Source organism: Sinohyriopsis cumingii, chromosome 11 (genome assembly GCF_028554795.1).
Source record: "Sinohyriopsis cumingii isolate HCF-2022 chromosome 11, ASM2855479v2, whole genome shotgun sequence".
Taxonomy (NCBI): domain Eukaryota; kingdom Metazoa; phylum Mollusca; class Bivalvia; order Unionida; family Unionidae; genus Sinohyriopsis; species Sinohyriopsis cumingii.
The window spans coordinates 47827467-47971645 of record NC_142971.1 but is presented as its reverse complement, the minus strand read 5'-3'; the positions used below and the strand labels follow the sequence as shown (position 1 = coordinate 47971645).

Sequence of the window (144179 nt, the reverse complement as noted above, 5' to 3'; positions counted from 1 at the left end):
TGATATCGCTGGTTTTTAGTTTTCCGTGTTGGTCCTGAAAAATAACAACCTCATCTGGATCTATCCCGGTTAACGTTAAAAGATTATCGATTTCATCTTTGGTCGCATATTTTGATAAATCCACATTGGCGCGCTTTTTTTGTCTTTGTTTCGATGAGAGATCTTCCGTAAATATCAACCATTATTTGATAGGAAACTGTTTAAATCGACCCATGGCATACCCGTGCACGACTTTGTGAGGTGAAATCTTTGATTTCGAGATCGCATCAAGAACATTCAATACTTCATGGCCACATATCGGAGGATCGGTCAGTGTTTGTGTGGGTAGTGTTGAGTACCAAACCTTTGTCGTTGACAAAGATGCGGGGACGTCTTTTGTATAGTTTAGAAATTCAACTGGTGGTGCTAACCCATACGAATCAAAATAGATAATTCCACGTGGATCGATCGCGTAAGCAACACAGTGAGTTCCTGGACCATTACTGTTATCAAGATTAATAATTCCGGTTTCTGGATTATTCGGTTGTTGTAGTAATTGATCTCGCATAAAGACGCCTCTGAAATTTTTTATATTTAATTGTTTAACAGCATCGAGCAAATCAAAATTTGACATCGGTGTAAAAATGCTAGCATTTTTTAAAACCTTTTGGGTACCATGATGGTGGAGTTCCTGGAAGTCTTAGCCCTGATCCGCGAGTGGATCTCCTCTTTTTTTTGTATCCTTTTCCTGTGGCTTTCTTTAGTGCCATTCCAGCAGCGGTTCCAACAGCTCCTAACGCAGCGGCTTTAGCAACAGCTGGGGCAGCGGCAGCTATCAACGCTGGTATTGCCGCGAGAAGAGGAAATATACCACCGGTTTTAACCATGTCCTTGACAGCTGCAGGAGAGAAATCAAGTTGAGTTCCAGTCGCTGCTTTCTTTGCTTTATTGAAATGATTAAGTTTTGTTTTAGTCAATGACAATTTGTTTGGACCACCCATTAGATGATCGTGCTTTAGTGTTATTTTTGTGCCACATGTGCTCGCGTTTTTCGATTGCAATTTTTCACCTGACCAGGAGTCAGAGTGACATTAACATGACTGTATAACATTTCTTATAACTTTGCGATTGATGCTACATGTTTTCCACTGGTGCATCAACGAATCTCATTCGGCCGCCAGCACCTTCAAGCAACATTGCTTTATCGGAAAGTATGACCGCGATTGCTCTATAATTAGCTATAGCTCCTATGTCTCTATTCACGGTAGCCCGAAAGTGTATATCAACGACAGACTGTCTGGTTAAATCAAGATGCTCTAACGAGAAGTAATAGATTGGATAATGAGAGATAAAATCCAATTGTGATATTTGCAAACCAGTATCCATATTTAGATCACGCGCTAGATATTTTGTCAATCGTTGATATGCACGTGCAACATGATTATTACCAAAATCTAACAGTATGTTCTCAGACGGTTCTTGATGTCCGTTTATTCTCAGAGAAACGTCAGTGATACCAAGTTGATCAAATATCATATGCGAACGTGTTTCATTACCCACCCGTGCAACATCCTGAAGAGCAATAAAAATATGTCGCGGCGCGGAAACTCCCTGCTGTGATGCTATATGCCATGTAAATAAACCGTTATTGGCATTTTGAATACTATCTGTGGTTGTTGTAAGCCACGATAACAACACTTTACCACCCTGATCCATAAAAGAAAGCAGTCGCTGTTCTTCAGTAATTGCAGGAGTCATTACCGGCATCCACAGTGATAGTTTTGTTATGTTTACCTTACCCTCGTCACCTAGAGGTCGCCATATAGCATCATTGTCGTTGGCTTTTCTAACAAGCATGACTGTATGTTTTGCTCCAAAAATTACCTTTCTGACATCTCTGCAAAATCCAAAGATGTGCGACAGCGGAATGGCACATGAAAAATTTATACGATTACCTTTTAACATTTGTCTACGTGCAGCGAAACCTAAATTAAATTCTGCATTAGCACCATGAACCACCGGATTCACATCAACGTCGGCATTGCCGGCAAAGTTTTGTGGTCGTCTAATATTGTACTGATCACTGTTAGGATGATTAGAAGTATCCTTGGCAAACATCATTGATGGACCAGTTGATCTTGTATAATCATCAGAATATCTTGCTAGACCAATTATTGTTGTAGCAACATCGACATCCTTCTGAATCGATTCGATATTTTTTCCATCAATCATGTAGATAGCACTATTAAACAAAGCCATAATTCCGTTATTGACAAAACCGATTTTAACATTGGGTCCGTATTCTGTATCATCGGTTTTTATAATTTCACCTTCTACTTCAATAAATGCTCCAGCGGGTAGGAAATATCTACTTGTATCCTGAACTTGCAATTCAATTCGTCCTCGTTTATTTGGTTCTCGTGCGTCATAAGAGTAATACTGATAATCACGCACTGATTCATTTTTAAGGACCAGTTCGTCCATGTCGAATGCTGGATCGGATTCCCGTTTAAACATTTTATTATAGAAGTTATCGTCTAAAACGAAGACCACTTCCCGCCACCAAACTCGTGTTTATTTGTTCAGGATTTATCAGCGCTGCTAGTTTTTGATTTGCGGCTTCATTTATTACTTTGCTAACATTTGCAGGCATGTCTGCGGTGGCTGGTAATTTTACCGGTGGTGGTTTTCTGCGTATTAATCGTGCCAGTCTGTCCTTGATTGCCAAGAATGCTTTACTGGCAGCGCTACCAACAGCGCCAGTAGCTTTATCTTTGATAACGTCAGTAGCTTTCATTGATAATTATTTTGCGATCGGTATTGCTTTAGGTGCCATCCTCGCGAATAAATCCCGAACAACATCGCCGAGTCCGTTTCCATAAGTCATCCTATATACGGGTACTCGTGAATTTACAACCCTGACCATGACTGGTCTACGAAGAGAATTGTGTACAATCATTTTATTTAATCAGTTATTTCTCTAATCGCTGTCCGCGAGTTCATCAATAAGTTCTCGATAAATATGAGCATCCATGATGCCGCCGCGAAATAATCGCTGACAGATATCAGCCGCTTCATTAATTATTTCTGGTGAGTTATTTCCAGCCCGCGCTCCCCCTAAGAGAACTTCTAACCGCGATACATCATTGATGATATTATCAGGACAAACAGCTAAACCCTTTCCAGTTTTGGGTTGCACAATTCTCTGGGGTGTTTCGGGAGGATCAATAAGCCCAAGATCTACAAGAACATCTTTCTCTCGTTGCTGTTGTTTTTGTGGTTCTTTAGGACCCTCTTTAAAGTACCTATTAATATCACCAATAAAATTGTTCCATCTAAAATCGTCTTTTCTAACTTGATTAACATTATAATATCCACGATATACAGCCTTATACCAATCATCACGGCCTATTTTCTTTGCATAATCGGATTTTAAAAATTGATCTCGAATATTAAAAGATGCCGCAGCCATTTCACCTAACCGATCTCTTGATACAATTTTTCTTAAACCTTCAACAGCACCCGGCTTAAATTTATCAACCAAATCAACCTTAACTTGAGCTGACTCTATTTTTTGTATTACTTCTGGAGCTGTTTCTGGTAGTGTTTCTGAAGCATCTTCAAAAACTTCTTTGGGCGGTATTTCCGCAGCTATATTAGTTGGAAGATCTCGTAGAATCTTTTTTGTTTGTTTGGCTCGCTTAGCGGTTTTTCGTAACACTGGAAGAATACATTTTCTTCGTTCCTCTTCCTCCTTGATATCATCCTTAGGATCTCCCAGTAAAGCTCTTTCGGTGACCATCGCAGCTTTCTCAGTAGCTGTTGTAACGGGTTTAAATAATTCTTCTGCACCTGTTGCAAATTCTTCCTGAGCTTGTTGCCGCGCTTGTAATTTTTGTCTTACACTATCTCGTACAGGAAGAAATTTTTTTATTGCTTCTAGTCGCTCTCGAGCTAGTCTAGCGGAATGTGCTTCTCCAATGTTGACCACTATTGTTAACTTAAATTTTTAATTCACAGCAGCAAAAAAGGGCGACTACAGGCAAACCCTGCCAGGATATTTTTCAGAGCAGCAGAGAGGGCTAAACATCCCCGAGTGTTTTCGCTTAATAGACCCTTGTATCAAAAAATAGTTGTATAGGTAGATATTTCATGAGATAACCCTTCAAGTCAGCAGAGAAAGCCCATTTTGTCATGTTTTCTGACTTGAAGGGTTTATTTTGTGAAAATAATATCTCTATCTAAAATGTCCTCGATAGAAGGTTCTGTTAAGCGAAATACTTTGTGGGATTCACCCTCTCTGCTGCTTTTGGATTCCTCCGGTGCCCACGTGGAATTATTGCTTGATTAAAACAGGACTATGACATACGACTGGATTCCATCAACCAACGGAGTCCAAATAAGAATCTTCAAATAGTGTCGATGCTGCATGTTATCGGCATGATCTCGCGTATAAAATGATATCCGTGCTCGTCAAAAGGCCGTCATGGACCTCATCCGTGACTTAAACACTATGAGTCCTTCACTGAGAACGAATCGTCAGATAGATTGTCAAAGGAGGCATGAAAGTTTTAGAATGCACTTGGTGGTTGCTAGCTCGCCACTTGGCGGTAAATCATATTATGTATCAAAAATGGAAGAGAGACTGACCACCATGTACTACAGTTTCAGAGGTTATTGGAAAGGTGAACAGCCGTTGAAAAGTTAGCGAACGCGGAAAAGGTTACCTCGAATGTCACCAGAGCATGGCTTTCCTTATAAGCTTCATAGCAAATTTATTTACTCGCGTCAAATGAAACTGTACGATTGATGGTTTAATGTTTCGACCCCCAAAGGAGTTTACCAGGCTGATATATTGTTTCTCCCACATGATCAGACACATGGATGCACACATAAATATTCACTAAACGTAGAATAATAATTTTGTCAGCAGATACATGGAAACAGAGCCGTTGAAGTATACAGATTGAAGAACCGTTGCAGACGCATTCAAACCTTCCCAAGGTTTCTACAGGTGGATTCAGGTAAGTAATTTCTCGGAGCTGCCGATACGTTGATTTATGTTCGGTCTCGCGAGTTAGTGACCTGGCTTCTCTTGGTCATATCAATGTTGAATAACGAAACCAGACGCACAATTTTGTTGAGGTCCCTGCCGCGATTCGGTGGAAATTGTAACCTGTAATAGCAAATTATCGCATGAGGTACTTTATCACTGCAGCGACAAGTGACATCCTCGGTCTGTATGGCTCGGGTGATTTGGAAGGCGGACCACGTGGTACAACTGACAGGTTTGGTCCGAACCGACATTCAGACGGGTAAGCATTTAACTGCAGCGTGGATAAATTCAAGGCAGCGAGTGGTGAATCCTCCAAGTAGCGCATTTGTGAGAGAGGAATTATAAGTCGTTCACGCCAATACGCAATTACCACCACGATGTATTTGAAGCGACTCGGTCGCACGATCTTGTTCTGCCCGTACGCGTAGATTCCGGTAGGGAAAATCCTTCACTTGGTAAAATCTTACCTTGGTGCGAAGATACCAATCCGTTCGATAAGATTTGTCGCGCGTGTGAATTCATGTCGCTGCCGAAGACACCCCATGTATATGCTATGACTGAGATCTTTTGTGACCACCACTCGGGAAACTACTTTGGCCTTCTTAATATTATTATTATTGGCAGCGAAACAGCGCTGTGGTCCAACTCCTAATATAGTACATTTTACATCACAGTGATATGCATTTCTCAATGGGCTTGCACGCGCATTTGTCCTTGAAATTCACATCGACATTTTTGCTGACGTTGCTGAACAGCAAATCGTCCTTCAGGATTTCGCTGGAGTCAAACTCTCAGGCGAAAGGTTCCGCTCCCATATCCCTGTAGACGTCGTTTCTGGTAATGTGCACCAGCAACGAATCCGTATCCGTGTATCTTGATGTTGTCACTTTAACGAGCTTTGTTCGAGTCGCAATAGAACTCGTACATAAACAGCTTTGACAAATCGAACACGGACGCGTCAACGTCAAGTTCAGCTTCAAATTTCTTGTTGTGTATGGCACATCCATCCTTTATCTTGCGTTAATCGAATGCTGGGTCGACAATCAAGCTGTAAAGTGTTCGTTGTTCACTGTCCCATACAAGCTGGACTCTGATGCGTTTTCGCAGATTCTCCATGATTTTCCCGAACACGGCATTGTTCATCAGCTTAAAGACGTTCTTTCCAGATTTGCTCGTCACGGCTGTACTGTGCAATCCACGCGCTTTGGTGAAATCACAGCACCGATGGATTCGCGACACGCGCATTCCCAGTCGCAGATACAAGTGTAGGTTTCCATCGAATACCACATATAGCGAATAACCTCAAGCTTAAGCACGTCAGTACGCAAACGCAAATCGAGGTAGCACATAGATTTCGACAACTAAATACGGACCAGACGTTATTTGCGTGTGCTTAGTCGTCGTCGGGAATACATTTGCGGCACAGCGATGAATCTATTGTAGTACAATAATTGGCTGCGGATAGCAATTTACTAATCGGTGGCAACTGAGTTCCAGAAAACTTCTCATCATAGCACATGTGTTCGTAAGGGAAGAGTCCTTTGCGTGTAGCATGTTTGAACGTTTCAGACTCAACGCTACTGTATCGGTGAGTAATCATAAAGCGATCATCACTTGTGTCTCTCGCTTCATGGTTCTTGACAACGTGAAGCCTTGAATTGAGAAACCTCAGCCACGTAATGAAATACAGCTTACATAACCGAAACACAATAATTTTTTCCATGTTGTTGTGAATGACACTTATTACCTTATCCGATGCCATTCTAATTCATCATGAAGCACAAAAAGAATTCTTTGCTTGGGAAAATTATCAACTGTTTATTGCATAAGTTGTGTACGGCTTCTCTTTATGCGCCGGTGATATGGTTGTAATTGAAAACGTTTGAGCTTCAAGCAGCATCGAAAGTTTCAAAGCCATCGGTCACAAAAGGACCATCACAAATTCAGCAATGAGTCTCCACAGAAAACTAACAAATTTTATCATATCTGCAGGCGAGAAAAGCTACCGCTTGATCCATTTCGCGATTTAAACAAAACACTTAAAACAAGTATCAGCCATGGTACAGCACATCGGTAAACAGTGTATTAAAACCCTCATTGGCCTTGTGCAGAAACTTACATCGTATTTGACTGAAACGCTTGAGCAGCTTCCACATGAAATTTACAAGAATTCAAGGTTTGCCTAAATAGCATGTGTTATTTTCAACTTGCATTACACCGTGGGAAATTTCAGAATATTCGTGCCAGATTCTGGCATAATCGTATGCTGAGGTTTCTCACTGACTCCGCAGTAGTAAAAGTCATGATCTTCATGCAGGTGTTGGTTGCGGAATACGTGTTAGCGCCGCTGAAACATCAGAACCGATCATGTTTTCCACGTTGTTCAACAAAAACAAATCACTACTGGTCTGAACGGGTGTAGGTTTCGATAATCGTTTGGGACAAAGGACACTCCTCCAAATATGCACACTCACGTCGGTATCAGGTTCGAGATCTTAAAACGTTTTGAGTGTACTCTCAGAGGTATGCACTGGAAATTATGTTATCAAAGTTGAGTTCATCCATGTACTTCTTTATATTTTTAAAGTTGGTCTGTATGACCAGTCTCAGGATGCAGTGCGGAAAATATCGCCTATTCGCAACATCGGTTGTCGTCGTTTGTCATATTTATTACTACTGGTGCTGAAATACACAATGGTGTTGTAATAAAAAATTCGACCCGTGAAAATGGCTTGAAATATGAAGATGAACTTCCGTGCCGGAGAGATCCTGAACCTACTTGCCTTTAATCTTCCAAGTTATTGAGAATCATTGCAAAGACTTTGCTGATCATTGATGGCTTCAGTGTCATCACAGTTCATAATTACCAATGCAACACCCCAAAGCCACGCGCGTGAGATTTTGAACACATAATTGCCTAATTAAGTTTGTTTTCAATGTCGTTAAGCAGCATAATAACGTCCACAACATGAACAATGTTCACCTTAAACCGACGATATTTACGAGCTGAAATATTAATATTATTCCCGGCCGTATGTTTGAAAGAAGCTGCACGGCGTTTTTGTCTGTGTTGTATTCGAGAGGGATAATCGCACGATAATCTTGTAAATCATGCCAGAGCCTGTCCAACGTAAACTCTGGAACTTGAACTCGTCGAGCTTGCTTAGCAAGCATTGGCAATAGTATCTGTGTTATCGCGGCGGCATTTTTCAAAGTCATCAACCATATATGCAATTTCACCCAGTCTGGCTCGTTGAGAATCTCAATATGTAACTGCGCTGTGTTGCACGAAGCTGTCACATGGTATGGCACGAACTGCCGGAGCTGATTTATCTCTGCATTACTGTATATAATGAAAATGCATTGCCCAAGTGCTTTTCTATCAATTAGCTTGTTTCTTTAATATCAGAATCATAAGCATCTTGTGTCCCAGTACCATTAAACATCCTATACACACACGGAAACGCTTAAGTCTCTGACTGAATTTCTTTCTCCTAATTCTTGCGAGCACATAGTAAGACCTATTGAACTATGGTTCATTTACAAGCAAAATGCTGGAAATGAATGCGAAACGGCTAGAGACGCAAAAGAGCATTACAATCGTGGATATACGCATGTGCATAACATTTCTAGTTCGGAAAAGGGTTAATGAGAACTAGAAGGGATTTAGGGTCTGGAGACGGAAGCCCGACAGCCGATTTCAAAGAACCATTGCTACACTACTCATCGTGTCATCCTTCATACCACTGTAAAAGTTGTTTCTTGAAAAGAATGCATAACGAATCCGTATTCTTTGTCAATAGTTTTCTTTGATCACCATATCTGCAGTAAAATGTTTACATCAACAGTTTTGATAGCTCTTGGTCAATGAGCCACCATATATCAGTTTTGTTACTTTAATCGCTTTGCCTTTCCTACTGATTAGTATCATTTGTAACTTTTGTCCAAGCAAAACGGTATATCTTTCTGGCACGTGTATTCTTGAGTGGATGCATTTTAACTGCTCTCCTCGTTCAGAAATTTCCCATTTGCTTTCCAAAACAATGATTTTCATTAGTATGATTAAGCCTTCTTCAAATCATTGGAGTTTGATAGCTTTATTGCTACAAATTTGTATCGAGCTGTATATACCATTTCAGTTAAGATTGCTGTTTGAACAAGGAAGCTCTTTTAGATCTTTTCAACTGCAGGTAAAGCTTCAATTTTATGGTCATATACGCTTGCAATTTTTCATCAATATTTTTTGCATGTGAGATTCGTCATTTTCATCTGGTAAAAGATTAACCGTAACAAGTGGATAGTACTTGAAATGGCCATGTAAATGTGATCTGTATCACTTCTAAGTTCCACTCTGTCACATCTGATGTTTAAAATGGTGTCGTCGAGCAACATACTTTACTTCTCGCTAGTCCATGAAAAGTGTGAGAGAAAAAACATTATGTATCGGCTTATTGCTCAACGGTACAAATTATTGGCATAAAGATACACGATAAATGACATTTGCCTTTCATAATCCCCATCATATTCATCTTTCTATCATCAGCAACATAACATACGTTGTGTGTTTTTTTTTTTTGGCGTATCTGAGTGTTTCATTCAAATATACTTTTTAATTCAACCATAATCAAATGTTTTAGTTCTACACATATTTTTAAACTGGTGTTGTGCTAAACCAGATGTACTGTAATAAAATGCTTGGACAGCTTTGTAGTGTTGCATACGGACACTTCGAAACACTTCAAAACTGTTAATACCCTTTGCGTGTCATTGACGTGAAGGTCACCTAGCATGTTCACTTTGAAGTGTGACATCGTATTGTGTACATAATGATAGTCTTTATCTGATATTTTTAAATTTCTGAGACTCACATAAAATTGTTAAGTTGATGGTAGATATGTTCGTTAAACTGTTCAAGGCCATCCACACGTCTGTAATTTCCTGTTAATTAATCGTGGTTACACACTTCGACTTTAATCATTTCTCTCTCCCAGATATAATGAAATGGTTCTCATCTTCATGTGCGAACACCATAGGCTTTGTATTTGCCCGTTCGTTGTAGACTTGTCGTGCTATAGTACCAGAACAGTTGTAAACATCCGACAAGCAATCTGTACTCCTGTAAAATATTGGTGTGATGTCAGAAGAAGCCCAAAATAGTGATTTAGTAAGAAATTGATAATGAGCACTTTGTAATTCCAGTGAATAATTTAAATAAATAAATCTTCGAAAATTAAATTGAACACAACAATAAAACTGATTCCACTTTTGGATTGTGAGCAGTTCTAATATAATCAACCATAATGTAAAAATCTAAGACACAATTTGATAACCAGGATGAGGGTCAAAAGTTAATTTCCAAAACATTCTAAGTTATAATCAGTCTTATGTAGATCCACATCACTCTGTCATCTTAATTGAGATTTCAATCAACCTGCAAAAAATAATTCCTTTCTAGAAAATTATAAATTCCACACTGTATTTTGGGCTGAAACGTAGTAACATGTTTACCCTGCATACTATTATACATGTAGGCAATCCAGTCCAGACTTATGGATAAAGGTCAATCACAAAATAATATTAAATATACATTGCAGCTCATCTCGTTAAGAAAACGTAATAATTATACAATAAAACTTTGTTTTACATATTAGTCAAGCATGCATATAATTAAAGTTGATGATGCCTCACAAATGATACAAAATATACATGAAGCAATATAGTAATTCCATTCACGTGAAAGTGCATATGCATTTAGATTATATTTTCCCTTGATGTTTCTAATGTCGATGTTGTGTTCCTGCAACATCAGACTCTACCTTAATATTTGTTTTTCATTTTGCCAATGAAAGTAAGACGGTTGTGATCACTGATTGCAAACATTAAAGTAGGAGCTTCACTGATGTATACTTCAAAGTGTCGCAAAGCCAATACCAAAAGCAAGCATTTCTTCTCAATTGTGGAATAATTTCTTTCTTGGGTGCTAGTTTCAAGTTTTTAAAAAAATACAACACTGGCTGATCCACGTCATTTTGTGTCCACCTGAATCAATACTCAACAAACCTCTGCATAACTTGAATCAACAGACATTTTCAATGATTGACTGATATTGGAGCTGATTGAACTGGTGCACTCTGAAGTATGGTTTTTCATATATCAAAAGCCTCATGACTTGGTTTTCTTATTCAACACGATGCTCAGAGATTCAGCAATTATGGCAAAATTGGATCAGAATTTCCGATAATATCCAGCAGTAGTACCCAAAAATCGCATCAGTTGCTTTTTACTGATAGATGTAGTTAATTCAAAGACAGCCTTGGCCATAACTTCTATATGGTTCACTAAACCATTTCCTACTTTATGTCCTAAAAATGTAACACAGGCACGAAAGAAACTTATCTTTACATAAATTAATGTGAACTACGCATCATTTTGTCAAAGAATTTTTGAATGGTTCCCAAGTGATCTTACAAAGGTGCCGTTGTAGATGTTGACTTCATCATCACAGTTATCTAGACCATATATTCATAAAGCCCATCTGGAGTTACGAATGTCCAAATGTCCATTGCTCTTTCTGTGAATGTACACTGCCAGCATCCTTTCAAAAGGTCAAACTTGGTGACATACTTTGAATTTCCAATTTTGGTAATGCAGTGATCGATATTTAGCATTGGAAATAAATCTATGTTGGTGACAATGTTAATTTTCCTATAGTCGGTGCATATGAGGAATGTATTCTTTGGTTTCGACACTAGAATACATATTTTACTCCAGTTAGTTTTACTTGGCTCTGTGAAGTAATTCTCCAGCAAATATTGAATTTCTGTTTTCAAACATTCCTGTTTGATAGGATCCATCCTGTACGTATGTCGTTTCACAAGTGTAAAATCTACAATTTCTTAATCATTGTAGATTGTATTTGTTTGTGTTGGAACAATGGAAAACAAATGCTTATATTCGCAATATAAATGTTTTAGTTCACTCTTTTCATGTGGCTGCAGATGTGAAAGTTTGTGGTCCAGATTATGCAATATTAATGAACTTAAAAGATGAGCTACACCAAAGTCACTACAGTCCGCTTGCATGCCATCGTTTAAATCCTCACTGTGTGGGAAAGGAACAACTAGATTGATTGAATGATTAACAGGGCTATATCTATCAACATACTCCGTTAACATGTTTATATGTCAAAGTTATTTTAGTTTCCTGTTAGGAGTGTTGATAATATAACTGAAGTCATTTTACAACTATGTAATAACCATAGTACTTAGCCCGCAGAGGATTTTGAGGTATGGGCAAGAGCGACATAACTCAATCGTTAAGCTGCAAACTCTTTTCTTTTGTATTTCTGTCAATCTAAATTTTGTTTTTGACATAGTAGAGTGGAGATTTGTTCGTGTTACTTCTCATGCGTTTGACAACATCTATTTGAAATCAGAGACATAGTCAAAACGATTCATTTCTGAATCTTGGGTTAAAAGAAGTGGTTTCTCTTTTTATAACTTCAATGGTCCACGGAGAGTGTGTCTAAAAACTAATTCAAATCGATTTGAACATAAAGATTCTTATAATGATTTCCTAACAGCAAATAACAGTAAAAGGACACCCTCATCCCAATCATTTTATGTAACAAAGTAATATGACCGAGTCATATTCTTCAAAGTTTCAGGAATTGTTTCTAAAGCCCGCTGACAGTCAGTGTGATAGGCAGAAGCCTGAAACTCTTGGATGCCTAATTCATACATATCTTATTGAAAAATTCCAGACATAAAATTGACCCGTAATCAGATATAGACATACTTGTGAAGGCCAACAAAGTGTAAAATAAAATTTGTATCAAAACGTTTACTATGGTTTGAGTTTTAAAATTTCTTAAATTAAATGCCTCCGGAAATCTTGTGGACGCACACATCATGGTCGATAAGTATTGGTTGCTTGACTTGGTCTTCGGAAATGGACTGACACAGTGAACCATTATTTTGCTAAATGGTTCGTAAAATGGATGAATAGGTTGCAGATGAACCTAAGGTATCATTTTGCTGGGTTTTCCTACCATTTGACAGTAGTGACAAGATCTACAGTATTTTGAAACATCACTTTTAATTCTCAGCCAATACAATTTGCTCAAGCTGATGTGATAAGCTTACTGACCCGTAAATGACCAGCTAAATGAGTTTCTTGACCTAGAAAATGAATTTACAGTCGATATGACGTAGGAACAACAATATATCATTGACCACTCGTCACCAGCAGGTATCTCAGGTTGCCTACATTTTCTCATAAAAACTCAGTTTTTAACAAAGTATCATACAGGTTATTGTGTAGCCTCTGAAACACACAGGATATGTCAGGAACCGCCGTCTTGTGTCACCCTGATTAGAAGAGAACTGGTAGTTTTATGTATGTCTATGTTTTTGTATCTCCTGGAACATGATTTTATTTAATTTTTATAATTTTTATTCATGGCTGCAAATCGTACATAACATATTTAGCAAACGTTTGCATAAGTGACCGGAGTATTTCAAGAGTGTATTATTACATAGGATCTTTAAATAGACGCTAACGTAGGCATTGACAATTAATAATAATGATCTTTATAATTAGACTTAATGACGTCTGTGACTTAATTCCTCGTTGGCTGATGGAATTTCGACGTTTGTAGAAGAATTCAGTAGCTCGTTATTATAATATAATATTCATCTGAAACTGTTTTAAGTTACTCGAAGGTATTCTGGACAACGCCATATTGATAAGGTAATAGTCCTTAGAGGACCAGTTCTTTTCCGGTTTTGACATTTATAATGAACTTTTCATTTATATATGACGTTCATAGACCTTTAAAGGGATTAGTTTGGATTCACTTCACAATACAGTAAGTTCTTATCGTGCTTTCATTTATGACTTTAGGAATTAAATTGTTTGTTAAGTTTTACAAAACTTGTTGGCTTTGCTTTTTTCTGTTACTTAGTTTGTGACCATAGAGTCGTAACAGTAGTAAAAGGAGGATCACTGTGTTTGATCAATACACCAGGAGCGGATGTGACCTCATCAAAAGACTGGCCAATAAATGTGCCGTCTAAAGGAATATGTTCCTGATCAACGTCATTTTCAAGATCTCTGTGACATAACTCTAGTAACTGCCAAAGCAGGGTATAATTAAGGAATTTAATTTTCAGTAGGATCGACATTTTTATCTAGACAAGGCTTATTAGACACAAGTGAATTAAACACAACCGTATCTCCAGTTAAGTCATTGCCTAGCAATTTATGAATATCCGGGATGGGCAAAGAAGTCACTCTTCCGGCTGTCACGATTCCTGAGACTAAATCTGATGGCACTGACACAATGGAGCACAATAAAAATATGCACTATTATCCCTGAATAAGAACACTTTCATTAGATGAAGACTTCTGAGGAAAAGTTAAAGTACCTGACAAAAAGACTCTGAAAAGTGTTACGACTCTACGGCCTTAAACTAAGTAACTTAAAAGAATGAAAACCAGCAAGTTTTGTACAATTCAAAAAATAATTTATTTTCCTAAGATAGAAAGTGAAAATTACAAATAACTTAAAGTATGGTGAATGAAATCTTAAATACTCATAAAGATGTATCACAATTCCGAAAATATCGAATAATCCAAATGTGGTAATTCGAATGAAGTTCACTATTGTAGTGATGGGTCATAAGTCTTCATGTATCACAATGATATAATCCAAAATGTCGTTAAACGAATTCACGGAACATCAATACAGCTCCTAAATCCGAAACGTCTGAGCACTTCTAATTCTAATGAATCACCAACAAGTGATACAGAACCTTCCCACACGAATGGTTCATAATACTCCATACTAAAATCAGACTGGGGTTTGTTTGACCCAACAAACGTTTTGCTTTCAATATATGACAGAGACCTTGACTTCTTATACATAAGACCATTTCGAATAGTTCTGTCTTTATTCTGTTGCTTATTTTTCAATCTGTATCACTCAGAAATAACGTGCCCTTTCTTCTTGCAATAGATAAACGTAAGAAGAGATAATGATTTCTGATCAGTTTTATCAGAAGTTTGATTCCTTAAAGTTGTGCCTGACTTTAGAAGTGCTTGTATGAGACTGAGATGGCTTTTTGACAACAACCTGACTAAACCACAAATGAAACTTTGTGAGTGAAGGAATAATCGTTGGGCTCATCAAGGTAGATATTAAGGTTACTGTGGACTTCAATTAATATGAAGTTTGTGAGGTCAAACGCCTTGGCTGAGCACTACGAATAAATATTTGTCCTTTTTCCCTTAAGAAGTCGAGTCCAGAGCATGAGATTTGTATCGCTAGACATAAATGTTACAAAATCTTTTAGGACCGAATGCAAGTCAGGCGACATGATTAAACGTACAAAGGATGCAAGGCCTTGTAAGAAATGAATGACCAGCACCATAATGTGAGGGAGTACGACGTTTTTCCAGATGCAGACAGCTTACTGTCACTTGAAACTTGCCTGTGCAAGAAAAGTTCAGCCGAAGATGGAACTTGATAATATTATAACTAACGAGAAGTCGCAAGTGTACTAACATAAAGACAAACTGAGCTAAGCTCTGTAGAAGAGCAATTAGTTCATGATACATTGGCAATAGCTACTATAAGAGATACTATCTCGAATGTGTAACAATACTTTTGCATAATGAAGAAAGTTATAACCCACCAGATACTTTTCTTATAATTGTTGCCACAAAGCAGTTCATTTAATTAGTTAATTTCTTATCAATTTAACAGATACATCTGTGATTGCATTATGATACCTGCTTCTTTAGTTCTACGCCTTTAGGGCGTTCAGAGTAGTTGCTATATATGCTAATCGTTGAGTACGCAACTTGAATTTGGCAGACGTTAAGGTATGAGGTCAACGCCCGCATATCGTTCTGACCTTGCGCTATGATGCGTTCTTCCAAAGTCATTAGCCTCTGTAGTGTCATGCGTATGTACTGTGTTTTGTACTATATAAAATTCTTGAGTATGCTACCAAAGAGGTCTTCGCCTGTTACTCCAGTTAGTACGAACATTTTTATTTCTTTTTTCCCCGCGGATGCTTGAAGTACATCATGTTTGAAAAATGTAGGATCTTTAAGCCAATGTAATGAATAATAACGTTGGTTGAAATCCAATTACATTTGAGAAAGGTACTGCGAGGAAAGAAAAATTAATGTGTCAATCAGAGACTGTAACTATATTAGAAGTTGATATGGAACACTGACAATCGTCCTCTACTAAGGTCCTCGTCATTATAAACCCGCGTATAAAATCCAGTACTTACTAAAGGCTTGGTATGGTGCAGAAAGTGAGAGGGTTGAAAAGACAGGCTCAGTTTCTTATCTTTCGTTATCTACACACATAAAAAACCAAAAACGAACAAGCCCCTACCTCCATAAAAAATAATGGTCGGTGAATGGGTGGCAAACATTCATTGTTTTTCCCTATTAAGCAGTTGGTCCCAGAGTGTTGAGTTTGTCAGTCTATACATATTTGCAAATATTGCCAAATTGTCTTATAATTTAAATTAATTATTCTTACTTTTATAATTATATACCTGTAAGAATAATTACGTGTCTAAAATAAAAATGTTACTTTCGCGGAACCTTTAAAATTGTAATCTTACTGAGAATTGGGTGTTAGACGTGTCGACGAGCGATGATGATGATGAGGAGGAGGAGGAGGAATATTTGAATTACACACTTTGTGGTTCCATAGTTTAAAATATATATGCAACATCTATTCAATGATAGGAGATTCCCACAAACGACATCCAAATATTCTCAAACCAAGACTGTTATCTTTCTAACACGCACTGGACCTCTTCTGTGCCGAAAACAACACAGCCGAAAATGTAATTCTCCATGGCATTGCACCGTAATATAACATGATGACATCATAATTTATGATATTATCTTGTTAGATGAAACATATCTTGTTCTTTCAGACGGGGTGAAACTATTATACCTTTCCGTAATATTGATTTTTATAAGGAATTTTTAAAAAATTTAATCGTACAGAAAATGGGAACCAGCCCGGAAATGGGTGAACATAAAAATAGAGTATATATGGATCTGACCGACCAGGACTGGTTGATAATAAAAGTTGTTATGTAGGAAATATAACTTGTTGAGAGCTTATCCTAGTTGTAACTGGAAAAAAATAGAGACATTGTTTTCTGGGTGGAATTTTATTTCTTTAACAGTCTTGAGCTTGGAACACTCATTACTGAAATTAGCACCTAACTCTTTGGTGCGGAATTAAAAACACATTTTCAAACACATGCACGTCCAGAAAATGCCGCGGCTCATATCCTTTCCTCTACACAGAAGCTGACATCCAGGTTTCATCTATACTGATAAATATAGGTTTGATCATGAGTACTCACAAATTTAAAGTTATTGAATCTTTAATAGCATGGTGTTTGCATAGGTTTACCATGGGAACTGAATTAGTACCGTGAGTCATTAAAGGAATTCCTGAAAAATATTTCAGTATGATTACAGCCTTTCCGCCATGTTGATTTTTATAAAAAAAATTCCTTAAATTTAGTTTAAGAAGATTACGGCATTTCCGACATATTGATTTTAAAAAAAAAATGAATTCCTTAAAATTAAATCAGTGAGATTTACACCCCTTGGGTAAAATTACAAAATAGGAATAGCTGTTTAAATATAAAAACAGACAATGGTCCAAATTTTTGTTTTATTTCTGCGAAATGAGTTTCCCCTCATTTTATTGAACTTTGAATAGTTCATATATGTTAGGATAAGTGTGATTCAGTATAACATACATACATACATACATACATACATACATACATACATACATGTACACGGTGCCCATTGTTTAAAAGTACTTATTTCGTAACACAGACTACATTCATGGTGAAAGGGATGCAAACAAAACAATGTCAGCATCTATCCGTTGTTTTGTGCGAGGCTGATGTGCATAAAAACTCATAAATCACATTTGTGAAGCAAATAAGGAAAAGTGTCTTACAATTATTACTACTCTGTAGTCTTAAAATAATTAATACAAAAGAGAAAAAGCAACAGGCTTGGTAAAATTCAATAAATAATTTATTTCCCTAGAACGCACAGCGAAAAAATGTAGAAAGAACTTGCGGTATAAATCCCATAAAATCCTAGGGTTTCTTGCACAATTCCTAAAGATTAAAGTTCTGAATAAATTTTAGTGGTATTCCAAAATACATCCGACGCTAGAAGTGGTGATGTGCCTTTTGTGTCCTGTGTCGTAGTGATGTTCCAACAGTCTTCTGTTGAATCACAACAATATATTCCAATAATATATATGTATTTGTATTTCGCTGTATGTCTTTTTGTCCAAGAATGTTATTTTTTGAGCACTTCGTATTTCCAGAGAAGAATTACCTGAATTAAACAATTTGAATAAATGAAATCCAGCCCAAATGATATACTGGACACATCATAAATACAACTGATTCTGCTCAGATCTTACAGAATGAATGAGCAATTTCTAGATAAATACGAGTATATAGTCCTCTACTTGACCTCAAAGGTCACAATTATCATTTTCTATAAATAGAAACTATTACCTTATGGTAAATTTCATTCTGGAATGTTCACAAGATAAAATCTTAGTTATAATTATAAGATCTGTTACTAAAATTATAATATAAAATGTGGAAAACAACAGCGAAACCCGGCATTTCATGGTGAATTTACAATGTTCTGGATTGAGATTGAGATAAACATGGCTGTTTACAAAACCGAAATCAGTGATTCAGGTCAGGTAGAAAATAAACTAGGTCAAGTTCAAAATACAATTATCCATAGCATATAATGAATAATAAAATCCCAACAAACAGTGCAAATTAAATATACATAATATAATAACCTCGTTTTGATGCAGGTCTTACGCACACATCCTCGCAAAAAAAATGAATCGTCTCGTAAGTTCCAAATTAGGTCTTAAACTCGTATCATTCTGTCACTCTAGTTTTTATCCCTTCCAGAATCTGGGTTGTAAAAGATCTTCCGTTTCAAGTTCCAATTTTACAAGGATTGTAAAGATCGCTTTGATTAGATATTTTGCTACTTCGTCACGAACAAAAGATTCCATTAATATGCAGTGAATTTATATTAATGAAGCTGGTATTTTAGTTTTCCTACATGTACCTGTTCGTGAAGCATGAAGGCTTGCAGTTAATAAAGTACGCCCATTGACGGGATTTCACTGTTACAACAGTGCTTCGTTAAATATTTCCAGGCATTTTCTGCGTTCATAGTCTTAAGAATGAACCAAACCGAGGAACTTGAGACGTTTCTACGTTTCTAACAGTAACTTTTATAATAATTTTCTTCTTTCTGTTTTGTTGTAATTTTTTGGGAGGTGGGGTATCTGACGTTTACCTTTCTTGTTATTACGAATAATGGGTTTTCTGTTAAATGGCTCGTCAACACATTTAGGTTATTTAATAATTTGAAATAATTGGAGTAAAGTAGGTTATTTAATTTTTAAATAACTGGAGTAAAGTGAATTTCTTAAGGACACACCACTGTAACTGACCCTGACTGATTCGGTGGTCGGATTCGAACCCACGCTCTTTATGTCACACGTCCGGCGCGCTAACCACTGAGCCACTCCGCGGCTCCTACCGCATCGGATATGTATGTCGTTAGCAAACAATGAAGTTGTGCGATATACTGTAAATTACAAGAATTTATGGGACATAACTTTAAGCGAATTTAACAAGTTAGTTAATTTTCGCTAGCATTTTATGCTCGCTGAAAATATTTGATAAAATATATATGTATGAAAGATACTAACGTCTATGGTAAGCTACTGGGGCCAAAACATGGAAATGTTTCATGATCTCAAGTGTAAGATAACGCAAACTAGACAGAACTATTAAGAAGATACTTTTGCTGATCTTCATAATTCACGTAGTCAAGCTTTTCGTTACCCACATACGAATTCTGTACTTCGCGAAATCGCAACTTCCAAATCTCGTTTTCTAACTACCTATCAGGCGTACAGGACCATAACGTACAATCATTTCGCAAAGCACGAATTCGTGCATTATAATTTCGAGAGAGCCAATATGCAACTTAGTTCATATGAAACAACAGGACTGCGCATTCTAGAGGCTCGAATACGCGATCCCAAGAGAGCAAATAGAAAAGTTGGTATTAAGCACACCATCTCTCAAGATCGTCTATCAGAGGTTCGAGACCGAGTATTCGAGTCTCGAAGGCGTGAATCGCTCTTTTAGTCCGCGATCAGGATTGAAATATTTCACAGTTCTCTGATTGGCTCACTTGTCGACAAATCTGTCACAATTTGACAATTGGGTCCTTTATCGCACTCTCGTTGTACTGACTCCATTTCAGCGAATAAATAGTGTGTCCATGCACAAGTCTAATCAATGTTTTGCTACAGCTAGACTTCACCATTTGTTAATCGTATTCTGAATAAGGAAGCTTGTTTAAAACAGAAAGAAGTGTTGTAATTGACAGGTATTGTGTTTGACAGACATTGTAAATGAGAGGTATTGTGTTTGACAGACATTGTAATTGACGGGTATTTGAAACATGACCCTACGTTCCCCGATGATACACATATCTAAATTAGGTGTTTAATAAGACGTCATCATCTTTATTTCCTTCCATGGAAGATTACATGATATAAGAATAAATCATCTGAAGAAGAAAAAAAAAAACAGAAGAAAAAAAAAAGGCAATTGACAGGTATTGTGTTTGACAGACATTGTAATTGACGGGTATCTGAAACATTACCTTACTTTCCTTGGTGGTACACATATCTAAATCAGGTGTTTAATAATACCAATGGCGGACACTGAATATAATTCTGGCCTAAGCTAGATAATAAATTTTCCACACTAAATGCCAAGCTCAGAATATTGTACAGTACGATAAAGCAAAACACAACGAGTATTTTGATTAGCATCTACTTTGATCCATTATTTCAAATCCTGCATTTACAAACAAGAAGCGGTCAAGTCCTAACTCCAAAACATATAACTGAATTACAGTTCACTAAGGCAGTAATGGCAACGTCAGATACGATAGCAGCAGCAGCAGCAGCAGCAGCAGTAGTAGTAGTAGTAAGAAAATGAGGAATAAGAGAATGAGATGGAGGAAGAGGAGGAAACGAAACGATTATTACCATCCTGGCAACATCGAATTAAGTCACTTTGATATTACTCACTTACCTACGACGAAAGAAATCTCTCATTGTTTTAAATAACTCCCAACTGAAAATTTCAAAACTCCAAGGTGATGAACTAATTTGGAAATTATCATTTTAATCAAGTAAATGTGTCGATAATTTAATGCTATGGACTGAACTACAACAACTCAATCTCTTCTGGCATGTTGGAATGCCTTTTATCGGTGTATTCTAAAAGCGCATGTTATTATGATACGTCATGAATTTTAGATGCCTTGCAACACTTTCGCGATATTTTTAAAGTTCAAAAGTTTGCGATACACTGAGAATAAATATCTTTAAGGATGCAAAGTCTTACTAACTTAATGCATTTACAGGGTACGAGTGAACTAAGGGAAGCAAATATATCCGTAAATAGATGACGCTCAGGTTTGCGACTGGTCGGTATAACCTCCCTTGCCGGGTAATATTTTTCTCTAAATAGGACTAAACATAGATCAGTTAGTTCAGCGTCGCTTTATTCAAGAGTCAGGTATGTCCGAGTCGACAGTCATTGTATCCTAGGGAAAGGCACTTACCCTCTCCCCCATTTCCTTTGCATGACATATCTACTGAAGTTTTAGAAGTACGAGACTTTGCCATGGCTGCAACAGTTGTTTTTCTGGGCACGCCTGTTAAGGAATCTTGTAAGAAAAACGATTCTTATTGTACCAAACTGAAATTCATTTATATCTTGGATAGCATGCGGTTGATTTGCATAGGTAATATTTCGCAACGAAGAGTATAAGCGTGTGTGTGGAATGAAAAACCGCTTATTCCACTAAAGAACTCCACCCTCCGTTTATGAATAGACTTATTTAACTTGTAGAGAAAATAGCATCCAAACCTAATCTGAGGAGTGCTCCCATATCTGATTCAGTGAATGCTAGCCCTATTGAAAACAAATCACAGAAAGCTACAGTTAAAAATAAATCAGACAAATATTATTGGGCGGCAGTTAAATATTAATCACCTGACTTCGTATAATTTACGTTTTTTTAATTTTACATAATTTGCCTACGTTTAAATATGTTCAAATTTGTTGTGTTTCTGTTCCTTTAATCTTTCTGTGTTTTGTTTAGCAACAGCAATAATCAAATTCATCTGGTCTCAGATTTCTTTACCAGTTAGGCTATATTATATAGTTTAAAGAATTTAAGAAGAATCTATTATAATATCTTTCTCAGTATATACTGACTACGACAATATATTTAACAGTAATGTGGGACCCAGGTCTTTGTCTAATTTCTGTGCACATGATATTGTTCTCTGGGCATGCATTTTTGGTCTTTTTTTATTTCATTTTGTATCGTCGTCTGCTTGCCTGGCAACACGTGCAATCTTTTGCTTGCTCTCTTTTTGATGAGATTGCCTTCCTGTATTTTTTTTTCTCGATTTTTTTGTTTTTTGTTTTTAAGGTTAGTCCAACCTTTGTTCAAAATAAATAATTTCTATATTGCTTTTTTCCCCATTTATAACTTTTATAAATTTCGTTTTCTTTTTAAACAGTTAAGTATAAAACTGGTGCGGAATTTTGTTTAATGGAATATAATATTTTATAGCATAAAAGCATCGTATATACTAAATTTATACTGAATATGAACATATATTTAACATCAAATTGGGGTCCTAATATTCTAATATTCTAATTTTTATTACAGCATGTTTCTGTACATTCTTTTCATGTGATGTGATTTGTATAAGCGTGTGCTTGCTTGCTTTGTTGCATAGGCACCTAACGACTGTTGGCTGTTTGTGTTTATTGTTTTTCCGGATTTTTGAAGATGCATATATGTCTCTAAAATCTGCTTCTTTGTTTACTTTTGCAACCATTTTATCTTTGAAATGTTTGCCTGATTAAAACGAAATGTATGACAATCGGAACAAGGCAGCGCCTATCTACAAACATGGATTTACCTCTTACTCAAAATGGCTTAAACTTTTCAAGTGTAAAAACTAAAACTTTTTGGTATATGCATTGATCAAGATCTTAGTAAGAATACACATACTGATTTCGTATGTCCAATGGTAGTCAAAGGGAACACTCTCTTAACATTACTGTGGAAAACTCTACCTCCCCATTCACTTGGATTTTATCTATACTGGCTATATACTAACACAGATAGACTACAGCTGTACCATACACAGAAACACATCCAATTATAATCTCTCCAGAACTGATAAAATCCATAAAAGGGTGTCCTGAATAATTCTAAAACTCCTTACTACGACGAATGGATGATTTTCACGTCAACAATGGCTACCCTTACAAAAACGTATTGGTAGCGCTCTGCAGTTTCGTATTTTGCAGAAAAATAATTTACACGTTTCCTCACTGGTTATACTGCCTATTTAAAAAACCCTGGTATATCTTAGGTATTGTTCAAAGAACCTTTAGTTCCCTTTACTTTGATGCATGATTAAGGGATGTAATAAGGATTATAGAGTACACAGCTTAGCCTTACTCCTTACCTCCCCCCCCCCCCCAAACAAATGCTAGCTCCTCTTGGTCATTTTCACTTCTTGTAAACTGAATTTTAAAAAGAGCTTTTACATTTTTTACATTTTATATATTTGGTAATTCGTTCAATGCGCTTTCAGAAGTTGGCATTATCTAGTAATGCAGAATTCATTTTCCCTATTTTAATAGGTGCTCAAGATAGTGTACTTTAGACAAATTCGGACTGATTTTTGGAGCACAAGGGAGCAGTGATTTTAGTTAGCAGTGTGCTTAGATCATGTACAATGTCCACAAGTACAACATCCAAAAAAATTTCAGCCACATTTCATCAAAGTAGCTTAGAGCCAACATTCTCTCCACATGCATGTTTCAAATGCAAACAACTTCACCTTGCATACGTCACTCTCTCAAAAGCACATAATAACTTTATTTTAAAGAAATCATGACATACAAGCCTTTAAACTTTCTTTCTCGACAATTATATCTCTAATCTAAGTGAACTACGATCTTCAAATACTGAGCCAAATCTCCGATCGACGACTAACAAAGATTCTGTGGTCGAATATCAACCTTATCAAAAGCTCATTCACTGTATCAGTGCCTATCTTTTGGAATTCCTTACTCCTGAGATTAGGTAATTCAGATTCCATGTCTTCGATTAAAAGCGCATAAATAAAGTCTTTAAAAACCAGCTGGAATGGTAGAGTAAAGCCTCCCAATAGAGAATTTTATAATTGTACCTAGAAATAATATATGCATGTTTTAATTGATGTTTCCTGATTTGACTTCTGACGTGCTGAAATATGTATCCCTGTGTATGGTATATTATTTATATATGTATATGCTGACCACTTATAGTTAAACATATTGATTCATTTTAAATCTGTGTGAGCATGTGTGCGAGTTTATTTGAGTGTGTGTTTGCTACATTTTAAATTTTTTGTTTAAGAACATAACCTGTTATAAAAATTGAGGACCATAAGGCTGATGGGTCCTTCATGGCCAAATGTGTTATCTTCGTTAAATAAAGATTATTATTATTATTATTATTATTATTATTATTATTATTATATGCAAATATATTAAAAATGTGTGAATTTTTAATGTATTAATTGGCGGCTCTTACACTGGGAGGAGGGTAAAACACTGTATGCCTTTCTGCTTCTTCTTATTTTATTTATCTTTCCACTCTCTTTAACGGTACACATTGCTTTGTGAAAGGCAGACATAACGATATGTTATATTTTCACCCCAAGATTTTATTTAAGATTTGATACATTGGACTGTCGAATATCTCAGCCCATTGAGGCTTGACTTCGTCTTGATTTCTGGGCACTTGATTATAGATACTGAAATTGCAAATATTGAACCAGAGTATAGAACTGACTTTTCCCTTTTAACGTTAGTATGAAAACTATGAACAGGGACAATCTTACTGGAAAAACTCATTATTTAAGGATTGAAAATATATTTAATAAATAAAACAAAAAATAAAGATATTAAATACAAAATATGTCTAAAAGTCATGTCCAGAATGAGATCAAAGATATTCCAAATGATGAAATACAGTTGAAGATAAATGATCAATTTTCTTTTAAAGTTCCTATAATGGAGATAACAAGAAAACACTCTCTTATTCTGTTTTGTTTAGAAAAGGCAAAGAGAGACTGGAGGGAAAAATTTAATTCAAGAGATTAATAGTTTATCAAATGATAAAATAAATAATACTAAGTTTTATAAGTGAAAAACAAAATGATTTACAAGAATTGCATCAGCTAAAAAGTCAGAGTCATATGACAAAGTCATGAGTTAGATGGATTGAAGAAGGTGAGAAAATGGTCAAATATCTTTGCAATTTGGTAATACGAAAATATATTAGCAAATGTATGAAAAGTAGTATAAAAAAAGTGAAAACAGTCACTTACCAAACAAACAGAAATGCTTCAAGTTACACAATCTTATTATGAAAGTCTGTATAATTTAAGATGTATAACTATCTCACTTAATCTTGATGACTGATCTTCAAAACCTAAATATAAAACAGAGTCAAGCCCTAGGAGCAAGGTATGATATTCCAAAGCATTAGTTGCCCTCAAAACATGGAAATTTAAGAGCATATTTTCCGACGGGTTTTCTGTTGAATTTTCAAAGATCTTTTTTTTTTGAATGATTTATGATATTTTCTAGTCAAGTCAGTTAATTTCGGTTATAAAATAAACAGTCTCTCAGCACTTTAGAGGTAATGAGGTATTACTTGTTTTCATAAAGGTGATACAGATATCAATTAATTGAAAGAATTGGAGACTAGTATCTCTTCTTAATATAGCCTATAATGTGGTCTCAGCTTGTATTGCTAACACTACTGTTATTAGTTATTTAATGACGAACAAACTGGTTTTATGGCTGGTAGATCATTTGTGAAAATGCAGCGTTGTACACCTAAAATAATGACATATCAGTTATGCTACTGCAGATTGACATTGAAAAAGCTTTTGATTTTGTGGAATGGAAGTTTATGATTAAAGTATTTCATTTCAGTAACAAGGCGGCCCCTTTCGCCTTATTTGTTTTTTAATTTGCACAGAAAGAATATCATTAATGATTAAAACAAAGAATAAAGATGGTATTGGCGTTAAATTAGCAGGAAGTGAATTTCTACTATCACACCGCATTGATGATATAACATTGCTTTGGGATGGATTTAAAAGGCCTTTTAATAAATACAACGCCCACGTTCATATTACATTCAGTGATCACCGGCCGTAATGTAAACACAGAGCGAATAAAACTAATATGGACTATTACGTATGAAAAACAACAACCGCCGTTTGTGTATAGAGTGTAAATTATGGATAGAGTGTACTTCATGTATAGAGTGTAATTTGTGTATAGTGTGTAATTTAGGCATAGAGTGTAATTTGTGTATAGAGTGTAATTTATGCATATAGTGTATTTTGTGTATAGAGCGTAATTTATGCATGTAGTCTAATTTGTGTATAGAGTGTAATGTATGCATAGAGTGTAATTTGTGTATAGAGCCTAATGTATGCATAGAGTGTAATTTGTTTATAATGTAATTTGTGTATGGAGTGTAATTTATTAATTTATGCATATGAGTGTAATTTGTTTATAGAGTGTAACCTGTGTATAGTGTAATTTATTAATAGAGTGTTAATTTATGCATAGAGTGTAATTTGTGTATAGTGTAATGTATGCATAAGAGTGTAATTCGTGTATAGAGTGTAATCTTTGTGTAGTGTAATTTATTCATAGAGTGTTATTTTATGCATAGAGTGTAATTTATGTATAGAGCGTAATTTATGCATAGAGTGTAATTTGTGTATAGAGTGTAATTATAACTGTTTCACACAATATTAGGCATTATCTTTTCTACACATGTATGTCCCCTGATAAATCTTTAGTTTGAATTCATTTATATTTAAAAAAAGAACATAGAAAACGTTCATAATATATTTTGGAAGGGTGTTTTTATTTCTTATAACATATACTCAGTAAAGTTTATTCCAAAGTGTTTGTCAGGTATTCTAGTTAAATCCCTATAGTAAAGTGAAAATATTTAGGTCGGAGTGTCTCTATTTTATAATTGCTTATTTCTTCTTTAAACAATGAAATGTTGCAGAAATATTTGGGGTATCCTGGTGTTGGACACATACATAGTAGAACTAAAGAAATAAGTAAATGAAAAATACAACTTCATCTACCAAAAATCAATTAGATTGGATAAAGCATTTTGCTTTAACATACATAATTACACAAGAGTCTTTTCTGATTTGGTTGTAGTGTCAAATCACTGCATATAACGTTTGCAACAAACACCTTTCCAAAGAAAAATTTGGAATATAAAATGCTATTAAATGTTCCTTTTGTATGGATAAAATACTTTTTGGGTCTATCTTGAAAATACATTTTAAATGATTTAAACCAGTAGATCAGAAATAACATTAATTTCTCGCGTATCTCTTCATTTACCAAGTGCTGGTATGTTAGAAGCAGGCATGGTCGTTAATTCTATACTACTGATATAAGAAAGATACATGTATAGTATGATCCTCCTTCCCTGCCTTTGGTTAATATCTGTTTAAAACTTACTACATGTGTGAGATGGATTTAGAAAAATAAAGAAAACGAAATCCAAGACAAACAAGCAGAAGAAAAAAAAAACAATGAACTGGAATGTTTGAAAGTGAATGTTATATTGCAAAGTTATTGTTCTGTATGATGGTTGGAATTGCTTGGGCATATTTATGAAAGTAAAATGATGTATCAACAATCTCGAATTACCTCTTTCTGTCGTATTGTGTACAAATTATCTTAAACTGGCTTATTCAGATTTACGTGTATATCTATTAAATATGTGTTTTCTTATTCACAATACTTCCGTTTTTTAACTACATTGGCCCTCACTTTTTTCTCTTTTCTTTCTTACTTATCTTAGGACTGTTAAAACATTAAAGCTTTTTTATATTGTGTCATGCATATGTATGTATGTATGTATGTATGTATGTATGTATGTGTACGTATGTGCGTGCGTCCGTGCGTGCGTATATATGTATGTATGTATTATTATAATGAATATAGTTTTTATAGGTCAGTTACTTAATAATATTTTAAATACTAATTTTCTAATGGAACGGAAATTTGCACTTTAAAGAAGATGTCATTCTTTCTTTAAATGCTTGGATTCATTCATAAAGTCCCACAGTTGGGCTACACTCTGATGTAAACACGTTTACCTGAATCGACCTCAGGACATGTGTTCTGAGAGTCAAGGATGACCTAATTCCTGATTGGTTATTATAACCCATGTGACCTTGTTTACAGTTGAGATTATTGATATGCGACGCTATCTATTGCATTTTAGCAAAATATATAAGATAATTATTACGTAATTTTTTTTTAGTAACACCCGTCTGGAAGATGTTCGATTTTATCGAGCGCCGATTATGTCGCCGTTACATTACTATTGCAGCAGAGCGTGAAACAAAGTAACCCCGAGGGCTAACACAACTTACTTAGCGAGAGAAAGTGTTGTCGAGGCGAATGGTATTGACAGCTACCAGAGCAGGTGTTACATTGTCACACAATGGCCGCCCTCATCAACAAACAGATGTTTCTGTCCAATATTTTGTGCATATTAAGGAGAATTTAAAAATATTATATTCTAAAACCACAGTCGTAACAAGATACAGATATATATATATGGGTGGGTGGGCATAGGTGCATGATTGTGGATGTGTGTGTGTGTGTGTATTTTGTGCATATTAAGGAGAATTATATAAAGTATTTTTAAAAAATGTAGTTGATATATATATATATATATATATATATATATATATATATATATATATATTAAAACCACAGAGTCGTAACAAGATATATATATATATATATATATATATATATATATATATATATATATATATATATATATATATATATATATATATATGGGTGTACACCTGTAATGGCTTCACTCTGGTACATAGTCATAATTTCGACGTTAAACTTACAAAGTATCCTTTTTAGGTCAGTTGCAACCACCATTTTCGGCGGATGTAAAATGTACCACGCTATTGGTTAGTTGGCAATATATACTAAGGGAGGCAACACATGAAATCCAATAGATGTCGCTAGGACAAAGCACCAATTTAGCGCTTCGATCCGCCAAGGTGTCCTTGGCTAGCGAAGATGGAGAGACGTATCACTCATATCTTGGTCACTGGGCGGTTAGACTTTGTATATGATGGTGTTCGAGGAAAGTCCAACCTGTTGGTACGCATTTTGTAAGTCTCGCGGTACGTGAACTGACTTCAGTTTCTTCAGCTTTAAGTATATGATAGTGTTAGTATCTCCAACACGCATCCGCCTTTCTTGATTAGACACCCACAAAATTCAACTACATGGTATTAAAGAAGCCTGGCAGATACTTTTTTTTATGAGATCTGTCCTACAGTATTTATATATTCAAAATATCGAACTAATGTGATATCGCACAACATCTATCATTTCTGTTATTTTTTTTTTTTTTTTTTGTTGTTGCTTTGTTTCTTCTTCGAAAAGGGTAACGTCCTATTTACAACCTGTGTCTAGTTTTATACAAAATAACAACAGTTGACGGTTTTCTAGCTTTGATGCCTTATTTACATGCGTGTGTGTGTCTTTGTGTATGAGAATGGCTGAACTCTCTGTGTGTGTGTGTGTGTGTGTGAGAGAGAGAGAGAGAGAGAGAGAGTGTGTGTGTTTTGCCCTGTCTCATAGTCGCTATATGACACGGTCGCTTGAAACAGAAGTAATTCTGGAAACATATAGCTCCTGAAATTCACAACACGCACAATATACACTACAGCAGGGGTCTCAAACTCAAAACACACTGAGGGCCACATGAGGGCATTTTCTATGACCCAAGGACTGCAACACCTTTGTTATCTCTTATGACACCTAGTGACGTCAGTCATTTTGCTGGACACACGATACGGCTTGGCGAGCCGCATGCGGCCCGCGGGTCGTGTGTTAGAGACCCTTTCTATGTACTATCGATGAAGGAAAAAAATTCAAAACAAGACATAAAACCAAACTGAAAAACATGCTGTTATTTAACATACAACATTAATAAGCAATAATACTGCACAGGATGGTTCTTCTCTACGAACAGCGAATGTGCCTTTCAGGACACACGGTACTAATTATACGGAAAAATAAGAACCAGCCTGGAAATGGGTGAACATAAAATAGAGTATAAATGGGTTTGGCTGACCAGATTTGGTTAATAATGTAAGTTATGTTTTAGGAAAAAGAATCTTTTGAGAACTTATCCTAGTTGTAAGTGAAACAAACAGAGACACCGTTTTATTGATGGAATTTCAGTACTTTAAAAGTCTTGAGTTTGGAACACTCATTACTAAAATTAGTCCCTGACGCTTTGGTGCGGAATTGAAAGCACATGTTCCAAACACATGCACGTCAAGAAAATTCCAAGGAACATATCCTTTCCTCTGCACAGAAGCTGACATCCAGGTTTCGTCTATACTGATAAATATAGGTTTGGTCATGAGCACTCAGAAATTTTAAGTTATTTAAATTTTAATTTCATGGTGTTTGCATAGGTTTACTACGGGAACTGAGCTAGTACCGTGAGTCCTTCAAAGGGACGGAGGGGGTGTCGGCTTTCGTCGTAAACAGCCATTTCATTTTTCTAGAACATTTGACCATAAATACAAATATATACAGTACAAATACATGTTCCCTGTGATATTCGAGGATCTTAGATAAAATAGACACACAGAACTCAGTGTAATTAAAATAAAGACGTATTCATTTTAAGTAGATATGACAGCCTCCGATAAGGATTCGTGTTCTGCGGACATCTGACATTTACCGGTCCACTTAATTTTAGCAGCCTATCGGGATTTTTATTCACCGCTAATGTGGGGCATTTGGCAGACATGGAAATGGAATCGGAATTAAATTATTACTTTATCCCAGAAAATAAGGAACCATAAATCTAGAAACAAATTACTAACCCCCGTTGCTCCGTACCCGTGCTCGCAGATTAAATGACTTGTATCTACCCTTGTAGGCCCTAAATTTAACCACCGCTAAAAATCATGTGTGCAAGTACATACCAACTCAATTCGTTGTGCTACGTAAGCACCTATCTACACTTCGTCACCGCTGAAACTTTTACTTTCAGTTGCATGTGTTTCTATCAAAGCTGTTTTAGTAGCGTGCGGGGTGGGAGTAAATATGACGTTGAAAACAAAATTATAAGCAAGCAAATACAGATGTCAGACTGTAAGTATCCTATTGCAAGATATGTATACAGAGAATCGTATGTGCGGGATGGGGGGTTGGGAACAGCTAAAACTACTACTTAAGCTAATGAAGCAGCACGACATAATAGTTAGTTTAACCCATAACTTAATTTCCAAACAACAAATAAACGACAACGCTGGAAAGATTTTTGGGATGAGATTGGGGTAACATATAATTGTTCCTAGGGGTGAGTAACCTAGTGTTCCAGCACGTACCACAGCATTTACTGCGTTAATTTTAATTTTCATTATCTGTTCATGTACTAATAACCATTTGCTACCCGTAGATAGTACTACTCCACAAACAAGGCCGGCCATAAAGTGTAGTTTCTCATGCAAACATATTAAGGCACTTAAGGCAGTTGTACATTCATAAGCTTGCCCTTGAAATTATTAGATAACGGATTAGCATCGATAAACCCATGACGAGTAATTGTGGCACTTTATGTTAGAGGTAATAATCCAAACATCTACTAAGAACTGAAGAAAACGACAATTGCTGACGTTCCGCCAGGCTTGCAAAATGGATCTAAAGAGAGGGAAAGTTCCTGAATACCATCAGTTGAACCCACGGGCGACAAAGAAATATGGGATTTTTCGGGCATAATATGAATGTCTTTAAAGTTGTGTTGTAACAAAGTCGTTGCATAATGCATTGCAATATAGTTACAGCTATAAAGCAATAAATACAAGTCATCTGCCCTCGGTGGTTGCTTAAAAACAATTAGTGCTTGTCGCACCAAGTTTACTCAGAAATTTGTAAATCACAGAATATTTTCTTCTGTACGCGATTTTGAAAAGACAAATATTAAACAATTCTTATAAAGTGTTTAATAATAAAAGCATTATTCACTACTGCGGACAATATTCTCTACGCTATTTCATCTTGTAAGTTAAAATTGATATGTAGCCAACTACGTCACTAACGGAACAAAATCATATTGCTGCACTCAAGCATTAAGTCAAATGTAATTTCTTTTGCTTGGCTCTTGATTGGATCAAATGTACATTCCACTGAAAAAGAAACTATTATTTTTTGTTGGATTATTTAAACTGAAAACTTTGTTTTTATATGCTTTTATTTATGGCGTAAGAAGAATGAGAATATTTCCAACGACTCATACTTGATTTTCATTTTATTTAAATTCGTAGAAAAGCTCATGAGTTTAATTCACAACGCAATATGGAAAATATATAATAGCAGTAATAATATATTTATATTGTACAATATTTTTAATTAGTTACTATAACATTTAGTGTCAAAATCGCCTAGAATATTTATCAAAAGGGCAAAATAATCGCGATTGGTTCCGTTGACGTTAACTCTTTTGCTTCCAGGTTACTGAAGGGCAAAAACTATTTAACACAAACTTCACTAAACACAGCAACGGTAGTTATATACATCTTAATAACAAACAGATTATCATTCACATAGACTGAAACGATCCATGACACAAAATAGTAGTAAATAAGATAAATAGCCGAAGTGGCATTAATAAATATACATAGTATAAATATAATCCTCACACGGACAGCGCATGACCAAGATAACAGGCTTATGATAGCAAATGACAATGTAGATGTTTCACATCTGTGCCTGACACTTTGAAACAGTTGTATTCCATGATGCGTTGGCTGGATAATGCCGCAGTTCCGCAATGTAAGGCTTTTAAAACCCTTTTTTTGATGATCATTCTTATTGTCGTCCAGTTACATGTGGTTGGTTGTTTTTGTGTGTTGATGTGTGTATGTATGTATTTAGATATGTATGATTATATTAATGACAACGTATATATTATAGAATTATATATCTAGCATAATAATATATAGTGGAACATAGCATAGCAAAACGTAATAAAACATATTAAAATAAATTCGGAGTATGCGCGCTTGGTTATAGCGCCCCGTTTTAAGGGATTCTTAGATTTTCGTGATAACTTGTTTGATTATGGGAACTGGATCCTGTGGAAATATTCCTTAGCCCGAAATAATTAGCCAATTACTAGGAGCAAGCGTCAAGGAGTGAAGTGTTAGTGAGTTTCCATGATGCTACGTTTTACGTTTGGTGAATTCAGGTCAGAGCCGCATGAGTGTCCCTGTCGTTCCATAGTCCCTATTAAAATCTAAAGGTGTACATTGTGTGATTGCAGGTGCTGTTTTTATGATTGGAGACTGGTAAATTACACAATGGAATAAACAAGAAGGGACTGTTCCGTCGTCGGCAGGTACCGTTTATGTCGCCATGGTGGCAAATGTGATGCACTTTTACAGGCGAAATGTGGCTCAAAACCATGATTTGAACTGGCCTAGTATGGCGTAGTAAAATTAGGTCTCCTTGTTTGGAAGAAGTTGTACGGCTTTACGGTGTGAAACGCTGACGGTAAGGAAAGTTGATGAAGAGAAACCATGCAGATGTTTGGTTTTTAGACAATTGGAACGTTGTGAGCTCTGTGGTCTCGTATTGATTAGAGTAAGAATTATTTATAAGCTGGACGCGTTGGGCTTTCTAATTTACAACAGAAGTTGTATGGAAGTCTTTGGAATTAGCGGGAACTTATGACTTCTAGCAGAATCACGCCAGGGTTTGACACCGCGGTCTGTAACAATATCATGTGTTTGGTTGTTTTTGTGCATTGGCTTAGTCTTTAACAACCTGTTTCATGACAGATTCCTGCAAGCAATTCGGATGTAGCGTTGTGGTATACATCTATAATGTATTTCACTAGCGAATTGTGATCGATGTGTGTTTTCGTGAGTTGTTGTGACAGTTCATAGCACATCAGTCGATTTTGATTAATGTCCCATATTGTTGTTCTATTGTTGTTCTAGGGTTTAACGCCATTTTTTCAGCACAGGATAGGCTATACATGGCGGCCAGTATAACTGGTGGAGGACGAACCCTGGAAAACCCAGGGAAGAACCACCGACCCACGAGAAGCTACTGGCAGGCTTTCCCACGTACCCACGCTAGCCGAGCCTTGGACTCGAACTCACGCAGATAGAGGTGAGATGGCAGTGATCCGGAACGGTGAGCGCTTTAGACCACTCGGCCACTCGGTGTCCCATATTGACCCGATCGCTTATATCGACCCTTGAGGACGGTGGGTACGGTATGGGTTTTGAGTTTATAGATGTCACTTTAATAATTATGTAACTTGTAACCGTGATATAATTTTGATTTTTTTTTCTCTCCATATAATAACTGCATAAATTTATATTACATTTAAGTTCAGATTATATTTGATTTTCAGACTATTTATATTCATGTCGCTACATTTTTTTTTTGATAACGTTGACTTTGTTATCTTTGCGTAGCTATGATATACCATGCACGTAAATTAACTTACTTCATATTCAGCCCATGCACGCACGTACACACACACATACAAATATTGATAGGTCACATTATTGAAGTGATCGTTACAATGGTTTTTATTATGTTCTTGAACTTGTAATGTCTTGGTTAATTTTGGCGTCTTCTCTGTCAATGACAAGCACTGTTATATACTATAAACTGGTTCAGGGACGGGTTTATCTCAAAGTACTGACTGCATGCCTTTGTTGGAGTCCGGTTCAGGATACGACGCGGATAAGAGCTGGTAGAAAGGTTCATGATATCCGTCATAATCACTCTGATAGTAGAGTATTAACTGTACCTCGACTACAAAGCTAAACTATCCATTATCGCGTGCAAGAAGGTCGATTTGATAATGTCTTTATTGTATTCAGATACAGGTGTAGAGTACATGTCATGTATAAATATAGTATTTCCAAATGAATGACCACAAAACCCGGTGCGAACGTGAATCCTTCAAGCAAATTTCTTACAAATTATGAGCAAAATTAAGATTTATAAACTTTCGGAATACTAAATGAGAGAGAGAGAGAGAGAGAGAGGGAGAGAGGGAGGGAGAGAGATCGCATCATTTTAAAGTAAAAAGATCCTTAGCACCTGAAAATTGCGTAATTTAACCTGGATGACATACCAGTAGTAACTGTTTCTATATTCTGCACGTATTGCACAATTTTAATGCACACCTGTCTAAAAGACCATGCCCATCAAATTAAATGCATATCTGTCTTTTTAAAAGACCATGGCCATGCAAATTAAATGCATACCTGTCTAAAAAAACCATGCCCATAAAAATTGAATGCATACCTGTCCAAAAGACAACACCCATAAACTTTAAATGCATACCTGTCCAAAAGACGATGCTCATTAGCATTAAACACAGACCTGTACAAAAGACCATGTCCATTGACATTAAATGCTTAGCTGTCCAAAAGACCATGCTCATTAACATATTGCCTCTGGTGATTGTTATTTCTCTTTATTTGTCAAGAGTTTTGTTAACTCTTAGACCTCAGCTGTCACTTTCACCTGTCTGTTGCCACTGCTGTAGTAGTCAACACGTTATCAGACCTTTGTCCCTGCTTTCAAGTCATCAACTTAGTCTTATTTTAACCGATTCAGCTTCCCTTCCAGATACAACAAAAAATGATAGACAAATATTGATTTCTCCACGTTGATGTAGTAGAGTTCATTCAATATTTTTTTAAATCCCCACATAGCTTTTGTGTGGATTCAAAGTTAAGGTAATGATTCTATGGTTCTTAGTATGCATCTCTCACAGATGGCATTGTGCCGCGAAGCGATCGACATAGAAAAGCACCGCAGTCTGATTCACACTTAAATTCGGCTAAAAATAACCCACCCATCATAGTTTTCCTTTTAGCGTGGTAAGCGCCCTAGCCACGATATTGGAGTCCCCATTGTGGCGAAATGTAGTGGCTGTTTCAGAGTCAGCAGTATCAGCAGCAAGCCGAGAGAGTAGCAGCTGTAGATATATATTGCCCATTGAGCAAATTATACGTAACCATTTTGTCGCACACTGCCATAGGCGAGGGTCTGTGAGTGAGCACGTGTTGTAAAAAAAAAAATTCGATTTTATCAAGTGTGTTCGCAAGTTATCTAGTTATTATAAAATGGAATTATATTTGCCAGTTTTCGCTGTCCTTATTGTGTCTGCCTACGGATGTAGTGCACCGGGACGGGACAGGCCTGATGCACCTTTGGAAGAAAAAGTTTACAAGTCCCAATTTGTCGCGTATGGTACCGTGCTAGAGACTTTCCCTGACCCTGTATACAGCGAGAAAGATGTTTATGCTGCTTTCGTCAGTGTCAAATGCACTTACAAGGGAGGGATGCTGCCTATCAATATCACGGTTGTAGGAGCAGGTAGGTTTATCTTTAAATAATCTTTTATTTATATTTATAAAAATAAAAAAAATATTTTGATTGATTGCTGTACATGGAAAATGACAGTCATGTTGTCATTAATGCGTTTAACTAAAGGACATTGATATAATGCAATCTCTTACGGACATTTTCCTTAGATAATGTAAATAACAGAGTTTTTACTCTTTTTGGTAGCCTCGTATTATTCAGTCTTGGGTTTGACTTGGCTCTCAGGCTTTTTTTTATATAATCTTTTCATATTCCACGACTGACGTATTATCAAGTCAAATGCATCGGTGCTAACCAGACAAAATACAGGTTTGAATAATATGGCATCAGATGATATTAGTCCCCTGCAGACAGTATAACTGTTTGAAATGGGCTGTACGTAACAATATACATTTTCGTTCTGATTTTGATTCGTGTAGTACAACTTTTTAGGAGCAGATTTCGGCCTAGTCATATAAATAAAATTATACAAAGAACTAAGTTCATCTGGCGTTGAGTACATCACCTGTAAGCGTATTGTACTTAATTGGAGTTGATTGGACCCCATATCCTTGAAAGACGAGCCGTATTTATTATGTACTACATTTACGTTCCATATGAATTGTAAACAGCCCCGTTGTACGTAATTAATTCTGACCAAAGCTAATTTTGTCACAGATCTACTCCCCATTATTACCGTATGTATCGTCAAATAAGCCGAGGCTAGTATATGGCCGGCTGACTGTTGACCATAATTTTCCTCCATTTATACCTAGGCCTAGATGAGCTAGATGCATATTCTTGTCACAATTGTGCATGTTTATTTATATCACAAGTTATATCACAAAAATCAAGACCATCCTGTCCATTTTGTTTGATCGTATTTTGCCTAAAATTTACCGTACACGCATAGGTACTCGTCACTGTCGGTACGAATTTAACGATGTTACCACCCTTTTCCATTCCTACAAAATATGACTACTAACTCGCATGGTTCGACCTATTCCTTGTTATACCATGAACGCTTTCAGCCACTGACGACATCTCAATGCTTTGGCGACATTTCACACTTTTTTCCAATGCACGATTTAAGTGCGGTACTAATCATTATAATGACCACTTTTGTGCGAAATTTTGTAGTTGTTTGGCATCTTGTCAGTTTGATAAGAGTTTCGAGGCATATCCTATCGATGTTCTTATATTTGGTTATTATTTACCCTAGACTGAAACAAGTGATACTCATTAGTGAAGACATATAACTGCATTGGAAGATCTCAAAACTCAAAGTACACAAGATACGCCAGAGAAACTTGGCGTAAAACTGCCTACTAAATGATCAATGAAGAATTTATATCGTACATGGGGACAAGTTTTGAATATAAATGTTTTATGTCTAAATAAGGCACAACAGGCTGAATGCGCCGACGTACGAAACTTATTACGGAATCGGCGAGGGGATATATTACTAAACGCTCCAGTTACTGTGTTTGAATTGGTAGATGGGAAGTGTTGTTGTTGTTGTTGTGGGTTTTAACGCCATTTTTCAGCACATGATAGGCTATGCATGGCGGCCAGTATTAATGGTGGAGGAAGAACCCGGGAAAACCCCGGAAAGAACCATCGACCCACGAGAACTACTGGCAAGCTTTCTCACATAACCACATTGGCCGAATCCTAGACTCGAACCCACGCTGACAGATATGAGATGACAGTGATCCGTAACAGAGCGCTTTAGACCACTCAGCCACTCGGGGCCCAGAAGGAAAGTGAGTGTTGTCAATAGTTTTCCTTTTTTTACTGACAGAGCGCCTTGTTTTTACAAAGGTGGCCAAGATAACACGAAAATACTAACCGTTCTGATACTTTATTTTGGTGACAAGACCAAGTGGTAGAGGAATTAACACGAAGAAATGGATTGCACACAGTGGCGTCACTAGGAGAGAGCGGACCACACCGGGTGACACCATGGGACCGAGTGACACCAAAATGACTGTCTATAAAAGTTTTGAATTTTTGTGCAGGAAGGAGGTCTATGCTGGGTGACACCATGAGTTACCGCACTGGGTGACACCAACCCTAGTGACAACATTGATTACACAATTTTGCTCTTGGTTATATTAGACTGGTCTTCATAAACATAGCTTCTCGTGGGTCGGTGTTTTTTTCCTCGGTTTTCCCGGGTTCTTCCTCCACCATTAATACTGGCCGCCTTGTATAGCCTATAGTGTGCTCAAAAATGGCGTTATACCCTTCAACAACAACAACAACAACACTTCTTCATCTTAGCCACTTGAATACATTAAATCCAAAGGCTTGGTTTCGTTGGTTTTGTACGGCTTAGCAACACATTACGGTTATTTAGTGCAAGGGTAAGCAATGACAAGTGGCCAGGTATACAGCACGGTAGCCGATTAGAGCTACCAGATAGCATAGCAGGATTGGAACCCGTACCCTTATAGTCGCGTGACCGTCGCTTTAACCACTGAGTGTGTAATGTCTTAAAACGGTTTTGTTTTGGTGTGGTGCTTTACGGCACAGCAACACAAGTAGGTTAATTAGTGCCGAGGCATTTTGGAGTCTTAAAAGGGGTTATACATTTGTTTCATCTTTCTCCTTTCCTACACACACACACACCATTGTATTTTGTCACTGCATGCCGAGAGCTACTTTTTCATTCCAACCGAATAAGCAAATGTTCAACTCCTGACATTGCAAATGGATTGATGATGTAAGTAAATGATGACTGTCTCCATAGAAACTGAACAAATTAATCACGCACTTTTAACCAAGTGATTTGTCAGACCGCTATGGTGGCCTTTGTGGTTGAGCGTTCGTATCGGATGCGGGTTCGAACCCTAGCCGAGTCATACCAGAGACTTATAAAAATGGTACTTGCAGCTGTTAGTGTTGGGACTAACTTGGGACTAGTCAGCCTAGTGTCAGAATAATGTGACTGGGTGGGACATCCTAGCTATATGACTGAAGAAATTGTTAAAAATCCAAATCCCACACACCAAGGAATTTGTCTGTATTTGAGAGATTCACAAAAAGATGCAGAAAATGCTTTTAAAGCACCATCAGAAGTAACTAACGTCTGAAAACATTTCAACCAAATGCCACCAAGTGGATAAATTTAAAAAATACACCCTTTGTCACCGATGAATTCGATGCAACATATTATGTTCAGCATATGCAGATGTTCAGCAGGATGTATAAAGGCATGCTGTGATACCGGTACAGTTGCCATATTACTATTTGTCTCGCGTACGTTGCCGTTAATTATAACAAAACATTTATTTACTAGAGTCTTTGCACGACCAATAGGTTTAAATGTCAATGTGAGAACTGGTGGCTGTGGTGTGTAGTTCAAAGAGTCATGGTTAATATTACCTCGATGAATTTTTCATGACAAATGTCCGGGCAGCTGTATTTACTTTTAATAATTACACTGGATAATACAAATACAGGCAAATGATGTGAAACTAAATCATTGCACGTTTGCATGCCAAGGGAAGGCACATTTAATGTACAATAATTGGGTTTTACATTGCATTAATTTCCACGCCCCACCACGACAATGGGATGGGCATAAAGAGTTTTGTTTGTCGTTCGTCTGTCTGCCTGTCATACCTTCCTTTGGTTTTGGGTTTTGGCCTGTGTTTATGCATTTTGGTGTGGCATCCATGTTCCATGAACATATCCCTATTTAAATAACCAGAATCATGTCTTCTTTTTTAACCAGTATTCTTTTCTCTAATCATAAAAATAATACAAACTTGTTGAAAGGCTGAATTATTTCATTTGTTACGGTTTAGATTCGACACGTGATTAGCTAAGTCTCAAAAGGCGGTAGAATTTCACATTAGTTGTAGTCATAGATCGATAACAACAGCTTCTGAATGAGCCTTTGTGTGCACGAGCTTTGTAGCTCGTGCAGCTGTCACAAGGATGTATGGCCAAATGGCACAAGCTAGGGACCCTTTGTCATTTTTAATTTAAATGCTCTGCAAAGTGAGCGAGACGGGGTTTCTATTCGCAGAATCGATACTAATGATCCCTGCAGTACCAGTTTAGTTTTGACAGAAATTTGACTGTCAAATGGATAATTCTTTGTTTAATTTGAATAAAGCTAATTTTCGTGATGGTTAAAGTAAATCATCCATATACACGTATAAAATACAGGTTTAAAAAAAAGGGTTGTGAATTGTCTGTGATTTCCTTGAATATAAAATGTCGATTTTAAGATTTAAATATAAAATGTCGATTTTAAGATTTAAATATGTACCTGAAAAGAAATGTATGTGTGAAAGAGTTTGGTTTGGTGCTTATCTGTACAGCAACACACTTAGGTTGTTTAGTGCTGAGGCACTCGGGCAAAAGTACCTTGCCCAAGGACACATCGCAGTAACATACCTAGACTAATCCAATATTAGGATTCGAACCTGCAACCCCTTTTTCGTGAATCCGGCACCCTAAACACTTAGCCACGCGGCAAAAATGTGTGAGAACGATTAACCATTAATTGTTTGCGAAGAATTTTAAGAGAAAACTTGTGCATATTTTCCTGGTTTGATTATGAGTGTTCCTCTTGCAAGACTACCTGCATATAAATAACTATGCTTATATAGATTTTAATACATATGCAGTTTCTTTCCTTTATTCTTACTTCTTTTGCTGCCGCTCTGGTGGCCTAGTGGTTAGAGCGTCCGCCTCGGATGCGGGAGGTCGTGGGTTCGATCCCCGGCCGAGTCATACCAAAGACTTACAAAAATGGTACTAACAGCTGCCTCGCTTGGCACTCAGCATTAAGAGGTTAGTGTTGGGACCGGTCGGCCTGGTGTCAGAATAATGCGACTGGGTGGGACATCATGCTACATGTAGCATGATGCCCCAGTGCTAGACATCACTATAAACTGTCACACTGCAGACATCGTAGCGATATGACTGACAAATTGTTAAAGCTACGTTAAAAATCAAAATCACACACACACACTTCTTTTGCTATAAAAAAGAAAAATATATTAACAGATAGATAGACGCACAGGAATATTGGGGAAAATACCGGTATTATTATAGCTACAGCACATTAAACTTGAACCGTTTGGCCCCATTAAAATTAAGATATTGAACCATTGAAAATTTGTAGTTTACGCTTGTTGAATCTAATACTTTGCAAAAGGCCATGCCGTTCGCACGTTCTGTGATCAGCCCCGTACTAATTGGCTAATCGCTTAGTAATTGATACTTCCCAGGCGAGTGCTAATATGGAACAAGATCCCGTAGTTTTATGCTCTGAACTGGTTTATCACCAGTTGTTTAACACGATGACCAGATGTGCCGCTTTTATCAACTACAGCATTAAATAAAATATCATCCTAATTGACTGAACCGACAATAGAGATCTTACATATCGCACGGATCTGTCAGTGCTAAATGTTTTGGAGGAATATTTTCTTTTTACTAGATTTTTACTCTTGGGGCAGGGTATTACTTTTGATATATTTCAAGACATCCAGGGTAGAATCGATTGGTTCAGACCAAATTTGGGTGTAAATGGTATGGACCTACATATTGACCAAAATTTAAGCCCATTATTTGTCTCTCATGTAACTGGGCGATTCTCAGGAGCATTATTGTAATATGTTTCTTTAATCAACACAAGATGACATTGTCAAGCTAATTAGAATCTGTTTTTCGCCATAGTCGAAAGACGTTCTAGTCATCCACGAAGTAAAGCAATCTGATTACCTTTCTGTAAAACATTACCAGTCTTGCGACGTATTTTATTGATTACTTGCAACTGAATATCGCTGTTTTCATCAATATTTGATGTTTGGCAATATAACTCGTCGACCTGGTTACCAGTTACTATAATTAAAGTCTGGCTTTTGCTTTGGTGGATGATTTGTTGGCCCTTATACAGAATGGGTAAGAACCTTTGCTCTAGACGGTAATGCATATTGTATTACATAACAAGATATTTGAGCTCTTTAGAAAGTCTGCTGTCTCGACCATGTCAAGAAGTATTTTGCTGGCCCTCTAAATACTTTAGTTATTCTAAGAGAAGCTCATCCCATTTCTAATAAACGCCCCCCTCACCTTTTCTCCACAAAAATAAATTTTTACCTTATCGAGGCTTATAGATCTATATAGATCCATTATGGCATGTCCAAACAATCAAAACAGTACATGATTAAACTAAGGACTGTTATTAAAATCAAAACAGCTTAATTTAAGAACGTTTTCAGTCAAACAGTGATATAATGTATTCACCCACCCATTTGGAAATTGCACCGCCCCCGGTTTGTCTATTGGAATAACAACATTATCTTGACAGTCTATTCTTGTTATGAATTGTAGAGGTAAAGAACCTGTTATCCCCTATGTGGACAAAATAATTTATCTTGAGGTAAAAGAATGAAAATAATATCCCGGCTCAAAGGAAAATCTCATGCCCATCATCCCCTCCTACCCCAAAATAAGATGGTTGGTCCTTTAGGACAACCAAAAATGTTTCTGGTCGGTCAACCATCCCTTTTTTTGTTGTTGCCAACCGTAGCACTTTTTGGTTTTGTAGTTTATAATGAACCCAGTTGTTCTGTCTTCTTTAACCTTAGGACATGCATAAGAACGTTGGATTTCACTAATGGTGGTTCCCGTCTAATTGGCGAGCGCGAATTCAAATATGTAAAATACAGCAATTACTTTCAAACGAGTAAATATCAAATGGGATATATCGATTGATTGATGTCGAATAGTACACCAGCACAAAAAAAAAATATTGCGTGCAGAGACAGTGGGAATAAGATAGCTTTCCAGAGATTGGTTTGGGTGGGAATCGAACCTGCAACGTATTTATTTTTGTGAGTTCAACTTAGCATCCGTGACTACTCTTAAATGGTTACACAAATGTATGTTTTTCTATATAAACTCTATCGTTATCAGAGCTAATGTGCATAATAAAATGTAAATCCGTCGGTTCTATTAGACTGTCTTCTGTCAATTATCCAGCATTCATCGTATTAAACTTAATTAATATACATTTTCCCTAAGTATTCCATATAGCAACAGTACATTCATTGGCTCACACCGCACACTAACAATTACACAAATCCAAGTCGGAAACTAAAATGATACTAGTATATTATTCCAGGTAGTACTTGGTACCTAACTGTGAAGCTTTTGTCATATGGTGGACGACTAGGATCGGCCATTTAACATCTAACAAACCATTCAGAGGAACGTCACTTTCTGTCAACTAAAATCAATTTGGCATACGATTGGACATTACAGTAATGCCAAATTTAAATAACCTCTTGACCTTCTCGTTGACTGCAGGCCATGTTTTCAGGCCCTCCGTCTTAAAACCTTACTCTACTCCAGCTCTTATTTGAAATTCAATCTGATTAAAATAAGATCTTCACTTGGGACAGTGGAGATCTGATTTCAATCAGATTGATTTGAAATTATTCTGACCTGTCGCAAGGCTGCTTTCATCAGTTTGGAGAAAGATTTCCAAATTGAGTTTGGAATAACATTTATTACTCGAAATCTTGAGTAAGGTTTTAGGAAAGGGGGCCTAGAGATAATGTTGACAGATGACATTAAAAAGAGAACAGATTAAAACAAAACCACGTGGTATGCAGAGAATTGTTGTCATTTAATTCATGCAATGAGAGCAAGTAGTCAAAGCGCGTGCTTTTCTAGTTTTAAGCATTCTATATTTCAATTCAGATGAACCAAGAAATATGACCGAATAATATTGTTTTATCTTTGTCCGAGATTAAATAATATTTTTTAATGCAGACAAAATCCTTGTTTAAGACATATAATTAAATGGAAATACAAGTAGACAGTATATGGATTGATTTTGTTATTTTTCTATATAATGTTGTTTTTGTAGGCGTGTGCCAATCCCAAGATATACGATAATTTGACATGCACGGAAATTGTGAGCATGCCAATTCAAGCAGCTGTGTTAATTTGACATGCACGGAAAACGTGAACATACAAACTTTTTATAAAACTTTAATCTGACTATACCAACCCGTTTGTTTGTACCCCCCCCCCCCCGTACTGATTTCAATAATGGAAACATTTAATGTGATAAAAAGTGCAAGGAACTTAGTCAATTCATTCACTGATTTTAAATTTCTAACCTGACCGTGATTAGAATGGCCCTAACACTGTAATCATCTGCGCGTTTCATGCTCAAGTTTTCAATATGTGTGTGTGTGTGTGTGTAATTAAGATTTTTAACGTAGCTTTAACAATTTTTCAGTCATATCGCTACGATGTCTGCAGTGTGGCAGTTTATAATGATGTCTAGCACTGGGGCATCATGCCGCAGACATGTAGCATGATGTCCCACCCTGTCACATTATCTTGACACCGGGCCGACCAGTCCTAACACTAACCTCTTAATGCTGAGCGCCAAGCGAGGCAGCTGTTAGTACCATTTTTGTAAGTCTTTGGTATGACTCGGCTGGGGATCGAACTCACGACCTCCCGCATCCGAGGCGGACACTCTAACCACTAGGCCACCGGAGCGGTTTTTCAATATATAAGACGGATATGCTAGAGATCCATTTCCAGTTCCTGGACAAGTCCATTTTCAGCAAAGGTATATCTCGATGAAAGGTCGTTCAAGTTTGCTGGGCCGGCTAGTAAGCGGCTACCCCATGCCGACACAAAATGGTTTCGCCGAACATAAATATCTTAATATCAAAAATGGGATGACAAGGGTCAGAGGAAACTCGGACATGTGCAGTGGATGCAAGTAATAGTGCCATTCTGGTCACAGTCATTTTAGAAATTATAAATTAACGATTCAGTTGACTTAGTTCTGTGCACTTTGTATCACATTAAACGTTTTCGGTATTGAAATCGGTAGGGGGATACAAACAAAAGGGGATGTCTTGTCAGACTATAGATTCAAGGCTGCGATATGATACACGCTTGTTTGTTTGTTATTTTGTTTTGGTTTGGTTTTTTATGCTTTTTGTTTTGTTATTTTGCTACGCATGCATAAGGTAGATTATTCGTTTTTATTGCACTAAACGAAGTCAAGTTGTATTATAACATTGTTCTCAGGTCAAACGGCGCGTGCTTCCGAAGTCGTTAGATGCTTTTTCGCACGTGTCACTTTGCCAACTCAGCTCCTGTTCCAAGGATGCACACGTTTTATAGGTCCATTATATCGCAAGTCGCTAACAAACGCAGTATGTATGTATGTATGTATGTGAATGTATCTAAGTTTGCAGATTGGTTTCCAAATCAGTAAAACCTATTGAATGTCTACTCTCGTGTATTCAGATAAATTAACTCACATTCATAGCCTTTAAACTAAAGTACATCTTCAAATGCCAGCGATATGTATATAAATCCTCATGTTTTTATGTTACTTTAGTGCAAAGTAGTGTCTCAATTGTCCTTCTGATTTCAGAAGGGATCCAAATTTGTATCATTGCTTAGAGGTCTTAGACTTTCATCATCAATAAATTGCTACACATCCTTAGAATGTTTTTCATCTTTCTTTTTTTCTGTGCAACTCTTTAAGTTCTGGACTCGTTTCCAATTTGTTGCAGAATTGGTTCTCTGCAACTACAAGGTTAAAGCAGCATCCGAACAGGGAAATGGCGCATGCTCATAATTTTTTGACTCACTGCCAAAAAGGCCATACTTTGTTCAGTCATATCATACACGTAGCATAAATTTGGTTTATCCGAGCACCAGTTTTGACCAGAAAATATATTTGCAAAAGGTACAGAGTCAGCGTAGACAACAGATTTTAATGTGAAAGGTTACAAATATGCGATACGTATCCATCCATATGGTATTCAAATAATTCTCATGAATACTGCCTTGACAGTTTTATACTTGTTTTGTTGACTTGACATTATAAAGATTACTATTTACTGTTGCGAGTCTGAAAACGCAAAGCTGATATCGATCATATTTTTATAAGATGACTGATCTGTTGAAATTTCCAAAACCTTGCTTCAAGCTTCATCAACCCTTATGTACATTAAAAGTCTTTCCTAATGTACAAAAATTGCCGACATAAATTAAGAAAATTTAATAATGTCAGCTAAATCAAATAAATATTATAACAATCAATTAAATCTTAAAGTCACTTTATTTCACCAATATTGCAGTGCGTTTTGCTGGACCAGTTCCTAATGTACAAAAATTGCCGACATAAATTAAGAAAATTTAATAATGTCAGCTAAATCAAATAAATATTATAACAATCAATTAAATCTTAAAGTCACTTGATTTCACCAATATTGCAGTGCGTTTTGCTGGACCAGTTCCCAGCAGTGCGTTTTGCTGGACCAGTTCCCACCAGCTTGCATGCAATTTTTGGAACAACTCGCGTCACTTGGTTACTAAGAATTCTCGGATTCAAAGTTCTGACATCTGATCGGAGGTATTGGTCTGTCATTTGAAGTCAGCCAGTGAGTCGTCAGAATTTTCAAATTGTCTGAGTGTGACAATTCTTGGTTAACTTAAGTGGTGGATCCGGGGAGTTCTGCAGAAACCTTCTTTTTCCTGTTAAAGTAGTTCATGTTTCGTGACAGAAAAGACAGTTGATCCTTTTAAAAAGAACAAAGGATCCCATTTCAAGATGGAATAAAATCTTGGTTCGGTGCATGGTTAGGAGTATGAATCCATATTGATGGCAAAAGGGTTCGTGTTCAGACCCAACCGTCATATCTACTTAAATTTTTGCTATAAAACATCAAACGTGAACTTGTTTTGATAAAGGGTTGTTGTGAAGGCATACAAAATGATGTCATAGTTGTTTGAACGCCTACAAGAATTAGGTATTTGACAAGAGGAAAGAGTCACACCAAAGATTTTTGAAACCACATACATTACGATGATCCACTGTGGTGTTTATCTTAAAATGTAATTGTATTGAACATGCAAATGTATACGAGTTAGAGATTATAAATAAAGAAAGTACATGGAGAAAAAGTTTCGACTTATCGAGCTGTTTTCACATCTGGAAACTTCATCATAGTGCCAAGAACAGGTAAGCAGGCGCTCACACGTTTAGCATTCAGACGTGATTTGTTTTCTTTGACTTCGTAACGGTACTTGCGGAACATTCCATGCAATAAGAACAATCCAGTGTAGTATTCTGTTTCGCCAGTGGTATACTTGTACGGAAGACGAATATAATCCAAGAAACCATTTTTTTCCTTCGAGTTTATTTATCGTAAAATTGTATTTTGTTTTTTTTTCTTGGCGAAATAATGTTTTATGGGTTATGTAAAATTCTATAGTGTAGCTGACCTTGTCCAATCAAGTTTATTCTTTACCTGACCAAAATCACCGAGTTTTTTAAATTTTGTTGTTGTTGTTGTAGGGTTTAACGCCATTTTTCAGCACACGATAGGCTATACATGGCGGCCAGTATTAATGGTGGAGGAAGAACCCGTGAAAACCCCGGAACGAACCACCGATCCACGAGAAGCTACTGGCAAGCTTTCTCACATACTCACATTAGCCGAATCCGAGAGTCGAACCCACGCAGACAGAGGTGAGATGGCAGTGATCCGTAACGGAGAGCTTTTTAGACCACTCGGCCACTCGGTGACCCTTTAAATTTTGTAAACAACTAATGGATAACTAATATTTTCTCTGTGATTGGGAGTTTAATGTTAGGATCATTATCATGAGAAGTAAATATGTTTATCTTTGTCTTAGTCGAAGACATTGTCTTTACTGTGTCCTTTATTATAATTTAAAATAACAGACCTAACTATAAACAGATTCGTTTTACAGATAAATTTTCGGCCTGCATGCGGGTTATTGTTTTGTGTCTTAATTGTTTTAATATAATCTTATTTACTGGAAAAAGTGTATTCCTGCGATAACATGTGGGCAGTAACCATTTATATTATTGTTCTGAGATTTTAATTTGGGTGAAATTTTTTTTTTTTTCTGGAAATACAATGTGCACTGTAATTTTCTCGGAGAGGGACATTAACTCGGTATTATAGTTAATTCGAACAAGGAATCCTTGGATTATATCACATATTTCAACAAAAGACTGTTAGCATATCAATACAATTCGGGTCATTGGTACATTAGTACATTACAGACTACATGCACATCATCTTCAGCGTTGGAAATTATTAGGAATACCTCGAAAGATTATTCAGAACATTATTCATTAGGACTTCTGTTAGTAATTCAAGGATTATTTGGGATTTATTTCGCAATGCCGTAAATTCTTTCTAAATTTTCACTTTGTATTCTAGGGAAATAAATTATTTGTTGAATATTACGAAGCTTGATGCTTCTCACTCTTTTATGTTACTTATTTTAAGACCATATATATATATATATATATATATATATATATATATATATATATATATATATATATATATATATATATATATGAAGGATGTTACGGCGCAGTTACAAAACAGTTTTTTATTTCAAGCTAATAAAACACTTCTCCAGGGGAAGAGCAAACTTATAAAAACAGAAAAACCAAAAATTAGAGAGCAAATCTGAACTATTTACATGTCTCAATTATAGGACAATCAACACAAAAAAGATAAAAAGTTATAATAATGAAACAACAAAATCTGACTGGCAGAGGTACCGAAATGTATTGGCTTCTTTTGGGAAAGCATTGTCTAATAGTACATAAGAGTTAATTGGAATATAAATTAAAACATATAATTGTTCTTGCCATCAATGACACATTCATGTATTATTTTTACAGTATAGTCTTTCGCCATTGTGTTTGGTAAGCCAACATTCGTCACAGAATAGATATTTTGTCGATCAATCCGTAGACAGGAAATAATTGATATATACTACAGAAACAGATCAATACATCGTCTCTGTGGATATGTACTCTAAACAGGTCAAGACCTGTGCTAAGGAAACTGATCAAGATTTTCTGTGAGGATATGTGTTATAGAAACTGATCAAGACCTTTGCTATAAGGATATGTGCTATCGAATATATATATATATATATATATATATATATATATATATATATATATATATATATATATAGTTTTGTTTTTTCCAAGCACCACCCAGATTGAAAAATTACATGTGCGTTTTTAAATATAAATGAATAAAAGTAGTGTTCAATTGTAATTTGTTGACTTCAGTCATACTGCAATTGTATTTTTTTCTTCATAATGTGCGTTGACTAAGTCGTCTTTACAATAAACTGTGCTTCGCTTTCTTTACGTCTTTGATGTAGTTTAATGGCACGTTTTTTGCCAGAAAGACAAACATGGATTTAAATACATATCCCTTATAACAGTTTAAATTGGTTTAACTGTCATCACGTGACGCAGAAGCCAGCAGTTATTAATTCACCTGTAAGAAATGACATATTCATGCGCTTGACTTTTTTTGAGATTTATTTCTTGAGAATATTTACTATTTGTATAACTATTTGTAATTTTAAGATGTTGACGTCAAGTTTTACAGGATTCGCGATGCTTTAAAATCGATGAAACACTCTGTATGATTGGTCTTCGCGTTGCTACAGCCATTTATGTCATGCGTAATCGATTTTTGTGCTGGACGACTTAATGAATCCTGTACAAGATGAAAGTTACTTCTTTAATAAATCAACGTTACAAGCAGAACAAGTTTCGATTGATCAATTAGTTTTTGTAATTAGTGTGAAGCTTATACATTTTATATTTGAAATTCATCCTTGCAATTTGCGGTCATAAATAATCACCTTCCTTTGTAGTCCAATGCATACTATGACCCAGTTGAGTGGCAGTCAAATTGTGACTAAACGTATTTCCATTCAGTGCAGTATGGTACCAAATTATAACTTAGTTTTATTTTTACATTCTTTCAACATTTATTGAGGAAAAGTCATGATCTTGTTTGACAGTTGTCTGCCGATTCAGAGTCAGCAAGGAGCTGCGGTAAAACAGTTGGTAGAGCTTTGAATTCATAGTCCAACATTCGCGGGTTGGACACCCGCCCATTCCATCCCGTATCGCCTGCCTCATAATGTGCTTGCGAAATTCAGCACCTTTTCAGATTTCCCTTTTCTGCAATCACGCGTTCTGGCATGCCTTTCCAGTTGACTGATTTAGAGCTTTCTGTCCGTTTTCCCCAAATTATGTACCCCTGTTTTTGTTTTTGTTTGTTATTTTTCCCTCACATTTTAACAACAGTATCTTCCGTTGGATGCTTTGGTACCGAATTATGTAGTCATAACGTATGCCATCAAAACCCCTCTTATAATTATCATCAACAATCTCATGTACAGTACCCAATAAATTTGCATGCTGTTACAAGCCAGTGGTCTTTACTTGACCGAGCGGTGACAAACCCTGTCCCGGTTCCTGCTAGAAGTCAAAAGTTTACCCCAAATTTCCAAAGACTTCCATACAACTTTAGTTGTAAACTAAAAAGCCCGACATGTCCATTCTATATATAAATTTTACTCTAATCAATGCAAGACCACAGATCTCACAACCTGCCAAGTATCCACCAACCGCACACCCGCATGGCCTCTCTTAGTTACGTTTCCGTACCGCCAGCAGTTCTCGCCGTAGAAACTATGCAACTTTCCCTTAACACAGGGAACTATTTTAACTACGCCACTTTAGGCCAAGCAAACTATGGTTTCCAGACATTTTCCAACAGTATAACTGCACTACATTTGCCATCATTGCGACATAAACGGTATCTGCTGAGTCCCTTCTTATCGATTTCATTGTGTAATTTACCGGTTTCCTACCGTAAATACTACCACTGCAGTTACAACACCAATGTTCACCACTAGACATTATTAGGGACTTTATTATTCCATGGACACGCATTCGGTTTTGACCTGAATCCACTAGTGAACCATGGCATCATGGAAACTCACTTACACTTTACTCCGTGACGTTTTGCTCCTAGCAATTGGCTAATTATTTCGGGCAAAGAAATGTCTCTATTGCACTGAATTTCAATAATCAGACAAGTAATCACAAAAATCTATAACCAAATGCGCATACTCCAAATTTATTACATTACTAAACGAACTTTCTCAAAATTATTTTGAGAGGTTTTGTAAAATTGTGGCATTTTGTAAGTTTATAATATACATAAAACTAAGAAAGTTAGCAGATTCCTTTGTTTGTTTATTCGATATAAAATTGTGGACCTTTTCTTCTCTTGTTGATGATTCGCCATAAAAGCAATATTTTATCACTTCAAATGAACATAAAATTGCACCATTATAACCCATACGGCCATCTGGAAAGTATCCAGTCGGAAACAAAATGCACAGCTTGCTGGTTTAATTGATCCATCGGAACATTGAATCCATTCAGCGTGACTGCCAAGCAGACAACCAAAATTATAACGGTTGTTAAGTTTGCCAGTGATAATCGATTTCGAATAGCTGTGTTTGTGATATTGTGAATTCGATGTTTGGTATTGGTATCAGTTGTGTATTGAATAATTGTAACTTCTGTATATAATTTCGTGAAGGCATATATGTATATCGAAATTAAACCGGAAGCCATATGTCCGTCTTGATGCAAATACCGTATGATGCATTCTATACATAATCATTTAAAATGAAGTATGGATTTAGGAAATTGGATTGCTTAAAGTTGTAGCCATTTATATCACTGGCTTTAAGGCTTAAATTATGAACTTCAAACTCGCATATATTCAATATGATGTATTTTATTCGCTGATGAAATTTTAATGTCCGTTTTCTCCTAAGTCGCACACACTGAACGCTTTGAAATTCGCAGGTTGCGCTTGAGACTGAAGGCGTTTGCGTAATATCACATACAACAGTTAATTTATTTACTTGCCCCTATTATATTTGATACGGCGAAACTAAAACCGACAGAATCACCATTTATCGGCCTCCATTATATTTCTTTGTGACTTGCTGATAATGCAGTCAATATAGACATCGTTCACAATTAGAGCGAGGTTTTCAACGTCAAACAATTTAGTTTTATCTAAAATTCCAATCCACTGACGAAAACGTCCTATTGAAACAATGTAATCTCAAGTTAGAAAACATAGTATGATCTCACGCTTTGCCAGCTGCCTTTCTCTGTATGTGAGTTATTTAATTGAAGGCGTCAGGCTGACAGCTGCTAAAACTCCCATCGATGGAACGTTTTAGTCGTGCCACCAACACGTATCGCCATCGTACGCAACGGGATTACTGCGTTTTCCCCTTGTCAGTTGATTTCGGCTAATGACGAGCTGGTTGTTGAAAGGCGCGTCATCATCGGACGTTACAATTTCTAGACTGCCTATATATATATATATATATATATATATATATATATATATATATATATATATATATATATATATATATATTGAGTATCGTATAAGTTTTAGCATCAAAGAAATTGCGCATATGATATAACAGACGACGAATGCGCTTCAGGGTCACACAAACTGATTTATTTAAACAAAAATAAACTATCACGAGGATGAATATTTATACATTTTTGCTCAGAAAAAAACAGCTTCACATCTTCATTGTGCCAAACTCTAAGAATATTCAAAATTCTTATACATTGTTCACCATTTATACTAGAAAGTTGTACCAAGATGATGCATTTAAACAAATGTTGTTACAGGAGTAAGTTTTGGAAATCAGTATTAAAATATTTAGCTGACCAATACGTTTGTGGATTAACCCATGCGTCCTTCTTGCGTTTCTGAAATTCGCTATATAAATTTCATCTCTTTCTTCCAAAACAACCACTGGACCAGTTTTGGACAAATTCGGAACAGGTTATTCTGGCATAAAGGGCTTTCAGTTTTATGCAAATCACGCTGATCCGCCCTCCAATATAACGCCGTTACTAAAAATAGTAAAACTCCTTTAAACAACTTCTCAAAAACTGGCTAACAGAATTTGATAAAAATTTAATTCTGACATTAACAATTTTCAGATTTAGAAACATTACGTCGATCCGCTATCGGATATGACAGGCAGTTCGTGGCACACGCAAACCATTCTTCTCCCTGTGAAGGCTGGAAAGCGGGATATCCCTCTTGAAATGGGTTATATGCTCATCTTGGTCTGAAGTCTGACAAGATTAGAGTCGCCTCATGTAGATTTCAGCTCGTGAAATTAGAGCGTTCTCTGCGAGTCTCGCGTTCGAACGTAACGTTATGATCCGAGGCGTAATATAAAATGTTGGCTGGTATGCAGTCAGCCTTCTCGAGTTTGTGGCAGAGATTTAGGTTCGCAGAGACAAACTTTGAATCTGATGGGTCCTATGACAGTAACCCAGATGACCACCAGACTCAGATGACCACCAGACCCAGTTTAAAGCTAACATATCCTCTTAATGTGAAATGTTGTCGGTAAGAACACTTCAGTAATCATCTTCGGGGGTGGGTGGGTGGGCACAGATCGTATGCTGTGTTACTTTCAAGTTAGGAGAACGGGTTATCGTTCACATAGGGAATCCATCCTAGAAGGATACGCAAGATATAGTTGAAATGTTCAGTATTCCAGCCTCCTGTTACCCATCTTTCTTTCGTTAATGTGATCGAGAAACGTTTTTGAAGGAGAAAGCAAGTTTTTAAGTAAATTATGTTTCTCGGAGATTGCTTACCGATCACATTACCAGCCACCCTGCCACTGGAACATCCTCATTGGTATTTCGCTCTGCTTCAAAACAAGCGACCGCTCCGGTGGCCTAGTGGTTAGAGCGTCCGTCTCGGATGCGGGAGGTCGTGGGTTCGATCCCCGGCCGAGTCATACCAGAGACTTAAAAAATGGTACTAACAGCTGCCTCGCTTGGCGTTCAGCATTTAGAGGTTAGTGTTAGGACTGGTCGGCCTGGTGTCAGGATAATGTGACTGGGTGGGACATGATGCTACATGTCTGCGGCATGATGCCCCAGTGCTAGACATCACTATAAACTGCCACATTGCAGACATCGTAGTGATATGACTGAAAAATTGTTAAAGCTACGTTAAAAATAAAATCACATCACATCACATCAAAACAAGCGACTCCTGGTGGCATTAGTGAGAAGTAATGGATAATAGGCATTGCCCTTTCTCTATGTGAAGTACACAGTAAAGACGAATTTTTCGTCCATCTAGTACTGCTGCATTCAGAAGACAGCAGACTTGTATCATAACGTTGATGTAATCGGATAAGTATCCTCGGCGAAACATACTTTGGTTAAAAGTTTGCCTTAATATGAAAGGTCTGTGTCCAGTCGATTTTCTCAGATAATTTTAATCGGCTGATCATTATCTCACAATAACAAGTTATGGGGTGAGTGGGTGGGTATTCCCTTGATTATTTAAAAATTTTGTGTTTCATATGCATATCTTTCGCTACATCATTGTTGTTGTTTGGGGCTTGGAGCTGTTTTTCAGCGCACGATAGGCCGTACATGACGGCCATAAAACTGGTGGATGAAGAACTCGGGGGAAAACTCTGGTAAGAACCATCGACCTACGGGTAGCTACTGGAAAACTTTTTAAAATACCGGACTCTCGAACCCACGCAGAGATTGCAGTGATCTGTAAGGACGAGTGCATTAGACCACTCGGACACCCGGGCCCATTCTCTCGAAGTCCAAAATAGACAAATTGGATAAAGTTTATACTATCGCAGTTGCCATTTAACTAAAACAGAAATATTCACTTTATACTATTCTAAACTTAGCCATATTCTAGAGGTCTTTTGCTTAATTGGTACATGTCTAACTTTCTCTGATTGTCCCATGATCGATCATAAATGGCGCCGCTGTATATGGAGAAAGAGATCAATAATTTTTATCTTTTCGCCGTATTCCAGTGAACTGCTATTGTACTTCCCAGATGCAGTTTTAGGAAAAATTGCAGTTGTATATTTGCATAGTGTGATTTCTCCAGGGTAAAACGTGTTCAAGGATGCCTGATACATCCTAATCGCAGACACTACATATTTAGGAGAACTCCATACCGCATCGAAGTGGAAACTTTTTCTTTTAAGTTATACCTAAGCTTGATCGGTATTAAGTGCTTTCCAGTCTTTAATTGAAAACCGTTTTCTTCCGCTTTGTAAGTGATATATCTTCAATGGTTGAGTCTTATATTTAAATGTTGTTATTTCAGTTTGGCTTTGGTGTTGTTTTATGTGAATTCGTGGAGAGCTAAAATCAAGCTGCGAGCTAGTAAGGGTGTTGCTTTGAATCCTTCCTACGGTTAGCCCAGGTCGACTACCATGGTGTGTCATTAGGCAAGACATCTGGCTCTCTTTGCCTCGTCACTAAACCTAATTTTGCTGCTGTACCATAAAACACCAAGCCAATCTTTTGAATTTAGTTCCAGAATTGAATTTTACCAAGGCTTGCTGCTCTGTATGTATAGTTTAAATCATTTGTTTGCTTTAAAACAGAACAGCTAGTGTCAGCGCGTTATCGAACTTAGACGACGACTGCAGATGTTAAAGACAGTTATACAGCCGTGGTTGTACACTGAACACATCCATATACGTATGTGGAAATTAAGTTCTCTTATCACTGATAAATTGGTAACTGTCGGCAGTATTATATTAATACAAAAGTAAATTTAGCAGATAACATCGGTGATTACTCATAATAAACTTGTAAAATCAGCCTTTTACTAGTGTGCTGCGGCTTTGGTCAACTCGCTCTACGCTCATTGTAGTAACACTAGACGAATGGTACAATTCACCGACGAACGAATTTCGGAACGAACGTGAAGTACATACGTTCTGATTGGAAATCTTTCCCATGTAAATCGATTATACGAAAGAGAAGATGTAGTAATAGTTGATATTAGTTTTGAATTTATAAAAAAGCGTCCATCGAGAAAACAGTATAGCAAGCTCAGCAGCTGTAGATAAAGATTCCGCAAAAATCACGGAGGCCCCGAGTGGCCGAGTGGTCTAAAGCTCTCTCCGTTATGGATAACTCCATCTCACCTCTGTCTGCGTGGGTTCGAGTCTCGGATTCGGCTAATGTGGGTATGTGAGAAAGCTTGCCAGTAGCTTCTCGTGGGTCGGTGGTTCTTTCCGGGGTTTCGCCGGGTTCTTCCTCCACCATTAATACTGGCCGCCATGTATAGCCTGTCGTGTGCTGAAAAATGGCGTTAAACTCTACTACAACAACAACAACAAAAATCACGAAAATGTTCGATAGTTTCAGATTTAATGTATCATTCCACAAAAACAAACGAACTGTAAGAGAGACTTGATTGTAATTGGCTTGGAACCAAGCATTTAATGAATATTTGTTAAGATAGATTCTTACTTACTCTTGAAATAAAAATAAAGTTAAAAACGCTTCTTCATATTCAAAAGAATGACAGAATAGTATCGTGCAAATATATTTGTTGCTGAAGTTATATCTGGTGGAATGTAGGCTTCTTTCAGTCACTATAAAGGCGATTGTAGGGCACACTGGTAAACGATGTTTTGCCAATCATTAGAGTGGTATCCTCTTTACAGAGAATATATATATATATATATATATATATATATATATATATATATATATATATATATATATATATATATATATATATATATATATCCTCAAACTCGGGATTTTCTAATAGCGTACACAGACTCATTTGTGCTACACACAAAACAGCAAGGTAATATCATTTGACCTATATATCGGAAGTTTTTTTCCATGCAGGTGTATATTGGTTTCAGTGGATATTCCTCTATCCGATCATTTTTCGCATTAAAGCTTTCCTCTGATTCTTGCTTTCTTACCCTAGAAGAAACCTACAATAGTTATATCGTTAGCTGTACAGCTGTTAATCCTGTCCCGATTAGCAGAAGATTATGATTTAATAGAGATGGAGTGATACATCCATATTGTCCTTCTGAGACTACTGACTACATCTGCATGTCAGTGAACGGTTTGGATATTGTATAGTTTCCTGCAATTGGAGCAGGCTTGCTTTCCGCTATCTGATTTCCGTACAACGACAATTTCATGTTAGTTATACGGTAATTCATTTTTTGGATACTTGGATTTACTCTTGACATCCACGTTGATCATTTGTATGCTTTGTTGAAACAGCATTGTTCTCTTGTAAAACAAATTACCTATACTCTAACATAATATGAATACTACACTGATGCACTTTCAATAGTCGTTGGATCCCACAATATATAAAAATGTGCCTTTGTCTGGGTATTTCAGACTCTGTCCTTACTAGACATTAGTTTAAGATGAAAACAAAACCTTTATGTTTTTTCATTTATAAAACGTATGGTTCAAATGGCCACAATGTTTCTGATATCCTTCTACGTTACTTACCGGTATATATGTGTATAACACTATTTTAATGCCAAAAACTATGTTTCCTACTGTACTAATTTAAAAATTATGATTGGTATGTGTATTAGTTTTAATATCATGTACACTTAATGTGATTTTTTTAAAAAAAAATAGAATTTTGCCATGGAGAAAAAAGTGCTAGGGTCTGACATGACACGTCCCGGTCAACCGACCGGAAACACGCCTTTTTTGGTCTAATGGTTTGGAGACTCTCAGCACTGTATTACAGTCAGAACAAAGGTCGTCATTTCCATCATGCATTTGCTTATTCATGCCACTTATTCGTGACCTCGAAAACAGTTACGTTTTGTATTTTAGGATATGCACACTGAAAGTCTGCATGTATGAAGATGTGTTTTACTTTAAGAAAATAACCCTCATCCCAAAAAGTTGTATCCTTGTGAATAAATTTAAAAAAAAAACAGTAACCTTACACAGTTGCCAAGTATCGTATGATTGTCAAGAATCGCACAGTTGTCACGTATCACACGTTGAAAGCATCTGAAAGAGGATGGGAATCCATATTGGGCAGTAGTACCGTAAATGTCATATTATGATGAAAACACGATATGCTGTCTGTACAAAACATGGCATACTGTATGTACAATTTAATATCAATATGAAATCATGGCTTGCTGTCTGTTGTTTTCAACATTTCACAATATAATCAATTAAAGCGTATCTTGTGGCATACTTTTCTGTCTGTAACGTTTATTACAGACGATGAGAAGAAACCGCTCTTAGGATGTTATTTGCGCTTCTCCGAGTATCATCACTACCATGCGGGCTCGGGGATGTTGAATACACCCAGTTCGTGCATCTGCATGTCGTAAGGGGCATCTAATGGAAGCAGTAGCCACGGTGGTTCAGTGGGTAGCGTTCTCGACACGTAACCAAAAGGGTGCAGGTTCAAATCCTACCATTTGGATCAGCCCTAATCGGTTACTGTTGTACATCAGTCGGCTTGATTACAATTGGCTTGGCACTAAATAAACTGCTTGTTTTGATGTACCATATAACACCAAACCAAATACCGCTCGAGTATCAAGTCAAGTAGACCGCATTAAAAACAACTGCAAGCGTCCAGACATTCCTTACAGAGCAACAACAATCGTTTGTACTTACGTTTCAGCTGGGTGCACATAACACTATTTTTGTGAATTAATTGAAACTTTCAAAATCAAATAAGCTCGGTAGGTGCACGTAAAGTGTGCCAGATTTAGTGAAGACATACGGTGGGGGGGGGGGGGATTCAGTGTCGCATACAATTATGGGCTGTGTTCAGTTACCGGAGCTCTATCGTCATGACAAATTATGTGGCGTGCATTTAGATCACTTACTATTGATGTCGATTTCATCAACTTCACTGACAAGCTTGTACGAAAGTTTTAAACACTCCATTATTGTAAATTCATTCAAGGTCATTTCCAAATATGTCATTGCGATGCATCAAGATGTGGCACATGAACACTATTCTAGAGCTATTGGTACATCACTTTTAATATTGGAATTCATTCGGAACACCACTGGAATACTCTATACTTCTCGACTAATGACATAACATTTAGGGCTGTTTGGGATTTGATTCACAATGCTGTAAGTCCTTTTAATATGTTCATTTTGTATTCCAGGGCAAATAGATTGTTTGTTTACTGTTAATAATGAAGTTGGTTTTCGCTCTTTACTGTTACTTACATAATAGAGAACGAAAGTGCTATCCCAGGAGTCTATGGGAGAATGCTTGATAATACTAGCAGAATTTTGTTTATAGATTAGAAACCGAGTCCCCGGGTAAACGGCACCCACAGGGTGGCGGAAGGGGGGATATAGTTACGGAGACGGCATCATATCAGTCACATTAGTTAATAGAGTGAGACAAACACACAGACAAAGAACATTCTTGTATGTATGTGGCAGTCCCATTATAAATCTTTGCAAAATCATCATGGAATAGTGAAGAGCGCCTTGAACGGAATAATTGACTGAACAGCCCAGGCTTCTCTGCAAGCAGTAACATGCAGCTGATTAGTGACCCTATTTGTAATGGGGAGACCTCGTAGCTTGACAACCCTTTTAAACTCCATATAGCTTTATTGATTTGATCATGTTATTATTATATACGATCTACTGGATAATACTTCCTTTAAGGAAGATAGGATACATCGTCAAGAGATGTTTTCATTTATTGTTATAATGTTTGATTATTATTCGGATAACCGTGCTAAAAGAGTAAATATTTATTATCTCATTATATGTATTTCATGTGATTCTGATTATTATCTTGTTATGTTATAATCCTTCAATCAGTTTACATTTTAGTCACTGCCAGTCTCTGAATTAGACCAAGTTTCATTGTTAGTTTTTTCGTTATTTGTATCCATTACATGACAGAGGGTGATTCACATGACTATGTGCGACGAAAAATAAGGGACGGGGTGTTTCCAAGGTTTACCTCCATTTGAGAAGCAACATATATTAAAAATTTAAAAAAAATAATTGATCACGTACTTTGAAATCAGGTTCGTATTTTGCCGTAGAACAATTTGACATCAGTAAGTTGCACAGACTTCACAGTAGACTTGAATTTGAGTCAAAACCGCAATTGTCAGTGTCGGTGGATAATCATATACATCCAAAAAGATCAGAGGAAAATGTTTTGGTTTTATAGCTGGCTGTTATTTGACAGATTTATGTGTGTGAATATCTCCATTGCAATTATCGTGCTGCTACAATGAATATTGTAGAATTTCAGTGTGTTGCAAGGAATTGACCTTTTAGGAGTTTGGTTAACAAGGAAGCTAATGCACGAATATAATATGAGTCACACATTGTTGTGGACGAGCTTTGTCGTCCATACATCAATGTTATAATATTGCAAATTCACAAAGTTGATATTTAATATTTCTTTTCTCGCTCTGCTCAAGTCTAAGCTGTCGGTCGGAAAACGCATACATAACTACGTACAAGACAGCGTAATGTTTTTCACCTTAAGTACAGCTCCAGTAAACTACAGCATGATCTTGCACAAGTCAAGGTGTCTGTGCCCTTGGAATGTTCTCGCAGGCACCTCACGCCCCTTAAAATATATCAGGGACATTGAACTCTTTTTCCTTCCTTTGATGCTGCAAGCTACAGAATGTAAGTGCTTCAGAGAGGCGTAAAAGACAAACAACATAAAGGTAAACTACATTTCGAAGCTTTGCTTTTGAAGTTTATAGGGGTAGTAATAATCTGTAGCTGGTACTAAATAGAAATGGCGTCAGTAAGACCTCTAATATGGCTGCCATTGTGGACTCTTGAAAACTTTTTATCTCAACTTCTGATAAACAAATGATGATAAATACACGAATTGTGACCAAAATACTTTTTGTGATATCTAGTTTGTCATCTGTGAAGACCGTGCTGATCAGACTTACAAAATAATGACCGTGGCAGTCAAGTTGAAAATCGTGCTGATCAGATCTGCACCATAATGACCATGGCGGTCATTTTGAAAATCTTTTCTCAAATCTTAAAGCTACGTTAGTATTGACAAGAGATTTTCAATAAAACATATCTCACTCTCCAAAATGTGAAAAGTTTCTTTACGGCTACTTCTGTTGATAGATAGCCATACCGACGCGTTTTGTTTTTGTTAAAAAAAAACAAGCAAACAAAAATTATGTAAATAAAGAAAGACAACTTTTCTTTCTTGCATTGTGTTGTCAAACGTATGCTTGTCCAGTTTCCCAAAGATGCCTGCCTTGAGTGACATCCTTAAAATCTGTACGTGGCTATTTTTTTCTGAATATCTGGTCATATCAGCAAGGGGTTTTCACAAAGAACGCGTTAGACCTCTCTGGTGGCCTTGTGGCTAGAGCGTTCGGCTCCGATACGGGATGTCGCAGGTTCGAACTCAATCGAGTTATACCAAAGCTTTAAAAATGCTACTAACAGCTCCCTCGCTAGGCGCTCAGCATTAAGAGGTTAGTGTTAGGAGTGGTCGGCCTGCTGTCAAGATAATGTGACTGGGCAGGACATCATGCTACTTGTCTTTGGTACGAAGCCCCAGTACTAGATATCACTATGTACTACCGATATGACTGAAAAATTGTTAAAGCTAGGTTAAAAATCAAAATGACACACACAGACGCACACACACACATACGCATAAAGAACGCGTTAGCAATATAAAACTGGTTTTCTATGAAATGGTGCTCATGTGACGGCCAGTATGTACACACACACACACACACACACACACAGACAGAGCTGATTTTTGACAGTTGGATTCCTAACAAGTCGATAATGAGCACTCTGACATTGATTTTAAGGTCAAAGATCCCGGTTGAATGGATGCTAATAAGAACCCATTTAGGTATTTATTAAGTGTAACTTGACCGAGGCCGTTCAATAACGTGGTTGCTCATTTTGTTTGTTGTTTGTTTGTTTTTATCTGAAAGAGTGATGATTTTCGACTAAACAATATTTAGCGTGTTGGTGTATCTTGATATTTAGACAACAAACCAACTGAAGCATGTTTTAATCATTTTGGATGCTGGAGTTCTCAAGAATATCGTAGATGCATTCAGTGGATTTAACGTGAATTCCTGGAAACAATTTCAGCCAATAGAGCGTAAGTCCCTTCAAAAAAGGACTCTTGTTTCTTAACTGAATTTTGGACTACACTTTTTACTCAATGGTTTCGAAGCTGTCAGCTCTTAATATTTGCATCTTTTTTAATCCGTGTATTTTCTAGTTTTTATTTTAACTTGAATGGTTGTCTGTACTGATTTTACTACAAGAACGGACTTCGGTAACTTTCAGTCTCGTCTCATTTTTTGTGGCACACTGATTGTTTATTGGTCACAAGGCATTTATTAGAACTACAGTGTGTTAGTGGCATGCCTGCTATAAATATCCTAACTGCGTGCATGTTTGACCCCATTTTTATGGGGTCGTTAAATAAATATTGATATCCATAACCTTTTTATACTACGACCATTGTGCTACTTGCAAGGTCACTGGCCACGTATATTGTACAAACGTGTGATGTTATTTTAGTCATAAAAACGCATTTGTTACGTATGCACGCCATAAAAATATTTAATTAGACTTACAAATCCGCTTTTTTAAGTAAATTTGTTCGGCAATCTCTGTAAATAATTGGTAGTTTACGCGTGCTAAAAACGGATATGACATACATGTAGCACATACATGCATACATACATACATACATACATACATACATACATACATACATACATACATACATACATACATACATACGTGTGTGTGTGTGCGTGTGTGTATGGTTTGCCTTGTTTACCGTATATATTGGGACAAAATAAAATAATGATATTTTTTCATGTCCCAGAACTCATGGTGAGGCTTTTTTCTCTCATCAAGGTATATGTCCCAAGATTTAAGAAACGAACTAATTTTGTGGTGAATATGTGCCCCGTCTCCCCACTGCACAGTACAATAAAATAGATAAACAAACACTTATTTGAAAATAAAATGAAAGAAACTACCTTACGTTGTTATCGTTTATTCCTGCGAATACTAATACTCTCGGTACCAGTCTTTTTCCATCAATATATTTTTTATTTGTAAATTTAGTAGCATGGAACTAATTTTGTATTAAGTAAGGCCTTTAATTTTAGTATTCTTCCTAATTTTAGTATTTTATTACTGAAGAACGTAGGTTACATCAAACCTCTAAATATATAAATTTAGCAGAAACGACATGTACATATCGACCTTTTGACCTTCGTCAGGTATCATTAACAATCGCCAAGCTTTGCATACACTAGCGATTAATTATCTGACTTTGTTAAACTTATTGCGGATTTCCATTAGACGAATTAGGTTGCATAATCCTTGTAGTTATTTATCTATCTGAGACCGAATGATGATTCTTAGTTAAGAAATGTCATTATTTATCAAAGTTAAATTTGCATAGAGGCCATTAGTTGGAATAATTTGTTCATCAGGTTGTGTAGAATTACGCATCACCGCTCGCAATCTGGAAATTCCACAGGAAATTTGTCTGCATGCCTTTGCTCTTGAGTAATAACGTTTGTTGCCATTGGCATCTGATATCATTATAGAAGGAATGAACTGAATCCGAAGAAAATCAGGTAATGCATCATTTCATGTTCTATGCAAACTGCACTGACTGACTGAGTGAAGTAGCGTGGCGACAGTTTGTGTGGTAGCTAATTTTACTTATAAATACGTCAAAATTCTAAAATCAGCCATTGACCCTGATGAAAAGTCCAACAAAAGCAACGAATTGTTGATTACTTGTTCATTTAAGAATAAATTCGTCGTTTTCAAATCGATTGTGCCGATTATGCCATGACCATAATAAAAAATTTTTTTCACAATCTCTCGTTTGGTTTAGAGGATACTTAATTTAAGTGGTGTGGTTTGGAAGCTCATTTGATTGCTAATTTGATTTTGAATTAAAAATGCAGAACTATACGTCACTGGAAAATATATTCTGTAATAGGGCGCGTGAACTGTGACGTAATTTTGGTACTTAGGTCTCACGCCTGAAGTCTGCTATGGTGGCGCTATACAGTTTCGCATTTTGCATAGGGTTAGGAATTTAAAGAAAAAGAATGTCCCCGGCTTTCCTCACTGGTTATACTGGCTATTTAAAAAAGACCTTGTATATCTTAGGTATAATGCAAAGAACCTTTAATTCCCTTTATTTTGGTGTATGATTGATGGGTGTACTATGGGTTATAGAGTATACAGCTTGGCCTTACTTCAAATGTGCACCTTTCAAAAAAGTGCTAGCTCTACTTGGTCATTTTCACTTCCTGAACTTCAGAGGTCATTTGTATAAAAAGGAGCCGATAACTTTTTTTACATTTTATATATTTGGTAATTCATTCATTGCACTTTCAGAAGCTGGTATTGTCTAGTCTGGCAAAATTCATTTTCCCTATTTTAATAGCTGCTATGTATAGTGTACTTTAGACTAATTCAGACTGATTTTTTAACACAAGGGAGCAGTCATTTTAGTTAGCAGTGTGCTTAAATCATGTAAAATTTCCAAAAGTACAATATCCAAAAGAAATATCATCCACATTACATTAATGTAGCATAGAGGTATGCAAACATTCTCTCCACTGTGCATGTTTTAAATGCGAACTACTTCACCTTACATACGTCACTCTCTCAAAAGTACTTATTATCTGGTGAGCGCCACCTATAGGTACTAATGCATCTGTACTTTCTTTGTTAAACCCTTTCTTTGTATGTATATAGCTTATAGAAAGGAAAATTTGTCCGTATATAGCATTATAAATAAGGATTATTTATAATTACTAATAAGGAAACTGGATTACTTGGTATGCAGTCGATTTATTTTATTTCAAACATGGCATTTTTTCATATTGGTACGTCACAATTTATATTTAAAAAACTTGTTCATTTACTCGAATAAGTGTTGATTTGCTGAAAGTGAGTTCGATGTTCATCTGTGTAGTTGCAGGGGAGCGAATATTTTATCACGACAGGCCCTTTCACAATAACGACACGTGCCTATTGTTGTTGTTGTTGTTGTTGTAGGGTTTAACGCCATTTTTCAGCACACGATAGGCTATACATGGCGGCCAGTATTAATGGTGGAGGAAGAACCCGGGAAATCCCCGGAAAGAACCACCGACCCTCGAGAAGCTACTGGCAAGCTTTCTCACATACCCACATTGGCCGAATCCGAGACTCGAACCCACGCAGACAGAGGTGAGATGGCAGTGATCCGTAACGGAGGGCGCTTTAGACCACTCGGCCACTCGGGGCCCCACACGTGCCTATAATGACTGAAAGAAAATGGATCAAACAAATCCTTGATTGCGGCTTTTTCTTCTTTCAAAAATGAGACTTCTATCATTTGACTGTTATCATTATTTTTGCGGAGAGAGGATCATTTGGGGCCCATAATCTTCGTCAAATGTTTTTATTGGCGGGGCTCCAAAATTAAGATTTATGTGGGTGGGGGTGCACATAATTTCTTGCTATGCCAGTGAATCAAGAATATTTATCTGTCCAATAACGTAATTTGTACCTGAAACTGGAATTTGATTTTTCTTTTTTCTTGCATGTATGGATGTTTTGTTACAGGTAAATTATATAATAATTTTTTCTGAACGTGTTTGTATAAACGACTACATTTGGGAAACTTGGAATTATTACAAAGATAGTTTATGTGCCTATATGTACAACGATAGCAACATTACAAATGCAGAAAGAATGAGGTATTGTTCTGTTAACGCCTAGCTGTTTCAAAGTTTCTATGAATAAGGTACAATAGCCACTTTTCTATGATTTTGCATTGTTTTTGAAAAGAAATAATTGTGCTTCCTTGGCATGGTCTTGGAATTCAGTTTAGTCATTACCAGTAATATTTACTCAGATATAAATTATCGTTATCACTAATTGTGGTAGCCAGAGAGTCAACTAATTCGTTGATTCTGGCTAGGACATGCAGTAAGATTGTCCAAGAGACTGCCCATGACCTACATATCTACAATTGGGTGGGTGGGTGGGGGGAGATTACTTCCTTGTCTTGCCTTAGCAGGATGGTTTTCAACAAGTTTGAATTCCTATGGCTAAATTTAGATATATGACACAAACCAAAGTGATCATTCTAGATGAATCGGATTGCCTGTTATATTCAGGTATAGGTCGGATGAAATTGCAAGCTGCATGGGCACAGATCTGCTGTCTCTGTCTGCGTGGGTTCGAGTCTAGGATTCGGCCAATGTGGGTATGTGAGAAAGCTTGCTAATAGCTTCTCGTGGGTAGGTGGTTCTTCCCGGGGTTTTCCCGGGTTCTTCCTCCACCATTAATACTGGCCGCCATGCATAGCCTATCGTGTGCTGAAAAATGGCGTTAAACCCTTCAACAACAACAACAATAGATCTGCTGTCGCATTTTGCGCAAGCGGATGTGCGTTTATGCAGTGGGTTCGGATTAATCAATATAATACGAACCACGTACGCCAATCAGCCAGTACATTTTGTGATGGTAGATCTAAGTTTATTGCTTATTTTATTTGAACTTTTGCGCACTGATAATGCATTTATAATGTCTTTACACTAGACGTATCACTTCATCATGACGGCATGATGCCGATGCGTTGTAATACTACTGCGAGGAAACTTACACCATTTGTATTGTATGTGTGGAAGTTTCACGAATGGCATCAGGATTTATGTACATTTTTGTTCCAGTCAATATACAATCAGATTAAGATCAAATCCCCCCAGTCATACATGGAGATCTGACAGACACCAATAGAAGTTCATGTTTTGGTTACCTTTTGGAATTCCCACTTCACTTATTTTAGTAGCCTATCAGATAAAACATTACAGATTTGTGTTAGGTAGAGATATCGTTAGTAATGATATGTTCCAAATGACGGGTGCCACTTCAAATCTTTGACAGTTGTGATTTGATTGATGAACCACAAGGTCAACAGAACATGACCTCTTATTGGGTGTCCATCAGATCTCCACATGGGAACGTCTGAATTTGTTTCCGATTTAGCGAATGTATTACCACTTTAACAGTCTCGTGTCACACACTTTAGCCTAAGGTGATAAGCACGCAGTGCTTGGAAGGTCGGGAAAAATGCAGTGTACGTTTTTATTAGTTCACAATAAATTGTATACAAATATTAGAACAATGTTATTTCATTATTTTTATCTGGCGGGACCAACTGACCCTGAGTCTGACATATGCTAGATTATATTGAATTGTCCCATCTTTGGGTTTATTCATGATCACAAATCTGCATATAATGTGCATATTGAACAGTCAGCCATGGTTTCTGACTTATATGCATTCTCGAAAATCAAAGTGTAAATTGTTATAAGGCCAGTACGTCATAAATTAGAGATAATGGCAACACCCGTCCAAGGTAAATCTGTTCGTACCTTTTTAAGCGCAGTTTTTGATCTTATGATGAAGGGAGGCAACCGAAACAAATTAGTACAACAAGATCAAGTGACCATATATTTATTCAGAAGCCACTAATAACAACTTTGAGGTGGAGGTGGTCCCCCTTGCTAGTGTCGATACAACCGGCTTGACTTGGGGACATGCTAAAATGATATTTTGTCTATATGGAACTGGGCTGGAGGAGCATTATTCCGCAATGTTGTTTTAAAAATGACGGTGCTGATAGACCGTGTCGCGCTGAATAAGTTAATGAAACAAAAGTGGTATAAAAAAATATTTGTACGTTCTCGTCCAGCTTTTCCACAACTATTGTTTTTACTCGTATGCGATTTTTATCAACATGCCAACAAACATTTGATGGGACGAGGGTTTTCTAGTTCGTTCCTTTGTACGATCACCATGTACACATACTGGACCCTATTTCATATACATTCGTGACAATTCTTATGTCGGTGCTTCTTGCGGAGAGAGTTAGCTACATCAAAAATATGTTGCGGTGGCTTCTGTTTCATGCTTCAGTGACTTTTGTATGTTTATATATTCTTTCCTTACACCGACATTATCCTGTACACGATTTGGCCTACACTAATGAACATCGTTAAGTGGATGCAACTCAAATTGTTTAACTCGGCTACACAAAAACCTGACCAGTGTGCATGTTTTCATGCAAGAGTGACGTTTGTATTTTCCGCATTGTGTTTTGTAATAATAAATATTCTATATTTTTTTATCCCTGTTACATGTACAATTGGACCATACTCTGAGTAACTCTGTGTTAATGCATCTTAAAATTTATACTATTTTTACGACATTCCTAGCACTTTTGGGGGATATTGTATGCCATGGAAATGGGAGTTCAGTGCCTTTGGCAAGGATATGCTGAGCCCTGTAGTGTGTGGGCATGCACTCTGCCCGCTAACTTTGAATCACGAGTCCGGCGCTTAACCAACTAAATTACGGCGGATATATTTTTTCCTTTTGTTCTCAGAAATTTAATTAAGTTCCTTATTTCTACTAAGCACTACATATTCAACTAGAATTATTTAAGAGTAATATATCAAATGGAATGAATGCTGGGAAATGTATAAAAACATAATTAAGAACTATATTATGCGCGATGTAACAATACACTATTATATATATTAATGTTACACATATCTGTAAAATAATATAGAGAGAGTATTTTATAGATATATTGTAAAGCCGTTTGATTATATTTTTCCAAATAGCCCCTTCTCCAAACGAAAAACAACATTACGGCATAGTATTTATTATTTGTCATAGATTCCATCTTCTCACGAGTTCTTAAATCGAGATGGTGAGTTAGGTAAGTCGTGACTACGACTTAGTAACTCGTGACCTCGACTTAGTGACTCGGGATAAAGGTTATAAAGTCGAGAAACTATGTTCATTTAACGAGTTACAAATTCGAGATTACAAGATGGTGGATAGATAAAGCGAGTTACTAAGTCGAGATAACAGGTTTGATTGTTTTTTCTCTCATGTATCACTTCTTTACGCCTCCGAAGTTTTGTGACTGAACTTGTGACATGATTATTATCCAACTTATGAAATTATTATTATCGAGTCCGTCTTTGTAAGAATAAAACCCCAGTAAATACTGTCATAACACCCCCAATCAATGCATTCATAAAATACTAAATCAATACATTAAAACGAACTGGTTTATAATGTTACAACCACCAGTCATTTTACTACGACGAACTTGTTTAATTCTGGTAACAAAAGGAAAATAAAAAGCTACTATCTAAAAGGACATTGGTGACTGTAGAGGTACACAAAGACGCTGGTGAGGTGGGGGTACATTTAATTTTTGGATCAACTGTTTACTTGTAAAATGTTTGATGCTATCGCCTTTACCGATCACTGCCATTTCATCTCTGTCCGCATGCGTATGTGAGAAAGTATGGAAGTGGGTCGGCGTGCTGAACCAGTGGCATTAAACCAACAACAACAACATCAACTGTATTGCTCACATCTAAACAACAACGCAAACTTTATTCAGTCCAATATAGATGTGATATACCCCAAACGTTCTCTTTTACAATCCCTTCTTATATGTATTATGACCAACCCTTACATTTGTTCATAAAGACCCAGCCCGATAAGAAAGCAAGCAGGATGTAACGCATAAAGTGAAATGATCGATGTTGGTAAATGTTTCATTAATTGAAACCATAATACTCAAAGTATTACAATGGAAGCTTGTTACGCCTTGAGCAAAGTGGCGTCTTTAACAGATTAATCACGACCGACCGATGCTTCAAACGTCTATTTAATCTCTAAACAATGAAATATTTTTCTTTCCGCGTCTGCCTGGGTCTAGTTAGTTTTCTGTTGAAGCAGAAGAGGACAATGTAACCATTTTGGATTTGGCTCTGGAGAATAATAGTCCTTCAGAATACCACTATTGTCTTTAAATGCTTCCGAAGGATGATCAACATGTTTTCAGTTGACCATCTGGGTTCCAAATGTAAGTAGACAACATGAAAAGCGACCTTTTAATCTGGCATTTCTATTAAATCGCACATTTAGTAAACAACAACAACAAAAAGCCGTCTTTCAAATCTTTAATATGTGTTTGTAGTAAGAACTGTATTTTTTAATTTAAAAAAAATTAAAAACTGCATTGATGTACTTTTGGCAAGAACTATGTTGCTTTATTTTTTTCAGAACTGCAATATGCACAGTCTAATTGCATGCTATGCAGAATAGAGCTAAAACCGTGTATCGACATCTGTTTAAAAGTTATGATAGATTAGACAATAAACCCTGCTTATATTCTGAAGACTATAATAAGCGTGATTCCTCCATGTGGTTTGGTTTACTCTCCGTTACACCCAAATTATTTGTTAATAACACCATTCTTTCATTAGAGGAGATTTGGTTTTTGGCGTATGTGTAGTTTGTATTTTATTTTATTGCCAGCCCCGTCACTTCCGCTCCCTCTTAAATAATTGACTAAAGTTGCCGGCAGATACATAATGGCTCATCTCCTAGGGTTAAGCAACAATTGGATACCCATCATCTTTTTCTTCGCTGAATGCTGACCATGCGCAACACTATATTTAGATTTTGTGTGTGTGTGTGTGTGTGTGTGTGTGATTTAGATTTTTAACGTAGCTTTAAAAAACAATTTCAGTCGTATCGCTAGGATGTATGCAGTGTGACAGTTTATAGTGATGTCTATCACTGGGGCATCATGCCGCAGACATGTAACATGATGTCCCACCCAGTCACATTGTCCTAACACCAGGCCGTCCAGTCCTAACACTAACCTGTTAATGCTAAGCGCCAAGCGAGGTAGCTGTTGGTACCATTTTTGTAAGTCTTTGGTATGACCCGGCCTGGGTTCGAACTCGCATCCGAGGCGTACGCTCTAACCTCTAAGCCACCGGAGCGGTCATGTATTTGGTGAGATGTTTCTTTCTAGTGAAATCAAACTATAATCACCAACAGAATCGATATAGATAGATACAAGTTCTTTTTCAAATTCATTGGTGTAATATATATCGAGAAGTAGAAAAAAATAGTTGATCTATTTATAATTGACAAAATATTATGAATTTATTTATGAATATTGTGCATAATCTATAATTTTAGCTTGAGATTTGTCTGACTATATCCATAGACGTTCCATGTTTGATAAATATTGAATTATCACCCTTTGTGCAAATTTATGGCCAAACTTTTTAAGATTGTAGAATTAAACTAGTTTTTTAAAATGTATTTCTGACCCACACCGATAACAATAGAAGTGACAAAATACAACAAATCTGTCAATCAACAATATATATATATATATATATATATATATATATATATATATATATATATATATATATATATATATATATATATATATATATATATATATATATATATATATATATATATATATAAATCTTAGAATTTAATTAAACCTATTGGATAATTAGGATCCAGACATTGAATTCAATATGTTTCATTTAACAGACTTCCATTTCGCGAATAACAGAGATAAGGTACCTTAAATGTTAAAGCGTGTAAATTATGGAAGTGGTCATTAAATTATTTCGAGACACGAGATTGGAAAGATTGACCAATAACATTATTTGTGTCATATCTATGTTCATGCGTTTAGACACTTGTAGACCGGGTTATTCAACATATTTCCTTTTGAACGGTTGCAAATAAATTACATTAGATATTTGCACTGCAAATATTTTGGTCTATTACATATGTAGCTGATGAACCATGACTATTAAATATTGTACAACCGTAACTGATTTGATATTGAAATGTGCTAAATATGTGAAATCAGATGTCAGAACTAACATACCCTTCTCTCCGGTTATGCATCGGTACGACTCTGGGTCTTAACATACCTAACAGAAAGCAAGTGAAGCCAATAATTTAAGCAAAACCTAGAAACGATATATCTCCCTGCAATGCAAAATGAAAAATCCCAAAGCACAATATTGTGAATTAAATACCAAATAATTCTAAATGTCTTATCACAAGACTAAAATATATTATGTTCTGAATTTCAATACTCGTGAATGTCCTAATGTACCACAATAATGCACTCCACAGTCTTTGAATGAGTTCATAGTAATTCTAAAATAATGTGTGGATCCGAATGAAATGAGCACTTAGTACTTCCAATGAATAATTGAAATAAATCCTCGCGATTTGTATCTGATCACAACTGTTAAGGATTTCCACGGACTGACCGTAAAGCAGGAATGAATTAGTTGTGTTTCAAGTCCATATTAATGGACACTTTCACTTGACCTATAATATATAATGTGATAATTTTTTGGGGCAAAACCTAGTCTAATTGTAGAACAGATATACATTGAACTCTTACAAGGTAATCTAGGTAATAGTTACCTATCTTTCTGTTATTATATTTCTCTTCTTACTTCTTCTATCATATAATTGTTCTTTTACTTCTGCTTCTTCATACATTTCACTTCTGCTTCTATCATACTTTCTCTATGCGATTATAAAACTGCCTCGTATGAGTTACCAAATATGACCTTTCTGTCAAGCGTAAAAAGCAGTATCTATCATTTTCAGGTATCACCACATATTCGGAAGATTGCATATACAGGGCATATTTAAAATAGTTGATACCATGGTGAAACCAATATTATATTAGGGTTCAAAAATATGGGGTATGAATATTCACCAGAAAAAGAAGCAATTCAAAACAGATTAGGAAACTTGATATTTTAATGTACTTAATACGGTGAATAATTATGTTAGTCGTAGTGAATGTGGAAGATATCCATTGAGTTCAACTTTTATGTTTAGATGTGTAAAGTACTTGACGAAAATAATTTATATGCCAAAAAGTGGAAATCCTTTCCAATGTTAAATTATAAAAAGCGCATGGGGTAGTAAAGTAAAAACTGTTTTATTTTCTCTCGGTTTTGGTTATGCATGTTCAGTGCAAGAAATGGGTGACAGAAACAGTTTTCCAGCTATGTTCAGGCAACTTTCTATTTGATTCCCCGTTACAGACTGGTCAAGTAAAAAAAGACTACTGTACAAAATATGTTAATTATAGCCAATACAAGTTGTTTTGGGGGCATGATAAATATTTAACATTGGGTTTACCTTTCATTTTAAGAAAAGCCTTTGCGTGCATAGATGTTAAAAACGTTAAAATCAAAATAAAAAACGTAAAAAAACGATTTTGTTTCTCAATAAATAAAAAACGAAAACAAAAACGTTCCAGTAGTTTTTAGGCAACACAAAAATCAATATTTTACTTATTTACACGCTACATCCTGTTTTAAAGTTTCGGTGATACAAATATGAAAAATGTCAAAAGTTTTAAACCGTAGTCCAGATAACAATGAAATTTTTTTCACTCAATGTCGTTATCACCATCTGACTGATCTGACCACTCTATGGTTTCCTCTATATAATTTATATTGTCCAGCTTTTCCTTTAGGCGAAGATTTGCATGCACAAACACTACATCTCGCACTCTCTTGCACTATATACGGTTTCGCTTTTTTGTGTGAATGAAGTCATATAAAAAACGCAAAAAATAATAAACGTAAAAAAACGCGTTTTTCGAGGTAAAATAAAAAACGAAAAAAACATTTTTATCATCTATGTTTGCGTGTTTTCTATGTTCTAAGCACGAGTTAATGATTACACGAGGAAGACATGCTAAAATTGAAAGAGATCAAAGAGCTTGCAAATAATGTCTTACAGAAAATGTCAGTTGTGTAGAAGATGAGTAACATTTTGTATGTATATGCACTTGTTATACCAATTTAAGACGGAAATAACTCGACGAGATGTATTATATCAACCCTTCATTAGACAAATGTTTAAGTGTTAAATCCACTCAGAAAAAAGGGCCTTTTTACAAATATTTCAAAAAATTAGCATTTTGATTTTAGACTAAGAGATGAGCTGTTAAACATTATCAATATCAATATCAGAACTAAAAACAAATGTATTTTGCTATAATGTTTATGGCGCACTCTGTATTATACTCTGTTTTATTATGTTATTTATTATGGGCCGGAGGCCTAGAGTACTGAATAAACTTTCAGTTCAGTTCTGTTCTGTTCTTTTAGCGGATGCCCCTTGTGCCTATGAATGTTACTGCATTTCTTAAAAGCAGGACTGCTTATAAATAGCTGACTGAACGCAACATTGCCGACCGTATTAGAAAAGAATAATTAATTAATTTATTCTTTTAACAAAAGGAATAAATAAATTTATGTATATATCAATAGCCTTAATGTAAACTTTCAGTTGACAAATTTAAATAGAATTCAAGTGTCATGTTAAAGTTTGTAAGTACTGCACATTCATGATGTACTTTTAAATCGAACCGTTTTTTTAAATAAAAAAAACCCCACAAGATTCACATTCACAAATATGTGGTACTGGGTGAGTCAAACCAGATTCATCCAGCTGGGAAATGGCCGAGACAGTGTTGCTTGATTGACAGTTTGATTGCCTTTTTAATTGTACTGTACTCCAAGTGACTGGCTTTTCAGCTAGGGTCAGCTGTGACCACAGGGCATCTGCTCTCAGACAATGACATGTACTCATTCATTATCGTGCACTGGAAAATTAATCTCAACTTCGTTCTTGTTTGACCTCTATTTAAAAAAATGTGCTTTATTTACTACACATTGTAAAAAAGTCTTCGGAGAAAAGTTGCTTTATCGTTTTCTTGCGGAACTGATAATATAATTAGGACTTTCAACCATTTGGTTGATCTTAAGGCAAGTGATGATATTTGTGAACATAACGTTTAAAATAATTAACAGTACGGTAGTTTTTTTTTTTTTTTTTTTGCCAGTTGTAGAAAGATGTACAAACTGAATAAGACTTATATTTACAAAGGAAGCATTAATATAAAAGTGTAGTCTGCTTACTAAAAAATATAATGTCATCGGTGAAGAATATCGGACACTCAGCACTTAAAGGAAAAAATGGCCTTATCTTAAATTCATAGCGGAAGAAAAAATCTTTTCATCCAGATACGCACCAGTCCCTTCACTCTTATTAACAGGCTGAGGCCTCTCGCCTTACGTCATCATCATGATCTGCTTGTGAGTTGGATGGAACGTTTGTGCACCATTCTTCTTTTAGTTTCATCTCGAGCCCTAACAATACATGAGAAGGATACACCCATGGATATTTGTAGGTTCCGATAAACCTTGGTTGTCGGACCACAATAGATAATGTGCAAGAGAAGGGAAATTTGTGTTTGCAGCTCGAACAATGAATGTAGTGACAGCTAACATATATTTAGCATGTCTTTCACCAACTTGCTTTAATCTTTAGTTTTGATCACAATTATGCGCACTACGTAAATTCCAGATGTGAAACAAATAGCTGCATGCTGGGCAAGTATACTGTCATTACTATGATTTTAAAGTGTTAGAGAGACATTTTTTTTTCTTCTAATTTGTTATTCTCTAAACTCGAAATGTTTTGGATTTATCTTAAGGCTGTTCAGGACTGAAAACTCTTTCTCTGATTCCGAAAAGTTCTAACTAATTCGTTGGCGTGTCATTTGTTTCCGGTCGTGGCCAGTTGCTATTTTTGTGTACATTATTTTGACGAATTAGAACCAGAAGATTCCATTTAGCGCTGGCTGACCCTGATATAGTTGGTGTGTAAGCTTCCGTCTGTTGAGACAAATTGATTCGGCTTAGAAATGCCCTTCTGCTTATTACTATTTCGTATTGAATAAAAACAGAAGGGAAAAGTGATGAATCGAAAGAACGAATTCAGTTACGTATGTTGCAAGAATATATCATCCAAAAGGCGAGAGAAACTTTTACATAGGTAAAAAAATGTCTCTTGGAACGATTCTTTTGTAATGGAAGAATGATAGCGACAATGTGCCATTGTCTTTACAATATAGGGAGTAGGGTCCAGAATAAAGTAAACACTAACTCGCAATAAACGGATGTAGTTAATGCAGCGCTTTCGATGGAAAATTCACAAAAATAAGTTATAATGATGGGACAAAATTCATTATCAAGTAACACTTGATCTTAATGGATTAAACATATGTCATACTTAGTTATTTCTGAAACGATCAGAGAAGTTCAACGTCTTTTTAATGAAGTTGTTAAGTTTGTATTGTTTGAATTTATTTTAACGAAGTGCCTCATGCAAGAAGCCTTCATGTTTAAACCGTACTAAAAATAAGATCTGAGTCTAACCTAGTAAGATTTTGTAAAGGGTTGATTCATTAGTTTCTACAAGCTATTTCGAAGATGCAAAGTAAACAGTGGACACACAACCCGCAGGCCCGCGCAAGCTGTGTGAGCCATGGAGCTGTTTTCTGAGGTAGCCAAACCGGAGAAGAAAAGGGCCGCAAAAATCAGTCAAATCACCTAAAATGAGGCAAAATCTTTGTTTTTTTCTTCATATGAAAATCTTATTATTTGGTCATAACTTAACAGTTTATTGCAAGCATTCTTATCAGCAGATCTTTTAAAGGAGGGATGATGCATTTCACAGCACAGGACTCCGTACTGTCTCGCGCTCGCCCTGCCCCAGAGTAATAATGGCAAGCAACTTTATCTTGCCACCTTCAGAGCACGATTCCTTACGTTGCTTCCAGTACTTTGATTGTTCTGCTTCCTGAAAAATTAATCACGTACGTATTTTATCATCAAGGAAGTTATATATACATATTTTGTAACAGTGACTTTTATGACATATAATGTTTGAAATAGGGAGATATTGACAATACTAAACAATTATAAACAGCTTTTGAACCAATGGAGTCATTCCAGTCCAGATCTAATGAGTAGTCTGTTGTGTGGAAGCCAGGCTACCGAGAAGCTGATATAGTACCACTGTTACCGAAACACCAGTCCATTCAATTTCTTCGCAGTTTGGGTGGCGGTAGGGGGTTCGATTCTTAAAATGAGCTGTTTGAAATGTGATTGTCACATTATTACAATAATTTTATGTTATAATGTACGATAATTAACAAGTAGGCATCAGCTTCATTTATATCCAATCTCAGCAAATATTTAAGGGAGTAGAACAATAAAAAAAAAATAAGATCTCAAACACAGTAGGATATCAAATAACTTGCTTTTAAAAAGATGGGTAACTGTCGTCTTAATTTGCACTGATTACTTTGCCACATTTTATTATGACAATGTTGATTTAATTGTTCTTGCAATTTGATTAACTATTGTATGTCAGTAGATTCATATTAATGTCCTTTATTGTTTTTTGTATTACTGTTTTTGAAGTTATAATCACAGCCTAGGTATATAGTCATATTTTTTACAGCATAATTTTGTTATGATTATATATTGATTCAACATTAAAAGTTAATACTATATCATAGCTTTACAATTATCACCGAATGATTATAAGAGATGCAGGCCAGAACTACTCAGCATTGTGTCTAATTATAAGGAACCCAACCTGTTATGCAGGCACCACTGTTTCAATACCGTCCTAGCTACAAATACATTTCGATTTTCTATTCCGAAGGAATATTCTAGTTAAGTATTTTCTATAAATGTGCAGTAATTAGTTTGTCTTATATAAACGTTTAAAATGAAGAGAAAAAAAAATACTTTTGAACTTTGGTTACTGGAAGTTTATATTCTTGTCCTTTATCTATTGATCAGTTAATTCTCTGTTTCTTTAGGAAATTAAATAAATGCTCATTATTTCTTACTATGTTTCAGTATTATCATCTCTGGAGAACAAGACTGCTTTTTTTGCCTTTGTCTTTAAAAACGACGGTTTTTGACCCAAAAGTTGGAATTTCTAGAGGTCAGACTATCTGTATATATGTTGTACAAATCAGTTCTGAATTTCGTAAGATTCTGAAAGGGTTAAATTGTTGTCACAAGTTCAACTTACAGCAGTATTAAATGGAGACTTTAATACAATTTTGTGTTTTTGTAGGAGACTTTAAAGCAATATTACATAACAGCACCAATGAATACCTCTGTAAATTTTGATCAACGTACCATATAACAAAATACTATCATTCTAAAAATAAGATCGGCAACGTTTTTTTTTGTTGCGAAAACTACACCTTGTAAAGTATTCATGAAGACAGTTTTGTACTTATTGTGCTGCTTGCCAATCTGACCAGGTTGAGGAGACAACAAACCACGCCAGTAAGAGAGAAAACGAACCACGGGTCATTACGAAAACCCGTCTGTTCTATTCACTTCATTCCAAATGTCAGTACTTGTTAGCTCGTACACATATCCAACAAAACTAAAAGCGAGCTAAGTGATGCCGGTCTGTGTTTGCACAATAGACTATAACGAAACATGTGCAATTTGCACACAAATTAAACAGTTCTTTGCTTGGAATTTCTCGTTGTGTGTTAAACAATTTTGAGCAAGGAAATAGATACACAGAAATATCAAAGTTTATCCGAGATGAGTGAGATATCTACTACATATAATACAAGTTTATCCACACTGTCATGCATCCCCGCCCTTGTTTGAACAAAATATGCAAGGTGATGCCAAATTCTAACATAGTGATCTAGTTATGCACTTTCCTTGCGTTAGTCACAAACCATATATTTGTATAAGAAAGCATGGGGTTTTCACAGGACCACCCATTGCCTTATTCTCGAAGGTGTTTTAGATGTTGTTTTAAATAATCTTAAAGGACGGTAATGCATCGTAAATTTATAAGTTTAGAATGCAGATGTACTCTTCATTCCTGAAGAAAAGAATTATAATGTATAAAAAAAAGTAATAAAAACCAACAAGAATGAGCGTAATTGTCTTTTGTCTATTTCTGCTAGTCGAATACATTTTATTAATAGTAAAATGTCAGTTAACTTTGATTGCAATAATGCTATATATATATAAGTATAAGAGGTGGAAACGCATTTCGAAAAATAAAATCCCGAACTAACCCATCTAAAAGGAAATAACTTAATTTTTCTAACAACTCGATTGACCCCACCAAGCCGATGAGAAATTACCCCAAACTTATCGACATGTTTGCTACTAATATTATGTTAGTAATTTGATCACAGCTATTTATAGATCCCACTTAAGATTGTCACTCTTAATATCTGAAAAGAGAACCTATACACGTACACAAATATATATAAAATTTGTTTAAATTGTATTTATTACTATAAGTTTTAGAGATTATCTATAGCAAAGTTTTGTGTACGTGTATGGGACCTTCGTTCTAGACGAGGCTATCACGTTCAATGCTGGACTTGGCCATTTTAAACGGCTGGTTGACTGTTTGCAAGATCCACCTGTACAATATAATACAGTCAAAGCTGATTGAATATTCATCCATGTGTAGAGTATTGCAACGTAGATTATATGTAACTCATTAGCCACAAATTCACGCTCTTGTTTCTTGGTAACATAGCACGTGATATTTATGCAATTCATTAGCCACTAATTCATGTTATGTTGCTTAGTAACACAAATTTAGAAGCAGAGGTTTTTCCGCAGTCAACAGAGAAGCAGAGTTTTTTCCGCAGTCAACAGAGAGGAATTCCTGAGTTGCTCTCTGAATCTTTCTCTTTTTCAGAGACTCGGCAATGGCTTGAAAGAAAGTATCATTGACTGAACAACATGAAACAATACATTCCTTTTAGACACTCACCTAGCATGGTTACTCGTTATACTTTATTATGATATTGGAACCGGCAACACAAAACAAATCATTTCGCAGAGTTCCGCATATACTCGCTAACAGTGCAAACTACACAGATCCAGAACGCAGACCCGAGTATGTGCAGTTTGTTGGGAATAATCAACATAACACGCCACATATAACCTGGTCCGCTGACGCATTTTGCCATGGCAGATCAGGATCTTTGTTGGTTACGGTATTTACAATCGTATGTAATGTAGATTTTCTTGTCCAAAACATGTTGGATAAAATTATATCTCTTCTTATCAGATTTTCAGTTGACACCGGTTAGAAATATTTTGTTGTTATTTCACACCACGTCTCCCAAGACAAGATACGTTGTGCCTGTGCCTCTGCATCTGTGTATGCGTGTGTGTATGTGTGTGTTTGTGTGTGTGTGTGTGGGGGGGGGGGAGAGGGGCATTATCAAAAGCTGCTGCAGTTAAAGGAGTGGTATGACTTTGGCTAAGCCAGTAATTGTTTTATGGATATAAAGCGATCAATTGCGTGTTGTAAAATTCAAGAGGTATATACGCACACCAGAAAACTCCAAATATAAGTGTACTAATGTCATTAGCCATTTCAATTAAATTTGGTTTTTCTGCATTTTCTTCCTCAGAGCTTAAACGAACGCTAAAAGGTTTGGAATAAAAGAAGACCAAAATATCAAACGACGATGGAGTTAAAATAGTAATTTTAACAGTTAGTATTAATATCTGTAAATACTAAGAACAAAAAAAAAAAAAAGACGTACAGCAGACACTTTTATTTGCAAGTTGATCACGGTTATTTTCTGTGAACATTATATGGAATTCTCTTCCTTGCAAAACGGATTCATTTTTATTTTCACATCAATTGGAAAGGCAAACTCAATTTGTCTTAAAAACTGTTTGCTCCTCGTCACTAAATCATTTTCCAGATAACGTTCCTCCATACAATGTAGTGGCAACAGTTGCTATATCACTGAGCCTCCCACGCAGTATTTGAAGCAACTATCTGCATTGCCTTTGAAGGCGTGGATGGTTAGCAATGAAAATGTCCAATATATATAAATCAAAGATATGGTGGAATGAACAGTAGCTGCTTTAAAAGAATGGAGGTGGGAGCGAAATAGTTGAAACACTGGTAATATACCAGCTAAACTTTGCATAGTAATGATTATAAACAAGTAGTTAAGCAGCAGGTAATAGCGTTTCTCTCCATCCACAGCTTCAGTGGCCTAGTTGGTTTTAGCGTTAGCCTCGGATGCGGGAGATCGCACCCCCACCTGCCTAGTTGGTTTTAGCGTTAGCCTTTGATGCGGGAGATCGCACCCAGACCGAGTCATACCAAAGACATAAAAATAGTATTTGTAGCTGCCTCGTTTGGTGCTCAGTATTAAGAGTTTAGTATTAGAACTGGTCGGACTTGTGTCAGGAACATGTGACCGGGTGGGACATGATGCTACATGTCTGCGGCATGATGTCCCAGTGCTAGACATCACTGTAAATTACGAAATTGCAGACATCGTAGCGGTATGACTGAAAGTATTGAAGCTACAATAAAAATCTAACACACACACACACACACACACACACACACGCACGCACGCACACACACACACACACACACACACACACACAATCCATAACACGTTTTCGGAGTCGCCCCATATCCCCATATTGTTTGTCATTTTGTCATGTATGTCTGACTGAATACTTGCCATTGCTTTAGCCAGTCTGATTTATCTTATATATTAATTTAGCAAACTTATTTTGATGTACGCAAAGAAATGGATGAAGTCAGTATAAGACAATGCATTTTATTTCGGTATTTATGAAAAACGTAAAGTGCATACACATGTCGACGAAAAAAGTTTTTCTTTTTGTTCGTCTCCAGAACGATTAAGATAAAAGTGGTATTTAAATAGAAAAAGAAAATCAATATCAGTTCTTCAAGGCCCACGTTACCGACGCGGAATTGATTACAGTGCCGGGTTAAACCACGTGGAGGCCCTTAGGCAGTCGAAATCTTGCCCCCCCCCCCCGCAAATTATCTCCTAATACGTTTTTAATTTTACCAACCAACGGTTTTAATAAACCAATTTTATTACACAAAACACATGTTAACAATTATTAATGTTATTAAACAAATTAACATTTTATTTTATTAAACAAAAATTAAATATTTTTAAAAATATTACACTATTATTAAACAAATATTTAAAACAAATAATTTTAGTAAACCAACAACTCTTTAAGCGTTCACTTTCCTCATATTTTTGTGGTGAAATCTTTCAGGATATCTTTAACGTAGTTTTCGTTTATTTGATTCATTTTTTCTTCTCTATCTTTTGGAAACAATTTAAGAAAGCTTGATTGTAATTTTTCTTTCAAAATCAAATCAATATTATTTCTATCTGTTGTCGCGGGGTCACTAAAAGGCGTGGGGCCCATAGGCCGGTGCCTACTCTGCTTATTTGATAATTCGGCACTGATTGATTATCCTGAAAATGGAACAACTTCGTTTTACGGGATGCAGGGGGAGCAATAAATTCGCCCACATTATTGGGTGCCGCAGTTAAGACTGAGTAACCCGGTTGCTTGTGAATTATTGTGGGGTAATAATGTTAATAACATGCCTAATAACCAGCCGGTTTGTGTAGAAATTCCATGGATTGAAATTAGAAGTCGGTGCTTAATGAATTGAAAATGTTTCTCTCTAGGTAATTTACTAACAGAATATTGAAGCATTAGAAAAGATTGAAATTAGAAGTCGGTGCTTAATGGATTGAAAATGTTTCTCTCTAGGTAATTTACTAACAGAATATTGAAGCATTAGAAAAGATCGAAATTAGAAGTCGGTGCTTAATGAATTGAAAATGTTTCTCTCTAGGTAATTTACTAACAGAATATTGAAGCATTAGAAAAGATTGAAATTAGAAGTCGGTGCTTAATGAATTGAAAATGTTTCTCTCTAGGTAATTTACTAACAGAATATTGAAGCATTAGAAAAGATTGAAATTAGAAGTCGGTGCTCAATGAATTGAAAATGTTTCTCTCTAGGTAATTTACTAACAGAATATTGAAGCATTAGAAAAGATTGAAATTAGAAGTCGGTGCTTAATGAATTGAAAATGTTTCTCTCTAGGTAATTTTCTAACAGAATATTGAAGCATTAGAAAAACGCACGACGACAAGAAGGAAGGAAATGTCGTGTGACGCAGAATGAAGAAAAATATGTAATTAACACACGATGAAGTTATAAGTTATTGTATTTTTCTTATGTGCCGTTCTTTAGAGCACAACGATATAAACGATATAAACTGGTGCCAGCATGTGCTTCCAAACGAATATCTTCACAAAGATGTTCACCACTGCTCGAAGTGTGTCTTTCGAATATATATATAATACATTACTTCTATATTCCAATGTTCTGACGCATTGCAATTACTTTTGAACATTAGAGACTGCAATTGGAGAATTAAATCTGTATTTAAAACGAAGTTGTAAATGAATGATATAATTGTTTTGTAATTATAAACCTAGGTCGCCCTGAATGATTACATATTTTTCGGGAGTCGATTTCTGAATGGAAGATGTAATCTGATATATTTTCTGTAATGAATATTCACATTATCGATGTTTGTTATGGTTGATTGAAATAGCTGTAGGTTACGATTCATACGTACCGTTGTAACCATACTTTAGGAGTTATACCTGCTGAGAAATGTGTGCTCTAAATAGGACATTTGGTATTTGATTTTTATGAATGTCAGTCATACGGTGTTTATACACATCCGATCGCAGCTGAGTTTATCTTTATTTTGTGGTTCAAAGAAAGTGCAACTTTATAATTAATCCAGTGCAGGAACTACTCTAAACAAATACTATGACTATAAGTGACTCGGAGTTTGCAGAACATGCTACGATACTTAATCTTCCAGCTTGCATGAACGGCATGTTGTAATGCATGTGCTGTCGGAAATCTTATTTTCTGAAACGGTTGTCATCCTATTGTCATTTACCCCACCCCAGCCCTCACTGTACGCATGCGTCTGACTGTCTATACCACGTGCATACTCTTACGGTTAGTTAGAAGTTATCAAGAAGCCTGTTATCATTTGATACGGAATTTTCAGCGTCTGTTTCTGTATACAATATGCAAGGATTTTTTTTTTCAACACTGAAGGAAGCGCATCTGCCTGAAAGATGATGAATGAGCTTAACAGAAGATCAGATTCAGCGGTGCTTTTTAAAGACTGACAGAAAAGCATTCATTTTATATAACTTATAAATCTCACACATGTAAACGTAGCTTATTCTTCTCTCGCCATCTCCTCCTTACACCAAGAAAACTGGTGCCAGGATGTGCTTCCAAACGAATATCTTCACAAAGATGTTCACCACTGCTCGAAGTGTGTCTTTCGAATATTTTCATATCATGGTTTGATGTATGTATCGGGGTGGGTGGAGGTGAATTAACGGGACTTTAAAACGTTATAGGCAACGGCCATTACATGCCGTGGAAATAGGAGCTAAGTGCTTTTTCCAAGGACACACTTAGGCATCCGACCCAGACTGACCTGGGCAGGTATCAAACCCGCCGCCATATTTGAAGTGCGACACTCATTTCAACTAACCTACTGCGGTTCAATTTCAAGTCAAAATGTATACATTGTGTTTTTTTTATATATATTTCTTCTGAGAGACGTAACATTAGCCCATTCCTGTTACCACACGTAAATACTTATTGTGGAAATAAAGAACTAGACAGACCAGTAAATTTGAATTGCAGATCTGTTTTACCATCATTCTTATATTTGACATATTTTACGTTTCCAGTCTTATCTTGAAGGTATTTTATGGCCTAGAAATGGGTTTATTTACTGTTGGTCGCAACAATGGGTTGTTATCGGGACCAGCAACAACAAATATTTTTTTCTTTCTTTTTGAAACATGCAAACCAGACATGGCCAGCCGCTGTTGTACGCCATCCTGTTGAGTAGTCTTTCACTGCAGTTTGTTGTTAATACAAAGGAATACGACCAGTAGGAAAAACATAATACAAGCTCGTGTTTGATACGAAATTGACGCTAGGAATCATGATACATGTCCAGAATCCTGGCATGCCATCTCTTCGAATGTTGTTAATCTTGTTCATTTTTCGCTTTAATCGTAATAACCAGCATTTGTTAGTGATAGGTCCTAAATGACAGGCATTTATATTATTGATGGTTTTCCTAGCCTGCTGTGTCATTACTTTTTCAGGCTAAGGCCTTCGCTACATTTGCTTCATATAGCTTAAACTAAATGAACACCAAAAATAGATAAATGGTTTGCATTTAGACCAATTCTGACGCCAATGTATAGCGGTAAATCCATCCATAGAAATAATTGCAAGAAACAATTAAACTTTATACCAACATTCATTTTATGGTTATACATGAAATGGTACCGCCACAGTGGGCATCCTGAAAATATATGTATCTCTGCTACTTCTGAATAGATGATCTTGGGGTTCTCATTAAAAGTCTTCTTATGATGTCTAATTGTTTCTAAATGAAAGTGGTGCCAATTTTTTTGTCCCATATGGCCTCGGTAGCCCTCTTCAGAATTTTGTTATAGCCACGTCTCCTGGGTGGAAAGTCTTATCAGCATGGGGTTATCACTAGTAGCCTTTAACATATCCAGTTGGTCCTAAAATGATGCCATATTGACATCTCATATGGCATCGACCGTCTACAAAATATTTTTAATCACCACTCAACCAGAATTGATGACCGTATTAATACAGAGGTTTCATTAAATATATAGTATAATGTGTAGTTGGTACGAAATGAAAATGGTGCCGATCTGACATTCATTATTGCCGCCATGGCTGCCAAGTTGACAATCGTGTTATGGCTTTTTCTTGAGAATGGAAGGTTATATCGACGTCTGTTTTCACCAGAACACATTGTCTAGCTGAAATGAAAAAATACCGATCTGACATCGAATACGACCACTATGGTGATATCATAAAACCAGGTTTTCCTACTCTTGAATGGATATGATATTAGTTGGACCTAATTTGAAAATAGTGTCAGTCTTGAATCACGTAATGTTGCCACGACGGCAAGATTTAAAATCTTCATATCGATTCTTCTCCTGAATTGATTTTCATATTTACATGTGATTTTCTCCGCAAGACTTCAGACTATGCCTTGTTGGTTCTAAATACCTTAAATCCATTATGGCCGCTAGAGCGGATAATTTAAAAATGTTATCTATCAAGCATGTCAGATATGCTTTCAACACTTAACAGTTAAACAAAAGAAACGGGTTTATCTTTAATTCCTGTACATTCTTTTCAAACTAGTAGAGCATCAGTCACTTCGAGGGACTCTTGTTTTCTTTTCAGAAACGTGTTTGCATTTTCCTCAATATTTAAGGTATCCTTTTCTGTTAAGAATATTGCCAGGATGAATATTATGTAGATAGATTATAAAAACAGACTACATTTCTATAATTAAAAAAAAATGATCGTGAACACGTCGTACAGGCCGATTCTAAGGTATACAGATACATTAATTGGTGCCATTCTCCTGTCCGTGGTATCATAAGCAAACGTTCTTAGTTGCGTTTGAACTTTCAATATGAGGAACAGCTTGTTTCTTAACGTTTTTTGATTTCCTCCGATCTTGTAAGTTAAAGACCATCCAATGTCATATTAAAGTTGCGTGTGAAATCCTAATGCTAAATCCGTGTAAGAAATTATTTCCTGTAACTTATTCCATTAGTATTAACAAGATCCTGAGCAGGGTATTGATTTGTAAAGACTGATTCGTTTGAACCGTGGACTTCATATTCATATTCGAAATAACCATGCCATGTTATGTTAGCACCAGTTGATGAAAATTTCCAAATATGGTCTATAAATGGAATTGTGGCACGGCATGGGAGACCGAAAAAGAACAACATATGCAGAATTGACACGGGAATTACTTTCCGAAATATTATTCATTTATCAGACGACAGTGATCTCTTCGGCGAAAATGAAAACTGTTTCTCGACGATCCCAAATGTTAGAACAATACTTAAATCCATGGGGAAAGTGTGTGGATATCGTTTAAAACGATTCACCAATTTCAATCTATATATACGGTAGTACATTTTAAATCCTGCCAGCCTTATGCAATGCATATCAGTACACAGTAGGAGAGATGAGAATGTTCGAAACAAGTGTATTAACAGCCTTACCTCTCTCCTAGTTTGTGTTGATATGTCTATCACATTTTTACATTGATTTGTGTTGATACGTCATAGCCATTGCCTTACTAAACTTCATTTAGGTAATTAACAGACACTGATAAATAGCAACTCGGTGATTAAGTAAGGTATAGACGAAAGGGCTAGTTGCTTCCTGTGGGTTTGTGGTTCTTACCGGAATGTTTCCGGGTTCCTCCTCTGGCCGCTATGTATAGCCTCTGAGAAATGGCGTTAAATCCTAAACAACAAAATACGAAAAGAGGGTTTTAAACTGCAAACACTGCTTAAAACAAACTTGATCTTGATTGCAGTCACATAGTGAAGCTTTTTCCATGCTTGCTATCAGAAATATCTCAATCTGTTATTGATAAATTCCCGAAGAAATCTACTTTCATGTAATATTTGTTCTTTCTTCTTGCAAATAAAGGTTAATATTTCGTTTGCAGGTTTTATCTTTTCAACTGGTTGTGAGGAATGCCATTTATATTGTCTTTCGACTCAAAGTCATCTTGTAACATCGTCTACTTAGGGTTTCTCGTTGTCTTTGGATAAAGGTGGATATTAATTCCATCAAACACTTCCGCAAAAACACATTAGTTTATCGTTTATTTTTCCTTTAGGAATCCTAGAACCTATCATGGGGAGATTATGATACTAAGACCGTCTGTTCATTCTTGCAGTTTGGTCATGCTTGTCTTTCGCTACTCTGATTTCATTCCAGAAGGGCAGTTTGTGTCAGCGGTACAGAAGTAAGTATCTTGGAGTGTCTGACAAGCACTTTGATAATATGTTGAAACGAGATTGTTCAATTGCGGAGCGTGTTACACTATGTCCGAAGGAAGCAAACCAACCTTGAAACTGGCTCGTTTTAATATTTTGAAGGAAAACGAAGTTCTAGGTCAGGCGTGTCCAGGCTGCTCTCCGTGGCCTGTATGCAGCCCAGTCCTTCACACTGTGCGCCCGCGGCTATGTAGGCAGTCCTTTGAAAATAGGCGTTTTAATTAATATGCATAAGTAATGATAGGGAACTGATCATGCGCATGTGGCCCGCGACCTTAAGCATTTTTTCTTCTTTTGGCCCCCAGCCCAAAAAGGTTGGACGCCACAGCTCGAGTTAGTGGCATTTTTATGTGTATGGTGTGTGTTTAGATATGAGTACATAGCGTAATTTTCACTTACAACACCGTTTAGTTATTAAAACCCAACCCAGTCGTTGGTGCGAATGATTTCCTTTAACGAATGTCGGTTTGAAAAACATGAAACGGGCAGAATTGCGTTCTATTGCAAACTGCGATAAACCAGGCTTATTGTGTACCTCTCTACGTATGTCTATCTGTATATTATTACATATTAAATATGCATGCCCTTATAAATTAGTAATCAAATTCAGTTTGGAGCGACATTTTGTCCTTAAGAAGACGAAGCTCCATGCCTTCTTTTGCATCTGTTAAAAGTTACTGTTGGCGATGTATATTTTCATTGTGGATAAAAACATTGTAGGGTCAGAAGAATTAAACGGAATATATTTTATTAGTATTCATTCGCTAGCTCCGAATAGTGGACAAATGTGTGTCTATTTTAACTTTCTAATATTACATCGCGTGTATTTATATGTTTTGCACGGCGAGGTTTCATTTGTGAGTATTAAGGGTTTGGTTAAACTTGATAAAGTTCTAGCTATAATATCAATGGAATATTTGTTATCAACTGTTAATCAAAGCATACTAAAGTAGAAATTCTGAGTTTTTAAAGTGTTTGATTCATCCTATGTTAATATCCACAAGTGAGGATATGAAATACAAGCATATATTCGCAACACCTCCTTTTCTTTTAGATTACAATAACGCAACTTTGTAAAAGATTGAAGAAAATCTTCAAAAAGCAATCGTATAATTCTGTTTTGAAAGAGACTTGGCACATACAAATTGAAGCACATAGGCCAGTATTTTGATAGTGATATGTCTGAAACAGTCTGACAAATAAACTGTGAAAATACATTAAAATATACTACTAATACAGTCAACTATTAACTGTAGCAGTTGCTATGACCACCGTACATTCATTGCTATATTTTAACCAAGCATACTATATTGTTCCACAATCTTACGAGTAATTACGAAAACAAAGTTGTGGTCGAGAGCTCAGAAAAGTCTGTCGATTGAAATATTCACGTGTGGAACTATTGACGTATCATCGAAGAAGACTAGACAACGTTATGAACGACGAAACTAGCCAATGTATGGTGATGTATTAAATGCCGAATTTAAGAGTATGTAGACCGCTGATTGGCTGAAAATAATTATCGTAATAAATTAACGTCATTTTTCAAGAGAAACCCACTTACGGGAAAATTGTATGCGATAGTTGGCTTGAACCTAAAGCCATTTTCATTTCATCACTGTCGCGATACATTTACTGTTGGATGTAAACGAGACCGTATTGGCCGCCCCTGCAAAGGAAAGTGTCTCAGAACGAATCACTCTGCAAATCATTTTCGTACGGGTACTGTAATTGAATTAGTTGTCCGTGTCCATTTGAATCAGACCATGCCTGTGCCTACTAATGTTTTTTTTTCATTAATGGCAGAAAGGTATCAGGCATATATGCTTTCTAGTATTTGTAATTGGAGATGATTGGTATGGCTCTGTACCTTATTGACTGGATATAGAACTAAAAGAAAGATATTATTGCCCAGTATCTTATTGACTGGATATAGAAGTAAAAGAAAGATATAATTGCCCTATACCTTAATGACTGGATATAGAAGTAAAAGAAAGATATTATTGCCCAGTACCTTACTGATTGGATATAGAAGTAAAAGTAAATGAGATATAATTGGCCTGTACCTTATTGACTGGCTATAGAAGTAAAAAAAAGATATTATTGCCCAGTACCTAACTGACTGGATATAGAAGTAAAGGAAAGTAAATGAGATAGTATTGCCACGTACCTTATTGAATGGGTATAGAAGCAAAAGAAAGTAAATGAGGAATTATTGCCCAGTACCTTATTGACTGGATATAGAATTAAAAGAAAGTAAGTGAGATATTATTACCAAGTACCTTATTGACTGGATATATAATTAAAGGAAAGTAAATGAGATCTTTCGCTACTAAAATCAGTTTGTAATTCTGCTTTTTAGCGTCAGCATTATGCATTGGTTCTGGTTAATGAATGGATATCGTCCACTGCCCTCACGTTTAATTTAAAAAACAAAAAACGAAAGAAAAAATTATTGACTAGCCCAGATGGTGTCCAGATATGATACATACATGCTTCTTTTGTTGATATTTTATTCTTGGGCATTACTCTGCGTATTGGCAAATGACTACTGACGGTTCATTAATCTCCATAATTCATTCTTCTCTGGGAGATGCTAACTATTTAGAAGTTCAAGTTTAAGAAACGCTTTGTCTTCCCACTAGTATTGTCCTCACGCGTCTTGGACAAAGCCGTTAATGGAGGTAGTGTAGTCGAGGGAACAAAGGAATATGCATATCGTCTAGGCTACTGATCCATAATCAGTTGACTTATTGATCCATAATTAGTTTACTTATTATCAGCACAATAGAAGCAGCATGGTTTATGCAGTGATGACAAGTAATTCCTCCACCACAGACACTTCATTTTGGTATTTAAGTATGTCATTAAGAGTCTTTGTCCGTCAACGATTGCAGGTTTAAACTTCTCAAAAACATCTGAATCAAATTATTAGAAGGCGTCAGGTTTTGTAGAAATGACGCCGATTTTTTATAAAATATAGCTGCAGTTTGAAGGAAGAAACTTTATATGTATTCCCAAAATAAATTAACAGAATTTTTCCAGATTTGTCAGAAAATGATATTGACATGAATGACGTTCAAACGTACACAAATAATGCAAGTGAAACATAATGTGCCTCTGTACTTTAGATAAAAAAAAAAAGAAACATTTGAACTGTTTCTTCGTTAAAACCGCTGAACAGAATTTAACACACATAAACAGCAAACATCTTTATATGCATGCCTTGTAAGGTTTTAGAAATGATGCTGATTCGCTATCACATATAACCACCATTGCAGAATATAGATGACCTTTAAATGACCTCTCCAAAACTGTTAAAGAGAACGTGACTCTGTTAAAGAGAACGTGACTATATTAAACAGAGCGTATTTTAAGTGTGTACATCGTTACTATAAATAGAGATCAACCTATTAATGACTTTTCAAAAACTACAAAACAGTATCTGACAAAACGTAACAAAAAGCATCTTTTCATTAAGGTCTTTTTAATTTTTGTAGATTATCCTAAACATTGATGAATAAAGCAGCCTATGCCTAACATAGAAAAACCTTTAAAAATCTTATCAACTTCTAAAATAAAGTCAAAAAGACAGAGAACATTTGTCCAGATTGAAAAGGTATTTCATTTTGTGGCAAATGATGCCGATCCGCCTTTAAATATTTTCACTGTTTCTAAAAGAAGAAAAATCTCAATTAAACTACTTTTCAAAACCCGTTGAAAAGAATTTGACCAAATTTGACTGAGAACATCCTGCATCAAAGAGTTTCAACTTTATACAGGTGATATTGATAAGAAACGTTTCAAATCTACTGAACCGAATCCGTCCCAATTTGACAGAAAACATCTTGGCAATGATGCCTTTGAAGTTTCTACGATTCGTACTGATTCATCATTCGATATGGCTGTCACGAAAAAATATCAACATTGAAGCGACTTCTTGTACAAAAAAGAAAGAAAACGCTTGATAGAAGTTAGGCATATTTTGCAGAAAGTATCTTTTCATTAGGTCTTTCAAGTCTGCAAGAACGATTCACATCAGCCAGAGACTGCCATTACTAAACAAAACGCAGTAAAGCCCTTAAATGTTAGAATGCATCATATTAAACCAGATGTTTTGGCAAACTATTGGTATATTTCTTTATGAAATTGATGGCAGCCAGGTGAGCGATATGAGAGCACATGGGCCTCTTGTTATTTCTCCCTGTTGCAGAAAAGTTTATAATTCATATTTAATTTTTTTATATTCAGTTTTAATATAGCATTTTCCTACATTTCATGGAATTTTTAAAACCAAAATTGCCTCTCTACGGTGATAAGCGGGTCAATTCACACGCGCACGTCTTTATTATACAAAGTTGAATGCATCGTTGAAGTAGAATGGGTCGCTGAAGTAGAATGTGTTGTTGGAAACCTGCAAAATTTAGTATTTATCCGTCATTCCGTCTTAATTTTTCGAGAATACAGTGTCAGAGGGCTCTGTGCATTTACGTCTACGGTATAATATTTTTTTTATATACGAAATTCACTAGCGTCGGCTGCGGAGTGAACTGGCCTTATGGAGGCTCTTTTACAGTCGACGTATAGTCAGAACAAAATTAGTAGCTATGGATTCCTTGAGGTTGTTTTTATTGTGTTTGCTGCTAATGAGAATATTTCATGAGAGGCGCGATAAACATGACTGACAGGTAAACCCGACTTAATTTGAAAGCTATATTAATCCATGTAATTAGCCCTTTTCTTGTTCATCAACACGCGGTTCTTCCTGGAGATCTTCCTTGGCATTTTTTTTTCGTAGCCGAAAATGTACAGACAATACGATTTTATCTGTGTCTCGAGTTCGTTTTATCCGGAACCATGCTTAAATATAGCACATTTTATTGCATGTCTCGTGCAAGATAAGTCTGGTTAGCTGTACAAGTGGTCTTTTCACGTGGAAACAATATCATTGCATTTTTGTTTTTCTTTCTAGAAAACCACCAAATGATGTTTGGTTGTAAACAGTGTCTTAAGTCTAAATCTACCATTAAACATCTCCAGAAAATTATCTGAATTATCTAAAGTCCAAATCTACCATTAAACTCGAGACCAGAATTGTCAAATATATATTTAGTAACCGATCAATGCAGTGAACAAGGTCCTTTATGGAAATGAAGATAAATGGTTTTTACTATTATGTTCATACTGGCTAAACCGCTCCGGTGGCCCAGTGGTAAGAGCGTCCGTATCGGATGCGGGAGGTCGTGGGTTCGATCCCCGGCCGAGTCATACCAAAGACTTACAAAAAATGGTACTAACAGCTGCCTCGCTTGGCACTCAGCATTAAGAGGTTAGTGTTAGGACTGGTCGGCCTGGTGTCAGGATAATGTGACTGGGTGGGACATCATGCTACATGTCTGCGGCATGATGCCCCAGTGCTAGACATCACTTTAAACTGTCACACTGCAGACATCATAGCGATATGACTGAAAAATTGTTAAAACTACGTTAAAAAGCCAAATCACACACACACACACACACACACACACACACACTGGCTGAAATGAGCATATACTCGCTGCAGTTCGTTTTGTGTTTGTAAAACCTTTTTCTAATTTGCCTAACAAACTGATAAATAGACATTCAGTAGAGAGTAAGTCGAATTCTTTCCTTTATTCATCTCCGTATTTTGAAAAGATTGTCACAGTGTGCCCACTAACTGGACAATAGACACTCAGTAGATTAATAGGTCGAATTCTTTCCTTTATTCATCTCAGTGGTTTGAAGAAGATTGTCACACAGTGTGCTCACTAACTGGACAATGGACATTCAATAGTAAATACGTATTGTTATTTCCTAAATCATCTGCATGTTTTGAAGGCTTCGAACTCAAGTCAAATTTGAGCAACCAATGAACATCACAATATAGTTTTCAACAAAGGAGGCCAAAATGTCAGTCTAACAAGCTAAACTCAGACAAGCGATGGATAGTTATTTTTTTTCTTCAGTTTGCTTCCAATTCAAACATGGATACGAAAATTTGGAATGTATTATTATCAAATCTCTTATCAAGTAAATAATCAAAAAGAAGAGAAAAACTGATTTAAACTTTTTGTTATTTTGCTTTCAAGGGCATGGAAATATCTCATTGGTTCTCACTTTTGCGCAGGGAAAGCATTAAAATTAAATATCAAAGATTCATCCGCAAGTACGCGGTATTCACAACTAATGTTTCTAAACAAAAGGTTAGTTCGCTATCACGTGATATTTATAACGGACGATTGATGGTTGTTTTACGTTTCTCTAGCACCGAAATACAGTGCCACAAAAAAGGTGATATGATAAATGATTCATATGTGAAAGTTGGTTCATTATCAGCGGGCTATAAAAGGATAAAAACAAAACGACGACATCTTCGTCCTTACGCTTGGTTCTTTAAAGGAAGGGAAGCCACTCGCCTTAAAAGGGTCACTTACTAATAATTTTTTGTTAATGCTACATTTAAAATCGGTGTATGGATGTTTTGAAATTCAAGAAGGTTATTTTGGCAGCGTGGTCTGCTCTTTCATTTGCCTTTAATACCGACACAACATGTAACCAACATCATATTATGCTGTGAGAGGTACACAGTTCGGCGTGTTTAATTAGAATGTTTGTCAAAATGGGTGCTCCAGCTTAGAATTGTGGAGTGACTAAAGGCACTGATAGTGAACCGGAGAAAATAATAGTTTTAAATATTTTTGGTTTCGATGTATTTCACGACAATGGTCTACTGTCCTGATTTTCAGCTGAAAATAAGGCTTCACCGCCAGGCAAAGAAAGTTTTGTAGTGTGATTTCCACCGTGTTTACCTACATGATGAAACTGAGCAGAGGTAAACGGTTACGCTCAGTAGTGAAAGAAAGTGTGGAATCGAGATCCAGTTACATAGAATTGCACGGCCTGAAACCACAGGGGCTCGTATCGTCGCTTAAAATTGACCTGTCATACATGTACTATAGAATTACTGTCTGAAACAGGATTTTTAAGAAATATATTCCTTGTATGATCTCTTTGGATATTAGAGTACGTTTGTAAGACGTTAACCCATGTGTAATTTAAAAGTTGGGTATTTTTGGGTGGATGGGGGTGGTGGTGCACTTTCCCTTCCGGAAATAATTGTAGCAAATGACATTTAGGCAATGACTTTCATTGAATCAATCGTATATGAAGTTCAGTCATCTAAGAACCAGTCAGTTTAACAAATCCTAAGCATGTTTCTTATCTAAAGCGTTTGAAAATCCGAACCATTTGACCTAAAGGACATTGTATTCATCACCTACCATCACAAAACTTTTTCTACTCTAGAGAATCATTAATTCGTTTTCTCCAGCTTTCTGGTAGAGTTCCTTCAAGGGTCATCGTTGCACAAGTCCTGCTCTTATTTATCAGTTTGTAAAGTATCGTAATATACACGCAGCACAACCCTGGATTTGTCTGATTAGATAATGCTTCTACGGAATAACGCAGCCATTTACTTTAGAAGCGCAATAAATCACCGCCGCCAATCTTCAAATTCCGCCGGAAATTCAGCTTGTATTGGTTTGCACTCGAGTTACGTGGGTTACGTGATTATTGATTCTTTGAATTAGGTTGTTATACATTGCACATTCTTCGCAGATCATGTAAATAGTTGCCAAGACAATATATAATGGTTGTACATACTTCGGTATTTTAAAAGTCAACGTTGTGTTTAATACAAATAGTGTGCAACGACATCACGAATTATTGATCTATAGTTGAAAGCAGGCAAAATGCAGAACGATTTTATCCGTGTATCAGTCCAGCAATTAACATGCTGACGTAGCAATGCAGAACGATTTTATCCGTGTATCAGTCCAGCAATCAACATGCTGACGTAGCATGTAAATTATCCTTCCTTACCTCTGGTGCCTTTTTCCATCATGTTCATTTTAAAAGATGATGATTGGGGAAAAAAAAAACAGAACGACTGCAAGTAATATTCATCTTAAATTTCAGTTATGTGCATTATATACAAAATCACAGAGCTAACACATACAAAGCTTTTCAATGTGGGTTTTTGTTTTTTTTTTCCTGACCGGCGCACATCTGATATAATACACTTGCTCGAGAAAATAGTTACACAGCGCTACTGTTATCGCTGTACTATGTATGTAGCGTTTATATACCTTTATATAATAATATTGTGTACACAAGTCAGCCGTGGCAGAAAATGTGCGCACCATACGTTTGCTTTGTTTAGCTAAAAATACTGCACACAAGTTTTCCATACGTTGCTCAGTCACAAGAAGCCAATTTATTTGGTTTCGTGCTTTACGGCACGGCAATGCTTTACGGCACGGCACGGCGATGCTTTACGGCACGGCAATGCTTTACGGCACGGCAACACAGGTTTTTAGTGCCGAGACAATTGCTGTAAAGAACCTTGCCCAAGGATGCACCATGGTAGCTTACCCAGGCTGGTCTGATGGTAGGGATTCCGACCCACACTCTTTCGGTGGTAAATTTGGCACGTTAACTACTGAGCCATCTCGGCTCGAACAAATCTATAGAATATCTGCCTTAAGGACATACATTTCCAATCAAACTTTTTTGTCTTTTATGTTGTTTGGTTGTACATTCACTGCAATTTACATTCTTCTTATGAACTCTTACACTGAAACGATCCATTTCAGAGATATCAGCATTTGCATGGTCTTCTTGCAAAGCCGTTACTCGTTACGGATCACTGCCATCTCACCTCTGCCTGCGTGAGTTCGAGTCTAGGATCCGACCAATGTGCCAGTAGCTTCTCGTGGGTCGGTGGTTCTTCCCGGGGTTTTCCCGGGTTCTTCCTCCACCAATAATACTGGCCGCCATACATAGTCTTTCTTGTGCTGAAAAATGGCGTTAAACCCCATAACAACAACAACAAAGCCGTTACTACTTATTCTGCTTGTTTTAAATATAATCTTGAAGCGAATATAAAACGCACTTACTTATTAGAAATGTCTCCAGTTGTTATGTTATTTGTTATGTAATGCCACAAAGCCTAAAATAACGAGTTAATGTTGTGACTCGCACTTCACTTAATATAGTGACGATGTAATGTTAAACTTTCAGCAGAATATAAATGGGATCGATTTTGATTGATCAGAATTGTTAAGGATAAGACAGGCATTGGACGCGTTTATCATCTGCTGACAAGAGAATTAGAGATCTACAGATGTGGACAATACTAGTTATATGGACCTTCGAAATGACGTAGATAACGCCATTCAGTTCTGAGAAGAAATTGAAATATGGGGAAAAAATGCTTGAATGAGAGATTTTTTTTATATTAACATGCCATCTACTTTATTGTCAAATCTCCAGATCGATAGTGATTTTGCATGGAGATTGTGTACAAATGTTTGAGTGTGATTGTGTCTAGAATTGTGTAAAAATGTTTGTGATTCTATGTGGAATTGTGTACGCATGTTTGTGATTGTGTATGGATATTTCGTACGCAGGTCATGTTCGTCATATGTGTTGTAAAATGCTCAATGAATGTAGTCAACTATTATGTATTAAAAAAGACAGTGGTAAGATTAAAGTTCATCCGTTTTACTATGACATCTTTCGGGAGAACTGGCACCGATGTTACTATTCAGAAGCAGTTTATAATGCTCCATGTCAGAGAGTTCATTCAACGTCTGTCATCCTTCATGTCAGTGCTTTTTTTTAAATCAAGCAAATAGTTCTATAATTTTCCTATTACTTATTAAATGACACCAATAATTCAACATTCTGTATCACTTATTACATTTTGTACAATGTACTTCGTGTTTCGAGAACCTTTAGTCGAGGGGAACTAAAGGAATAATTTAAGGAAGCGGGAATAAAAATAGTTATCGATAACGTCAATCACTATAGTGTTAACGCAGAAAATAGTGAAGAAAATTTCTTCGTTATTGTATTAATTTATGTGTCCAGTTTCAGACCTCCGTTATTTCTGTCCAGCAAAGAGCGACTGAACGAATAAAAATAATTTTTATGATGAACACGAACAGTTTTTCACCGGATTCATTCTCTAATCTTACACTTCATACATTTTTTTTTATTTCTAAAAAAACTGCTCCTATCACTTTTCGTGATGAAACGGTGACTGATTGTTCCATAGTTTAATTTGGTGAAATAACTTATATTTTAATCATTGTTTACCCTTGTTAATAAGTGCAACAAATATCTTCAAAATTCGAATTAATTACGGGTTATTTTACTTTGTATGACGAAACTTTTCGCTTCCAATATTAGGAGATTTTTATGAGAACACTAAATATTTATGCTCCGATGTGCGTTTATAGTTTATACCAAGCTCCTTAAATACGGACGAGTTCATAGGCGCCGTACCACTACATACTAATCTATTGGTTGCTATTTTTTACGGTTTTTTGAGACTGAAAAATTTCAGTAATAGGCAGATGTACTCACTTCCCTGTCAGATAAAGATGGCCGTGGACTGTATTTAAATTAAGTATCCATTAACTGACGCATGCAGAAAGTTTGTCGAATATGATTTGGACCATTTTACACAGTATCTCTTAATCATTGTATGGTAACTTTCAGTTATGCAGTCCCGTTCTAAGCACAACATAGAATGTCTCGCCAATTCTTGCCCACTAAACTCATCAATCCGAAAAGGTTGCCAAGTGAAAAGACTAAAACGGTATTTACATTGTTTGGGAGTAATAAGCGAAATAAATTAATTTTCCCTTTATTTTGTTGCTATATAAAATAGTAATGGCACCCTTTTGTGTGCAAAACCTCATTTTGTATGTACTTAATTTTGAGTGATAAAATGCAGGTAAGAAAATAAATGCTACAAAGATAAAACAGTGTTTCAACACATTTGTGTTGCTGGTTTGATGGAGTGTAATCGAGTAGTTTATACTGATATTGAACACAAATATCTTGAGATAATAGCGGTGTTACTCAGTTTCCTTCTGTTTCAGTGTTATGTACAGCGGCTTGCTGTAATCACTTCTAGGTACTTTAGGGGGTAACAGTACATACTGATTCCTAGGTACAGCAGTGGGTATCAACACATATTTGTAGATACTACAACGTGTGGTACAGCAGTGGGTATCAACGCATACTTGTAGATACTACAACGTGTAACAAAACCTATGATTACCTGTCGGTACTGTTGCGGTTAAGAACACATAAACAGACAGAGACGTCAGAAAAGTTGGAATACAAATAATTCTGTAAATATTTGCTCTGGATAAACAATGCAGCTGGTGAAGAGAAAGGCAATTTCTTTTACATATCTGCCTTGTAGATATTCTGTGGAATTACTCACACAATGAAATAAGTGGTATCCGTTTTCCCTTTGCAACTGATAACAACCTATTCCATCCTTGTCTAGGCTGCCAATTATATGGGTGTGGTTGACATTCTTGAAAACAATATGGTGTGAACTCGCCTGTTTCCATTATTCCTATGATTATTGTAGATGCCCCAATTACAGTCTTGTTCGTGAATACAGATCTTACGATAACGCAAGCAGAATTGATTCGTATAGAGTATGTGGACGGTCTTTGTATCGTGCAAACTTCATCTTATTTTCTATTTTACTATTACTAGTATTACTTTTGCTTCTGCTGCAGCTACAACAGCAAAAACAACAACAGCTACCAATAGAGCTATACTAGTTTCCAAACACAAGACCCCGTAAAGAGCCTCTATTTCGACGCATTGTTACTATTAATCACACATTTATATACACTTTTCAACACAGAGCTTACCAATTGTTGCAGATGACATATCTTATGTAGAGCTTACCATTTTCCATAAGCTAGTTAGTTTTTATTAAACTAGTGATTATGTTTTTGCCTCTGTTCCATAAACGAGTTAGTCTTGGTTAAACTTGTGTTTGTCCGTTAGCATAAATTTGTTACCACTATTCCAAATTATCCTGAGGGATTGCAATGAAACGTTACACACACACATTCGTGACAATGTCCAGTTGGTCATAAATGACATGGCGATCCTCTTACGGCCAATATGGCCGCCATATCGTCCATCTTGTTATCCCTACTCATTCCAAATGGAGGTCATAACATCTCGGGGTTAAACGACTTCATAAAATATCTAGTTCAAACTAAATAAAACTGGTGCCTATCTAATATTTACTATGACACTACGACAGTCATATTGAAAATCACATATACTATTGCTTCCCTTCCTGAATGGATTTTCATATCAACCTTATATTTCACCCATCAAAACTCAATAATGCTGACAGTGGTCATCTTGAAACTTTTGTTATTTTCTTAGTCCTAATACTCCTGATTATATGGTCATATGATTATGGAGTTTTCACTTAAAGTGTTTTATGATATGTACTTGCTCCTTTATGAAAACGGTGCCGATCTGACCTTAAATATGACCACCACGATAGTCATCTTGAAATCTTATCAATAATCATTTTGAACTTAGTCACATCGAAATGATGTTTTCATTAGAAGACTTCTTATGGTGTTTTGTTGGTTCTAAATGAAATGTGTAATGATCTGACTCGAACATGGCTGCTACAGTGGCCATCTTGAAAGTTTGGTTTCACAATTCTTCCTGGATTGATGGTCATATCAACATTGGCTTTTCACGAAAGACGTATGTTGTCTAGTTCGTCCTATATCAATCAATATATCCCTGATCTGATAACATGTACGGCCGCCAGTGAAGCTATCTTGAAATTTGTTTTATCAATACTCCTCCTAAATGGGAAGTCACATTGACATTGAGTTTTCACCATAAGATATCTTACGATGTACAGATGGCTATTAATGAAAATAGAGCCAGTCTGGCGTCCAACATGGTCAGCATGGCAGCCATTTTGAACCTCTATTTGTATCGGTACGAGGAGTACATGTAAAGTGTTTTCGATTTGTGGTTTTCACTAGAGGACGTCTTTCACCTAATGACGTCTAATGATTTCTCTGTGGTCCTAAATTAAAATGGTGCCCGTTTTTTTGTTGATATATGACAATCACAACGGCAAACTTGAAAATCTCTTTACTGCTAAAAACATATGAGATATAGATTCTTCAGTCAGCAGATCAAATGAAACAAAAGATCTTTTCTTGGATTCCTGGAAATTGTTTTCGGTCAGGACTCATTAGCGCTCCAGTCTGTTCGAGGGACTCTTTTTGTATTGTAAAATATATAGTCGTTATACATCTTTAGACTTTGCTGTACTTGTGCAGATTGATACACAAGACTGAGGAAGCGATTTAAAATATATAGTCAATATACATGTACAATGGCACACAAAAAACAACAAACTGAGATATAATTCATTACTTTCTTTAAGATCTTGAAACTGTAAGTCAAGTTTCCACTGTGAGGTGGGAATGATTAAGCCAGCGCTTAACTCGACTAATGTGCAGCAATATCGAGCTTCCACTGTGTGGTGGGAATGATTAAGCCAGCGCTTAACTCGACTAATGTGCAGCAATATCGAGCTTCCACTGTGTGGTGGGAATGATTAAGCCAGCGCTTAACTCGACTAATGTGCAGCAATATCGAGCTTCCACTGTGTAGTGGGAATGATTAAGCCAGCGCCTAATTCGACTAATGTGTAGCAATATCGAGTTTCCACTGTGTGGTGTAAATTGTTAGGCTAACTCTTAACTCGACTAAAAAAGCAGGGGCCCCGAGTGGCCGAGTGGTCTAAAGCGCTCTTCGTTATGGATCACTGCCATCTCACCTCTGTCTGCGGCGGTTCGAGTCTAGGATTCAGCCAATGTGGGTATGTGAGAAAGCTTGCCAGTAGCTTCTCGTGGGTCGGTGGTTCTTTCCGGGGTTTTCCCGGGTTCTTCCTCCACCATTAATACTGGCCGCCATGTATAGCCTATCGTGTGCTGAAAAATGGCGTTAAACCCCACAACAACAACTCGACTAATGTGTAGCATATCCATGTAATTTATCACGAGGAAACTTACTGCCAAAGTACGTGCCATAAATTTCATTCAGAAAGTGCATTAAACCATAAAGGTGACGTACGAGATAGATACAAAACCGATTGCTTCGATAGATACAAAACCGATTGCTTCGATAGATACAAAACCGATTGCTTCGATAGATACATAACCAATTGCTTCGTGGCTACACTATCAGCTTTTTCCATTTACTAACTGATGTTATAATTAATTTTTAAAATATGAGGGTCATGCTGCTTATTTTGAAGATATCTGACGAGTGCATGGTTTGGATTGATTTTTATTTAATGCACATCAACTCACAAAGGTTATTTAGTCCCAAGGCAATTTTGAGTACCGTACCCAGGGACACACCACGGTAGCCGACTCGGGTTGATCCGATGTTGGGATTCGAACCCGCATGCGTTTGGTCACGAGTTAGGTACACTAACTATTAGTTGTTAAGCTATTTATAACCAGACGAAGAGTTATGATATCTTCTAAAAGTACAAGATTTACCTATTTAACTCTTTTTAAAAAATACTTTTGCCTGTTATGGTTCATTTCCAAATGTATCTGCATTGTCTAAATAGGACATTGCGTGATGGTATTGTAATTGTCCATTAGACTGATTTGTATTCCTAGTATACAAGAACTTTCAAACATTCCACGTGCCTCACATACGTCTAAATCTGCAATAAACTGTCCCACAAAAAATGACCAGTATGGTACATAGTATCTGTAATATTTTTATTATCAAATTATAATCGTCGACATTCCTGATGCAGAATATATCACAAACAAAACTTTACAGAAATACCATTAGCATAATTTCAGATGTGATGAAATACACGCATCAACCATGATTTTGGTATATTTAATCTTTTATCGTTTATTAGGTCAACTAAAATTCATTTAAATTTTCGTTTGTAGATGTCGCGCTTTAGCTGTCGCGTTGAGATATTAGACTCACTCAGGCAATATTCACGTATCACTCGATGCAAGTCCTATATAATTTTATATTTGTGCCCAACATTTTTTCGTGATTGTAGATTGTACTTATAATGGTCATTTTTAAACAGCACGTTGACATAGCTAACATTTGTCTACGATTGTAAGTTATAAACATGTTTACTTAGCAAGAATACAGTGCCAGTCTTGTTTACAGTTAGACTAGGTTTTAAAGCTGGAAAGTCTTCATGCTGTAATATGTTTTATATCAAGTAAAAAATTTGTATCTATAGCGACTTGGTAAACAAATATTTCATTCCTGTTTTATATCAGTCAGTGGAATCCATGATCAGAGTTTGCATTTGTATTAAGATATAATTCGAGAGGACCTATTAATTTGAATTATTAATTTGAAATATTAAGTATTCAGTGACTTTGGGTGAGCTCATTCTTTTGGAATTATTGATAAACTCATTCAAAGACATTCTGGATTACATCATTGTGGTACATCAGGACATTTAAGACTATTGAAATTAATTCCGAACATTCTATACTTTTGTACTTGTGTTAAGACATTTAATATTACTTGACATTTAATTAATAGTACTGTTAGGATTACTTGGCATCTAATTAATAATACTGTAAGTCTCTTAAGTATTCTTTTTGTAATTTAGATAAATAAATTGTTTGTTGAATTTTTCTTAACTTGTTAGTTTCGCTTCTTTCTGTCACATTGTTTAAGACCTAGAGTCGTAAGTAAAGAATTATGTTACCTTTAAGTATTTACTTAATTTTTCGTGTGAAATCAAATTCATCACACCAGCGTAGGAGAAAAGTTTGTTAAAAATATGCTGTTCTTAATTGTTTTAAAACTTTGGAACATTTTTAATTTATGCAAAGCATCTACACCTATTCCCAAAATCTATACGTTACTCTGATCGATCTACAGTAATTATACACTTAAAAATCAATTTTGTAAACTTTCGTCAGCACTGACCCCTAAGCTTCTCCAAACCCCAGGTTTTAAAGCCTCGTTTGCATAGACCAGGGGTGCACAACCCCTGGCCCTCGGGTCGCATCCGGCCCGCGAACGTGTTCTGTCTGGCCCTCAGGGCAATTAAAACAACACAGAAATCTGGCCCGTGAACAGTAATTATATTAAGGAAAGGTGTTTGCGGCCCTCTTAGAAAATGTAATCTGGCCCTTGGCGAAAACGTTTGTGCACCCCTGGCATAGACAGACAGCATGAATTCGGACTAATTCGTCAAACCGAAGTACAAAGTTAATTTTTCTCTCTCGCGGACATTCATATAGAATTTCTTTTTTAAAAGTATCCAAATATTTTGGTATCTGTCAAGGCTAGTGAAATATTTGTCCTCATTTGAACTTGCAAACTCTCACTCAATTTCCCACACGTGGTGGCCGAACGTCAGCAAATGAATGAAATATCTAGACTCGGTATGCTAGATATAACATATCAGTTTACCTTTCTACGCCAGTAAGAAATGCACTCTCGTAGTATAAATTAAAGATATTTATTACATGATGATAAATTGGTCCATGAAGAAAATTCCAAGAATGTAATGAGTATTACTAGTTTTTCAATGAATCAGTTTGAAACAAGCCTCGTTTTATTTATCATATGCCAATACCGTCGTTAAAACGTATAGATGGTTACTAAATTCAGTCCTTTAAATCAAGAGCGTTGCGCTTGAAGACATCACCACGTTGCCTTGACCATATACGTACGTAACATATCTATCAATCTTCGCGACCGCTCCAGTGGCATAGTTGTTAGAGCGGCCACCTTGGGTGCACTAGGTCGCGGGTTCGAACCCTGGCCGAGTCATACCAAAGACATAAAAATGATACTAACAGCTAGCTCGCTAGGCGCTCAGCATTAAGAGGTTAGTATTTGGACTGGTCGGCCAGGTGTCAGGGTAATGTGACTGGGTGGGGTAGATGCTACAAGTCTGTGGCATGATTCCCCAGTGCTAGACATCACTATTAACTGGCACACGGCAGACATCGTAGCAGTATGACTGTAATTGTTAAACCTACATTTATCATCCAAAACACACACACACACACACACACACACACCATATGGTAGCATATCTATCAATCTTCGCCCATGTTATGCTCGTGTTAGTATAATATGTAATCATAGTACTATTTGACTACAGACATTTAGTTAACGTCAAAAGGTGTTCTTGGAAGAAAGAAAATATGGGTCAATGGGGATGATGTGGGATGTATTGGGATGGTGTGAAATGAGTAATATTGACAAATACCCCATTACTTAAACACACTACTTTATTTACAATAGAACAAGATTAATATGGCTCCAAAAAAGTGGCAACTTTTGTTGTTCCATGTCTGCAGGAGGCTTTTCAAAGTTGTCTTAAGAGCCATTAACATTTTATCTGACACGTTCTTGCATAAGCAATTCGAAGATTGTTGTAAGAAGGAGACATACATTAGACAATTCGATTTTTTTAAACGTATGGTTAGCTTCTTCGAATTTTTAATATATTTGTTATAATTGACAGAACAGTATAACTAACCATAATATTGCAAAAGCCAAGTGCTAATAAACTTGTGATATTGTTGAATTTACGCAGTACTGAGCAGTTGATTAGGTCAGGAAGTTATCTATATTATGCTTTTCAGATAAGAACATGAAAGGAACATTCCAGGCAGTATTTTGCGCTACGGATATATACACATATTTTAACGCGTATAAATTGTCCATTTCTACATTTTAGTCTTTGGATGGAGAAATTTACTTACAACCACTTGCATGTGCTTTTCTTATTTTCTTTTTTCTTCTTCCATTACTTAAAGAAAATGACGACGGTCAAGTTTTAGGTATCACAGTTGTTTTGATAGAAGTATAATACTCATGTAGTGAATCCTATCGCCGTATATGAGACAAACTCTGATACATACAGATATATATATCTGCGATTTCTCTGGAAAATTTCTCACACCATTAGGTAAATACTAGTACATTGTAAACTTGTCGGACATTTCTGATCTAAAAAACATATTTGCGAGAATGTAAAGAATGGACAGAATGAAAAGATGTACCATTTTATTTCATCACTTATCAGTAATATTTGTAAATAAAACTTTAAATTTAATTGAAAAGGATTACAGAATGGCTGATACTTTTTGCCCCATTTGACTACCTTTAGGTAGTGATAATCAGTAAGGAATAATATATCTTCGATCCGAAGCACACCAATAAAGAAAAGTAGTGCATTATATGACTTAAGAATTTCGTAAAAGAATGCATCCGATTTGGAGACACCTAACTACCCATAGATTATTCTTCCAGCTTTACCTAGTATTATCGGTTACTTTGGACGTCGCTCAGAGATCCAGTTTGATGGTAACTTATGAATAGCTGTGCTATATACATTCTTTGCAAGGCTAATTTGGATGTGTTGTGATGTGATTTGGATTTTTTAACGTAGCTGTAACAATTGTTCAGTCATATTGCTACGATGTCTGCACTGTGGCAGTTTATAGTGATGTCTTTGGAACTGAAGTCCCGAAGCTTTCAATCGTTTCCACGGTGTACACATGGTCGTATGTAAATACAATTTGAAATATAATAAAACAAATTGTCTGGTCCAATATTAAAGAGGAACCATATCAAACTAGTAAATCCTTAGGCATATAGTTTTGGGTTTATTATGTAGGAGGTTGTATTATTTGTCATGAAGGTCCGTTGTTTGATGAAGCTGCATTCATTTTCTCTCGTAGCTTGTGATATTAGCGTACATTTTCCTTGATCAATTCAAGGCGACAGTTTGTCTGGTGGATAATGTGTTGTCATGTACTACAATGAAGATTTGGCATTTAGATGCGAATCGCAGTGTCCAGATTGAAACTTTAATTGGATTTAAATTTTAGCTTCATATTTACTTACTTATCCAGAGAACTGAAACCTCGATGGAAATGCAGCTGAATTAATCCAAAACACAATAAGATCAGAATTACTTTGCATATCCGAGGCAATACAAGGCCATGAAACTTACTGATTTCTGTATACATTATATTCAACGCCGTTGTTTAAGCTGACAATGAAACCTTGAAATAATACAGGTGTGGTAAAATGCATTATGTGCAAGGAAGAATTATTGCGACACGAAATGAATATTACACGGTTTGATAATAAGCTACTTTTGTTTTTTGGTTGAGGTAGACATGTTTAATTGTCAACCTGAAAGTAAAATATTGATTTCCTTATATGTATGCGATATCATTGATGGAAGCACAATGTAACCGATGACTCGCTGGAGCAAGAATAGTTCCACCTTTTCATTACCATTGTGACATGTAAATTTAACAATCTTTATATAGGACAAGTAACTTTAGTTGGCTATAAAACAAATTCTCATTAAGAACTAAAACTTGAAAGGAAAGTTGATGATAAATTTGGTTGTTATGATAATTTGATTTTGTATATGTTATGCAGTGAAAATCATTAAGATGTCGGAGCTGGTGTGACAAGAGAGGCGACAAACTCGTCTTGACTGATTACCTAACATCCATATATAGCCATAGTAGTCTTCAGCAGACCATTCTTAGTTGTCAAAATTTCACATTTTTGCTGGAAGGAGAGCGGTTCTATCTCATAATTTCATTGCAAAACAATTGTGTTTACGTAGCTAATGATTAATAATTTGACACAGAAGACGTGCGAGATTCAAATTTGCGTAATGTTGACAAAGAAGTGATACTCTTTCAATCATAATTTAAATGAAAACTTGAGAGATGGATTTTGAACTTTTAAGATTCGTTTAGATGGGTGGGGTTTTCAGGTTTAGCACTCCTCATTAAAGCAACTTTGGCATTTCCGTATTTGTCACTATGGGGGATAGCACTTAAGAGACTGGGCATTTCTTTTTGGGAATTCGTCCATTCAGAAATTAGGTGAGGTAGCATACGCATGATTAGTGCAAGCATGGTATGGCTTGTCATCATTGGTTCGTACCAAGTGTGCATGATACGTACACAAATCTATACCTGTTGATGTCAACGGGATACTGATAGATATTATAACAAATGATCAAACCTATAAGTCATTATCGTAAGGCTATACTACAATATTGGACATAAGTCTCATGCATTTAGACTTTCGCGTGACTCGGAGAGATCTTCACCTAGCGATAGTCCGGTAAAGGTCTAGACTGAAGGTAGTACACTCAAAACGGGGCTTTCCAAAAACTCTGGCAAAGTCGTTGATTCGTCGCCATGTTACTTCCTGTATAATAGTCATTATGGTATACATAACTCTTGAGCAGACATGAGCATCTTCATCATGGGCTCGGACTGGACAAGTGATCTTTAAAGCCATACCATATGATGTATGTTTAACCGATTAAACCAGTCCACTCGCCGAATGCGGTCGTATTTCGCCCACCCCTGCTTTAGAGGAAGGTATATAGTTGTGTGCATGAGCTTTGTTTGCTTTATGTGAACCAGCACGCATAGCGGGGATCAATACCTACAGTAGACTGGGGCCTAATGAAATGTTTCACTGAAAAATCACTCACACGTGCTGTTATGGTTGTATGTAAATATGTCCGATCCGTTCTTTTTGGTATTATTTTCTATTTCTTGATACAGACAAATGCATTCATAACATAAAATGTATATATTATAAGTAGACTGATACATCCTTATTAGTAGTCACCTTACTAAATTCAGACGTTGGTATTCAGACCATTCAAGTTCACTTAGAACAGAAACGTTCCAAAATCATCTATACAAGGTAATTAACATTAAATCAGAATTCTTTACTCCTTCACAACCTAATCATGGGGATTTTTATGATCTATATGACATGAAGTGATATGGTGTTTTTTCTTCTTCTCCATTTTGTATCACTAGGGGTCATATACTAGAAGAGCGTATGGAATGTTCTGTTGTCAGCCGTATGTCGTCTGTCGTCCGTCCGTTAGAGCATGTTTGTTATCACTACTCCTCCTACACTGCTTAGAGAACTGTCTTGAAACCTTATACACACATGTGACACATTTATCTAATAGTTTAGTTTTTCTTAAATGAAAATGGTGCCGCTAGACGAATGCCAAATTGGCCAGCTAGATAATTTTGTTATCGCTACTTTTCCAGAATAAATGGTCATATCAACTTGGGGTTTTCAATGAAAGACTTCTTATAATCTCTACATGTCCCTAAAGAAAATGGTACTGATATGATGTCCAACATAGCTGCCACAGTGACCATCTTAAAAACCTTGTTATCGTTTATTTTTCTGAATAGAAGTCATATTGACATGGAATTTTCACCAGAAGATTTCTTCTTCCTGAATGTATGGTCATATAAATATGGGGTTCAAACAAACAAACAAGCAGACACAAAAAACAAAGAAAAAACAACAAACAAACAAACTAACAACAACAAAAATCCCACAACCACTTCTTATGATGTCTTGTTGGTTTTCATGGTGCTATGCAGACATTCAGTGTGCCTGCTAAAGTGGCCACCTTGAAAATCTTGTTTGTCGCTATTCTCAGCAATTGGTTTTCACTTAAAGTTTTTTTGTGATATCTAGTTGGTAATAAAAGAAAATGGACCCGATCCAGTTTCTGATATTACTGACACAATCGTCATCTTTAAAATCTTGTTATCACTACTTCTCCGAGATGGCTGGTCATATCGAGAATGTGCTTTCGTCAAACATACATTTAATTATGTCTAGTTGATCTAAATAGAAATGATCCCAGTCTGGTATAAAATATGGATACCGTGGCATCCAACTTGAAAATCTCGTTATCATTGTTACTATACAGCTGTTATGTTTATTTAATTAAACTGTTTATTTGATTAAAAAAAATTATATTAATTTCATTACATGCTATTTTAATGTAACATTGTATGCTGTACTTGACCTTGTCCAAAACTGAGTTGATTTCTGCTTGAGCTGATTGACTTTTTATATTTGTTTATATTTCATTTATGTTAATTAATACCTTGATAAATTATTCTCTGTGTGTATAAGCTTAATATCAGGATTATTATTCAGATAAGCAAGAAGGAGTAGATATGTTTATTTTGGTCGGGGTTTCGGAGTTTCGTAAGTAAATTTTACAGGTTATTGTGTTGTAAATAAACAAGGCTCATTAGATCATTCTAGAAGTCTTTCCATTAGGTAATATTTAAAAAAAAATAGAAACTGTAAATTGTGACCTGAGGTCAAGTAGAGAACTATATAATCATGTGATTGTAATGATTTGGTCATTCATGCTTTAACATCTAGCACCTTCAAGTTGTATTATGTTTTGACCAGTTTGGGCTGAATTTTATTTTCTTCAAATTATTGAATTCAAGTGACTATTGTCTGCGGAAATACAAAAGTCATCTGATACAATATTTGGATAAAGACATTCACTGGAATTTAAACTGACTTCGAACCTGGAATTATATTTCTAGTATTCAACAAAAGACCGTGAACACATCAGCACTCATTAAGCTATAACAGACACGTCATCGCCTTCAGTTTTGGATCTCTTCGGGAGTTGTACTGAGTTTTATTCAGGACTTTATATTACTAGGACTTGTGTCTGACTAATTCTTGGATTATTTTGGGATTTAATTCGCAGTACCATAAGTTCTTTATTCTCATTTTCACTTTTTATTCAAGGAAAAATAAATTATTTGTTACATTTTACAAAGCCTGTTGTCTTTCACTCTTTTCTGTTACTTATTTTAAGAGCATCGACTCGTGATACAACAGAAAGTCATATCAAAATGAGGTTTCCACCAGAAGACTTCTTACGGGGCCTTGTTGGTTCTGAATAAAAACGGCGCTAAGTTGATACCAATATGTTCACAACAGCACCTAATTTAAAAATCGTGCTGTCGCAGAAGAATATCAAAGATTTTTCAACACTCGGCAGTTAAGAGGAAGAAATGGTTTTACCTTGAAATCCTGGCATTTAGTTTTGCCCATTAGAGCGTCAGTTATTATAGAAAAGGAGTCAGTCGATACAGAGCTCGATGGCGCTGCACAGTGGAATACAGGATAATATCATACGTGACATGATAGTGTTGCGGAATATAAAACTGGACAGTATCTTACATGACATGATAGTTCAGTCGCGCCGTTAGAAGGGTATTATATTTTCTGCTAGTCTGATATTCCATATTATTCCCATGACATAGGAAAGAATGCTGATATTGGTCAGTGTTTTTTTTTAAGGCTAGAAAACTATAAAAGAAGTTGGCATGTAGCTGTATACATATCGGGCACGATAACAATCAAACATAAATAGAGTAATAGCCTCGCTTCAAGAAGTTGTTTCACATCTGTAAACACAATCAATGTGCGCACTAAAAGCGTGGCTAACGTATGTCAGTTTATCATTCAGCCGCATTTGTTATCTCGATGCGATAGCTTTGACGTTTCAGCGTTGCTTAAAACTATATTGGTAGAAAGGAAAATTATTGCATTATATCCCTGTTCAAACGTAGACGAGGGGAGAGATACAGAATCTTGTTCTCTAGAATTCCTGATGCAAAATACATCACAAACAAGGGGCCTAGCGTGGCCGAGTGGTCTAAAGCGCTCTCTGTCATGGATCACTACCATCTCACCTGTGTCTGCGTGGGTTCGAGTCTCAGGCTCGGCCAATGTGGATATGTGAGAAAGCTTGCCGGTAGCTTCTCGTGGGTCGATGGTTCTTTCTGGGGTTTTCCCGGGTTCTTCCTCCACCATTAATACTGGCCGCCATATATAGCCTATCTTGTGCTGAAAAATGGCGTTAAACCCTACAACAACAACTCTTGAATGATCATGGCGCTTAGCGGTGTGCATGCTAATATTAGGACACTGAAAGTGACTTGATCGTGCTTCCCGAATTGTACTAAATAACTGAAGTCCGTTTGATGTTTTCCACAAGTATGGTACAAACTTGAGTTTCATTAGTTACGGCTACATGACAAAATTACCTCTGTGCTCGTCACTATTGTAGGCGTGCAGCAGAATTTTGTTTGGAAACAAAATATACCAGTATAGCATAATCAACATATAAGGGAGCGCTTTTTTAAATTAACCTGCAGACCGCTCCGGTGGCCTAGTGGTTAGAGCGTCTGCCACCGATGCGGAGGATCGCGGTTCAAACACTGGCCGAGTCATACCAAAGACTTTAAAAATGGTACTCACAGCTGCCTCACTAGGCTCTCAGCATTAAGACGTTAATGTTAGGACTGGTCAGCCTTGTGTAATGCGACTGGGTGGAGCATCATGCTACATGTCTGGCATGATGCCCCAGTGCTCGACATCACTATAAACTGCCTCACTGCAACCATCTTAGCAATATGGCTGAAATACATTAAAGCTACGTTAAAAATCCAAATCACACACACACACACACACACACACACACACACACACGATTCACCTGCATGAGATGTAAGCATCGACATACGATTATTATGAATTTCTCTGCCCAACCGAATTTTGACATGATCTTATAGAGGCCCCACGTCTGATTGTCCATTGCTTTTGTCAGGTGTGCGGATCGGAGTTCTGTACCTTGCATTTCTCCTGGAGTTGATGAGTTCCAGACAGAATGATACAATATATATGGTCCCAATTCGTTTCCTGAAGCCATGCTATCGACCAGGAGCCCTTGAACAGTGTGATGCACAAGACGCTTCAGAAATTCAGCAAGAACTTTGCTGGCTATATAAAGCAAGGAGATGCCCAAATGGTTGTCGCAGGATTGTATTTTACCCTTTTGCTTGTACGAGTGTACAGTTGATGCTTCATTGTACTCCTGTGGCAACGTTTCTCGAGTCTTCGTTGATTGGAAGCATACAGTCGATTTCCGTGTCATGTGTGTGTCTCCGGCTTGGTAGACTTCTGCTGTTATAAAATCTGCTCCAGATCCGTCGCCATTTGACAGCAGGTCAGGGTCAGTTGATTTCTCGTTTCAGTCAGAGTTGTAGCATCTGCCAAAGATATGTTGATTTCTACTTGGAACATTTTTTCTGTTGTTGATGCTCGCTGGTGTCGTGGACGACTATGAGTCATCTGTAGCATTTCCAGTCTTCAATGGAATCAAGCAAGACTATGTTGGCCCCAACCCTCTTTAGTATGATTTTATATGCCTTGCTTACTATGTCTTCCGTGACCATGGTACTGTGATTGACATCACATGCAACACTGATGGCAAGCTCTTCAGTCTGATGAGACTATGCAAAAGGACAACGTTACAAGTAGTGACTGTTAATGGTCTCCTTTTTTTGCTGACCACTGTTCCCTGAATGCCAAATCTGAGTCTGGGATGCAACAGAATATGGACAATTTCTCTTGAAATTGTGACAAAATCAGTATCAAGACGACAGAGATGATGCACCGACCTGTATCAGGAAAACCTTACTTAGAGCCTATTGTGGCAGTGAATAAGTTCACTTTTCTCGGCATTATATTGTCACATGCAGTCCACATCGATAACAAAACAAACACTAGAATTGCTAAACAAATATGGCCTTTGACAGACTACGCGGAAATATATGGAAGCGCAGAGGCATCAGTGTGCACAAAATTCTGAAGGTCTGCAAAGCCATATGTGGTCGACCATGATGTGTACATGTGAAACATGGACGGCGTTCAGACGCCATGCCTTGAAGCTGAACCATTTTCACATGAGTTGTCTGAGGAAACTGATTACGATAAGATGAGGTTCTCACATGAGCAAGCATTCCAAGCATATACATGCTGATGGGCAGGGCACGTCACCAGGATAAAAAAGAGATACTACCAAAGAAGCTCTTCAAAGGCGAGCAGAATGAAGGAAAACCAATCTCAGAGTGATTATAAGAAACGCTTTACAGATTCCCTTAAGTCATCCTTGAAACTCTTCAACACTGACCGCGAGTCTTGCGAAGATTACGCACAACGTCATTCCACCTGGCGCAGCCACATTGATATTGAAGCAGCATAATATAGAATTGAAACGGTAGTGCATTAGAGCGAACAGCAGAACCCTCAGAATTGCAGCATGTTTTCTGTTTGCCAAGCAACCCCAAGTGGCATCTCCTGTCCAGTGTGTCACATACATTTCAGCGCAAACATTGGACTCAATCATTGAACCACGTACTCACAGAAACCAAGCCAGTTAGTAATGTTGTTTTGTTGTTTTGGGGTTTAACGCCATTTTTCAGCACGATAGGCTATACATGGCGGCCAGTATTAATGGTGGAGGAAGAACCCGGAAAACCCCGGAAAGAACCACCGACCCACGAGAAGCTACTGGCAAGCTTTCTCACATGCCCACATTGGCTGAATCTTAGACTCGAACCGCCGCAGACAGAGGTGAGATGGCAGTGATCCGTAACGAAGAGCGCTTTAGACCACTCGGCCACTCGGGGCCCCTAGTTAGTAATGTGGTTATCTTCGAATTTGATGGATGAGCCCAAAAAACATTACTTCTACTTGCTGACTGTAAAGTATGTTATGGGTCTTAGTTAGGTCAGACGTTAACATCATCTTATTATAATTTGAATTATTCATCATATCAAAGATTTAGGCTATCTCCTCCAAGATCTTAAAAAACCCAGATTCCAATATATGAATATTGAATGAGGGGGACCGATGCTTCATACCATTCCTAAATTTTTGGAATGGTTCCAAGTTATTTAGTATTGTATATGCTGTATCAATGAAAATATATCCTTCATTTCCACCCCGCCACTAATACAGCTGGTAGGAGGTTTATTGTGTTCATTACAGTTGTTCTATGCTTGGAACCTAATACAGTTTGCAGTTCTTATTACATTACCATGGAAACTATTTTCACACAAACATGAGGGAATTGTATCTGTCTAAATATTTACATTTGTCTATACACCCTGTTCAGTTATCAGTTATTGAACTTATTGTCATTTTAAAAGATAAACCCAGTCTTATTATTAGAACTCTGTGTGTGTGTGTGTGTGTGTGTGTGTGTGTGTGTGTGCGAGTTGAACATTTAATGTGCTTTGAAAATTTTAGTCATATTGCTACGATGTCTGCAGTGTGGCAGTTTATAGTGCTGGCTAGCACTGTGGCTTCGTGCTGCAGACATGTAGCCTCATGTCCCACCCAGTCACATTATCCTAACACCAGACGGACCAGTCCTAACACTAACCTCTTAATGTTGAGCACCTAGCGAGGCAGCTGCTAGTACCATCTTTATAAGTTATTGGTATGACTTGGCTGGGGTCCAAACTTGCAAGCTACTGCATCTGAGGCAGACACTCTAACCACTTAGGTCACTAGCGCGTAGAACTATATGTGTATTTTTTCCCAGATAACTGATACACCAAGCCAGAAGAGTGGTCAACATTATTCAGCCTCCTTCAAATACGTATCCAGAGCATTTATTTGTTTTCATTTTAAACCGCGGAAAGTGTGGCAGGAAATAAAAATATATCAGTAATATATTGAGGACAGAATTTATGTAATTAAAAATGCATGAAAGGAGTACAACTTGAAGCCATTGTATAACAAACGTGAGAAGGACGAAACAGTTATGTGAAACAATGGCATCTGGTCATTGGGAGACAAAAAGGAGGTTATTTTATTTATTTGGACTCCTTTGATAGCATTTTTGAATGTAGATTAATTTAATGGTATTAACTGCCATGTTGAATGATGAAAATGGTACACACGTCTTCCAAATATCAGACTGTAACATGCACCTATTAGGTATAAGTAAGGAATTTAGGATTGGCTCAAAAAGAGAAAGAAGACAATATTATGAGGGTATACCATATATGCTAGTTTGGGTGAAGGCATTTCATATATAGCCAAATGTCAGTCAGCATATTGTTTGAAAATTTTATAAATTCAGTCTAGGTAAAAGAAGGTATTTCAGAATGCATTGCATCAAAAATGAAAAAAAAAGTGATTGCTTTTTATTTTATGAGCAGCTTGAAGAATTCAACAGAACTGATAGACAACTAAATTTAATTCATATATCGATAAGAAATTAATGTAATGTAATACTTTAATCTAGTCATTCCATTACTTCTTTGACAGAAAACAAGATCTGTAAGATTTGTTTTGCAATAGGTGGAGGTTACCGTGATAATTTCTTGATTCCGATATTCAGGCTATGCAAGTGACGGAAGATGCCAATAGACTATACTGCTATCTAAATTATGGTATTTTAATGTACTGCAAAGAATGCGATACTCAAACATGTTTTCATCTGCTGCTATTACCACATTATGGTAATGTTTTGTTTGTCATTTACAGGTAAAATGTCCAGGTGTCCCGAAGTTAACTTGCTTAAGATGACGGATTACATGCTGCTTCTAAAATCCCGAACTGATGGGTACTATGATGTGGAATTCAGTCCTATGCCAGGTGACCCACAAATGATTGATGAAATCTTAATTGTTTGTGACTTGGCTTTGATCTACACCAAAGGTGATTGCCTTTTCTTTAAAATATGTTTTTGTTTAAAATCTTTTTATATGGTTTAATGCAGTTTGTTTGAGTACAATGTACACACAGCTGTTTATTACTTAAATGGTTATGGATATGCATTTACTTTTTTTCTCTCATCTAACCATTTTAATTTAAAAGAGAGACTTAAATTGATATGTATAGGATTTTATTTTCTGGATAATTAGGCCATCAGAATATATGATAATCTTCTTGTTCTGTTCATCAACTGATTTGTTCCTGCTTTATAATTTTTTCCAGGATTTCAACTAAATGATGGATGTGACTTGATATATATAAGAACTAGGATGAGTTTAATTTTCAGCATAGTACCTCATTGTTGAGAGGAACTGAGAAGTGATGGCCTATGATCTGGTTGCCTCCAAACATTGGTTTCTGCAGCATACCTTTAGCATGGATTGTTTGATTTCAATAAATGTTGACTGGGAGCTTTGACATTGATGAAACATCGGAATAAGTTGATTTTTAGCATTTGCCTAACATATTTATCATTTACATTTATATTATTTACAACTACTATGGTCACTCAGGGGCGTATTAACCATTACCAGACTAAGCACGTGCTTAGGGCACCAGGGCCAAAGGGGGCACCACAAAGTTGAGAAAAGGGTGAAAAGAAAAAAAACGAATGAAGATTTATAAAAAAATTTGATAAAACTAGTGCAAATTGATCATAATGTTCTGTTTCTTGATCATGGTGCACCCTAGGGTTATCTTCCCAGGTGTACGTGGAAAGGAGGGGGGCACCAAGATTTGTCAGTGCTTAGGGCACCAGTGAGCCTTAATCTGCCCCTGTGGTCACTGATTGTCCATCCTTATTGTTTTTGTTGCCTTAGCATAAGTTGGCCAAGAAATTGTTTTATTTCAGTGAAATTTTGAATGCAGCTTTAAATCAGTCATTATTTAGGGTAGTTATATTTCCAGCATTATACATCATGTCTTGACATCACCAATGTCCACCATTGCTTAAGAGGCTTGAGGCATCTCGTCCAAATTTTTGTGCCACTTTTCAAGATATATGAGGGGTTCCGAGTGGTCTAAAGTGCTCACCATTACAGATCACTGCCATCTCATCTCTGTCTGCATGGGTTTGAGTCTCGGATTCGGCCAATATGGGTATGTGAGAAAGCTTGCCAGTAACTTCTCGTGGGTCAGTGGTTCTTTCCGGAGTTTTCCCTGGTTCTTCCTCCACCATTAATACTGGCCGCCATGTATAGCCTGTCATGTGTTGAAAAATGGCATTAAACCCCCCAAAAAATGACAACAAGAAGATATATGAGTTCATTGACTGTCTTTATTTACATTATTGCCTTCATCTACTTTATTGAAAATGTTTAGTATTAGATTTATTCTCAGTTGACTCTTGCCACACTGCCACAACCAGATTTGATATTGGGCAGTCTGCCCATATATCAATGTACCTTCCTTAATTGCATTACTGTAAATAACCACTCCTTGGCACCTGAAACTACACTGTACATAAGACTAAATGACATAGGACTACATTCGTCATCAATATTAAATAGTAGTAAAATGTGAAATATTTCAAAGCTGGTTGGCATAGAACAGGAAGAGAACCTCATTGTGTTCCATTTGCTCTACCTTCTCAGTGATTTGAAAATGCACCTGTTAATTTGAACGTTGAGCAAATTCCTCATCAGTCTTCAATCTTTAGGTCTTAGCAACCTTTCTGATTGCAACACCCTATCAGTCAGACACTGGAAATGCATGAAGGAATTGTCAACAATATCGATGGTCAGGATATTGAAAATGTTTTACTGACAGAAGCATGACTAAAATCATAAGATCCACACTCTAAATTCATGGAATACAGTAATTCAGTAGTCGGCAGTCTGATTATTCTCAAAGATTTCAACTTTAACTCTGACTGTCCTGAAAAACCAAACACATCAAAACTCCAGGTTTCCATTCACATTTTCAATCTCATTTATCCAACCCACCCATAAACATTGTTACATTTTAGACTGGATTCTTCATAGACCTGATGAAAATATTCTGGCTTATTCGGTATCCCATGAACTCATATCAGTCTTTGCTCCTCTGTCTTTGTTAGCTACAAAGAGAAACCTTCATATGATAAGCAGACGTCAACTAAAGCATGACATCCATGCAAACCTAACAACTTGTTTCCTCCTGCAATAGAACAAGTTGATGAGTACTTGTGTTCATTGCTTGCCAAACATGCCCCAGCAACCAGGGGCAAATTATCCAACAAGAAGTGTTTGCCATGGTATTAGTAGTGTTAGGGACTTTTGCTAAAACAGAACACCACAATGCTGAGAGGTTTTTGGCTTTTGTCTAGTTGTATAATTCAAAGGCAGATCTAAGAAGCCACTTAGAAGGATGTCACACACATAGGTAATGCAGCAAAATTAGACAAGTAAACTTCTCTCTCTCTCTCTCTCTCTCTTTATATATATATATATATATATATATATATATATATATATATATATATATATATATATATTTTTATATATATATATATATATATATATATATATATATATATATATATATATATATATATATATATATATATATATATCGATCAGCCTACTTTGGTACTAAACGAACTGAAAGTTCCAGCTCGTCAGTATTACTAACAAGCTAATGTAGAGAGACAAAAGTACACGCTTCCAGTGACCTTTTCTCCTGTCAATCAACTGGACCTGTTTGCAGATTTCATCAGTGACAAAGTGCAAACTATTTGAGATCAGCTTGACAACACAATTTCAGTTGGGTCATTATCACCACACAGTTGAGATATAAAATTTCAAAGGCAACATTTAAAAGCATTTGAGTTGGTCATGATGAGGAGCCCCCCAAAAGTCATGTGATATTGATCTGATTCCAACAGCTGCTTGAGTGCTTAGATTCAATATTGCCAGTGCCGGATTAAGGCCTTCCAGGGCCCTAAGCACTGAAAAATTATGGTGTCCCTGCCCCTCCCTACTACAAAATGTGAAACTAAAAAAAACAATTACAAAAAGCCAAAAAGGTGGGAAAATACCAGTGTTGCCATCATTCCAATTTATATAGGCAGTGTAAGGAATTTATATAGGCAGTGCAAGGAATTTTTTTGGCAGTGCAAGGAATTTATATAGGCAGTGCAAGGAATTTATTTAGGCAGTGCAATTAATTTATATAGGCAGTGCAAGGAATTTATTTAGGCAGTGCAAGGAATTTATATAGGCAGTGCAAGGAATTTTTTTAGTGCAAGGAATTTATTTAGGCAGTGCAAGGAATTTATATAGGCAGTGCAAGGAATTTATATAGGCAGTGCAAGGAATTTATATAGGTATTTATTTAGGCAGTGCAAGGAATTTATATAGGCAGTGCAAGGAATTTATATAGGTAGTGCAAGGAATTTATTTAGGCAGTGCAAGGAATTTATATAGGCAGTGCAAGGAATTTATTTAGGACGTGCAAGGAATTTATATAGTCAGTGCAAGGAATTTATATAGGCAGAGTGTGCAGCCATGATAAAGAGCTCTGATCCAGCTTGTAGAGTGTAGCTTGGTTTTCTGTTAATTTTGCCTCTAGCTTAGAATGACTGAAGTAATAAAATGCCATGTTTGTGTGCAAAATGGATGTTCACTTTTGTACAGATGGGTACTTGTGCTTGGTCTCTTCACAAGTTGGTACATGTACTAACAGAAAAGCCTGCCAAAAGTTTGGCATACAATTTATTTAGAACAAAGACATACCGTAACTAAAATTCTTGGAAAATTAATTTGAAAATCACAGCATCTTTGATTGTTGGGAAGAGTTTGGCTAAAGACATGAAACATGTAGCCTTTGTCCCAATAGTTCTGTATTTGATGCAAAGATTTACATGTAAAATAATTTTCCACTAGGATTTAAGAAAAGAAATATTGTGTTTTTTCCTTTGATTTGATGTTTTATACTTACTAATTTGTAGAAAAACACTCCGGAGAGAAAAGTTTATTAGATATACATTCAGGAAAATATAGATTAAATTTTAGTTTGCATGATTCCTTAGTTATGCAAGAAAGTCTTACTTGTGATAGAAACACGTATATTGTAAGCGGGCATAGTTTTTATTTGGCATGCAGAACATTTGGCTTGTACTACTTATATATCCACTTATAAGACAAGTCAGTAGCAGACTAGACAGACCCAGATCTGCCTTCACATAATGCGATGGCAGATCTGGGTCTGTGCAGTTTATTAGGAGTAATCAGTAGAATAAGCAATATAGACCATGATCTGCAGGTGCATTATGCTATAGCAGATCAGGATCTTCAATGTTTGCAGTTTCACTCAACTTATAAGTAAGTATAGATGTTAGTTACAAATTTTGGATACAGAAATGGACAGTTTAAGAGGAGGATTTTGCTAGCACGATGCAGTGTGAAGATAGCTAGATGTATTATGAGGTGTTTGCTAACTTGATTCATTACTAGGATTTTGTTAGCTAGATCATTTTGAGGTGTTTGCTAACTTGATTCTTTACTAGGATTTTGCTAGCTAGATGCATTATGAGGTGTTTGCTAACTTGATTCATTACTAGGATTTTGCTAGCTAGATGCATTATGAGGTGTTTGCTAACTTGATTCTTTACTAGGATTTTGCTAGCTAGATGTATTATGAGGTGTTTGCTAACTTGATTCTTTACTAGGATTTTGCTAGCTAGATGCATTATGAGGTGTTTGCTAACTTGATTCATTACTAGGATTTTGCTAGCTAGATGCATTATGAGGTGTTTGCTAGCTTGATTCATTACTAGGATTTTGCTAGCTAGATGCATTATGAGGTGTTTGCTAACTTGATTCTTTACTAGGATTTTGCTAGCTAGATGCATTATGAAGTGTTTGCTAACTTGATTCTTTACTAGGATTTTGCTAGCTAGATGCATTACAAGAGATAAAAGTTATGTAGCACTGCCATTAACCTTCCACATCTTGGCAGCATCCCAGCCTTTTTTGTCAACACTGTATTAATCACAGTCCTCATGTGGGCTGATGGAAAGACAACTCTAGGTAGGATTGATAGCTGTATGTTATACTATACAATAAGCACATATATTTAGTTAGCTAATAACACTTTCTTTTTTGTGTGAATAGAGTATATGTATATAAAGTACCATATAGACTCACTTATAAGTCAAGTCAAGCTGCAATCAACAAAGATCCAGATCTGCTGTAGCATTGTGTACCTACATATCAGGGTTTGTGCTGTTTGTTCTACTGAACACTCCTAACAAACTGCACAGACCCAGCTCTACTGGTGCATTAGGCAATGACAGATCTGGGTCTGTGAAGTTTGTAGTCGCACATTTCTTTAAATGGGTATTAATGGTAGTGAAACACAGCAATAAAACACTGCTATGTAATTTTCATTATACATAGGTTCCCGTGCAGAAAAGGAAAAAGAATGCCCAGAAATATTTGAGGATGTTGAAGCTGAAGAGGATTGTCTGCGCTATCATCCTTCACAGAACAATGCAACTCTTTCCACTCAGGCACCGAATATCACTACAAAAGGTAATTCAGTTAATTAGCACATGCATACCAGGATCATTGCCAACTTGCCAATTTTAACTCTAATCATCACATGCGATGGACATTTGTCAGCCTGCCAGTCAGTCACCCAGCCAGCCAGCCAGCCTGCCAGCCATTTGCAGAAGGTTATTGTGGTTATTCCTCCTCAACTGCTTTGATGATTGACTTGAAACTTGACATTCATCCCTTGGTCTGGTTGGTCCTAAATGAAAATTGCAGATTCTTGAGTAAGGCCACCACGGTGACTATCTACAAAATCTACCATTTCTGAAAGGGATAATGATATTAACATGAGGTTTTCACTAAAAGACTTTGGTCTTGTTGGTCCAAAATGAAAATGGTGTCAGTATAACTTGCAATATGGCCACTTTGGCAGCCAACTTAAACATGTTATGATAACTCTATTTGAATAGAAAGTGATATTTTCATGGGATTTTCACCAAAAGACTTCTTATAATGTCCAGTTTGTCTTATATGAACATGGTACCAATCTGACATCCAGTATAGGTGCCACAGCAGCCATCTTGAAAATCTTGTTATTGCCATTCCTGTTCAAAATGTCATATGTTGAAAATATTTTTATCCCTGCAAACTGCTCTGGTGGCCTAGTAGTTAGAGCATCTGCCCCAGATGTAGTTCCAACAGCTGTCTTGCTTGGCACTCAGCATTAAGAGGTCAGTATTAGGACTGGTCAGCCTGGTGTCAGGATAATGTGACTGGATGGGATATCATGCTACATGTCTGCGGTATGATGCCCCAATGCTAGATATCACTTTAAGCTGCTGCACTGCAGACAACATAGTGATATGACTGGAAAATTCTTAAAACTACATTAAAAATCTAAATCACACACACACATCTAAACTCTGCAAATGGATGGTTATATCAACATGGGGTTTTCACCAACAAACTTCTTATGATACATATACCTTGTTTGTCCTAAATGAAAATGGTCAGTTTTACAGCCAAAATGTCTGTCATGATGGCATGGAGTCTTATCTAAAGACTTCTAATGATGACCACTTTGGCCTAAATGAAAATGGTGCCAAGCTGACATCCACTATGTGTATTACAGAAGCTTAATTGAAAATCTTGTTATTGGTAAAGAATATCAGACATGGTTTAACACTCAACAGTTAAAAGGAAGAAATTATCTTATTTTTGAATTCCTGAAAATTCTTTTTGCCCAGTAGAGTGTCGGAATAGCAAAAAGTGTTCAGTGTGTGAATTGTAGAAAAAAATTCTCAATATCTTGATTCCTAGAGTCATGAGTGTTGAAAAAAAATATTTGGTTTCAGACTCAGACATCAGTGTTTTGAAATCATTTTTGCATTAATGACAGTTGTAAGAATTTTCTGAAACAATCCACTTGATTCAGGGGGTTAGAGATGTTTTATGCAAAGTTGTTGAACAACCCAGATATTTTTGAATCTCAAGTTTGAATGCCTTATCACATTTTAAAAGTTTGCAGAATACAAAGTTTTCTTCTGATAAGAGACTTCTGATAGATGGTATAGGTTAGAGATTTCTTTTAGCTACATTCGCATTTATAGAGAAGAACCATCTCTTTTGTATTTATACTGTCATCATATTTGAAAGCATAACAAGGATTCATTATAATCAGCATGGGCCTCTGTTCATACTTTCTATTCCTCCTTTTGCATTTAAGACATTTATTTTGTAATGCTAGTCTTTATTTTTTTCTCCAAATTGTAAAACTTGTATGTGTTCCAGTGTAGTTATTTTTCATGGATAAATTAAAAGCTCAGAGATCTTTGTTGTTTGCTGACATTGTCAAATAATTATATCGTTGATTCTATTTCTATATTTGTTGAGTTTTTGTACTGTTTGTTTGTAAACTCGGGCCTGTCCTTATCCAGACCCTCATGTACTGTTTTAAAGAAGAGTTGTTATTTCTTTCATGCATAGTGTATGTTTTATTGTAAATGTTTTTTTTTAGAGAAATTAGTGCAACCTCTTTAGCTTGGAATGTGATGCATTTCTCCAGAGGTTTTAGATGTTAACTCATTAACCCCTGGAGGTTTTTGTTGTTTACGCCTGAAATGCGAGTAGGTAAGACATTTTGGGAGCTATTTCTGAATACATCCTAATACATTGACTTCCAAGAGATTTTCCATTATCCTAATACTTAGTTGTGTTACAAACATCGTTTTCCATTGGTTATTTTGCTCACTCATGAGTAGAAGGGTAAGAGTTTGACCCATCATTTTCATATCATGACCACTATTTATTCCAAAGGCCCATTTTAACCTACTTTTTGCAAAGGTTCACCTGTCTGTGTGCAGTTCAGACTGGTCTGCCTTACATCTGAGGCCAAAATGTCTAAAATCAGGACACCAAATCAGATTCCAACCACGGGCGAATTTTGGGTGGAAAAAAAAGGGTTTAAAAAATGAGGTTTTTCCCTCTGCATTTTGTAGTGTAACTAAAACATCCAGATTATTTGGTATCATTGTAGAGCTGCCATCTGTCTACCTTTCTATAATACCACCCACTTTAGTGTATCATACATGACCTTGATGCTACAGAGCTTGACAGTAGGCTACTTCCTCCTGCCACATAAACATGGTGCCAGGGGTTAATGAGTTAAAAAGAGAATGGTTGATATTGGCATATTGTTTCATTGTATTGGATTTCACCAATTTTAGCCTTTGAATTATTTTAGTTCTGGAAGTTAATGCAACATTTGTATTGTTATATATTGTTTCAATGTAGATATTTACTTTTCATCAGATTTATCAAAGATTTTGCCTTAACCAGTTTTAGTAATTACTAGTTTTAGTAATTACCAGTTTTAGTAATTACTTGTAGCATTTGCTTGGTACAATATAGATGCTTCCCAGTAAGGCCACTAGCAGACGATATTCTGCCCATTTTACCTGGATGATGAACAACCTGGCATTTTCTCTTATATGTGACAACCAAAATTGTCCATTTAAAACAAGGTACACTGGAGCAAAATCAACTTATAATTAACAAATATAGATACTGCAAGAAAGCTTGGTTTCTGTTCTGTTTATTTATGTATGTTTTGTAACAGTATCTGAGATGCAATTAATTTATTACAGCTTCCAAACACCTCATGGTAAATTTACCAGTATACCACAAATGTGGCTGATGATGATGTCATTTGGAAACTATGTATAGCCAGATTCATGCTGATGTGCCTTTAAACCCTATACTAATGTATGTAGATACAGATATACACGCATGGATGCAAATATTGATCTCTAACTAGTGTCTGTAGTCATCAGTGGGCTAGTGTGTTATGTTTCCTTACCTTGCACATGTGAAAGGAAGCTTTCATAGTCGCAGTCTTGGTCACTCATATTTCATCTCTGTCAATAATTTCAGATAAAATAATAACATCTGATCTGGAAAGAAAACCAGAACCGGAACCAGAACAGGATATGAAAATAAATGATTCTGATGAGTCTGGAACCAAGTCAATGGGAAATGGAAAAGGAACAGGCCAGGCAGCGATTAGTGATAATGGAAATGGAAAAGAACTCTATTTTCTATCAGGATTTCTCCTATTCACATGCACAGCTATAGCATCTTTCATTTTGTAATAATATTGAAATTATTTTAAATTTGGGATTTCAGGCATCTGCAATCATTCCTCAACAAAATATGTGATACAGGTATGCTAAGGTGTGGTCCAAATAGGCATACAGTAAAAACTGATATCCCTACACCCCAAGAAACAGATCCTGACTCATGTTTACTTCATTTGGAATATGTCAAGGTTTTTCTTTCAAAACAATTCACTTGGAAATGTTTTGATGGATTGATAGATTGAAAAATTGGGAAATTGGCAGAAAATGACAGAAAACTCCATCAAATGACTGTGTGCACAATATTTAATTGTACCACACCACAAGGCACATGAAAAGTTGAAAAATTAAGTTGAAGAAAAAAACTCATAAATATTTCAACAAGGACCAGTTATTGGATGATGGTCTTTTAAAACACTTTGATAAGGTGTCATGGTCTTTTAAAAAACTTTGATATGGTGTCATGGTCTTTAAAAACACATTGATAAGGTGTCATGGTCTTTAAAACACTTTGAAACACTTTGAAATGGTGTCATGGTCTTTAAAAACACTTTGACAAGGTGTCATGGTCCATTAAAACACTTTGATAAGGTGTCATGGTCTTTAACACACTTTGATAAGGTGTCATGGTCTTTAAAAACGCTGACAAGGTGTCATGGTCTTTAAAACCACTTTGAATAGGGGTCATGGTCTTTAAAACCACTTTGATAAGGTGTCATGGTCTTTAAAACCACTTTGATATGGTGTCATGGTCTTTAAAAACACTTTGATAAGGTGTCATGGTCTTTAAAAACACTTTGATAAGGGTATCATGGTCTTTAAAACACTTTGATAAGGTGTCATGGTCTTTAAAAACACTTTGATAAGGTGTCATGGTCTTTAAAAACACTTTGATAAGGTGTCATGCTCTTTAAGAACACTTTGAAAAGGTGTTATTTCATTCAGTAAATGATATACATGTATATGTATGCCAGGTAGCTACTTGTACAACATTTTCAAAGCATTTTTCAGAACATTGTTGGAATGACCTGAACATGTTCTAATTCATATTTGCTATTCTTCTACATTGTCAGTTTACTTCAAAGGGTCAAATGTTTCTCACCAATATTGTTGTCACTAAGAAAACTTTATGATTCACCATGGCAACATTGGATGCCATCTCCTTGAACCAGTAAACTAATTCAAATCATCATTTTAGATGACATTTAAAAAAAATAATACTTGTAAATCTTAAATTGTGGGGAAAATGTTCCACTAAAATCATATAGTGCCACTTTTGGGCAAGTTGTTACAGTGACATGGGGGGAGGTTACGCATTATTATGTATAAAAGGAATGGAGGACTCAGTTGGGAACTTTAGAAATAAAGGTGAAAGAATGATTCAGACAAGAATGATGGGCAAATAATAATTCCAGAATGCAAGAAAGTTGTTTGTAGTGGTTAACTAATAAATCTTCTTGGCCTTCTAATGGTATTTCAGTCTTGTTTTCTTTCTAGAGATAGCTGTGCAGTAATCCATTTGGTTATAGACATTTCTTCACTGACAATATCAAATCTCTTCTGAAGAAAATACCTTTGACAAATATGAGAAAAGCTGAGACATATTGCTGATTTCATGCCTTATTTTCCCAGTTTCTAACCCTAAAGATGAGAATTTTTATTATTATATGCTTGGGAATTGAAATTATTTTATGTTGAAAGTCATCCTATTTTATGCAAGTTACTTTTCACACCACTGATTTATGTGCCTTCAAGAAATTCAGTGATTAGCTAGCTTGTACTTATTTGGTCGAATTTCAAAATTCTGTTAGGTCACTGCCAATACGAGTTTTTAGCAGTTTTAATCTGAAAAACACTAACAAGAACAACCATTTGATTCCATTGTTTGAGTTAATTTATCACAGTTCATTGGTTATTTATTATTTTGCTGAATTAAAGATCTGTTGAGCTGGCTACTGTGAAATTCCATAGCACAATATTTATCACCAAAATGGCATTGTCGTATCAGACTTGTTCCATATATATATATATATATATATATATATATATATATATATATATATATATATATGTTTTTGTTGTCATGGGCATTGCATTGGAAACTTTGGCAGAAATATACATTGCTTTTTTAATCTTTTATAATTCATGGGAACGTTTATTCACTCAAATTTCTTATGGTGTTTTTAGCTCATGGATATAAATATCATAATTTTTTGCTACAAAAAAGATATAGATTTATTAGAAATGTTTGTTCATTTGCCAAACTAAGTTATAACTGAAGTAACTTCATATTAAGCCTTTCTTGATAAGGTTATATCTGTGCATTGATATATAGGAATATTATACTGGCCATACAAAATAAATAATAAATATTTTTTTGCTTTACCATAGTGCTTGTAAAAATTCTAAGCATATATAACGTGGTTCCTAATTTATGATGGTAAAAAAATGTATAACCTAAGTGTTCCTTATTTCACACTGAGAAAATGGTAGTAAAAATATATATATCAATTTAGTTTACAAAGAAATCACATGAAATTGTGCCAGGCAAATTTAAAGCAGAATATATCCAGTAAAAGTGGTTTATCATTTTGAAGAATGAAACTGAAACAAGAATTAATTCACCATACGTATAGAAGCTAGTTTAATTTTGTCGAAGTTTAGAAACATTAAATATTAAGGTTAAAGAGGAGAAAGATTCTGAATGGGAGACATTTTGCTGTAAATTTTGCATAATACTTTGTATTTCTTTGAAGTTGAATAACTAATTGATTGATTATGTGCACTTCTTGATTTATCATTGCTTTTTGTGATTTGTTTTATACATGTAACCTACCTCTTGTTACCATTATTTCATCAGCTGCAGTGATGTATATGAATGGAACATACAGAATAGAGTGAGAAGGGTTTAAGTTCAATAAAAGTGTGGCATTGAAATATTTTGTGTTTTCATCCAAGCATGTGATTTTTTTTTTGTTACAGATTTTTTTTTCCCTTGGAATGTTGTGAACTGAAGAGCATTGCATTTACTTGTTCACAATTCTTGTTTTAATGGAATAATTAAAAATATTTGGAAGACTTTCGATTGTATTTAACTACAGTTGTAATTTTTGTACCTTTTTTTAAGGCGGAGTTATTACTTTGATTGTGACTACCAAAATGAGCGTCATCTGTCCTATTTTATATCCTTATGGTTTTGTTTATGAATTCCAGTGAAGTAACTTATTTAGTTTGAAAAATGAGGTACAAAATTGCTTTTCATTGCTAAGATACCCTGTTTCATACTAAATCCTCTATGATGAGTACACTATTAATAAATCTTTCCAATCTGTAATAGATATTCGTGTTAGAAGTTAAAAATGGTGGTCTTAGACCTTTTATAAAAGAGAATGAATGTTGTTTTTTTTGTTGTACTTTTGCTCTAATCCATCAATTTATAAGATATTATTTTAAGTGCCTGACAGTTCAGCAAGTTTGTACTAAACTGCTGTCCTTTGACACAATATAAGCTGAATTTAACATTTAAAAAGATGAAATTGGCAATTTGGATTGTCTTTACATATAAAGTAAAGTTCATATTTAACAATAACAATTTTGCAATTTAGTCTTTTTATTCTGTGTGCCTTGATATAAAAGAAGTAATGCCTGCCATTTTTAATACAGGTTTCAATTTTGTATCAGACTTTTATAAATAAACAATGTAGCAAACTACAGGCTAAACAATGCTTCTAAGTACAGACTTAAATCAACTTTGCAGACTGATAACTGATGCCATGTATGGCGTGAAGGGAGGTGGTAGAGTGTATGGATTTGACTATGTCTGGAAGGGTCTTTTGTACATTGGCTAATATCTATGCAACCATTAATATAACAATTTGACAGCTTACCATTTATAGAGTAAGTATGGTCACCAATTTTATATTCCTCTGCTGTGTTTTGAAATGTTATACTTTAGATTTGATGACTTAGGTCCCTGCCTCCTTGATTAATGCTGATGACTTGGGTCCCTGCCTCCTTGATTAATGCTAATGACTTAGGTCCCTGCCTCCTTGATTAATGCTGATGACTTAGGTCCCTGCCTCCTTGATTAATGCTGATGACTTAGGTCCCTGCCTCCTTGATTAATGCTGATGACTTAGGTCCCTGCCTCCTTTGCCTCATTGATTAATGCTGATGACTTAGGTCCCTGCCTCCTTGATTAATGCTGATGACTTAGGTCCCTGCCTCCTTGATTAATGATGATGACTTAGGTCCCTGCCTCATTGATCAATGCTGATGACTTAAGTCCCTGCCTCCTTGATTAATGCTGATGACTTAGATCCCTTCCTCCTTGATTAATGCTGATGATTTAGATCCCTGCCTCCTTGATTAATGCTGATGACTTAGGTCCCTGCCTCCTTGATTAATGCTGATAACTTAGGTCCCTGCCTCCTTGATTAATGCTGTTGACTCCTCATGATTTTATGCCCCGCCAGTTTTAAATTTATTGACTGCTTTTGAACTTTGTGTTTTGTATCTACATTGGTTTATGCCTACCTTACTTTTGTTTTGAATTATAAGTGTTCGTGAGGAATTTGAAGTAATTTCTAGCATTTTAATCACCTTTTCTGCAGTATTGCAGACAAATATAGATGGTCACGTTAACCGTTGACTCATTTAATGTGTCATAACTGGACAGGACTGATAACACATTTCATTCTAAAGTTGAAGAGAGATTAATGACAGTAGTAAACTAAGTAACTCTTTTTTTCTTTTGCTAATTTTCTGAAATGAAGCTGAAGTACTTCAATACTGCTAAATGCAACATTGTTGATGATGTGTGCTTCATATATGATTTAATGTTCACCAGAATTATCTTGATGAGCAGAATAATGTGCACTGTTCACTGTACTGTGCTACTACCCAAATGTCTGTGAAGTAAATTAATGGTGGATATAATACTCATGATGCTAATTATGTAGAAAAATGTGAACCAGTCTAGCAATGGCTGACCATAAAATAGAGTTTTTATTGGTTTGGCTGGCCAGGATTGGTTGATAAGGAAAGTAAACTTTGAGTAGAAAGAATCTTGTGAGAGTTTATCTTACTTCTAACTGAGAAGAAAACAGTGTTCTATTGATGAAATTTCAATCTCTTAAACTGAGAAATAAAGTCTTGATCATGAGTATTGAGAAACTGAAAGTTGTTGAATTGTTAATACAATGGTGTTTTCATGGGTTTACTATAGGAGTTGATTAAGTACCATTAATGCATTTTACATTTGACTCAGTGGGACAGTGAGCTCATTTTTTTAAATACAGTTTTATGTACAAGTGCAGACTATATAGAGTCATGGAAGAGTTTACATTAGTACTGTGTGGACTAATCCCACGCACACTCCTAATTTTTAGGGAATATCAGACATCTTGGCATTTTAATAATTGGGTTTTGCACCAGCAGTTCTTGTCCTCTTAAGCTTGTTTTATTAACCACATGGATTAAGTAGAATCATGTGAGAAAACATGGCCTAGGTTCATTGACTGGGTTTATGGACTTGGGTTTTATAAAATGTTGTAATATAAAATTAAAAATATGTGAATATATTTTTATCCTTGCTTATTTTACCACATTTTCTCTGCTATATTAAAACACAATCAATGTTATGACATCATCTCCTTTTAATACATCAAATACTTGACTAATGATTGAAATTAAGTGTAATATTGGTTGTTTCATGAACAGTATTTGAAATTGGGGGGAAATATTGGCTGCATTAGATGATTCAAAATCAGTTACAGTACCATCACTTTAAGTCACACGCCAGCCTGAGCGGGGTACCTGTACCATCACCCTTAAGTTGACAATGTTTTGATTATATATTTTAGGAGAGGAATATGTAGTGGGGAAGCTTTGTATAAACCATTGTTGACTAATAGCAACCATTTTAGTTGAAGTTTGATTAGCTGTAAAAATTGTTCATTTGGAAGGTGAGTGGAACATAAAGCATGCAAGCGAAAGTGGGTGGGAGTTAGTCCATATAGTAGAAGCAAGAAGATGTGAAATATGCATATTGAATATTATGTTTATTAGGTTCACTGCTGACATTTTTGGTATCAAGGCAGATCTGCATCCATAAACCTTTTGCATTTAATAGCAATGTGCTGTAGAAATAAATTTGTAAATATATAGTCAGTCATGGAGACTGATGCCAAAATTATAAATTGCCATGAATGTCAAACTGTACAGCTAAACATGTACAGATTCTGATCGAGTATGTTGTAATGTTATTAAGTGTAACGTAATGGCAGCTATGATGACCTCCTTAATTTCATTTACCTCATCTTTTATGGAGATTTACAGCCACCTGGATGAAGACCAGATTGAACCAAATGGAAATGTAATAAAATCACAATGTAATTTGAGAGTTCGTTATATTCCCAAAAAACAGGAAGGATGACTTTAGACTGAGGTCTTATGGAATGACATTGAGGCTCAGGCAGTGAAAGATCTATATATGCCATATTGCTGTTTCATCTAAAACATTCTAGATAACATAATGTTTTGATAGAAAATCAGTGTGGTTTCATAGAGTAATCAATGGTTCACAATAGCATCGTGTATGATTTCCTAACTGAATTAATAACAGTTATGGCTTGTTAGAGTTATCGAAATAAGTTCCACATGACTATGTCTTTGTTGAGTTGAGTCAGTAAAAATGATCAATTTTCAGACCTTGTCAATAATAGTTGTATTTAATTCAAGCCCGTTTTGTACGCATTTACGTTTCTTTATTTTACTCGTTATGAAGATATAATGCATGTATGAATAACTTATCTTGCCTCATATCTTGTACACTGGGAGTTGAGCACTACAATGAAGGTTTAGGAAAGCAAAATATTAAGAAATTTTAACCTTATAGAAACTAAATATCTTACATTAGATTTTGGGTAAATAAGACATATTATCTACTCATTCCAAAGCTTATGCAGGATTAGTTATGAAGCCAGTCTTAAGAAAAATAAAAGTGTCTGCAAATTTTAAAAAATCTAGGTCCTCTTTTCTACCACTGATTACATGGTAAAGGAGGTTGAATAGGTACTCTTTTCTGCCACTGATTACATTGTAAGTGTGGTTGGATAGGTCCTCTTTTCTCCCACTGATCACATTGTAAGTGTGATTGAATAGGTCCTCTTTTCTCTCACTGATTACATTGTAAGTGTGGTTGAATAGGTCTCTTTTCTCCCACTGATTACATTGTAAGTGTGGTTGGATAGGTCCTCTTTTCTGCCACTGATTACATTGTAAGTGTGGTTGAATAGGTCCTCTTTTCTCCCACTGATTACATTGTATGTGTGGTTGAATAGGTCTCTTTTCTCTCAATGATTACATTGTAAGTGTGGTTGAATAGGTCTCTTTTCTCCCACTGATTACACTGTAAGTGTGGTTGGATAGGTCTCTTTTCTCCCACTGATTACATTGTAAGTGTGGTTGAATAGGTCTCTTTTCTCCCACTGATTACATTGTAAGTGTGGTTGAATAGGTCCTCTTTTCTGCCACTGATTACATTGTTAAGTATGTTTGAATAGGTCCTCTTTTCTCACACTCATTACACTGTAAGTGTGTTTGAACAAGATAATCCAGAAGACAAGTCCAACTCCACTTATAACCAGCTTTTTGCTAGGAATTACAATATTGTATAAATATAAATAGAATTTAAGCCATCTTGTTTATATATGTTTCAATATATACAAGTTACCATATGTACTCATTTATATGTTCTTTATCTACCCAGTAGTTTTGGCGAATTAGATGATTTTTCCACTGAAGGTAATTCGATGAAGAAATCACCACTATTTGATGCTTATTAGGCAATATATCAATGAAGATATTGCCACTATTTGATGTTTATTAGGCAATATGTCAATGAAGATATTGCCACTATTTGATGCTTATTAGGCAATATGTTAATGAATAGCATGATTATTTACTATACAGCAGACAAAATAAAATGATTCTGAGAAGTATTTAGCTCTTGAACCCAAATATTTTTCTATTGCAACTGTAATATGAGAGTATCTGTTACTTTGAAAGGTAGAGCTGAAATAACAAACAGTACCAGGATTTACCAGTTTTTGCAAAAAGATAATATAAATTGATAATACATATAATATGCACAAAAATCATAATTTGAACAGGTGTGTGTCAATTGGTGTTTGTCAGTTGGTGTGTGTCAATTGTTACTTAGATTGCCTTATTATGTAAGACTGCCCTTGTTTTGTCGGTCTACTTTCCTGTTTGCTTTCATGTCGAACGTTATAAATCTGAACATGTGCACCTTTCTGTTTTGGCTTTAAAGAAATAATGACAATGTATTATCATTGGGAACATATGGTAACTTCATGTATATTTTTGCTCAAAAGTTGAAATATAGCTTCATTCATGAAATGGTTTGTGCTGTGCTGTTCATATTTATATATTCCTGTGTTGTATGTGCCATTAATTTTGTTACCAATACGTGCATTTTCTTTTGAAAAAATAAATGTATACAATGCAAAATGTAGATTTTAATTTTTAATGAAAACATGCCATGCTATATTTGCAGTATCGTTTGACGTAAAGTGAATGGTGTCTCAAACACAATTATATTGTAGTTTCAGGATACACTGTGAAGGATGTCTCGTACACAGTTATATTGTAGTTTCAGAATACACTGTGAAGGATGTCTCGTACACAATTATATTGTAGTTTCAGGATAACTTAGGGTACTCTAACCTTACAAATTCATTATTACTAAATGAGAGGTCAAAAGGTCAGCTGTCAAGGTCTCAGACATTATTTGTCAACCGGAAACAGTAAACATTTGAATGTATTATGAATTTGTGTATTGTAAAATATTCAGTTCATTAAAATTAGTTATAGTGTAATTATATTGTGTTATTGTTGTTGTTGTTGTTGTAGGGTTTAACGCCATTTTTCAGCACAGGATAGGCTATATATGGCGGCCAGTATAATTGGTGGAGGAAGAACCCTGGAAAAACCCGGGAAGAACCACCGACCCACGAGAAGCTACTGGCAGGCTTTCTCACGTACCCATGTTAGCCGAGCCTGAGACGTTATATTGTGTACTTACCAGTGTGTTTTGTCTTCTTCATGTATTCAAACAGGGAAAATCAATATAAACTTGAAGTTGCTAAAGTTTAAATAAAATGTTAATTCTGTCTGTGAATGCATAATTATGTTATTTGCTTGATTATGTACAAAGTTGTATCACAACACTCGAGATATTCTTGATCTCAGACACACACAAAAATTATCATACATACGGACCTTAAATTTTTAATGGCTTTGCTTGTTTCAATGGAGGGATTTGTCGAGATGTTGATGGAAGCAGATGAGCACAGTATTTCCTTATTTCATTTTAGCAGAATGCTGAAAATATGGAAGACAAAAATAAGGTTTACCCGTATCGCAGGGGAAATAATTGTAGGAAATCACCAGTAGATACGTTCTGGGCTATTACACACTGGCATGTCTCAGTGTACCCAGAGTACATATATGAGTGTAAACATTACACAATGGCATGTCTCAGTGTACCCAGAGTACATGTATGAGTGTAAACATTACACACTGGCATGTCTCAGTGTACCCAGAGTGTAAACATAAGTAAGAGTCCCAAATTGAACTTTAGTGTATACTGGAAAAACTAAACCACAGACAAACATGGCAAATGAGGCCAACTGTTAAGCTGGTCTTAAGATTTGTGTATACGATGCAGAAACCCTCAAAATCTGATGAAATAATTTAAAATCATCTTACGGTCTACCCAGAAAAAACAACGCAGAAGAGAAAGTAAAGAAACAAAAAACAAAAGCATATCATCTTCACAAGTAAGACCGAGACAGAAAGGAAAGAGGCTACAAATGTATGAGGTAAAAGGACGATCAACTGCACTGAAATGAACTTGAACGTAGGCTTATCAAATTTCTCAGACTAGACATACTCACCTTGTAATAAAATCACAGACAAGATATATTTAAAAGTGTTTATCAGTATGCCTACAGGTATATTAGCAGATAAACTGTGGGGGGGGGGGGGGCGGGGGGCATTTATGCACGCACTTTATAATGGAACAAAATGTGATCAACAAGGCTCTGAAAATTTGATCCATAAAAGCATTTGCTTCAGCGACATATTTAAACAGTTTCCAAGGTAAGTAAAATGTGTATTATATTTAAAGTGTAAAATATATTTTGACTGATTAATCAGATGTTCGTTTACATTTAAACACAGAAGGCACTTTCCTTACATTTCTCTTTTTATTCTGATGGATGAAGTATTTTAATGACTGTTTGTAAGAACGCTGCCATAGTGGTTTCTTGACCTTTTCTAAAGCTTCTATTTATTGACATTGGTCACATTTATTTATACACATTTATTTATAAGTTTTTCAGTTTTTGAATGGTTCCATCCAATAATATATTTTTCTTAGTTACTTGCATTTCAATCATACATTTCAGTTTAGTCAGGTAGAGGTATGTATATACTGTTAGAAAAGGTGAATTAATTGAACTATTTTGCATACACGGACAACAATTCAATAACTATATATCAACAGAATATTTCCCCGAAAATAACGGTACTTAATTGAAGTCCCATACCCTGGCGTAGCTGCCATATAGCAAGTGTATACAAAGCATTAGGGTTCATCACTTATTTTCTTATACTATAGATTAGGCTGGGGCCCATCGGTAAGCTTTTCATAGGTACTACAATATTCTAGTTACACTACAGGTTCCAAAGTACTTTATGAACGTCACAGATAATGTAATCCCGTATTTCAATATTTTTGGGGCATTTCTGGTGGGCATATATTTTTAAGAATGGAGACGTTGACAGACAGATGAAGTATGTGATGTAACACATTTTCTATAAAATAATTCAAAATATCATACTGTTAATATGCTCCAGTTTTCGAAATCGGTGTCTAATATTTTTTGAAAATGCAGTAATACTGTAAGTGCGGCTTATTTCAGTCGAGTTGAAGAATGTCCTAGACACATAGCAATTCCACGTGGTGCCTTTACATTCAATTTCTGTCAAAGATTTCTCATTGACCAAACATTTGGTGTGCGTTTCAAACGTGAAGTGTTGTATTCAATTTCATCCGTGTCCGTTTTGCTCGGCAAGCAGCAAAGAGAATGTGTCAGTCTTCGTGTTGATTAACCTAAGACCAGGCTTACTGTGTATTTTCTATAGACATTTTTTCTTCAGATTTCAAGGCATCCCTTCTAGAGATCATTCTTCTTTGGTGGCCTGATTGTGTTGCATCTTGCGTCGTAAAGCCTAAGAAGTGTTACTGTGTTAATACAAAAGAGACTCATGGCATTTAATAGGCATGCATGCATACATACATACATACATACATACATACATACTGCCATCTCACTTCTGTCTGCGTGGGTTCGAGTCCAAGGCTCAGCTAGCGTGGGTACGCGGGAAAGCCTGCCAGTAGGTTCTCGTGGGTCGGTGGTTCTTTTCTGGGTTTTCCAGGGTTCTTCCTCCACCAGTTATACTGGCCGTCATGAATAGCCTATCTTGTGCTGAAAAATGGCGTTAAACCCTACAACAACAACAACAATAACACAATATAATTACACTATAACTAATTTTAATGAACTGAATATTTTACAATACACAAATTCATAATACATTCACATTGTGCTGAAAAATGGCGTTAAAACCCTAGAACAACAACAACGTGCATACATACATACATACATAACTATTGCTCATCCTAGGTTGGGAGTGGTAAAGAAAGTTTTAAGATAAAATAAAAAATCAAAAGAAATATTGGGAGTTTAAAAGAAAGTTTGAATATAAAAGTACAGAAAACTTAAACAAAAGTTGTGGATGCAATTTAGTCTTTTTGTGTTGTGTGTCTTGATATAAATGAAGTAATGTATGCCATTTTTAATGCACGTTCATATTTGGTACCAGCTGTATATAAATATACTATGCAGTAAACTTCAGGCTGAATCATGCTTAAATATATATATATATATATATATATATATATATATATATATATATATATATATATATATTGCCTGGTACTGTATTTGCTGTTTTCAAGCTGCATTCCATTTACAACAGATTCAGCCTATACCACGAGCGTAGCTAAAATATCTCAATAGCAGAACATGTGTTACTGAAGAGGTTTAAAGTGGAGCAAGTACTAAAAACTTGATGAACCAATCTTTGAGAGAAAATATACTGACAAGGGAATTCATTTTAACAAACAATAGCAACGTAGGTTCACACCATTTCTTCAATTATTGGCATTTAACGCAACGTAAATTATCAAATATTTCTTACAAAGTTTAATAAAAATAACCTTACTGTTTTTTGGCAACAAAATTATGTTTTGTACTGGAAACGTGCTTTAGAATATATTAGGAAATTCAGAAAGAATGAATATAAACTGTTATATGAAAGACCTGAAACTAGATTAAGACATTTTCAAACTATTGTAAAGAGACTTTAATTTCCCCCCCAAGCTATCAAAAGTTGCACATTATACTTTAGTATCATCATGTATTAATTAGGCTTTTGAAAAATATAAAATATTTAAATTTTATGTTCTGAAGTTTGAATTCGACTATCATCCGAAATATTTTTTAGAATAATGAATACAACCCAAGAATCGCTGCCTTTTTAAATATATGATTCTATTTCAAATTTAAAAATTTTACTCTTCAAGGAATTTTGTTTCTTTTGTTTCGTTTTTTGTTGTTGTCTTTTCTTCCCACACGCTCCCCACCCCCACCCCTCCATAAGTGTGCTTTTGATCAGTAACAAGCTCTGATTAAAGTGTATACTAGTGACTCTGAAATAATATAGACAGTAACCATTGTAGATAACCAACACTTTCCAAACAACCTTAAAACCCGGAAGAAGAACATTTGTGTGTGTGTGTGTGTGTGTGTGTGTGTGTGTGTGTGTTTGTGTGTGTCTGTGGATAATCAGGCCATCTTCCAGACAGAAAATAATATTTAACTTTTGAATAATGGTAAAACCAAACTGGTCTGTGTTCACCCTTATCCTGTGACTGGGAAGTTTACCTCATAGCAGAGGCTGAACACAAAAGAAAAATGGTGCACATTACAAAGATAATCAAAGAACTGTTTTGGTTCTTTATTAATAAACACGAATGTTGGTTTGTTTTTAAATCTCAGGCACAGGTGTAATAATGTTGTTGGAATTCTAGGCAGATAAAATTCCGATTGCATGCAGAGAGAAAGAGAAAAAAATCTTCAAACTTGTTCCTGTTATTAAATCCAGAACAACGAAAACATTATAGAAACACAGCAATAAGCGGATGAGTAATGTGCAATAAAATATTGCTTGCTGTGTGGGGAGATAGGTGAATAAGCTCCATGGAAATTTTATGAGGATATAAAGAACATGTATCAATTCTCAATTTATGAATCTTATGTTTTCTTATGTTACGTTTTTAGGCTCGAATAAACAATAACACAAGAAAGAGTGAAAACAACAAACTTTGAAAAATATATTAATTTATTTTCCTGGAAAAATTCTGTAAAAATTAAAAAATATCAACATACGGTTTTAACATACGGTTTTAAGAATCAAATAAAAAATAATCCAAGATCAATCCATGATTAAAATTTTTGTATTCATAATAACAAAGTGTTCTAATAATTTCAAGTTCAAGTCTAGCTACGATGTCGTAGCCTTAACTTGATTTGTTGTGGTTGAGGCTACGAACTGATCCCATATCATGTGATGGAGCAAACAAATTCGTCACTAAGTCAGAAAAACAAACAGTGTAGAAATCAAATACATAAGTATAATCATATTGTGGAAGAAATTTGGCTTATTTTGAATTTATTAAGCCCTTACGCGATAAAATAAATTGGCATGGTTACTCTAACCTTATCCTGTCCGCCATGACAGATAACGCGAGACTCTCGCCGTGACCCCTTTTCTACGAAAGTCTTGCCAGACCATATTTTGGATTTTCTATGCTATAAGTGCGAATAATCGCTTCTTGGTGGAATTTCAAAGTTGCCGGTAAACCGTATTTACTTTTAATGCGCAGAATTTCTGACCCAAACGGCGCCAAAATTTTACTACGATTTGTTTACATTTCCAAAAAGGCGCCAATGTCCTTATATGGCACACAAACAATCAAGGCTGAGAACGGAAGTAATCATTATTTGAAATAATATGGTGGACGATCTAAACGAAAATATCGGCTGAAAAAGGTAAACGAGATTTTACAACTATTTCTACAATGATTTTCGATACTTCCGGACTACTCAATTTATTGGATTACATGCAAGGAATATGTTTAAAGTTTTATTATTAGGCTAAAGGAACGCCGGGTGTGAATCACACCCGGCTTGCTCCATTAACACGTATATGCTCATGTTAGTACCCTGTCCACGAGGTACGACTAAGGGTACTAATATTAGTACTAGTTCAAGTCCGACGAAGAATCCAAGATGGAAGAAGATGACGTATGATGTAATCTGTAGTGTCGAAGTCAACAGTTCCTTGTAGAAACAAGCAATATCATTTTCCCACTGTATCGCTCGACATGTACCTGATCGCGCCCGCTTAAGATGCAAGAATAAAGCGCTGAATGGAATACTGTCCTCTCATTGGTTAAAAGAAAATGACGTCCTGTATTTATTTATAATTTATTTTCAGTTGGCCAATGAGAAGGTAGTATTCCATTCAGGGCGTTGTTTTTGCATATTAAGCGGGAGCGATCAGACACAGGTCGAGAGGTTTGTCATTCCTTAAAGGTTGATAGTAAGTCAAACATTTGATACACACTCGAATGTCTGAGCTAAACATCGGTACCAAATTCATTAAGCTACGCGAAATGTGGCTTGAAATAACAGCGTTTGACCTTAACTGGGTCGCGCTAGAAAGGAGAGAAGTGTCCTCCCTTGTAGTTATTATATAGTAAATGATTGACAGGTCAGTTTTAAGCAACGATACGAGCCCCTGTAATCTTAAACACGTACTCCCATCAGTACCTCGACAACAACCAATCTTTTTAAAATGAAAATTAGAATTGCCAATATCTTTTTATCACAGACTAATTATATATATGAGGTCAAAAAGAACTTTTATAAATTACACACAGTTTACATGAAATAATACGTTGTTATACACGGGAAAGTGCGTATGCTATTAAATTATCTTTACCTTTGATGTGCCTGATGTCAAGATTATATTCCTGTAATAACAAACTTCACCTTAGAAGTCTTTTATTTTTATTTTTCATCTTGAAGGTGAAAGTAAGGGGCTTGTTGTTACTAAACACAATACTCGAAGAAGGAGCTGAACTAAGGTAAACTTCAAAATGTTGTAATGCCAATATCAAAGCCAAACATTCTTTCTAGATTGTAGAATAATTTCTTTGGTACTTATTTAATTTCTTAGAAAAATCATAAACTGGATGATTTATACTATTTTCATATTCTTGATTCAAAACTCATCCAACCCCATCATTACTTGCATCAACAGACAATTTAAATGATTGGCTGAAATTTGGAGCTATACGAACTGGCACGCTTTTAAGTATGGCTTTCAACTTGTGAAAAGCCTCCTGACATTTTCAATCTAAAGGACCTTGTTTTTCTTACTCAATAAATTTGTCAGGGGTTCAGAAATTATAACAAAATTGGAACATACTGTCGATAGTATACGGCCATACCTAAAAATAGCATCAGTTGCTACGGGAAATTCAGAGATAGTCTTGACCTTTGCACATATAGGTTTAACTTGTCCGTGTCCACGATGTGTTGTTGTTGTTGTTGTGGGGTTTAACGCCATTTTTCAGCACACGATAGGCTATGCATGGCGGCCAGTATTAATGGTGGAGGAAGAACCCGGAAAACCCCGGAAAGAACCACCGACCCACGAGATCCACGATTTGTCGTAGAAAAGTTACACTAGTACGGCAGAACTCACTTTCAGATAAATTAATTGTCAAACATGCATCTGTGAGTCTGTCAAAGAATTTCCGAATTGTTGCTAAATGTTCTTTCCAGGTGTCGTTGTAGATGATGACATCATCGATGTAAGCATCACAATTGTCTAGAACAGATGTAATCATATTCATGAGACCTTGAAATGTACTTAGTGACCCTTTCATTCCAAAGTTCAATTCTTTCTTGTTCTTGCAAATGTGAAAGTTTCTGGTCCAGATCTTTTATAATTTCTGAATTACGAAGATTTGTCACTCCAATATCAGCAGAATCCGATGATATTCCTTCATTTAAATCTTCACTGAGTGGGACAGGTACAACTAAATTCGTTGCATGTTTATCCTGGCTATCTCTTTCAATTTATACTTTAAGCTTGTTTATGTGACAGAGCTGTTTTTGTTTACGCCTTCCAGAAGTATTTATGATGTAATCTAAATCATTTAGTTTCCTGTCAAGTGTGTAGGGACCATAATACTTGGTCCGAAGAGGATTTTGTGGTATGGGCACAAGAGCCAGAACTCTATCACCAGGCTGAAAGCTCATTTCCTTCGAGTCCTTATCATATCTTGACTTCATTTTAGATTGAGTAGAGTGCAAAGTTTCTCTTGCGACCTCACAAGCCTTTGACAACTTATACTTAAAATTAGAAACATAATAAAGAAGATTAATTTCAGAATCGTCATTAGAAAGACGTTTCTCTTTCAATAACTTCAATGATCCAAGCACAGTGTGCCCGTGTCCAAACACAAGCTCAACGGGACTGAAACCTAAAGATTCTTGAACTGATTCCCTAACAGTAACCAATAGTAAATGCATTCATCCCAATCGTTATCCGTATCAAAACAATATGATCAAGTCATATTTGTAAAAGTCTGATGGAATCTTTCTAACACCCTTTGGCTCTCAGGGTGATAGGCAGAAGATTTGAATTATTGAATGCTTAATTCGTATATAAATTGCTGGAAAATTCCAAACATGAAATATGTGCCTTGGTCAGAATGTACAGATTTGGGAATACGAAATTGAGTAATAACTTTATCAAAGCTTTTTCTATTTTTTTATCTTTTATAATCCTCAAGAGAATTGTCTCTGGAAACCTGGTTGACGCACACATAATGGTGGACATGTATTGGTTGCCCGACTTGGTCTTAGGTAAGGGACCAGTACAATCTACCATAATTCTACTAAATGGTTCGTCAAAGGCAGGACTAGGTTGTAGATGAAGCTTGGAAAATTTCTGATTGGGTTTTTCTAACATTTGACAGGTATGACAAGATCTACATTATTTACAAACATCACTTTTGATTTTTGGACAATAGAAGTTAGTTAAGATCTTGTGATACGTTTTATTGATCCCTAAATGACCAGCCAATGGAGTGTCACGTGCCAGACTATGTATTTCCTGTCTGTAAGGTTTTGGAACTACAATGTGATAATTCACTGACCATTCATCATCAGTAGGTACCTCAAGAGGTCTCCATTTTCTCATAAGAATTTAATTTTGAAGGAAATAACAAACACGAACTTCAGTAGCTTATATTTCACAAATGGTCTTTGAAACAAACAGGAGAGCTCAGGATCTTTTTCCTGTTCGACGCCAAGTGATTGTCGTTTATCACCTTGATTAGAATAAAGATAATGAATCTTTAAAACAGGATCACTGTGATCGTATTGATTGATAAAAACAAGGAGTGAAAGTGACCTCATCAAAAGCATAACCAATACACCGGTCAGCTAAATAAATACTTTCCGTATTTACATCATTCTCAAGAGCATTCTTTGCCATAACTCTAGTAACTGCACAAGCTGGAAATAAATCAGGGAATACATTTTCAATTGGATCGATTTTCTGATCCAAGCAAGGCTTGTCAGTTACAAATGGATTAACCACAACCTTGTCTCCAGCTAGGTCGTTGCCTAGTAATAAACGAATGCCTTCAACGGGTGAAACATACACTGTTCCGACTGTCACGGGTCCTAGGACTAAGCCTGATGACAAATTTACACAATGGAGAGAAACATTAACAAGGCCTCACTCTACTCCCTGAATAATAACACTCTCATTAGAAGAAGACTTCCCATAAAGAGGCAACGTACCTGACAATAAGAGACTCTGAGAAACTCCTGTGTCACTTAAAATATTAATAGAGATAGGATTGGCCAAATCACACAAGAGTGATATAGAACCCTTCGATATGAATGCTTCATAATTCTCCATAATAAAATCAGACTGGGGTTTATTAGACCCAACAAATGTATTGCTTTCAATACATGACCGTGACCTTGGCCTCTATGTAAAAGGAGCATTTGGAATAGGTCTGTCTTGATTCTGATGCCTATTTTTCAATTTGTAGCAATCAGAAATAACATGTTCTTTATTCTTGCGATAGGTACACGTAGGA

General features: G+C 36.0%; 1 protein-coding gene across 3 annotated transcripts; it reads left to right on the top strand.

The window, feature by feature from the left end:
- Nucleotides 1-36320: 36320 nt before the first annotated feature.
- LOC149788406 (uncharacterized) lies at nt 36321-134305 on the top strand. Of its 3 annotated transcripts, none has more exons than XR_016424141.1 (5): nt 36321-36804; nt 116431-116604; nt 122040-122174; nt 125568-126361; nt 126392-134305. XR_016424141.1 is itself a non-coding variant. In XM_089974367.1 (4 exons), exons 1-4 carry the CDS (start codon nt 36552-36554, stop codon nt 125783-125785), a joined length of 780 nt encoding a protein of 259 aa, XP_089830493.1. In that variant the 5' UTR covers nt 36321-36551; the 3' UTR covers nt 125786-134305. The 3 variants fall into 3 exon arrangements, 1 of the variants encoding a protein (XP_089830493.1); XR_016424140.1 differs by having other exon boundaries at nt 125568-126637; nt 126669-134305; XM_089974367.1 differs by having other exon boundaries at nt 125568-134305.
- Nucleotides 134306-144179: the final 9874 nt, after the last annotated feature.

What these genes read in the sequence shown, in the direction of transcription:
- LOC149788406 (XM_089974367.1), top strand. Translation starts at nt 36,552, where the DNA reads ATGGAATTATATTTGCCAGTTTTCGCTGTCCTTATTGTGTCTGCCTAC. An exon ending in TATCACGGTTGTAGGAGCAG is followed by an intron (nt 36,805 to 116,430) that starts GTAGGTTTATCT and finishes TGTCATTTACAG; the next exon opens with GTAAAATGTCCAGGTGTCCC. An exon ending in GGCTTTGATCTACACCAAAG is followed by an intron (nt 116,605 to 122,039) that starts GTGATTGCCTTT and finishes CATTATACATAG; the next exon opens with GTTCCCGTGCAGAAAAGGAA.